General features: G+C 40.0%; 2 protein-coding genes across 3 annotated transcripts; one reads left to right on the top strand and one right to left on the bottom strand.

Moving 5' to 3' along the window:
* Positions 1-2,418: 2,418 nt before the first annotated feature.
* LOC125349203 (golgin subfamily A member 2-like) lies at positions 2,419-4,424 on the top strand. Its single transcript, XM_048343119.1, has 2 exons — positions 2,419-4,003; positions 4,099-4,424. The coding sequence occupies exons 1-2, from the start codon at positions 2,419-2,421 to the stop codon at positions 4,422-4,424; spliced, it is 1,911 nt and encodes a 636-aa protein (XP_048199076.1).
* A 69,446-nt stretch (positions 4,425-73,870) lies between these two features.
* Abcd2 (ATP binding cassette subfamily D member 2) lies at positions 73,871-143,199 on the bottom strand. Of its 2 annotated transcripts, XM_048366460.1 has the most exons (10): positions 142,097-143,199; positions 139,858-140,038; positions 131,387-131,508; positions 122,320-122,488; positions 121,249-121,343; positions 118,318-118,463; positions 98,152-98,297; positions 91,633-91,717; positions 86,133-86,258; positions 73,875-74,880 (listed from the first exon to the last, which is right to left on the bottom strand). In XM_048366460.1, exons 1-10 carry the CDS (start codon positions 143,033-143,035, stop codon positions 74,652-74,654), a joined length of 2,238 nt encoding a protein of 745 aa, XP_048222417.1. In that variant the 5' UTR covers positions 143,036-143,199; the 3' UTR covers positions 73,875-74,651. The 2 variants fall into 2 exon arrangements, with proteins under 2 accessions (XP_048222427.1, XP_048222417.1); XM_048366470.1 differs by lacking the exons at positions 121,249-121,343; positions 122,320-122,488 and having other exon boundaries at positions 73,871-74,880.
* Positions 143,200-144,179: the final 980 nt, after the last annotated feature.

Below are 144,179 nucleotides of genomic sequence, written 5' to 3'. Positions count from 1 at the left end.
ATTTTGGTGTTACTAGGGATTATACTCAGGCCAAGCAGTCTTCTAGGTCAACCATGCCCTCAGTACCTCTGGCTTAGTTGGTTTTTTACATAGGGTGTCACAGTATTCCCAAGTTGGCCTTGGAGAGTGATTTTCCTGCTCTACCTCCAGAATATGGACTGAGGTCCATGACACCATATATGGTTAGTGCATTTTTATTTGATACACTATATTATAATTTATTATGTATGTGCCCACCTGGGGCTTGAAGGCAGGGCCTGGGTCCCTGTTCCTGAGTTCATTTAGCTCAAGGCTAGAGCTCTACCACTTGAGGCACATCTCGACTTCTGGCTTTTTGGTAGTTTATTGGAGATCAGTCTCACAAACTTTCCTGACCTGGCTGGCTTTGAACTGCAATCCTTACATCTCAGCCTCCTGTTAAGATTACACATGAAAGCCTATAGCACTTGGGTAAAGTTGTAAGTTTTGATGCATGAAAGGTCTCTAGTATTTAATTTTATATTTGTAAGCTAGTATTTTCTGTCTGTTTCTTTTTCTTCCATTCATTTTTTTAACATGCCAGGGCTTAAACTCAAGACATCAGATGTACTTGGATTCCTTGCTTAGCTAGAATTCTGTCACTTGACATAAACTTCAGGCTTCATGTTTCACTGCTTCACCAGAGATGCAGTCACCCAGACTTCTGACTGACTGGATTCAAACCTCAGTCTTCCAGATCACAGCATCCTTCACAGTGAATATTAGAGGCATGAGTTAGGGTCTCCTTTTCTTCTTGGGGTGTAGGCAGGAGAACCAAACCTCCTAATTTTTGTTTTTTCATCTTAGCTAAGAGATGTGATTCACCATATGGAGCTTCTTGTCCTAGAACAGAGTACTGCAGATTTTTCTGCCCTGGATGGCTCAAGCATGGACAAGAAGTGAGCTCCTTCTCCTCTCAGCTTCCAGCCACTGGGATAATTATTACTGCAATTATTGGGGGAGAAGAGCTGGCTTTGAACTATGATCCTCCTGATCTCAGCCTCCTAAGTAGCCAAAAATACAGAAACTAGCCAGAGGCCAGGGCATCAATTAGAAGCCCCAATAAGAGACAGGAAGAGATAATTTTAAAGATAAATCAGCCAGTGTGTGGATGCTGTTGGGAGAGGAACTCTGCAGCCTGTGCACAAGAAGGTACTTCCCATATGCAGCAGCTGATTAGAGCAAGGATGGGCTGAACTCCAAAGAGCCGATTATGGTTGATACAGGACCTGGACTCACAAGGAAAGATGAACAAGGCCAATCCAATTACCTCTGAGGGACAGATTTTTAAGACATAAATATTCGGGGCAAAGTTGTGAAATGAAAGAACTGTACAGGGATGCACTGTTCTTGGAGTCCATTATTCACCATCTGAATTCTGGAGTCCCATTCCCCATCCCCAGTCATGTATCTGCATCACATAAAGGTTTAGGGCAGTGGCCAGATAATGAAACAGGCAGGGACTAAAGTTATGATATTTAGGTCATGGTCATGAAACGTCTGCAGTAGAGTTGGGCAGGCTCCCAGCTAGAGCTGGTCCCTGATTGTCCTACATGTGAGTGGGGCTGGAAAGGGAATGAGTTGCAGATGCAGCTCTGATGGGACCACCACCATTCATCTTGGATGACTAGATTCTGGCCACTACTGCTATATTTTCATGTTTCTTCCTGACCAATGGGATACAAGCTTTGAGGCCATGCCCACATTCCATGCTGCCTAGTAGCACTGGAACCCCCTCTATTGGCTCACACCACTACAGCAGTGAGGGAGATAGAGGTGTTGAGTGGTGAGTGAGCAAATTGAGGTGATTTGGGAGATACAGTTGGAGGTATACTGAGTTATTGGTGATTGTGCAAACAGAGTGGATTATAGAGACCTTTGGAATGTGCCCCGCCCCCACCATTGCTGTCCTAGTGCTGGGATGTCTGAACAAGCAAGACAAAGAAAACTAGCTGTAGGAAGGAAACTACTGCAAGAATACCAGCAGAAGAATTTTGGTAGTGGACCTGCAAATTGAGGTGATTTGGGAGATATAGTTGGAGGTAGACTGAGTTATTGGTGACTGTGCAAACAGAGTGGATTATAGAGACCTTTGGAATGTGCCCCGCCCCCACCATTGCTGTCCCAGTACTGAGATGTCTGAACAAGCAAGACAAAGAAAACTAGCTGTAGGAAGGAAACTACTGCAAGAATACCAGCAGAAGAATTGTGGTAGTGGAACTGCAGAATCCAAGAACAAGAAGAAAATTAAAGAGGGAGGTAACCCCAAGACAAACACTGCTGAGGACTGTACTCAAGGGTGCAGCCAAGAACCATGCAGATCCTGAGCCTGCCCCTCCCCTGGGCACTACCAGAGCTGCCAGGGTCCAGAGTGTCACAGGTCCCAATAACACCGACGGCATGGAAAGGCGCTACCAAGTCATGGTGCTCACCCTGGACTCCAGCAGAACACAAAACCAGCAGCTCTACAGTGAGATCCAACAACTGAAGCACGAAAGGAAAGACCTGCAAGATCAACAGTGGAAAGAGAATGAGAAGATGGCCTGCATGCAGAAAACACTGAAAGCAGAGCTGGAGCAGCACAGGCTATCCATACAAATGTTGGCATCAGAAAAATCAGATTTACAATCTGCCCTGGCCCCCGCGCAGCAGGTGGCCAATGAAAGCGCCCTGGAGCAGGAGGCTCTCACCAGCCACCTGCAGGCCGCACAGCAGCGAGTGACAAAGCTTGATCTCGAGTTGTCTGCAGTGTCCACCATGCAGGAGACCGAGAACAACAACATAGAGCTCATGAAAGCCCTGAACCGCGTGCAGCTGCAGCTCCAGGAAAAGGCCAGAAGCTATGAAGATCTGGAGGATGAGAACACCAAGCTGCAGGAGAAGCTGGAAGTGCTTCTGACACAGAAGGCTGACATGAAGATCCAAATCCACAAGTGCCAAGAGGCACTGGTGGAGCAGGCAGAGATGGAAAGACAACTAAACCACATGAAAGAGTTGGTAACAGCATTAAAGGTGGAGAGAGACACCTTTGCAGAGTTGCTGAGGGCGGAGAGTTCTGCGGGGAAGGAGAAGGTGCAGCAGCTCTTAGAGCAGGTGAGCCAGCTGAGAGAGGAGAAAGAGCTGGGGGTGAGGCAGGTGTGGGAGCTAGAGAACAACCTGGTGGAGCTGAGAGCACAGCTGGCAGAGCTGCAGCTCCCGCAGCCCCCCACAGGGCCATCTGAGGCTGAGCAACAGCTGCAGGCCCAGGCCCTGCAGTTGCAGAAGGAGCTCAAGAGCCTGGAGGAGCAACTGCACATGCAGCTGGAGGAGAACCAGAGCCTCGGCCTCCAGAACCTGGAGCAGCAGCAACGGCTGTGGACCATGGAGAAGAAGGCTGAGGAATGGGACCCACATGCCGAGGCTCGGCTGAAGATTGTCGAGATGATGGAGAAGGAACAGGAGACTAAGAGGCGCATGCTGGTGCGCAACCAAGAGCTGAAAGACGAGCTGGCCCAGCTGCAGGATGCCGTGCAGAGGCTGATCGCTGAGAAGGAGGAGCTCGCCAGCCTCCTGTGCTCAGAGCAACAAGAGAAGACAAGCCTGCAGGAGAAGCTGGAGGAGCTGGAAGAAAAGGTGGCAGAAGGCAAAGAGATGGCTGAGTTGGAGAGCCAAGTGGCTGAGGACCTGCAGGAGCTGCGTGACAAGTACCTGGCCCAGGTGCAGGAGGTCATAGCCACCCATGAACAGCACAGGGCCTCCCACCAGCAGCTGACCTCCGAGAAGGAGACCCTGCAGCAGCACCTGCTAAGGCAGAGCCATCTGCTGAAGCAGCTGAAGCAGGAGCAGGTGCAGCACAAGTTACTGGCCCAGATGGAAAGGGAGAAATTCCAGGACACTCTGAAGTGTCTGGAAGCCACAAGACGTGAGAATGCTCAGCTGCAGGCCCAGCTGAGCGCCCTGGCTTTCCTGAAGGAAGGGGAAGGCCTAAGCAAAGAAGGAGACAAGGGTGAGGAGGCAACTCCTCCCGCTGGGACTGTCCCAGAGGACGTGGACAACCACAAAGCATGTGGGATTTTTACATGGAAGCACTGTCCATTGCAGAGTGCAAGAAGGCGAGGCTCAGCCGGCAGATGCAGGAACAGCAGGCCCACTGTGGGTGTCTGAGCCAGCTGGCAGCCCAGTGCCAGAGAAACCTGGAGCACCAGGGGCTCCATGGCCTGTTGGGAGGGTGGAAGCAGAAGATACAAGCGCCTAAAATGAACCTGCACATCTGCTTCCCCGAAGACCCAGCCGCCAAGGTGGATGCCCAGAGTCCAGTGGATGACCTGCAACATTGCTGCAGCCAGCTGTCCCAACACATGGCCACCAATGAAGAGACCATCGTGTTCTACAAAGAACAGATGGACGCCCTGGAGAAGCTGTGTTAGGAGAAAGACGAGTGTGTCAGCCAGCTGTCGGAGGAGAAAAGGAGGAAGATGAAGGAGCTGAAGGAGCTGCTGCTGCACCTTGCAGGGGAGGGCATGGAGTGCCAGGACAATGTGCTGGCAGCCACCCAGGCGCCTGCTGGCAAGGTCCCCTCACACCTCTCGGGCCCCCTGAAGATGGAAGTTGTGAAGGAGCAACAAGAGTTTGAAGCCATGCATCTTAAAGAAAACTTGGTGCCTGTCCCTGAAGAGGCTGGGGTGCCCTGGCCCCTGTAGAACCCCACTGCAGAGCCTCCTGTGCAGCTCCTACCTGCCATCCAGCCCCACCAAGAGCCCACAGGCTTGAGCCAGGAGCCCTGCCTCCCTTTCTTCTACAAGACTGAGGCAAAGGATGCATTTGAGATCATTACCATCTAAAGACTGGAGCTATCAGCCTCCAAAAGATACTTTGGGGCATGAGAGTGTAATTATAATGGAGTGGCAGGAAAAAGGGGTAACCACAGGCCAGACAGAGCAGAGGCTGCTGGGAGGTGGCCCCTATCTAGGGATGTCTAAGAGTCCTGGGTTCCAAGGAAAGGGCCCAGGTTAGGGTTATTACAAGGAGTTAATCCTTTACCAAGAAAGGTGCGTAGCAATGTCATCAATTCGTCTTACTATTTGATAGCATTGGTAGTAATTATTGTAATGCAATATTTTATTATATGGTATTATCTTGATTTCATAACATCTTCATTTTCACAAAATATTCTCATGGCAGTATTTTATACATGACATTAATCATTTCATGTTGTATGTTGGCACATTCATAGTACAGTCAATTGCAGTTTCAAAACATACTAAACTGTACCAGCAATAGGAAATTTTCTTGTTTGAAAAATAAAATGCCACAATGTGGATATTGAGATTAGAAAATAGTAATACCTCTAGAAAACATGAGAGGGTTTTTAATGTTGAATGTTTGGGAAAAAGAAAATCATGTGAGTTCAACAGTTGGAGATGCTATAATTGTAAAACACTTTCCAATGTGGTATAGATGTGTAATCCTAAAAGAAGAATATAGAATTATAGAAGATCTATAGAATATCACATATCACATTTTTGAGTGAGATGTACTGCAATATTTTCAATACTATCTTGAGTAAATAACATCATTTATTTCTTTTGTTTTTCTTTTTAATTTCCTTAATTACATTTACAATTGCATTTTAAAATGTACTAAATTCTATTAGCCACAGTACGTTTTCTCATTTGAATATTAAAATGTCATGATGGTGACACTGAGATGAGAAAATAACAGAAACTGTAGAAAATAAGATAAATTTCTTAACGTTGAATATTGGGAAAAAGAAAAATGTGAGTAGAACTTTTAACAATTACCAAATGGGGTTTGGAACTATAGATTTATAGAATATCACATACCTCCATTTTTTTCAGTGAAATTCCATACTGTAATGTTAATATTCAGTATGGTTTCTTGAATAAATAACATTTATTTCTCTTATTTTTGTTTTTGATTTCCTTATTTAAGGTAAAGAATATTGAAAGATACATATAGTACACCTTTTCCACTTCCAGTGTTTGTTTTTGGACAGTGGCAGTTTTGCCTGCTCCTTCATGACACCAAAAATCATCTATATAAGGCTCCTGAAAGAGTCTGATTCAAATTACACTTACAACAGAATGAAACAAATCAGGATTATTTGTTCCACTTCTTTGCCAGCTCCCAATTAGACAGTTACAACAGCCTGCTGAAGTTCTTTAAAAATGACTCTGCCCCTCTTCTTTGGCTCAGCGGACCCTTGAGAGTTAATTGCTGAATTCCTGTATTTTACTTAGATGTGGCTGAGATAAGAACTTCAGAAAACCACCATTCAGTTGTTCTTTGGGCAAGTACTGGAACCTTGACCTCTCTAGGCCTTTTTGGTAAGGGCTAGTACTCTCCCACTCAAACCTAGCCTCCACCTTCAGCTGTTTGCTGGTTCAACTTCCTGAGTAGCTACACTTACAGGTGTGAGCCTCTGGCTCCTGGCATTGGAAAACTAATGTTGTTAAAAGTGGCAGATGAAAGAGACAACAAAAGAAAAAATACACAATACATCTTCTATAGTTATTTTACAATTTAGAATCATTTTAGCCAAGTGCTCATGTCTCACACCTTTAACCCTAGCTACTCAAAAGGTTGAAATCTGATGATTGAAGTTCAAAGCTAGTATGGGCAGAAAAGTCCTTGAGACACTTATCTCCAACTAGCCACTAAAAACCCAAAAGTAGAGCTGTGCCTCAAGTAGAATGCCAATCTTGAGTTAAAAATAAAACTTAAAAAAGCTGTGGGACATTGGGTAGGCCTGAGTTCATGCCTATGAGAGGCACACATCCACACAAACCATTTAAAAAATATTCTCATATATATATAATACATATTTATGAGAAAAGGTTCCACTGAGCTAATAAAATGCAGAATCTCAACTCAGTCAAGATAATTCAGTTGTTTTTAGGATTTTCAGCACAGATTCTGCTGTACTTTTTTGCTTGTTTTGCTTTTTTTCTCTATGTACAATTTGAAGGTTTTATCTCAGTGGCTAAAGAGAGAGCCTAGTTCTGAGTAAGATTGCCACCACTAGAATTTTAGCCTCCATTAAGCCAATCATTGTAGACACAAACTAATTGACACAGAAAAAAATAAAACAAAAGCAAATACATCAATCCAGAGTCCACTCTACAAATATTTTCCTTTTGCCTGTTTTGGTTTAGGGCCTGGGCATTGTCCTTAAGCTCTTTTGCTACAACATTAGCGCTCTACCATCCACTTGTGGTTTTCTTTTGGTTAAATGGAGATAGGAGTCTCATGGGGACTTTTCTGTCTAGTCTGGCTTTGAACCATGATCCTCAGATCTGAGCCTCCTGAGTAGCTAGGATTACAGGCATAAGCCACCAGTGCCCAGCTCTTTTTTTCTTTTCAGTATATTACTCAGGCAGAATAGACCCATAGGTGACAAGATGGACTCAGTGATTTGATTTTTATGCAAATTATAAAAATTTCCTCTCAAATAACCTCATCCTCATACTTGCATTCCCAAAGTTTTTTTCCTCACAAAGCCAAATTTTACTGTTTCAAGTTTTCTTGTATGGAAAGAAATGTCTGAAGCACAGATACACAGAGTTCAAGGAACAAGACTGTCCCTTCAGATTTCAAATTTTCTTCTCAAAAGGAAAGCCTGTTCAAATGAGAAGCAATCAAGGTCCATCTGTGCACTATTGCCAAGGACTAACCAGGGATGCAACATGTCTCTGTATTTATTTCTCTGCTTCACTGAGTTGGGGTAAAAAGCAGCTAATACTGGCCAAAGTAAACAGATTCGGGAATCTCTGGAGTGAGTGTAAGGGAACCAATCCCTTTTCCCTGTCCATCCAGGGCTAACTACCTGCTAGTAGCTATCACCTAAAGAACAACCTTTCCTTTCTCCTCCCTGCTCACCAAGGCAAATATTGGCTGTTTATATTCCAGATCCCGAATCCAGGAGTTTCCAGTTAGGTCCAGTAACAGATTCCTATATGCCAGATAAAGAAACATGGTGAAGGATGAAAAAGATGGTTTATTTCATGGCAGTCACTGGAATGACAGCCTGAGTTCAGCCCATTTTCAGCCATCTTCAGGGTCACAGGTGTTGGCTGCAGGTTCACTGTGGAGAACTGGGGAAAGGGCTGAAAAAGGAATGCATACTTATAGCCGTCCCAAGGCATAACCATGCTTAATTATCTCAGTCTCTTTTCTCTAGAAACCTAGAAGGTGTTCTTCACTTTTTAGGCATTCTTCTGAAGATGGTGAGAGATGGTGTTGGTCATCTTAGGGACTGTTTACCATTTTTCACAAAGATTCTTGAATTCTGTTTTTCATGGAACTCGAGATGATTGTAAAGTGACTGTAGCAGGGAATGGCTCAGATCCCAAAGCACAATGCAAAGGAGGGATCCCAGGTGTTCAATTTTTACTTCATTCACAGGCTCAGCAAAAGCATCTTTAGATTGTTCTTACAAATGCTTTTCATACCTTGTCAGATCCAACTCCTGTCCCAGGCTGACCAATTACTCTCATCTGACAATGGATACCAATTTCCACCTAAGAGTTTCCACACGAAAAATAATTTCCCAAGTGTACCACAAATAGAATCTCACCAAGTCAGAGTTTTATCCAGAATTTAGTAAATTTAGTAAAATGAGGTTGATATAGGGAGAAATAATAATAAAAGAAACATTTCTTATTCCTGTTGCTGAAAATGAGTATTAAAGACTCACACTGTAGGTATGATCTGCTTTCGTTCTTTCCAAGTTGGGGGAATACACATTGCCATGTCCTCTAAACAACCCCTATCCATGAAACTCTGGTTCTGAGTGGCCAGGAGGACTGTGTCTCAGTATCCTATTCTGGGAGATGTCTCTGGGCCTGCCTGACACATGGGGTCAGTAGGTGAGCTTTAGGTCTTCCTCTTTCCACAGAAGCTTCCTCCCTTTCTGCCTGTCTAGTACAGAGGTGTGGCAGGGGTTACATTTCAAAGGAGAGGGCAGATTTAGACAGCTCATCAGCATCCCTCCACTCTTTGTAGCTCAGTATCTAGAAGGATCCATGGTAGGAGAGAGGGAAGCTTGACTGCTGTTACCATGGCTTCCTGATTTTATCTTTTAAGTCTGGCCTCTCATATGTTTCAGGAAAATCTATTTTTCCCATGTCTCTGCCTATCTGTGTTACATTTGTTATTCAATGGCCAGCTAAGCAGAAAATATCTACTAGACATTTATTACTTTGTAGTTTCCTTAAGCAATGAAATTCAGTATGTGGGTAAAAGGTGACAAGCTTTTGTCATTTATTGAAATGACTATTTTTTCATCCTTTCTACTGGGATGAGATTTTATAGGATTTAAATGAATGGATTCTATTCCTGTATACAAGGAAGTAACAGAAAAATAATCAGGAAAAAAATGACTTCCTTTATTAGATATAGTCCCTTAACATTAGCTGTAGTCCATTAACATTAAAATAAATACAATGCAAAATGGTGTTCCTTTTTATTAACCTAGTTTACTTACTCAGTAAGGAGAATCAGAATTTAATGCAGTAGTTGGCACATGGAAGTCAATAAATATAGCTTAGCCAAAAGAATAAATGGCCAATAAGAAAAACTTAAAAGTCAGAATGGGAACGATGGCTTCTTGCGATAAGGAAATTTCCATCAACTCAAAGGACTTTCCTATTAACAGCAGCAAACTTGATGAGCCATTGCCTGGGGAATAATGTAAAGCTTAACTTGGGAAAACACAGGGAAGAATGATTCCTTTCCTGAATAAATTGAGCAATAGCCATTGGCACGTCAAACTACTGAAAAGAACTGTCATGTTCAGTGAAATTATGACAGTGACTTTTAGCTTATGTATACTGCTAAGTGGGACACATTAGAGGAATTTTTAAATGAAAAGACAGGAAAAAATGAAAATTTGACATTTTGTCATTTGGAGACATTCGTTCATGGGGAAATGATGTATAAAGAACTATTTACTAAGACTTGGGATCCTGGTCCATTTTGTTCCTACTTCTTTATTTCAAAGATGCCTACATGACTGGACTCCCCAGTTGGCCAACAAGGTCAGCAAGGCCAGGAATAAAGGGTTGTGAATTTGCAATGATGGCTGAGATACTTTCCTAGGAGATCATTGCACCTTTATTAACCTTTATTTCTTAACAGTAGAAGATATAATTCATTAATTATATTAAGGTAGCTCATAATTCATAGGAGGGTGGACTTTCTTGGCTCACCAAATAATCATGGCTGCTGTGTATCTCTGTTTCTTTCATTTTCTGTTTTCTATCTTTTAAGGCAAAAAGAAAGGGATGAAAGGAATCACTAGTGTTAATCCTGAGGAGTCAGTGGAGAACTGGCACAGGTGGTAGAGTCCCAGCTTTGACCATAAAAGCCACTAAGAGCAAGAGGTCCTGAGTTCAAGCTTCTACTAGAATAAAAATATGGCAGGCAAGCACTCTCATTTCATACAGCATACACTGAGCTGAGGACATTGAATATATGAGACACACTTGAGCAGTAGAAAGGAAGTGTGTTTGGCTTCCACCTAACTTGGGAGAGGTCTAAACTTATTATATGTATCAGTGACATCGACCTATATCTTGCCTAGCCAAAGATTCTAAATTTTATTCCAAAGAAAAAATAAGTTAACATATGACAATTGTGTAATTATGACGTTAATTGTTACTGGCTCTTGAATTTGTTAAATATATTTGTGTTCCCAAGTGTGTAAGCTAAGCCTTCTAAAATGCTGAACTTTACAGAAGTTCACTAAGCTGGCAATCTCTAAGTTATTGATGTATATATGTGTTCCTGATTGTAGTAGGAATTGATAGTATGGGTATAGATCTGTCAATCAAAAGTACATCCTAAATGTCATATGGATGTCAACAGGACTTCTGTGAATTGCTAAATTTCATCTATTAATACACTAAATTTTGTCATTACACTTTGGATCCTTCTCTAAGATATTTTTGACTAAAGTCATGGAAAAAAACTCTAGCAAGTACTTTTTTAAACTACTATAATCATAGTTTATTTTGCTTAGTTTAGATACTGCTTATAAAAAGCATAGCACTCTTTCAGGCCACATTTTAAGTCCAGGGTAACTAACTTTTAACCCTCCCACCAAAAAAAATAATGGACTTGAGACTTTGAAATTACTACAGGAAAGTGTAGGAGAAACACTAGGAGTTAGTGGCTCAGAAAAATACTTGTTGAATAGAATTCAATAGGCTCAGCAAATAGAAAGAGAATTGACAAATAGGATTGCATCAGGCTAACAGGCTCAGCACAGCTAAGAATATAGCCACTAAGTTAAAGAATTTGTATTTATGGTTCCCTCAAGAAAATTATATTAACTGATCATATAGGAAATACTGTTTGGATTAAATGATGCTTTGTTAGCAATATCTCTGACTTTTCTATTAGTTAAAAGAATAACTAATGTTATCTGATCCTGATCATATTCTGATCCTCATGTTGACAGCCTTTCAGATGAATTTCCTGCTCACTATATTTTCAGTGTCACCTCCTAAATCAGGTAAGGAAATGACTTTCTGGTTCCACTTTCTTCCCCTACTTCTCCCTACTGTAATTATGTTATACTAAAATAAATTACTTTTAAAACTTTTAAAAAGTAAAGAGAAATTCCCAAGGTTTTCTGAAACCCAACTATTTGTTCCCCTTCCCGAGATAAGAAGTATATTTACTTGAGGTTCTATTCTCTGATGTCAATTTAATCTTGTTCTTAGTTATATTCTCTACAGGACCATGGTCTACTGTAATGACATTCAAATTTACCATTCATGGCAAATCATCTCATTTGATGATATAACTTTAAAATTACCATTTTTTCACTCTGGAGATTGGACAAAAGGAAATAGGAAATTCCACATTTGAGGGTGCATCAGTAACAAGACAGTACTGCTACTACAACTAGTGGAGCCTTTGCCAAACACTGTTTTCACTGTGATTCAGTGGAAACTGGAAATTTGTTCTTACATTTTGAGTTTTGACAACTCTTAATTAACTCTCATTTTATTAGGTCTGACCTCTGTGTATGAGAGAGAGAGAGAGATAAAGAGAGAGAGAGAGAGAGAGAGAGAGAGAGTGTGTGTGTGTGTGTGTGTGTACTGAGGCTTGAGCTTTGTGAGACTGGTGCTCCTTAGCTTTTTCACTCAAGGCTAGCAGTCTATCTATCAGTAGAGCCATAGCTCCATCTCTCTCTTCTTGCTGGTTGACTGGAGATGATACTCACAAGCTTTCCAGCCCAGGATGGCTTAGACTCATGATCCTCAGATTTTGGCCTTCTAAGTACCTAGTAGCTAGTACTGCAGGTTTGTATTACTGGTGCCCAGTAAGTCTGATCCTTTTCTCAGCTTATTGGCTCTTTCACTGAAAGCTGATTGATACCCTACTACTTGAGCCACAACTCTTTTTCTTTTTGATGATTAGTTGGAGAGAAGAGTCTTACAGCCTTCCCTGCCTTAGCTGGTGTTGAATCAAGATCCTCAGATCTAAGCCTCCTGAGTAGCTAGGATTACATACGTGAGCTGCCAACGCCTAGCTCAAGTCTGACTTGTAAGCAAGGTAGTAGATAAAAGGGAATGTGGTTCAGGAAGGTCTCATTGTCATATGCAGACACCAATTGCTGAAGTTCTTCAATGCCTTAGTCACTAAATGATTTTAAGATTTCTAGTCTTGCTTTTTTCTTGATAAAATATGATGTGATCACGATTTTTATTTAGTTTAAACATATGAACTCATATTTTGACCAGTACTGGGGATTAAACATAAGGCCTTGTCTATGATTTGCTTGCCTGGCTTCCAGCCCATCTTTGTGCTGGTTATTTTAGAGAAAAGGGGTAGTGGACTTTTTTGTCCAGACCAGCTCCAAACCTCAGTCCTCCAGCTTTCAGTCTCCTGAGTAGCTACAATTACAGGCCCCGAGCCAGCAGCACCCCAGCTTCATTACCTTTTTTTTTTCTTTTTTTGTCAGTCGTGGTGCTTGATCTCTGTGCCTGAGCGCTGTCCCTGAGCCTCTTTGTGCTCAGGGGTAGTGTCTACCACTCCAGCCACAGCACCACTTCTGGCTTTTTCTGAGTTCTTTATCAGAGATAGGATTCTCACAGACCCTCCTGCCACCTTCTCAGATCTCAGCCTCTGAGCAACTGGGATTACCGGTAAGAACCACCAGCAGCTGGCCTAAAACACCATTTTAAGGGCCCGTGAATATTTCCATTTATTCTTGAATGGTTTTAATTAATGAGTGGGTTTCGGTGGTTCTGGGGTTTTGAACTCATGGCCTTAACCTTGCTTGTCAGCTCCACAGGCCAACCATGGAGGAAGAAAGGGCTGGGCAGGGCACTTGCTGCCTCCAGCTCAGGAAGTGGTAGAGGACTCCCAATGCCTCCCGGCAGAAGCAAGTGGGTGCTGCTCCACAGGGCGCCCCGAATGCAGCAGCTGATGGGTGGCAGAGACCCGATCTGTGGTGGAGACCGAGGAGCGCGTCCTGGTCCTGTGATCCCATCGACTTGCAGAGCCCTGAGCTGCAGCCTCATCCGGAGGAGATGGGGCCTGTGCGGCTGCCCTGCTCTCAGCTGCCCTGTGCTCCACCACCTGGCCACCCCGCAGCCTGGCCCTGCACTGCATCTGCAGGTGAAGGGCGCCCGACTGCGGGGAGCACAAGGACAGCGGGTCTGCTGGAGCCTCTGGCCCAAGGACTTGGCACCTGCTCCTGAGGGCCTGGAGGTGCAAGGCGGGGGCTCCCGGGAGCCAGGGGACTCGCAGCTAGGGCTCCCGGTGGCCTGGGGACGCACAGCGGGGGCTCTGGCATCTGATCCAGGGGCCTGTGGACACGGGGCGGGGGGAGGGGGCGGGGGGACGCGGCTCAGGACGCACAGCAGGGGCTCCTGGGGCCTGTGGGTGCACATCTGGGGCTCCCAGGATGTGGCCTATTTTAACAGCACTGGTTTCCGTCACCAAATTCCTAGGAAAACCCTTAATCACCGATTTTCTTCAGGTGTGGAATGAAGCCGGCTGGGACAGGAACCGGTAGATCCAGCCATATCCGCACATATGAAGTTTTCTCTCTTTTTTTTTTTTCCTTTGAGGAGGTGAGCTTGTTAGTTTAGAAATGAGCTCTCACTGCGTTGCTTGCTGTGGTCTTGATGGCCAGCCTCCTGAGTAGCTGTGACTACAGTGTGACCACAGTGAACAGAGATGCTTATTGCTGCTGTGCATCCATGGCCTTAGCTCTTTATCCCAGCTGGTGATGGTGCTCATGCCTGGAATCCCAGCGACTCTGGAGAATGAGATCAGAGAACTGTGGTTTGAACCCAGCCCAAGCAGAAAAATGAGACTCTTAGGTCCACTAAAGCACTGAAAAGCCAGAAGTGGAGCTGTGCACAAACAGTAGGAGTGAAGAGGGGGTGCACATTTCATATTCCATATTTCTAAGGCAGAATGGAGTAGACTAGTGCCAGGCTGCTGTATGGGCCTTCAGATAACAGCCCCTCCAATTAAGGAAATAAATTTCTGAGACATTCCAGGCCTGCTCAAGATTGAAGGAAATGTTTTCATGACAGTTGGTCTCAGTAAGCAGAGTGGTGAGGATGAGAATATGGCCTAGTGGCAAGAGTGCATGCCTTGTACACATGAAGCCCTGGGTTTGATTCCTCAGCACCACATATATAGAAATCAGCCAGAAGTGTCACTGTGGCTCAAGTGGCAGAGTGCTAGCCTTGATCACAAAGAAGCCAGGACAGTGCTCAGGCCCTGAGTTCAAGGCCCTGCACTGGCCACAAAAGAAACAGAGTGGTAGTCGATTTGACCTGGTGAATGTTATTCTACACCAGGCTGCTGACCCTGCAAATGTTGTGCAGTACCAAGCTGCATCTGCAGCTGAAGGATAAGCCCTGTTTCATTAGTGTTATCTATACCCTACTTTGAAAATGGTATTTTTAAGTTGTGCCCACTTATCAATACCTTGCTTTGAAGATGTTATTAAGTTTTTGTTATTATCTTACTCTGAAAATGTAACCCATTAATATTAGCTGCCTAGATTCATCATCTTACTTAATTGTCAAGATATAGATTTTTTCCTATACTAAGCTGGCTGCAGCCACCTGCATGTGGTTTCTGCCTATATAAACCCATTTGAGGACTGTTTGGGGTCACAGTGTCAGCTCCCGAGTCTGCACTGTGTCCCTGGCTGGTTAGCTTTTACTTTTGTGCTTGCAATAAAGCTTGGATTCTCCCGACTTTGTTCGTGTGCTGGACTTACTGAGTTCATACCCCGATACATCTTAGGGTGGGGGCTAGCTCCCCTAACCCCCTCCCGACTTCAGGAGGTAGTTGACTACTTTCTTCTGGCCTCATGGTGAGCCTTTTTTCCTTCGCAGTGCATTTGCGATGACAATAGCCAGGAAAATATGTTTTTTAGATATGTGACAGCATGGGGCTAGGGATATGGCCTAGTGGCAAGAGTGCTTGCCTCCTATACATGAAGCCCTGGGTTCAATTCCCCAGCACCACATATACAGAAAATGGCCAGAAGTGGCGCTGCGGCTCAAGTGGCAGAGTGCTAGCCTTGAGCAAAAAGAAGCCAGGGACAGTGCTCAGGCCCTGAGTCCAAGGCCCAGGACTGGCAAAAAAAAAAAAAAAAAAAAAAAAAAGAAACGTGACAGCATGCTGATAAAAATTTATTCCTGAAAAATGCCATCTTGTTTTTGATAAATTGAAATACTAGCTAGATATTTAAAAATTGCAATGGTATTTTACAAATCTTCATGAGAATGTATTCCTATTTAGAGTATTGACTTCCCTTGTAGGTAAAAACAATAAAAAGTACTACTTTCACAATAAATTCTTCCTGATTTAATCACAATTCTCTGTCCTCATCATAAGTTCCTCAGTTCTCTTATCTTCTCCCTGAAGTATGCATTCTCTTAGGAAGTTCGCAGTACTACTTAATAGCAAAGTATGATTGGCAATGTTTTTGTATATACTCAGGATTTTAAATCTTTGATTTAAGTCCAGGCATCTGTGACCCACACAGGTGGGGTCCTAGTGCCCTACAAGGCAGAGATTGCAAAGATCAGAGTTCAAGGCCAGCCTGGACAGAAAAATTCATGAGACCACTTCCTGACCTACAGTTGCATGTAGTGACTCACACTTGTCATCCCAGCAACTTGAGCATTAAAGCAGACAGACTGCAGATCAAGTGCTTGCCAGAGCAGGAAGCAAGAATCATTTTTTAAAAATAAGTGAGAAACGGGGCTAGTGGCAAAGACCAATGATTATCACAGTAGCAAAGCTATGGCTGAGTTCAAACCCTGGTACTGCCTCCCCTGCCTCTTGCTCCAAAAAAATTGAGATTTACCTCTCATGTATAGAAAACTATTTTCCTGAATCAGAGCAAAGACAGACATTCCTCTTAATATCTATCAACTCATTTGGAATAGAATCTGTAAACATATGTTGAAGTCCTTCATTCCTCTCCCTGTGGTACTATCACAATGAAATACCCATATTCGATCAATTTATGCTAATTCAAAAATTATTCAAATGAAGCTGGGAGCTGGTGGCTCATCCTGTAATTATATTCAGGAGGCTGAAATCTGAGGATCATGGTTCAAAGCTAGGTAGGAAAGCAGGGTAGGAAAAGTCTATGAGACTCTTACTTCCAACCATCACCAAGAAAGCTGGAAGTGAAGAAGTGGCTAAAAAGTAAGAGCACTAGCCTTGAGCAAAAAATGCCCAGGGACAGGGCCCAGGCCCTGAGTTCAATCTTGAGGACTGGCACAAAAATAACGATTAAAGTGAAAATAATTAGATCTTAGAAATTCTGTTCAAAGTACTTGTCACAAACTGAAATGCTACAAGTTTTAATGACTAGTTTGACATCCCTGATTCAGTCCCCTTGGAATGTCAAAAGACTTTTCTGTTCAACATACGTACAGGTGCCATTTTAAGCCCATATATTGTTAAGTATATACATTGAGCTCCAATTCCGGTTACTAGTCAAGATAAATTACACTTAAGATTTTGTTCAATGAAAAGCAAACCTTCTTCATGCAGCTTGCATTTTGGAATAGCAGGTGTGTTCTGATTCAGTTTTCTGTTATCAGGAGAGCAGTCAGCTCTGTTTAAGATATACATTAAAAAATGATTTCTTCCTGCTGTGGTCTGTGTGTTTGTGTCCCTCCAAAATTCATATAGTGAGCCCTAATCACCAATGCTGTTTGAAATCGAGGCTCTGAGGGGAAAGAGTAGGGCCATCCTGACTGGGATTTCTTGTCCTTAAGCACATCAGCTGCCTTTGAGGTGAAAATGAAAAGGCACTGCACATGCCCAATGAAAGGCACAGGCTGTAAAAACAGCCCTGAGTACAACTTCAGCCTATCCTTAGCATGGAGACTTCCTACAACAAGAAAAATGAAACCATGTCCCCGCCCCCCCCCCAAAAAAATCCCAAACCCCCAAACCCTGGAGGGAGTGATTCTGTCTGCATTTACCCAGTGATTCAGATGGTTACTGTTTGTTGTTGCTGCTGCTGCTGCTTGTTTCTTTTGTGTGGGTCCTGAGGCTGCAACTCAGGCCTAGGGAGGGAGAGATTCTGTCTGCGGTTACCAAATGATTTGATTCAGATGCTCACTATTTTTTGTTGTTGCTGATGCTTGTTTGTTTTGTGTGGGTCCTAAGGTTGTAACTCAGTCCTAGAAATTGTCCTGAGCTTTTTTGCTCAAGACTAGTGCTCTACCACTTGGGACACAATTCCTCTTTGGGCTTTTTGGTGAGTTGGAGGTAAAGTTCTCTCTGACTTTCCTGCCCAAGCTGGCTTCAAACCTTGTTCCTCAGATCTCAGCCTCCTGAGTAGCTAAGTTTGCAGAGGTAAGCCACCAGTGAACATCTCAATTCATGTTCACACACACACACACACACACACACACACACACACACTGTATAATGGTATAATGTTGAGCCAGGTTCACGTATCACAGCTACTCAGCTGAAGCAGAAGACATAGGAATTTGAGGTCAGACTGGGCAACATAATGAGACTTTCTGTTAAACAACCACCAAACATGAACCACAACATGAAGTGAGGTGTGGGACAAACTGTAGAGGAGCATACTTTTGGCATAGCTGTGAAGTACAAATTCAAATTAGAATATTAAATAAAATCCCTATAGTGACAACAAATTAAATATCTAGAGAGTGTGTACAAAAGGAAATCAGAAGTGAATTTAAACATTCCACAATAAAAAATTAACACAAAAGATGGTAATGCAAGAAATGGGGAGGGTAGACAAAAACATCAAAGACATTGAAAAATTATCAAGTATCAGTAATTAAATGTTAGTGAATTGTATCTCTAATCAATTGGGAAAGATTGGTAATGGTAAATATATTTGACTTTCTTGTGCTGTCCACAAAACACTTTAGAACCATAAACATGAACAGATTAAGAGTGAAAGGATGAAAAAGGCATTTTATGCAAATAGCAACCAAAAGAAAGCTGTTTCAATACAGGTTTATACAAGACATTTATATATGTACATATCTATGTGTATGCATTGTCAGTCATAGAGCTATAACATATAGCCTAGGCACTGTCCCTGAGCTTCATGCTCCAAACTAATGCTTTACCACTTGAGGCAAAGCTCCACTTTCAGGTTCTTGGTGTTTAGTTGGAGATAAGAGTGCAATGGAATTTCCTGCCTGTGTAGTGTTTAAACCACAATCCTCAAATCTCAGTAAATAGCTAAGAATACAGGCATGAGCCACCAGCACACAGCTCAGACATTTATTTTTTATATTTGAGACAGGATCTCATATAATCCAGGCTGGCCCTGAATTCCTGGCTCAAGAAATTCTCTTGCCTCCTTAAGTCTCCTGAGTAGCTGGAACAACAGGTGTGTGCCACCACAGCCATGCTAAGAGTTTGCAGGAAATAAAGGATATTATCTGTTAATATAACTTTCAGTACAATAAAATGATGGATTAATTACATTTTTATGCTTAACAGTGGAGCATCAAAGGATAATAAACAAAAAATAACAACATCAAAGAGAAATTTCACAATAGTAATTGGAAGTTTCAATATCTGTTTTGATAATAAAAAAAAACTAGATAGAAGCCATGTAAACAAATAGAGGAACTGAATATATCAAAGGATACAACAAATTAAAAAGTTACACAGCAACAAGAAATTTCTATGTTTTTCAAGTACACATTCCACACTTGTCAGTGATAGCACAGATTAGACTACAAATAGTTTTAGGGGAAGTACTGGGCTCAAAGAAGATATAAATATGGCTAACAAGAAAACATGAGAAGCATTTAGCATAACAAAAAAACAATAAAGTATCACCTAACATCTGTAGGATGACTACTATCAAAAACCCTCCCAAAAAATAGCAAATGTTGGTAAGGATCTAGAGAAATTGGAACTCATGCTGTGTGGGGGAATGTAAATGGAGCAGTCACTGAGAAAAACAACACAGGGGTTTCTGAACTATTAAAAATTAAAACTACCACACAATATATACATCTTACTCTTGGTCTGTATCGCTCCAATTAAAGTCTTTACCAGGCACTGGCGGCTCACACCTGTCATCTTAGCTACTCTGGAGGCTGAAATCTGAGGATCATGGCTTGAAGTAAGCCCAGGGAAGTTTGTGAGACTCTTATCTCCAATAAACTAAAAAAAAAAAATGATAGTGGAGCTGTGGCTCAATGGTAGAGCACTAGCCTGGAGCAAAAGAAGCTCAGGGACAGCACCCAGACCTCAAGTGCAAGCCCTAGGTCCAGCAAAAGAATTGAAAACAAAATTTAAAAAATAGTCTTAAGGAGATAAGTACATACTAATATTTATAGAAATAATATTCAGATCAGGTATAAAGTGTGAGCAATTATGCATTCATCAGTATATTAATAGTTAAGGAAAGTGAAGTTAAGGAAGTGTACACGTGTATACAGATGATATTGATAGCTTATAAAAGATTTTAAAAGGGGGGCTGGGAATATGAGCTAGTGGTAAAGTGCTTGCCTCATATACATGAAGCCCTGGGTTCGATTCCTCAGCACCACATATATAGAAAAAGCCAGAAGTAGTGCTATGGCTCAAGTGGTAGAGTGCTAGCCTTGAGCAAAAAGAAGCCAGGGACAGTACTCAGGCCCTGAGTTCAAGCCCCAGAACTGGCAAAAAAAAAAAAAAAAAAAAAGATTTAAAAAATTCTGGGGCTGGGAATATGGCCTAGTGGCAAGAGTGCTTGCCTCTTATACCTGAAGCCCTGGGTTCAATTCCTCAGCACCACATATACAGAAAACGACCAGAAGTGGTGCTGTGGCTCAAGTGGCAGAGTGCTAGCCTTGAGCAAAAAGAAGGTAGGAACAGTGCTCAGGCCTTGAGTCTAAGCCCCAGAACAGGCAAAAAAAAAAAGAAAAAGAAAAAGAAAAAAATCTGATCTATGCTGCAACGTGGTTGTACCTTGAGGATATTACAATAAGTGAAATAAACCAATGACAATCAAACACTTTATGATTCCATTCATATGAAATAGTAATGCAGTCAAAGTCATAAAGACAGAAAACAATAGTAGATGACAGGGTTGAGGAAAGATAATGGTGTGTTGTTGTTTAATGTGTATAGAGTTCTCATTTTACAAGACCAAAAATGCTCTGGGGATAGATAGTAATGATGGTCGCAAGCATTATGAATGTATTTTGTACCATTAGCCTATGACACCTAATAGTTAATATGGTAAATTTCACGTGTCCTTGACCCAGATTTTAAAATCTAGAAGGAAAAAAGAAATTAATTGTAATTTTCAGCCTAATATCCTTTTAAGCTTTCAATTTCATATAAACATTTCAAACAGAATACATGTGAATTAAAAAATAATCTAAATTTGTTTTTTGTTAAACCCTAAAAGCAAAAAACAAAGGTCCAAGACCCTTTAGCCTCTCAAATGTCCCTCTCCCAGAATAACAATGGACAGAAATTGTACCAGGATTTCCAGGAAGTCTGAAAACAGTTTGGAAGGAAAATCATTCTAGCGGTCTTCTACTACCCTAGTTCCTACTTCCTTTTGTTTGTTTGATTTTATACAAGGGATTGAAGCTACATCCTTGTATAGTGGCTGGAAAGCACTCTGCCACTTGAGCCATACCTTCAGGCTTTTTGTTTGTTTCCCTTTATAATTTTTATTTGCAGGAAGAATTGAAACAAATATGAAGGGTGTTTTCCCTACACATGAATCATTCAAGTGAAACCAACTTAACCATAGAAGTGTAGCAAAGTGAGGGAAGAGTAGCACAACCCAGTAGCAGATGTCTGAAGAATGGGAGGATACAGCCCATAATACAGCATATGCAGAAATGCCTCATGATTCAGCTGCTCAGAACCAGCTCCCCAGAAGGCAATCCCAAGGACCAATTTTAAGAGGATGTTTCCCCCTCAAACATATTTGGCTTGTTTTTTAGGTAGGGTCATGTGCTTTGGCCCAGGAACTGTCCCAGATTATGAAGCTTCCTAGGGTTGGCCTCAAACTGGAATCCTCCTATCTCCAACTCCCAAGTAGCTGGGATCTCTAATGTGAGCCACCATGCTGAGCTGTAATGTTAATAGTATGAGTTCCTAGTGTTGTGAGTATATGCTTTCCTAAATTCATCGAGAAAATCCCACAATGAGTCAGTTTCTGATACGATTCCAGGACGGAAGTAAGTGACAGGCTGACATAGTTTCCTTACTGGAACCATTGCATAGTGATTCTTCACTGTGAATTCTACAATGCCAAGTTAGGATTTCTAATCTTTCCTTAGTAAAATACTCAGAATATTTACTTTTCCTTAACAAGAGTTCTCTGTTATTGATCTGTCAGGGAAAAGCCGTCACTTATGTCTCTGAGACAAAAATCTTTTCTTGACAACTCAGTAGCAACTGACTGTATTCCCATATTCTGTTTAATAAAAGGGCTTGCATTACAGAAAAGCTGACCCTATCACCTCTCAAAATTCTTTCCAGCATCCCACACTCTCAAATGACTCCCTCCCCATTAACATTGTCAAAATGGCAATATTACCAAAGGCTTTCTACAAATTCAACACAATACCCATCAATATCCCAACACCATTCTTTAATGAAATAGAGGAAGGAATCCAGAAATTCATGTGGAACAATAAAAGACCCCAAATAGCAAAAACAATCCTAAGTAGAAAGAACAATGCTGGAAGAAATACAATACCAAACGTCAAGCTGTATTACAAAGCTATAGTAATAAAAACACCTTGGTATTGGCACAAGAATAGGCCTGAGGACCAATGGAACAGAACTGAAGACCCAGAAATCAACCCACAGAACTGTGACTACCTAATCTTTGATAAAGGAGCTTAAAAAAAATAGGATGGATGAAAGACAGTCTCTTCAACAAATGGTGCTGGCAAAACTGGTTCAACACCTGCAACAAATTAAGACTAGATCCTTATATTATCACCTTGAACCAAAATCAATTCCAAATGGATCAAAGACCTTGAAGTAAAATCAGATACCCAGAAAACACTACAAGAAAAAATAGGAGAAACACTTGGACTCCTTGGCACAGGATGAAACTTCCTTAATAAAGGCCCAGAAACACAACAAATTAAAAAAAGGTTGGACAAATGGGACTACATCAAACTGCAGAGCTCCTGCACTGCAAAGGACATGGCTTGCAAGATAAACAGAAAGCCCACAGATTGGGAAAAGATCTTTACCAGCCATACAATGGACAAAGCCTGATATCTAAAATATACGCAGAACTCAAAAAATTAAATTCCTCCAAAATAAATTCTCAAAGAACCAATGGCCCCTTCGACAAGTGAGCTAAAGTCCTAAAAAGAGACTTCTCTGAAGAGGAAATGAGAATGGCCAAGAGACACATGAAGAAGTGCTCTGCATCACTGGCCATAAAAGAAATGCAAATCAAAACCTCATTGAGATTCCACCTCATCCCAGTAAGAATGCCCATTATCAGGAAAACTAGTAATACCAAATGCTGGAGGGGTTGTGGCCAAAAGGGAACCCTACTTCCTTGTTGGTGGGAATGTAAACTTGTTCAACCACTCTGGAAAGCGATATGGCAGTTTCTCAGAAGGCTAAACAGAGATGTCCCCTACGGCCCAGCAGCCCCACTTTTGGGCTTCTACCCAAAAGATTACAAGCAAGACCACACTAAAGCCACCAGCACTACAATGTTCATTGCAGTACAATTTGTCATTGCTAAAATATGGAACCAACCCAGATGCCCCTCAGTAAACGAGTGGTTCAGGAAAATGTGGTACATATACACAATGGAATTTTATGCCTCTATCAGAATGACATTACCCCATTCATAAGGAAATGGAAGAATTTGGAAAAAATTATACTAAGTGAAGTGAGCCAGATCCAAAGAAACATGGACTCTATGGTTTCCCTCATAGGGAATAATTAGTACAGGTTTAGGCTAGTCATAGCAGAAGATCACAATAGCCCAATAGCTATGCCCCCATGAACACATAAGATGATGCTTGAAATAAACTCCTCGTTATGGAAACAAGTGGTATATCATTATTGCAATTATTTTCAACATGCCATGTGAAATCGTACCTTTTTGTTTTTTTTTTTTCTCTCGTATTCTCTTACTGTGCTTGTACCCCCGCTATCACTCAATCTCATCTGAGTACCCTGGATACTGTATATACTGGTATTAGAACTAGGGAACGGAAAGGGAATATCAAAATTGAGAGACAAAGGATAAAAAAAAAATTCCAAAAGCAATGCTTATTTGGTGTAAACCAACTACACAACTCATGGTGGACACAGGGAAAGGGGGAAGGGGATGGCGGGCAAAATGAAGGAGGAGGTAACAAGTTGAACAAGAAATGTACTCACTACCTTACATATGAAACTGTAACCCCTCTGAACTTCACTTTGACAATAAAGGAAAATAATTTTTTTACAAAAAGAACTCCCTCCCCTCATGAGGTCCTATTATGATAGACAGAGGAAGTTGGTTTGAGAACTTTCCATAGTCACTGCACTGACTGGGATTCTCTCAAGAATGCACCTCCTGGGGCTGCAGGGGATGTGGCCTGTGTTTGTACAAGGGATGCATGTGTACAGCATCCCCCCCAAGCAGGCACAAGTGCTGACTGAGGTTCCTCTCTGGTGGAGGGCTCAGCCACACAGACAGCCCCTGTTTTCTCCCCAGTGTGAGTCATTTGTGGGGTGAGTCCACAGGGCACTCCACACTGTCACGGGATGGCTCTCCCAAGTGGAGGATGTGCTATTAAACTGGTTGTGCTATACTGCAATTTGCATAAAAGGCTTTTCTCCACTGTAACTCCTACTATGGTGAATAAAAGGCAAGCTACAGGTAGAGGCCTTTCAGCACTGAGCTCACACATGGCTTCTCCTCAGCATGTACAGCTGGCCTTGGGTTTGAAGGCCTCCTGCTCCTCAGTGACTCATATGGCTTCTGGCTGGGGTGCAGGAACTATGCTACAGGAAGGCTGAGCTTGAACTGAAGGCCTTCCCACCCTCCTTGCTCAGCCTCATGAGACCCTGCAGGTGCCCACCTTTCCCACCTTCCATCTTCAGTCTCATGAGAACCTGACATGCCCACCTTCCCCACGCTGAGTCTTGAGTCTCATCAAAGCCTGCCGGTGCCCATCTTTCCCATCCTCTCTACTTTCATGAGAACCTGCCGGTGCCCAACTTTCCCACCCTCTGTCTTCAGCCTCATGAGAACCTGCTGGTGCCCACCTTTTCCAAGCCGCCGGCACTTGTGCACATGGCAGCATCTTCCTCTGGCTGCTGAGCGTCATGCACGGAAAGCACCCAAGAGTCACGCTCTGTAACACACACACACACACTCCGCCCATGCCATTCTGTCTCCAGACTGCCATCTTCCTTGGGAGAGCCTCTCCAGGGTTCCCCTGATATTTCTGCACATCCAAGAGCCTTCTCCTGGCTTCGGCACTGCTGGCCTTGAGTCCCTCGAGGAGCCCAGGGCAGGACTTTCCTGAGCATGCTCTCCGTAGGACTGACAGAGAGCTTGGCTTCCAGTCTGGAGAGCCTGCGACTTCAGGCCCTGCTGCTCCGGAAAGACGTGCAGGATTTTGGACCACTCGGTGACCATAGCCCTGGTTACCCCAGCGCCGTATTGGACTCTGGCATCTCTGTAGACGCAGCTGTGGCCATGGTCACCGCTGCTGCCACCCCTCGGCTGCCCTTGGTGGTGAGGACACTGACAAGGGGAGCTGGTGGGCCGCGGCCTGTGCAGCGGGGTCAGCGGCCACCATGTGGCGTACAAGGAAACCAGTGGAAGGCCACTCTGTAGGACGAACAGAAGTGGCCCTGTGAGGCTGGGGTAAGCGGGCCTGGCTCGGGTGGGGAGGAGCCAGCACTTCCAGTCCTGCACAGTTGCACACATTCCTGCCCATGAAGCCGGAAACAAGCCAGTGGTCACTTATGTCAGTTTTGAAAGACTTCTTCTGTGACCCAGAAGCATTAATCTTACAAGAGCGAACATGCTGGTCTCTACTGCTCAGTCTGTTAACAGTTACCTTTCCTGGACCATTCACAGGGTCATAGATTAGGTTAATCTTCAACCCTATCTAATTCTTCATTTAAGGAATGGGAAAAAAAGTTTTCCGTAATCAATTGTTTAGGAAGAGTAGGAAATAGGAGAGGATATCTATGATGAATAGTGATTTTTTTTTTTTTTACGTAAAAGGTATTGTAATGACCTCAGAGTGAGAAAATCCAGGGAGGCATGGTTAAAGGTGACAAAAGTGTTTTATTACTCAGTCTGCAACTGCCTTGTCCTGGGCTACCTACCTCAGAACTAAGAGTAGCAGCAGCCGCCAAAGGGACAAGATGTTTTTTCTTCCTCTCCACATGCCTCTCCTCTCTCCACAGGCTTCTTGCCTCTGCACAGGCCTCTCCACAGGCTCTCCCATCTCTGCAGGCCTCTCCTGTCCACAGGTTAGGGCTGGGGCCTCTTCTGTCCACAGACCCAGGCTCTGGTGTCTCCTGTCCGCAGGCCTTGTCCTGCTCTGCTCCCAGAGGGCCTCTTGTCACTTCTCTCTCCCCATATCTTCCCCCCTTCCAGAGCCCCCTCCCTCTTATATCCTTTCACCCACCCCACCCAAGGCACCCCTTCCCCAGCAGCAGGATTTGGTGCTTACCTCAGCTGGGGTAGGAATTCCCACCCCTCAAGTTCTCACATTCCCCACTGGTTTTATATCTAGTCAAATTATTGATTTTTGCATTCTTCTTTTGGGCAAAATCCTAAACTCCCCTCTCCCATTGAACAGGCTTAGAGTGTGGCAAATCCAACAGGTAATAGGCCACCTGTACAAATCTGTGAATAAAAAAGCTCTTTCCATAGTAGTGCATTAAGAACAAGGAGTGGCAACCATAGCAATAAATCATGTCCCTGTTGTAATGCCCAAGTTGAGAGAAACCCACCAAGAAGACCACCAAGAGCCAGACGTTCCGAAATGCAAAAGCAAGGCTTTAATCAGGCGAGTTGCAACTCGGGCCTAGTCCCTTACACCGACGCAGCGGAGATAGGGAGGAAGCCCTGAGCTGGATTTTTACAGGCCTTATAAAGGCAAAAACTACGAAATTTACAGCAAGCAGGTGTTTGGGCAGAATTTGGGTATGGACCGAAGGCTGATTGGCTCGGGGCTAGGGGCATTCTAGGACGGTCAAAGGTTATCAAAGGAGTTTCCTAGCTGTCCTTTTATCTTGTACTTTGTGCAGTCCTTCCCAAGGCCAGGCACAGCACACAGTAGCTTCTTTAACTTGTAGATAGCTTTGTTCTAGGAATTTACAAGTGCTGTAGGGAGTCTGGCTTTAATGTTGTTAAAGAATTTGCAGCTTAACAGCTTTAGCACAAACAAACCAGTTCCTAAAACTTAAGCATGCTCAGGGTCATTTAGATTTTGATGTAGACAACAAAGGGGTTAACACCTCAGAACAGAGCACTTTTCATTTAACCCTTCACCTGTTACACATATTAACATTTGGTAAGTCTTATCTTTAAGGGATCCTCTGAGTATCTCTGAACAGTCCACCATGCAGTCATCTGGATATTGTCCCACTGCCTGTTTCACTTGAAAGTGATGGATCCAATGCTGTTTTTTTTTTTCAACATTTCTACATAAACTGGTTAGGAATATGTTACATAGTCTTGGCAGGCTGAGACCCTACTAGTTTTCAAGACAGTTTTAGGCCATGACTCAGGGCAATTTACCAGGGGGACAAATAATCAGATATAGACAAACATAAAAGGCTTGAGCCTGTAACTGTTTTTTGCAAGAGTGGTCTCCACCCTTGCTCACTTGTTACCATTGTTTTCTGTGCCTCCTCCTCTAATCTTATCCTGCCTCATTTTCCAAAAAAATTACTCTGTTCTCTGGTCCCTTGATCTTAAAGGGAGTTGATGGGCAAAGGATCATGCATCTTCTGTAATTTCTTCAAGCTAACTCAGGCGCTCTGACTTTACTTAGCCAGGAATCTATAATCTTAGCCTATTTTAACAAGGGTTTGCCAGAATTAGTTGTCATTTAGAACAATACTTTATGTCAAACTGGAAATTATATATGACATCTAACTTTTAACAACTGCACAGACCTTTTGGGGCTATAATGTCGCTTGTTTAGCACTTTACAACTATTTATACTGCCAGGATCAGCCAAATGTCCGAACCAAGCCCAAAGCTGTCTCTTTTAGCCAGATTGTGTCTCTTTAGCCAGATTGCTAGAGGACCAAATCAGGCCTGCAACCACCTGGGCCTGCTGCTTGACTGCCACCACGCAGGGAGGGGGCCACAGAAGGTGTGTGAATGGGCCCAGCTGGTGGCTGGAACTTTTATTCCCCCACAGATGTCCAAATGAGTGACAAAAACATGAATTCATATTTAAAACTGGTACCAACTTTAAAAACCAGACAAAAACTGAAGCCTGAGTTTGGGCCTATTGGGCTCCCAGTCCATCCCAACTAGGATTCTGAATCTGCCAAGTGGGCCTGACACTCCTACTCAGCAAGCTGAACCCAGAATCTGCTGGGTGAGCCTTCCACTCCCTCTCAGCAGCTGAACTCCCTTCTGTATAGTATGAGAGCACTACCAGGTACTGGGTAGGCTGTCTAGAGACCACCCTAACCACGGCAGAACCAGGTGCCAGGTAGAATCCTACCAAGGCTAGACTAAATGCTGTGGTAAGTTGTTTCCCTCAACTGTGGCCCTGAGCATGTGCTGAGGTAGTCTCTCACCCTACCACACACGGCTCTACAGAACAAAACCTCATGGTGCCATCACACCCTTGGAGGTAGTGAATGTGTTACTGAGTGCATCCAATCCCCATTATCTCCACTGTTCCAAACAGATTGATCCTCAAAATACAGAAAACATCTAGAGCAAAGACAAGACACAGATGTACTTCCAGATGATCTCTGAGTGGCTCTCAAAACATATTTTTTGGCATATCCAGCATCCACAAGCTGGCTGTCAGAGTGGCAGAAAGACTATGGGGACCTGAAAATGTTACAGGGGACACCTCCCCTGAGGGGATTTCTGTCACTTGGCAGCCAGCCCACCAAGGCCATCCATCCACCAATGGCTTCAAGGAACCTAGATGTAAAAATTAGGCAGACAAAACAAGAAGCAGACAACAACAAAAGCCAGATCCACAATCAGGTCCAACACTTAATGTGCATGACTTCTCAAGGAATCCCCAGATAACCTTTTGAGGAAGCCCCAGGAAGCACAGGCAATGTCTCATCCTGGCCTCAGAATTGGAAAGTAACACTGTCTCCAGCCTTCCACTAAATCACCCCAGATTCAGGTCTACAAGCCTTCCCAGACTCATATTTGGAGTGTTTGCAAATGATTACTGTCCACGTTGGTCCTCAGGAAACAGATGCTCAAGGGAAGGCCAGGGACTGAGGGCTGAGAAATGTCATCCCCTGAGGGCCAAGGCACTCACCTAAAATGGGTTTCCTGGGGCCAAGGCCCAATGCCATCCAGATGGAAAATCTCACTGGCCACAGCCTTGTGCTCACTCTCTAGGCTCTTCTTGCCACTATTGAGGGTGGAGACATCCCTAGACTGTTCAACCACATTCTTCTTGTAGGCAACAATTTCAGGGCAGCCAAAGGTTTCTAAGTAAGTGTTCAGGGCCCAGATGATCTCATAGGGGCTGTCCACCTGGATGTTCTTGGCTCCCTCAGGCAAAAGGATCTTCATCATCAGAAAATCTATTACTTGCTCATCAGACATGTGTATGTGTCTTTCTTGCGCTTGCCAGCCACCAGCAGCTTGGCCTCCAGCACAAACTTCAGCACCAGCTCCTTCACCTGTGCATCTAGCTTCTGCATTTCTCTTACCCTATCATACAGGTCAGAGCCCTCCATCTTCAGCCTGGTTTTCAGCAATGCAATCTTGCTGAGGCCTCCAAGTGTAATGACCCCACAGAGAGAAAATCCACAGAGGCACAATTAAAGGTGGCAAAGGTGTTTTATCACTTGGTCTGGAACTGCCTTGTCCTGGGCTACCTCAGAGCTAGTAGTGGCAGCCTCCAAGGAGATGAGTTGTTTTCCTTGCCACAGGCTTCTTGGTACTCCCCAGGCCTCTGTGCAGGCCTCTCCACAGGTCTCTGTCACCTCTATCTTCTCCTCAGGCCTCTTGCCTCTCTGTAGGCCTCTACAATATGAAGGCCCAAGCCCACTCTGCTCCCAGAAGCACCTCTTACCATTTTTTCTCCATGTCTCTCTTCCCCTTCTGGAACCTCACCTTCTTATATTCTGTCTCCTGCCCCCAAGCCCCCGCCCCAGAAGGAAGGTAAGGCAGTTATCTCAGAATGAGGCGGGACTCCCTACCCCTAGGGTTCTCATACTGTACTTCATGTTATCTTAAAATGACTCCATATTTAATCGTATTTCTTGTAAAAATTATAATTTAACAGTGATTCTTTGGAAAATCAAAGTGTAAAGGTTCTTGTGTATATGCTAGATTTTATTTTTTTTAATACTGAAAGTAAGGGAAGTTTCTTCTGCAGTTTTAAGGGTAGCAAGAAGACTAACATGAAGCTGCTTTGAAACAGTTAAGTACTGTTAAACACGTTTTTTCCCCCTTTGGATTTTTAAAAATTTTATTTATTAATTAAATTTTGTTCACAAGGTGTTGTGCTAAAGGGGTACAGTTACATAATAGGGCAGTGGGTACATTTCTTGTGATATCTTACACCCTCGTTTTTCTTTCCCTTCTCTAGATCAGGTAGGCATATATACAATACCCAGTGTACCAAAAACATATACAGTAGCCACATGGCACATGCCAAAGGAAATTCACCTAGGACTTTAAATATAATGTCAACAGTAGAGTTTGCTTATCCTTGTCTTAGATGATCATACATATATAGCTTTTGAGCTATTGTGATCCACTGAGAGGTCTATTTTAGACCTTGTTATGTTTAGTAGTTGTTTGGTTTTAGTTACATAATGTAAGGTCGCTGACCCCACCTGTGGGAAATACCATTTGACAAGAAGTTTTTGGTTGCCCAGACCTGGTCTCTAGTGTCCCCTCCCCCATCTTAACAGTCATATATCAAGGAGATCATGCCCCTTTATTTTCTGTGTTCTAGGCTTGTCTCGCTCAACATTATTTGTCAAGTTCTGACCATTTCCCTGCGAATATCAGTATTTTATCACTTCTAATCACTATGTAGTATTCCATTGTGTATAGGTACCACATTTTTTGGATCCACTCATCTGTAGAGGGGCATCTGGGTTGTTTCCATATTTTGGCTATTGTGAATTGTGCAGTGATAAACATGGATGTGCAGATGTCTTTTTGATATCCTGAGACCTGTTGTTCAGGATAGATGCCTAGGAGTGGTATGACTGGGTCATAGGGTATGTCTATGTTGAGTTTTTTGAGGAATCTCCATACTGTTCTCCAAAGTAGTTGTACTAATTTGCACTCCCACCAACAGTGGAAAAGGGTTCCTCTTTCCCCACATCCCCTCCAGCATTTATTGTTGCCTGAGTTCAGAGTACAGGCCATTCTAACTGGAGTGAGGTGGTATCTCAGGGTTGTTTTTATTTGCATTTCCTTTACTGTCAGGGATGTTGAACATTTCCTCATATGTTTCTTTGCCATTTTTGTCTCTTCTCCTGTGAAGTCTCTCTTTAGCTCCTTTGCCCATTTCATAATTGGTTTACTGGGCTTGGAGGGGGTTAGTTTTTTGAGTTCTTTGTAGATGACAGATATTAGGCCTTTGTCTGTTGCTGTGCTGGCGAAGATCCTTTCCCATATGGTTGGCTATCTTTCTAGTTTGGTGGCTATGTCTTTAGCTGTGCAGAAACTTTTTATTTTGTAGTAGTCCCATTTGTCAAGGCTCTCCCCTATCTGTTGTGCCCCTGGGACTCTATTCAGGAAGTTCCTTCCTGTTCCTATATGTTCTAGCATCTTTCCTACTCTTCAGTAGTTTCAAGGATTCAGGTCTAATGTTGAGGTCCTTGATCCATTTTGAGTTGATCTTGGTGCATGGTGATAGGCTAGGGTCTACTTTGAGTTTTCTACATATGGCTGCCCAGTTTTCCCAGCACCAGTAGTTGAAGAGGCTATGTTTTTTCCATTGTATATCTTTAGCTCCTTTGTCGAATATCAGCTGACTGTAAGAATGCGGCTTTATTTCTGGGTGTTAACCACGTTTTTTAAGTCTTTAGGTTAGGCAGAAGTTTTTGTGCATGCACATGTGTGTACACACACATGCTCACCTGGCACTCTTGGGCTCCAAGTCAGGGCCTAAAGTTCTTATTTGGCTTTTTCGCTGAAGGCTGTCACTCTGCCACTTGAACCACATGTTGTCTTCTACAGACTAAAATTTTAAATGGATGCACTTCAGGGGTCAGTAGAATGCCTTCAATAGCCAGCAGGATTTTATATATGTTTGCAACCTTGCTTTGATCAGATTATTAAAGACCTTTAGTGGTTCTAAACTATGTCTGTAATTTATATGGGTGGATGCACTATATTTTGAGCTACAGTCTCAGGCTTTGAGGATATGGCATCCTTCAAAACCTGGACAATGAAATCAGTGTACTTCCTTAATCTTTGTAACACCACAACATAACTTCCATATTCCTACTAGCTAGAGTTTCTTTAATTGAAAATCACTAGGTATTACATAATCCCAAAGAAGATGAAGACGCATTGCTTCCCAAAGCTGCCATTGCTTTACTCCAGGACGCTTGTTTTATGACTGTAGGATCTACTTATAAAGACTGGATAGATAGGAATGGAAATCTCAGTTTGATAGGTGAGTAGTTTTTTTGTTTGAATGCCCCACAAAGAGAAAAAAAATAGTAAAAGGAAGATAATAGAATGACATATATAAATCTGAGTTTCAAAATTTGAAGCAGTTTTAGAAGATTACAGATTTAACTTTGATTGTCAAAGTACATGGCTTGTCAAAGTATGGATAAAGATGAATATTGTTAGAAATTAAGAGTGTTACTAGGCCAGTGATACACACCTGTAATCTTAGCTATCTAGGAGGCTTAGAACAAAAGAAGAATGATTCAAAGCCTACCTAGTAAGAAAAAATGAAGAGACCCTATCTCAAAATTAACCATGAAGACCATCTGGAGGCATAATTTGGGGCATAGCATCAGCCTAGCAATGGGGAGGCCTTTAGGTCAAATCCCAGTACTACCAAAAGAAAAAGAAAAAAAAGAACAGGGTTCACATGTTGAAAAGGCTCAAGATGATGGTAGAATGAAAGGGAGAGTGCTAGGTAATAGAATTTCAAAAAATAAGTCTGGAAAATATGGGTACAGCTCAGTGGGAGTTGTCAAATGTGGTTCTAGGATCAGTTTTTCCATACTGCAAATAATGAAAGTAAAGAGCAATGAATCTGCTTTGCATCTGCAGTGCTCAAGAAAACACTAAATAAAATAGTTGAAATCCAGGCATGGGGCCATGACTCTCTAGTCCCAGGTACTCGAGAAGCAGGAGCATCTCATCTGTTCAGCACAGAATTTTGAGACCAGCCTAAGAAATACAGCAAGTTGTGGGCAGGAATGGGAGGGAAAAACTGGGAAGAGCTAGGGAAAGGGTAGCACTGTCCAAAAAGAAATGCACTCTTTACTTATGTAACTGGAACCCCTTTGTGCATTATCTTTTTATTGTAATAAAATTTATTGTAATAAAAATTAAATTACAAAAGGAAATATAACAAGACCCCATTAAAAACAACAACAACAAAAAACCTCAAAAATAACCCTGAATGCTCTAGGGAAGAAACAGGGAAACAAGTATCAAATTACCCTGGAATGAATACCACCATCTGTTTGGAAAGAGACCTGGGTAATATCCATGAGTTATTATTAAAGAGAAAGCTACCATGATGAGTAAAACAACCTATTGCTTCAAAACAAATACAAATTTTGTGAAGAGATGAGAGAAATATACAAACAGCATCAAGAGGCAAGATAGTTATTGAACCTTAAAAGAGATAATAAATTAATGAATAATATATTGAGGACATAATATAAACCAAGAGTTCCAACAGTTTTTCTTTTTTTTTATTCAAATTTTTATTATCAAACTGATGTACAGAGAGGTTACAGTTTCATACGTTAGGCATTGGATACATTTCTTGTACTGTTTGTTACCTTGTCCCTCATACCCTCCTCCCTCCCCACCCCCGGAGGTGTTCAGTTCACTTACACCAAACAGTTTTGCAAGTATTGCTTTTGTAGTTGTTTCTCTTTTTTTACCATGTGTCGCTCAAATTTGGTATTTCTTATACTTAATAATAGTTTTCAGGGAAAACCCTATTCAAATTTGATTCACATATTCATGCCAATGTTTATTATAATGAAAATACCTGTATTTCATGTATGCAGGCTTTCTCTCATACATTTCCTCTGTGTGTGTGTGTGTGTGTGTGTGTGTGAGCGTGACTTTGTGTAACTATGTGACTGTCCTGGAGCTTGAATTCGAAGTCTAGTAACTGTCTTTGAACTTTTGAAGTTCTGTGCTCAAAGCTAACGCTCTACCACATGAGCCATAGCTCTACTTCTGATATTTTGGTGGGTAATGGGTTATAAGAGTTTCAAGAACTTTCCTGGAAGCCCCATCTGGCACTAAAAATTGATCCTCAGTGCTCAGCTTCCTGAGTAAAGAGGTTTTTATGAGTGAGCCACCGATGCCCAGCCTTTCATGTGCTTTTGAATATGACTTTTAAAAAGCTGGGGATGTAGCTCGGTATTAGAGGGCATAACTTCCATGTGCAAGGTGTTGGGTTTGATTGCCAGCACCAGAAAAAATATGTAATACATTAAAAGAGCAATTTTGAAAAAAAATTTAGAACTTAACAGGAATTCTCTGTCACATGTCTTGTTTCTTCCCTAAGAACTTTCCTAAAGCTATTCACAATGTTTCTCTATATTGCCTGGAATCAGAATAGCATTTTACCAAACACAGCCTATCACTAATCTTTGATTATAGATTCAGTATCACATGCCATCAAATAGATAAAGAAGAATAAGTAGTAGGAAATGTGAACAATTGAGCCTGTTTCTCAACTCAAGGGGTAGAGAATTGTTACAAGTGAATGGTGCACATTGCAGAACCTGGGATACAGAAAAATCACTTCTTTAGGATAAAATGTAACAGTATTTCTGGATTACTCTCCACTCCCACACCTATTTGAGTTAATGCATTCTAGAATGAGCTACAAACCTGGGAGTCATCAGCAAACCCCATCCTTAAGTCCAACTTCCACAAGGACCACAGTGGTGGTACTGTCATGTTCATCACTGCTAGCCCAGTGGTTGATCCAGCAGGATATTGTGATCCAATAAGGAATAAAGGACAACCAATGTCATCTTAATCTGATACTAACAGGCATTGACTTTGGAATTAATCCCTTCCTCTATAATATCTGATGACATTATTTGGCAAATTATTTTGTCCTTCCATTTTTAATTTCTCTAAGAAAATAGGGGTTATGCTATATTGATAGAGTCTTTATGAAGACTTGGCAAATACATGAAAAGCTCATTGTTGAAAGCCTGCTCAGGAAATACTGATACTGCGTCTTATCTATGTGTTTTCTGTAGTTTGTACCTGCATCCTGTTTTATTCTTCCTCTCACTGTAGAAATCATTTGCTGTCTATCCATACTGGCCCTTTGTTTCTCTAAATGGCTCTTCAGTGTAACAATTAGGATTCCTTTATTCCTTTTAATTTGTTGCCACTAGAAGGTGACATAAGATGAAATACCACTAACCTGATAATACTGGAAATAGGAGGTTGGGACCACATTACCTGGGTAAATCAGTCATTCGAAATTGAGAGACCTTAGAAACTACTTCCATACTTTGTCATTTTAAAGATTGGAATACTAGACATTTAAATACAAACATGTAGTAAACTCATGTTGAATTGAAACTTCTTTGTATAACTATTTAAACATACTTTTGAAAGGTATTTCAAAAACCACAGGTAGGCCGGGTACCGGTGGCTTATGCCTATAGTCCTAGCTACACAGGAGTCTGAGATCTGAGGACCACAACTAGCTATTGCTGTAAAGGCCTTCAGATTCTTATCTCCAATTAACAATCCAAAAGCAGAAAGGGTAGATCAAGTAGTAAAGTGATAGCCATAAGCAAAGAAGCCTAGGAACATCACTTGGGCCCTGAGTTCAAGCCCCAGGACTGGCACACACACACACACACACACACACACACACACACACACACACACAGTTGATAATAATGTTTCTTAAATCACTAACTCCTTTACAAATCTGTACTTAAAAATAAATTTTGTTTTCTTACCCATGACATGTTTTACAAAAGAAATGTAAGAGCAATTGAATCTTTTTTACAAAGGTCATTTGTCCATTTTTAAAAATTTACTGTGGGGCTGGGGATATAGCCTAGTGGCAAGAGTGCCTGCCTCGGATACACGAGGCCCTAGGTTCGATTCCCCAGCACCACATATACAGAAAACGGCCAGAAGCGGCGCTGTGGCTCAAGTGGCAGAGTGCTAGCCTTGAGCGGGAAGAAGCCAGGGACAGTGCTCAGGCCCTGAGTCCAAGGCCCAGGACTGGCCAAAAAAAAAAAAAAATTTACTGTGAATAATGTAAAATCAAGACTAAATTTACATAGTCACTAAAATACAAATATCTCTATATATTCTAATTTTAACTTTATTCTAATTTTATTCTAAAATTTTAACTTTAATTTCCAACAAATTGAATGTTGTCTATACTTAAGTATCTGACCTACTTCAAACGTTCGTGCATTGCAAAATATGTAATGTTATACAAAAAGAGTTTATGTCTACCTATGAATAAATAGAAACTATGGAATAAGAATATTTTATAGGATTAAAAATAGAGGGCTGGGGATATGGCCTAGTGGTATAGGGCTCACCTTGTATACACTGAAGCCCTGGGTTCGATTCCTCAGCACTACATATATAGAAAATGGCCAGAAGTGGCACTGTAGCTCAAGTGGCAGAGTGCTAGCCTTGAGCAAAAAAGAAGCCAGGGACAGTGCTCAGGCCCTGAGTCCAAGGCCCAGGACTGGCAAAAAAATAAAATAAAAATAAAAATAAACATATTTAATGTAAACAAATCCATGTGAAATACTCATTTCTGAAAGAACCCTTTATATTTATTCAGCTCCCTTTACACAGATTTTGTATGCCAGGAGTGTCCTATAAGATTCCTGTTTCTCTTTGCTGCTTTTACTGTTGCCTCATGTGAACAGTGCTGCTGTGATCCCCTGGGGACAGTCCCCACTCCACTGCAGACAGTTACACCTCTGCAATCCTATTGCTGGTAGCAGTGCTGTCCGTGCCTCAGCTGCTTGAGAGACAATGGAACTTCCAGGACAACACACTTGTCTCGAGTCTACTCTCCTGTTGAATTTATACCTGGAGAAAAGACATACATAAAACATTATGTAAAATTCATATAAATCAACTTTTCTTGAGTCATGGGATTTGAAGCCATGCTTTAAATGCTATTCCTAATGCGTTTTGCTCAAGGCTAGTGCTTTACCACTTTTGCCAGTTTTTGGGTGATTAATTGGAGAAAAGAGCCTCACAAACTTTCCTGTCCATGCTGGATTCGAACTGTGATTGTCAGATCTCATCCTCTTGAGTAGCTAACATTAGAAGTAGAGCCACTGGTTCCTGAGTAAAGTGTGTGTGTGTGTGTGTGTGTGTGTGTGTGTGTACGTATTCACACATGCATGTGTGTGTGCACCTGTACTGGTTCTTGAAGTCAGGGCCTTTTCCTTTCACTTGGATTTTTGCTCAAAGCTGGCACTTTTCCACTAGAGACATACTTCCACATCCAACTTTATACTGGTAAAGAAAGATAAGAGTCTCTTGTATTTGTCTGCCTATGTTGTTTTTGAACAGAGATCTCAGATCTCAGCCTCCTGAGTATCTAGGATTACCTGTGTGAGCCCCCACTGCCCAGCATTAACCTAACACTTTTATAGTTACAGGACAGCCCAAGTTCTGAGTTTAACTGAGACTAAAGGGCATGTGGGCATATGTGACTTTTAGAAACATCTTAAGGAGAGTATTCTGTTGCTGTTGTTAATGTTTGTTTCAGAAAAAGATCTCTAACACTAAATGTGTGTTGTGATTGTTGAGACAAGAGAAAACAGAATCTAATTGTGGAGATTTTGAGATTGAATAAGCTAAATAAATAAAGTAGAGATTACTAAAATGGTACTAAGGACTTGTTTGGAGTTGATCCTCATGAACTTAAAGTGGACTTGTTACCTTGCAGAGTGGTTTTTCCCTCAGAACAGAGCTACCTTTATGCAGGGAGAAAATGGCCAATGATAAGGAGCAGGTATTGATCAATATTATATCCAAAATCCAAGAGATTCCAAGACCCTCAGTCAATAAGAACTAGGAATTTTATTTGGCCCCTCGGCATCTGCCTCCCACTAAGCCTTCTTAGGGTTTGGTAGGTTTTTATGAGCAAGAACCTTTGAGTCTATTTGTTGTTCTTTTACATAAACACTAGGCATCTTAGCTCACAACAGGCTGCCTGTGGTGGCACCACACAGCGTCAAAGCTAGCAGTAGGCTGCCCTGGGTGGCACCATACCATGGATATTCCTGGTTGGAGGGCAATGGTATTACCAGTAAGCATTGTTGCTAGGGTAAGGAAGCAAGCAGACACAGAGGCAAAAATGGCTGTTAGCATTTCCTCTACGGCGGGGTGTTCTTGTTGTCACCAGGTTCCCCAGTCAGTATGCTTTGAGGGCAATACAATAAATAAAACTAGTCAATAAGATCATAAGCCTGACATGATTGTACACTTCTGTAATGCCAATATTTGTAGGTTGAGGCAGAAGGATCGTGAACTTAGGAAAGCCTATAATGAGACCCTGTCTTAGGAAACAGATCACACACACACACACACACACACACACACACACACACACACACACACACAGAGAAAGAGAGAGAGAGAGAGAGAGAGAGAGAGAGAGAGAGAGAGAGAGAGACCATACAAATAGAGTAGACACAAACCAAATTTTCTATAATCATTATAAAGAAAACTTCAGTAGACACTGGGATAGAATAGATTTCCCTGGGAAATGTAAATTCTCTTGAGGTGGTAAAAGCAAAGAGGAAGCATGCAGACAGCATGAAGAAGTCCTAGGTCTCCAGGACCATGGCAACCCCTCCTCTCTTGGCTCATGTCATCCACTCATGTTACCATTGTTCTATTTCTTCTCAAGACCCATTCTTCTTCTTAAGTTATCCTTCATTGTGCAGATTTATGGAAGGCATAGCCATGAAATGGACACCTTAAAATTCTTGAGTACCTTGGACAGTGATTTAGCTCTTTGGACCGACCCTCTTCAATGCAACTTTCCAGCCTCAGGAAGCAGTAGGAACCACTGGAACAACAGGAAAGCCATTGTGCCATCTAAAATTTAGAAATGAAAAATTCAAAAAGAGAAAGTTTATCTTTGGTGTGTGACTCTTATGTCATCTGCTAATGCTTCATTTATTACTTAAACATTGATTCTGTCCATTATTCCACACACTTATTATTATTATTCATTAGACACTGAGCATTTTGTTTTCTAAGCCCCTAGGATTGGGATGTTGTAGCCCTAAGAACATTGTATTCAGACTTATGCTTCCTTCTTCCAGGGCAAAGCCCAAAGTAGTAATTTCCTGAAGGATACTGATGAGATTTCCTTTATGTAATTTAATCCAATAGGTGCATCATTGGTAATAACTGTAACTATATGCCAAACGCTCTCCTTAGCACTTTATACAAATAGATATGTTTTGTCCTTGTAAACAGCTCCTTGAGCTAATACTACTATTATCACCACTAAAAACATGAAAAGTCAAGCCAGGTGCCATTGGTTCATGTTTGTCATCCTAGCTACTCAGGAGGTGAGATATGGACAAGGAGGATTCAAAGTCACTCATTTAAGATAATTTGAGAGAATCCCTCTTGAGAATAATCAGTACAAAGATAAGTGGTAGAACCCTCAAGTCTGATGTCCTGGATTTAAATCCCAATTAACCCATTCATTTTTACCACCAGGTGTCCAAAGTTCACCTGAAAACAAAAGAGACAAAAGAGAGGCCTCCATTGGCCTGTCCTACCGAACAGCCTATCTCCATCCTAATCCTCAGAGCTTGATGAACTGTCTTGGTGCTGGCTTGTCCTCTTCCACCATGAATGGACACCCCCTTTTGGCTGTCCCACCACGTGGATTCCCTCCAGGGCCTGTGCCACTACGTGGGCTGGCTAAGCTGCACCATTGCCAGATCACCCCTCACTCCTGAGGATAGGCACACAGGCCCATCCTAGGTCTTTTCTTTCTTTTTTTTTTTTTTTGTCCTTTCCTATTTGTCTCTTACTGAGAAACCCAAGCAGTTTTTTTCTTTTTCTAACAGTGATAAACCTTTGCATCAAAATTTCTGACACTTAACCCTGATTTTTTAATTAAAGAAACAAATTTTTAACTCTAGTTCCTTTCTAAAACAATGTAATAATCCTTTAAAGCATTTGGTAACGCCCGAACTTGATGACCATTTGGATTTTAAACTTAAACTCACTCAATTTTACATCATGCTAACAGTCTTGAACATGTTCACACTCACACACGCACACACACACACACATATTCAAAAGATCTTAAAGCGCACAAAATAAACATCGGCCGTACATTTTCCAGTGGCAGGAGGTATTTTTGCCAATCTTACTCCTGCAACACCCAAATTTTAAGACAAAATCTTTGACAAATGATTTTAGCATTCTCCAGCTTCATTTTCCAGGGCTTGATAATTTTAGCAAAACATTTTAGCACACCGAATAATTTTCTGTTGAAGAAGGCTGGGTGGGGGTCACCCAGAGTTCTTTTTGTGGACACTCACACTCTGATTGTGAGCTGTCGCCTGTACATATTTCCAATGAGCTAAACATAAATCCAAGGGGGTAGAAGGGGTCTGTCCCATTTCGTCTGTCACAGTCAGGAGATACACAAAACAAAGAAGAACAGTCCAGACCAGCCCTATAATAATACAAGCAATTTGTTTTTCCTTTTTCTGCAACACAATATTTTCTAGTATCTGATTGGATTTACTATTACTTTCTTTCCTAATTCACCACCAGACCTAGTCTCCTCAGTACTCAATCTCATCCTAGGCCCTTCTGCTTTCAATTTCACTTTCTCTTTTTCATCAAAGTCCAATTAACTACATCATTCAAATTAGTCCACAAGGTAACAAGAGGTAAAACAATTCCAATAAAACAGCAAAGACAATACATACAGGAACTAAATAATCAATCTACTAATTTATAAACTGATGGTGCCAACAAACACAGGATAAGGTAACAAAACAGGCTATGCAGGTTTGACACAAAAGAGACTGTCAGACTCACAAATAACACAGAGACAGCAGTTTGCTGTGGGGTCACTCCCTGCCACCTGCGGGTGACTTGGGCTGACTGTTTAGGACTGGGGGGGGTCCTTCCAGTGGGCTAGGGTCAAGTCTAGGGGGCTAGATGGTACATTACCCATGGCTCTGGTCAGGTGTTCAATCAAGACAGCTACAAAAAACACAACAATTACAACAGAAAAAGTACCAAACACACAGGCCTGAGAAAAAAAAATAAGTTACAAGTTACTAGTAAGAGTTGGAGATCTCCCAAGTCAGCCCCCAACCTCCTGCGAGGGTGCAGAAGGAGTGGACCCAAGTTCAAGGTGGGCAGGCTGAGCCTCAATGAGGAGACCCTCCCAGTCAGTGCCAGGTAGAAACCGGATGGATTTGCGCCCTACAAGCATCAAGGCGGGGTTCCAGGGGTCCCCCTTCAAGGGTGGAGGGTCTGGGACATCTCCCAATTCCTCCAGGGTTGTCGTATGAGCATGTCTGCTCCGACAACCCTAAAAAAAAAAATAGAACAAGCTAGAACGGCCGTCTTCAAGAGAAAATGAAAGTAAAAAACACACACATAGACAAAGGACAGGACAAGACAAATTAACAGCGCTGTTTCTCACCTTCGGGGTCTGGGGTCTCGGGGGTCTCTGGGCATCCCAGACGAGCCCCCAAATATTATGCCCATGTCGCAAGGAGACCACCAAGAAGACTACCAAGAGCCAGACATTCCAAAATGCAAAAGCAAGGCTTTATTCAGGCAAGCTGCAACTCGGGTCTTGTCCTACCCACTGACACAGCAGAGGTTAGGAGGAAGGCCACGAGCAGAGTTTTACATGGGTATTTAAAGGAAAAAATCACATAAACCAGGTGCAGGCAGGATTGGGGTGTGAGGACAAATCTGATTGACTCGGGGATAGGGGTTCTCTAAAATTGGTCTGACGACATTCCAGGGTGGTCAAAGTATCTGGAACGTTCCCAAACTGGTTGGGCCATCCGGGAAATGGGTTTTTATGGCCGGTTGCTTTATTCTTAGCTTAACACAAACAACAAGATGGTTGCAGTTTCAAGATGGAGTCGTCCTAGTCTTTCAGTTTGAGGTGTGCAGATTTTTGTTTTTTAAAGTGTTGAGGGTTGTCAGACTGACTCCATCTGAGATTAGTTAAAGAGAGCAGAAGCTGACTCCATCTTCACTAAGATCTGCCCCACCCCCTAAGCCTCAGGGTTGAGAGTGTGCCCTGTCTGCTCGGAATCCAGGGAAGGTTCCTTTTGCTGTGCTAAGACTGTGTAATCTGCTTGACCTCCTCTGTTGTGGAATGTTCAAGGTTAAACCTGTGCCCTTCCATCAAGGAGCAGCCTTACCCCCGCCCCCATGAGTAAGCGTATCCGCCTGCATCATGTGGGAACCCTCCAAATTCACGTGACAATTCTAACTAAAATGATAGGTTGGTTCAAACAGTGACTATGAGGCAGACTGTAACTCCACTGGCCACCTGCATGTGATCTGGCATGCCCTGTAGGTGTTGTAACCTCATTGGCCACCTGCATGTGGCAGGCTTGACCATGTGGCATTTGCCTTTATAACCCCAATCTGAGCAAGGCTTGTGGTTGCAGTACCAGCCCCTAAGTCTGGGCTGTGTCCCTGGCTGATCAGTTCTCTTTTTACTTCCCCAAATAAATCCGTCGTTTTCATCTTTTTGCTTAAGAGTGTCTCTGAGTGGTGAACTCTTGGAGGGATGGGGAATCCCCTCCCTTGAACCCCATAACAAAAGGTCTTCTACAATTCTGCTGTGAATCCATGAAACCTAGAATTTCCCTTGTTGGGAAACTTCATTACTTCTTTGATAACTTTACTTGCTATGGTTCTGTTTAGGTGATTCATATCTTTTTCATTCAGCTTTGACAGCTTGTATGCATCTAGGAATTTCTCTATTTCTTGAAGATTTACCAACTTTCTTGGGTATTTGTTGTGATGTTTCTGTAATGGGGTCTGCAGTTCCTCCAAAAGTCCACCACTCAGACAGTCTCAAGCAAGAAGATGGATTTATTGGGCAAGTAAAAAGTAAACTGACTGGGGTTGGGGATATGGCCTAGTGGCAAGAGCGCTTGCCTTGTATACTTGAAGCCCTGGGTTCGATTCCCCAGCACCACATATACAGAAAATGGCCAGAAGTGGCACTGTGGCTCAAGTGGCAGAGTGCTAGCCTTGAGCAGGAAGAAGCCAGGGACAGTGCTCAGGCCCTGAGTCCAAGGCCCAGGACTGGCAAAAAAAACAAAAACAAAAACAAAAGTAAACTGACTGGCCAGGGTCACCGCCCAGACTTGGGAGCTGAAACCATGATCATAAAAAGCAGGCTGGGCAGCTAGGGCTGTAGCCCAGACTTGTGAGCTGGGACCGAGTAAAAAGTGAACTGATCAACCAGGGACGCAGCCCAGACTTAGGGGCTGGTACTGTGACCACAAGCCTTGCTCAGATTGGGGTTATAAAGGCAAACACCACATTGTCATGCTTGCCACACGCAGGTGGCAAATGAGGTTACAACACTTACAGAGCATGCCAGGTCACACACAGGTGGCCAGTGGGGTTACAATCTGTCTCATAGGAACTGTCATTCTAGTTATAATATCATTCTAGTTTTAATTGGCTCATGAATTTGGAGGGGCTCACATGATTCAGGCAGATACGCCTACTCATGGGAGAGCACAGGTTTAACCTTGAATGTTCCACAACTCAGGTGGTCAAACAGTTTACACAATCTTATCACAATGAAGGGGAACTTCCCTGGATAGGGCAGGGGAAATCTTAGTGAAGATGGAGTCAGCTTCTGCTCTCTTTAACTAATCTGAGATGGAGTCAGTCTGACACCCCTCAATAGCCAACGATGGTGCTGGCCAGATCTGACCTCCATATTACAGTTTCCTTTTTCATTTCTAATTTTGTTGATTTGGTTGTCTTCAAGGCTAGTGTTCTACCACTTGAGACATACTGTCACTTCCTGCTTTTTGCTAGTCAATTGGAGATAAGACTCACATACTTTCCTTCCCTATCTTGCTTCAGCCCTTGCTCATCAGATCTCAACCTCCTGATTAATTAGAATCATAGGCTTGAACCACCAGCACCCAGCTCAAATAACTTATTGTGTATCCAATAATGAACTCCAAGTACAGGTATATATCTGATAACACACCTGTATAACCCTGAGGTTTGTAACACAAATGGGACCGAATCCAATTCTGAATGTAGCACTCTTAATTCTATCCAGCTTGGAAAGACTTACCAAAGGGCATGGTCAATTCAGCCAGGTTGGGAATGTTCCCTTGCTTCATACAAATGCAAGCACTGAGAAGAAGAAATGGCAGTACTAGGTGCGGATGTATCCCAGGCAGACTTTGCTCTTCTGGAACCAGTGACCTGCGGGAATCAGGCCTAGAGGGTTCTATTCATCATCTACAGGAAGAACAGCTGATTTAGCTGGGTAAAAATTGTTTCAATGGAATTGAAGCTCAGTTTGTTAGATTTGCTAGATATCTAAACAGAAAACATTTGGATTCTTCCTAAAACTTAAAAAATAATTATTATTTTTATATATTGTATAGTTAGTATGGTTCGGTGCTGGTGATGCATTCTGTAAGCTTATAGAATGTCCAGGGCCCAGACATAAGATCTTCCCTTTGGCAATGTGACTCTGCCCTTGGCTGATGATACCTGAGGGGAAGGCAGAGCACTTCCCACCTTAGTTGCATGAAGGTATAAAAAACCCCGAGAGAGTTCCCGTGCCATTTTCCTTTACTCCTCTGTGGGAACTTGGCCTTGCAGACACTGCTGGCAATAAACTCTTCTGCTCATGACTTTGTCTATGGCCTGTGGTTTTCTGGGATAATTTTCCTTTCACATTCCTATAATTCTAGCTACTCAGGAGGATGAGATTTGAGAATCATGGTTCAATGCTAGGCTAGGGAAGAAAGATCTGTGGCACTCGTATCTCTAACCTTAAAAATAAATAAATAAGGTGTTTAGTCATTTGGAAATTGTCTGATCATGTCTAGTGTTTTTATAATTGGTTTAAAAGTTCCTCTGTTATAAATGTTTTTAGAGGACCCTATTGTTCCATTTGCACTTTTTGTTAATAAAAAACAGCATGTTTAGATAATCAAGTATAGATTTTATTTATTTATTCATTTATTAACTTTTTCTCCATGGTTTGCTTTGATTTCAGGGTTTGTGCTTGGTTGGTTGGAATTCCATCACTTCATCCATACTTCTTCTCTCAGGTTTTTGCTGTTTAGTTGGAGACAGACAAGTGGCTTAAAGACTTTCCTGCCCATATGGTTCATTTTGAAATCCTCAGCTCTCAGCCTCCTAACTAGCTAGGATTAGGGTATGTTTTAAATTTTTTTGTGCTTATACTGGGGCTTGAATTTAGGGACTGGGAACTGTTCTTTTTCTTTTTCACTGAAAACTGAAAACCACTTGACCCACAATTCCACTAGCAGCTTTTTGATCATTAGAGATCAGAGGCTCACAGACATTCCAGGTTAGGCTGAAATCTACTATCCTTAGATCTAAGCCTTCTGAGTGGCTACCAGGATTACCAGCCTGAACCACCTGCCTAAGGCTTTTTAAATTAGCTTACATTGGTTGTACAAAGAGGAATCTTATCAGGACACTTAAAAAACAGGCAAACCATGTATTTTGATCAAATTCACCCTTCCATTCCTCTTTCTTTCTCTCTCCCCCTTCTTCAGCCACATTCACTTCAGGAGTGTTTACTTTCTCCTTTTGGCCTTCCATTTTTAAGTGTTCCTGAATTTACCCAATTTTGCAATAAACTCAGGCTAAAAGTCACAGTTGTGAGCATACCTATTTCTTTCAGGATTCGTGATGTTCAAAACAAAAGGATGCAGTTAACATAACACATTGCATTCAGTACAGCAGAATATATAGCCTTTTCAAATGTTCACAAAACATTCTCCAAGACAGACTATATCCTGGGCTGTAAAAGAAACTTCAACAAGCATTGAACAACTGAAGTCATGCAGTGTTTGCTCTGTGCCTGAGATAACAGTCAAATTAGGAATCAGTAACAGAAATGACTTCAGAACATTGAGAAAATAAACATGTTTCTAATTAATCCATGAGTTTGAAGAGGAAGTCTCAAGAAGAATAGTTTAATAATGTGTTGATCTGAATAAATATGAAAATGCAACATAGAAAAATTGTGGAACACAGCTGAATACATGCTGAGAGAAATATACAGTGATAATGTTAGGGCTGACCTGAAAACTGGAGTAACTATAAGTTTTAGTGTTAAAATTATAACAGCTTCTGGGCTGGGGATATGGCCTAGTGGCAAGAGTGCTTGCCTCGTATACATGAGGCCCTGGGTTCAATTCCCCAGCACCACATATACAGAAAAAAAAACGGCCAGAAGTGGCACTGTGGCTCAAGTGGCAGAGTGCTAGCCTTGAGCAAAAGGAAGCCAGGGACAGTGCTCAGGCCCTGAGTTCAAGGCCCAGGACTGGCCCAAAAAAAAAAATTATAACAGCTTCTAAACCCTGGTGATGACTCCATGATAGAGGGCTGTACCCCCACCCGTGAGACTAGTTTCTTGTAGCTTGACATTTTAAAATGTAGGGAGCACTTGTTCCCCTCTGTATCTGGGTAGCAACCATGGTAATGGACAGTAAAAACTGATCATAGTCATAGACTATGATCCTATGAGTCCTACCTAGCCTAGGGAACCCCCTTCCAGCTATCTTCAGCAGAAAAGTATTTAGTGTCTAAAATGTTTTGCTAAAATTAACAAGCCCTGGTAAATGAGGCTGGAAAATGCTAAAGTCATTTGTTAAAAGTTTTGTCTTAAATCTTGGATGGTTATTGCAAGAGTAAGATTGGCATAAATACCTCTTGCCACTGGAAAATGTACAGCCGATATTTACTTTGCATGCTTTAAAATCTTTTACCTGTGTATGTGTGTGCATGTGTGAGTGTGAACATGTTCAAGATTAAAACTGTCTGTATAATGTAAAAATGGGTGACTTTAAGTTTAAACTTAAAGGCCATCAAGTTTGGGCCTTACCAAATGTTTTAAAGGATTAGTGCATAGTTTAAAAAAAAAGGTTAAAAAATATCTAAAGATTCTTTAATTTTCAGTTTTTTTAAAAAAAATCTGGTATCTTAACGCATAAGGGTATTTACACTGTAATCAAGTTATTTTGTTTAGCAAAAGACATTGGAAACGTGAAGTTTATTTTCCTCTACTGTTAAAACTCTGGACTAAATGTCAGAAATTTGGATATTAATGTTTGTTTATCACTGTTAAAAAATTGCTTGGGTTTCTCAGTTAGAGATGGGGGAGGGTAAAGGACAGAAAAACTTAGGATGAGCCTGTGTGCCTATCCTTAGGAGTGAGGGGTGATCTGGCAAAGGTACAGCTTAGCCAGTCCATGAGGTAGGACAGGCCCTGGGGGGAGTCAACACAAGGTGAAAAAAGAGTAAGCTGGAACAGAGGCAATTCATCAAGCACCAAGGAATAGGATAGGCACATGGAGGCTTTTCTTTGTCCTGTATCTTTTCCTTACAGGTGGACATAAAAACCTGATGGTAAAATAGGTGATGTGATGATGCTATTGAAATCTAAACCTACCCCTTGGGAGATTAAAATTTTTTTTAAAGTTTTCAAAAGAGAGTTAAAAGTTTATCTGTACAATGTAATTTGATTTCTAGGCTATGTTGCAATTTGGATGTATTTTTTTTTAAAGGACAAAGATGCTAAGTCTGGATTCTCGTGTTTGTAATTCTGGTACTTGTAATTCTTACATTAAGGGAAAACTGTCATCTGAGTTCAGAAGTGTTCTAGGCAGTAACTCAGACTGAAGAAAAAAAAAGGCCCTTTTTAAACGAGCCACCCTGAGGCAATGGACTGTGACCAGTGCCTCTAGATTTTAGAGTTCTTCAAATACAAGTGAAAGCTAAAGTGTAAATGTTAAAACAGAGGCTAATGTTAGATTAAAAAAAAATCAGGAATGGATTTCTAGATATGAGATTTTAAAATAAGTTGTCCTAAAATGTTTGTTTTAAATTGGACAAAAATAATTAAGGCTGCCAAAATGATTGTTTAAATTGCTATTCCAGTTTGCCTTGCAGGTTTTATAACAGTTTCCAGGTAGGACTACAGTAAAGGACAGATGATTCTTATAAGTTTATCAAATGTAACTTTGGCCTTTAATAAGTTCCAGGTAAGATCATGCTTAAAAACTACTTCTGTGTGGACCACCTTGTTGCTTTAATTGGAGTAAAGTGGCCTTTTGTAAGACTCACTGATCTGAAAACTGCAATTTGAAGACAGCCCAGGCAGAGAAAGGTCCCTGTGAGAGTCTCCATCTCTAATCGGCATACATAGTACTGGGAACAGAGTTGTGTGGAGCTCAAAGTGGCAGAGTGCTACCCTTGAACTGGAGAGCTGAGGGACAGCACTCAGGCCCTGAGTCCAAGTCCAGCGACGGATGAAGAGAAATGCCAAAGGTGCATTTACCTCAGAATGGAAAGATCACTCCTGGGACAAAAGTGATGGAGCATTCAGAGGCAGTAAGCCACTCCTTGGATGGCAGAGATGTTGTCAGATCCTAGAGTCATGTGTGCTTGGCCCTTGAAAAGTTAATCAGAGCTGGGAGGTCCTAGAAGAATAGTTTGTAAGCATGCCTTTCTAATACCCATGTCTGTCTACTGGGCAGGAATTTGCCAGTCATCTGTGATAGTGGGTAGTAAAGCTAAGATTGTCAAATGGGGGGATAGTTTAAAATCCCAAACCCCTACATTTGTTCAAAGCCCTAACTGGCAGTGAAAATTCTGAGTTGTCATATCTGTTCAGGAAAGGAAACTTGTGGACCTGAGATTGTGTCCTTATTGAGACCTACCTGAGGCATACAAAGGTAATTTAGGCATTGTTAGGTTATCAGAGATCAGTTTCCCCAGCCAGTCAGGAAAATGCTTTTGCAAACTAAAATGTTAAAAGGCTACACTGCTGTAGCCCCAAAAATGTCTGTATAGTTGGTAAAAGTTAAATGTTAAATATAGTTTCCAGTTTGGAGTAAAGCTCCTAATAGACATCTGATCTTGCCGCCTCTTGGTAAAGTAGACTAAGGTTATAGGTTCCTGGCTAGGTAAGGTCAATGCCCCTAAGCCAGCCTGAAGAAGTTACAGAAGATGAATGATCTTTGCCCATCAGCTCCCTTTAAAAGATGAGGCAAGATAAAGAAGGGATCCCCTTCTCCCCCTGCTGTACTACCACTTCAACCCTCCCTTCTCAAAGAAGCCTTAGGTACTAGACGCCCTCTTCACCACTGAATTTGTTGGCAGGTAGGGAGTGGCTAAAGGTTTATCACCCGGCTCTTTGGGGGGTCTCCGGGCCACCAGAAAGCGCCCAATCAATTTCTCTAAGGTGCTAGCTTTTGTAGACACTTTTTCAGGATGGACTGAAGCTTTCCCAACCAAGTGGGAAACAGCACAGACAGTAGCAAAGAAACTGCTAGAGGAGATAATTCCCAGGTTTGGGCTCCCAGTAGCCATAGTCTCAGACAATAGCCCCTCTTTTCATCACTCAGGTAATGCAGCTATTAGGTAAATCATTGGGGATTAATTAAAAATTACATTGTGCCTTTCACCCCCAAAGTTCAGGTCAGGTAGAGAGGAAAAGAGACCTTAATCAAATTAGCCCTTGAGACTGGCGAAAACTGGACGGCCCTCCTACACCATACTTTAAGGGCATCACACCTTAAGAAATAATGTTTGGGAGGCCTCCTCTCTTATGCCCTAAGCTTGGTTCTGAAGCAATAGCTAAATTATCTAACCAACATTTGCTAAAAGGCAACCAGGAAAGTATTAGGGGATTTTAATAGTCAGGCCTTAGGATAAACTTCTTTAACCAGTCTATGCAGAAAGTTGCAGGCAACCCAGCAGAAGGTGTGACATTCTATTGGAGCCACTGGGAGACACTGCTGCCTGTTGCTGCCACATCCCCTCCTATCCCATTTGGGTTAAGATCAAAGACAGCCTGACAGTCATCTGGAGCCATCTATAAACTTCTTACTGCTCAAGTAGATTTGGACATCAGGGAATGCATGCATCCATTGATAAGATGAAAGCACGGGATGATATGAGTTTTTGTTTAACTGGTCCCCTTGGCTGACATTGTTAATAACCTCAGTAGCAGGACCTTTGATGTTGGTAATATTTATTTTAATGGTTGGTCCTTGTATTCTTTTTTTTTTTGCCAGTCCTGGGCCTTAGACTCAGGGCCTGAGCACTGTCCCTGGCTTCTTTTTGCTCAAGGCTAGCACTCTGCCACTTGAGCCACAGCATCACTTCTGGCCATTTTCTATGTATGTGGTGCTGGGGAATCAAACCCAGGGCTTCATGTATATGAGACAAGCACTCCTGCCACTAGGCCATCTTCCCAGCCCCGGTCCTTATATTCTTAACAGGCTCACTGCATTTGTAAGAGATCCTGTCAGTACAGTACAGGTAATGATGTTCAGGTCTCAGTATCAGCCCCTGGATATGGAAGACATAGAAATGTATGATAATGAGGCCATGATTGGCCCCCTCCGTAACCAGTAGAACAGGAGGGAATGTTAGGGCTGACCTGAAAACTGGAGTAACTAAATATAAGTTTTAGTGTTAAAATTATAAAAACTTCTAAACCCTGGTGATGACTTCATGATAGAGTGCTGCACCCCCACCCGTGAGACTAGTTTCTTGTAGTTTGACATTTAAAAATGTAGGGAGCACTTGTTCCCCTCTGTATCTGGGTAGCAACCATGGTAATGGACAGTAAAAAATGATCATAGTCATAGACTATAGAAGTAGCCATAATAGTAGTAGAAATGCCATAGTAACTGTCAGGTTGGTTTACTTATGATTGAATTGTTTTAGCCTGCTCAGGCTTGCTTAGTGGTAATGGGAAAACATGGTCGCAATTGTTAAAATAAAGTTGGTACTAGGTCACCCTGACCACAATATTTTGCTTCTGTAAATGGCTTGCTTAACCCATTTGTGACTTGCTCTACCCCTTGCACTAACCCCCTGCATCAGTGCTATGTGACCACCTGTCGTCAATTCCTGATATCGAGGCCAGTTCTTAAAATCAAAGCCAAAATAGATAACTGAAAGGGTAGATAGCCAATAGAAATAGGACAAGACTTGCTTGCTAAATGCCATCCAATCAAGTATCTGCCAAGTTGGAAATACCCTGCCCCTGTTGTAATCACAACAAAAACCCTGTCTATCTGAGGGTCGGGACTCTCAATCCAGATCTGCTGTGTCGGTGACAGTTGGGAGTCCAGGCTCGAGCTTGCAATAAAGAGTCTCGTGCATTTGCATTGGTATCGGCTCCTTGGTAGTCTTTGGGGACCGGAAATCTAGGCATAACAATAAGTGTTTATGTAAGAAAAAACATTTCACCAATACTTCTTAGACCTTCCAAAATGTGTATCAGGTTGTATGTCAAGCATGTTCATTTCTCATCTTTTATGTCCTCATATGCTACAGGTATTATACTATCAAATGATCCAATAATTTCTTTGTTTGAATTTAGGAAGAATTTTTTTTTCTCTTCAGATAACTGTAGTTGAATAAGCCATGAGCTTCTTTTCCTGCAAGGTTTTGATCATAAGCAATAAAAGTAGAAAGACTGGCAAAAAAAAAAAAAAGGTGGTGATAGATTTGCTCAGCTGATCTTGGGAAAGAATGATCCCTAATGTGGAGAGCTCCCTGAGAAGGCCTGGGTTTCCTCACTGCCTGTCTGAAGTCTCAGGGCTGCCTCCTGAAAAGTATGTGCAGTCAGGAAGGCTCTTGACAACTGCGGGAAAACAGCAAGAAACCTCTGTGCACATGTGGGGCTGGGAGTAAGCTCAGAAGTTCCTTGCCTAACAGGAGGCAGAAATGCTTTGTGGTTGCAAATCTCCCTGCAGCTAGATGCTGTGGCTCACGCTCATAATGCTAGCCACTCAGGAGGCTGAGACCTGAGAATCATGATTCAAAGCCAGCCAGAGCTAGAAAGATGGTGAGACTCTTAACTCCAAATAAGCACCCAAAAAGCCAAACTGGGGGTGTCCCTCAAGTGGAAGAAAGCTGGAATTGAGTAAGAAAGCTCAATGACAGTGCCCAGGATCTGACACAAACAAACAACAACAGTCCTGGTGCATGGGTCAGTTAGCAGACAGCCTCGCAAGTGCAGCACCCTGAGTTCAAACCCGACATATTAAAAATATATTTTCTTAAAAGAAAGCTAATGCAAAGCTCCAGAACTAGTCATACCTTCAATGTGAGTCAGTCTGTGACAACTCTGCCTGTCATTTTACTTTGTTGAAAAATTATACAAAGTACCTGGTTCCCTCTGTTCTTTCTCTCCCTCTTTCCTTTCCTTCCTTCCTTTTCCTTGCTGTTGTTGATAGTGGTGTTGGAACCCCAGGCCTCATACCTGCTACAGAGGGCCTCTGTCACTTGAGTCAAACTTTAACTCTTTTTGCTTTAGTTTTTCAAATAGAGTCTTGTGTTTATGCATGGACTAACCTAGGCCTCCATCCTCCCATTTGTGCTTCGGGAAGAGCTGGGATGATGACGATGTCCACCGCTCCCAGTGTTCAGTGATTGACAGGGAATGACACAAACATGTTGCCCCAGGCGGACCCCAAACCATGATCCTCCAATCTCTGACTCCCGAATAGCTGCAATACATTAGCTTCATGAGCTATTGTGGCCAAGAATACATAATGTATATTGTAGCTAAAAATACATAATGTCTAAACTTTCAGGGCAGTAATGATCACAAGTTTAATGAAAACAGTGTTGTGTTCTGACAAGAGTTGCCCATTTTACAGCTCACCTGCCACCAGTCCCAGGGATTGGACCAGGCCAGGCTAAAAGCTGTCATTCGTGAAGGTTTTTCTAATTTAAGTAGGGAGGGGACCATGAACACTGAAATACTACTCAAATTGTGGTACATTCAGGCATGAATAAACTTTATAGCCATATTGATCATTGTAAGAATTAAAACACCTAACATAACTATTAGCATACATTCATTGATTTAAAAAAAGAAAGAAACTACTTCAGACAAAGGATATTAGTGGTAGTTTTTAAAAAGAGATGAGAAACCAAATAAGTGCTTATGATAAGTCACACTAGTGGTTATATCAAGAGAGAGGATGAAGCATGCATTCTAGAAGGCTGAGCTCTTCCTTTGCTCCCAGTACTTGCTTTTCTTTACCTGTGTGGCAGAAAGTAACATGAGTGTTTACTTTGTAAGTTTTCACTGTTCTCTCCATATTGTTGAATGTTATTTTACAATAAACATAGGCTGCTATCTGTGTCATAATAAATTAAATTGCTTCTGTCTAGTGCTTTCACATGATCACATTTTTAAAAAATAATAATTACTTATAAAGTGATGTACAGAGGGGTTACAGTTTCATATGTTAGGCCATGGGTACATTTCTTGTACGTGATCACATTTTATGTAAACTGTTACAATGGATAGATTACAACTGCATGGAATCTAGTCCTGAGAGTAAAGGGTTTTATTGGGCAAGGTGTTACTTTTTTGCGGTGAGGAGCAATCCTGCATTGGAAACTGTTGGCAGTAGGTCAGGATAAAAACCCTGAGTAACAAGATGGCTTTTCTATTCCCTGGGTATTGCAGAAACGAGGGGGGTCACACTTTTCTTCCATAATGCCTTAGGTAATTTAAATATCTCTGCTGAGTTTCCTGTTGTTTTCCTCTAGATGTGATGCCCAAGGAAAGATTAATAGTAAAGAACATGTCTGTAAAGCAACAAACTTCTTTTCAAATGGTATTTCTACATATTTTGGTCAGCGACTTTATATCATCTCTCTAAAACCAAACAATTACTAAATAAACATAAAAAGGTCTCAACAGCTACATACATATGATTATATAATATGAGGCTAAGCAAAATGAACTCCAAGAGATGGAAACAGGAGGATTTTACTGTTGTCAATGTTTAATGTACTAGGTGAATTTCCCCCCTGTGGTCACTGTATATGATTCTGGTACACTGGATATTGTACATATGCTTATCTAAACTGGGGACGGGAAAGAAAAATGAAGGAGGGTGTAACAAATATGACAAGAAATGTACTCACTACCTTATTATGTAACTATGCCCTCTCTGCACATCATCTTATCAATAAAATTTAATAATAAAAAATTAAATTAAAAAAATAATTGAAAAAAAATTTTTTAAAGATTAATAGAAGTGTTCGCAGATTTAGAGGGTGATTACTGAGCAGGGAGAAGCATTGCTTAGAGGACAAGTTAGCACAGATCTTCTACCAGCACTAAAACTAAACCAGCTTCAAGACTTCCAGTTGAAAATAACTCAGCTATTCAAACCCGTCTATTACAATACATTTGGGAAACTAGGAGTGAGAACTTTTTCTTTTTTTGGCATGGGCCACTTGGCATGTAATCATATCTGGTGTTGATATTTATGTTGCGATGATAAGAAACTCCTAGACTCATTGAATATTGAGAACTGCCTGTGGTTTCCATGTCAGGTCCAGAGCAACTTACATAGCCCTCAGGCCAGGTACTCTGCACCAGGCACTGGATCATTAGATACTTTAAGGCAAGGATGACCTGCACTCAGGTGTATATGGAAGCGAACCTGCCCAGGGCAGGGTACGGTGACCAGGACTCTGAATGCCCCTTTTCTCTTTCTTATCAATTCTCTTCCAGTTTAGTGCTCTCTCTGTTCCTCACCCAACTTACCAAGCAGGCAGCCCACACTAAAGTTGTTGTTTTTTTCCCTTACCTTTCTTTCAACTGTGAGTGAAGATTGTGTTTTTCTTTTCCTTGCTTCTTTCACTCTCTGTCTCTCTTTCTTGTCTCTCTCTCTCTCATCTCTCTCTCTATCTGCCTTTCTCTGTCCTTCTTGGTCTATCTCTAATCCACAGTACTAGGGCTTAACTCCAGTTTTAACTGCTAGACAGACATTCTACAACTTGAATCATACACCCAGCACTTTTTAGTTTAGTTATTTTTTAGGTAGGGTCTACCTTTTTTCTCATATCTATCAAGGGCCATGTTCTCTCTCCCTACTGCCTCCTGCAATGCTGGGATGACAGTTGAGCTTCACCATGCTCAGCTTGTTTGTTGAAATGGGGTCTTGCTAACATTTTTCCCCAATTTATTTCATGTTGCAAGGCTCCCAAACTCTGCCTCCTTAGCAACTGGAATTACAGGTGTGTGCTACTATTTCTGGTTTTCTGAAGACTGCTAATTCCTAAGATATAACCATCAATTCAAGTTAGGTTGCAAACATAATTTTTTAAATGCTCAATGTTTTGAATTACTCCAAAGACAAGGAAATGAATGCAATTAAAATTTGGCTTAGACTATTCTGGAGATTATATACACACAACCATAATGCACAGATTTTTTCCTCAGGAGGGTCATATCATATTATCTACATTTTTTTTTCATTTAGTAGACAACTTTTGAAGAGCATTAGAGAGTACCATTAGAGAGCTCCATTTTTTTTGTGTGTGTGTGAGATGGTTGCAGTGTGTTACTGAGTATTTAGACCTGGTGCTTTCCCTGTCATTCTTCTATTTTCAATTATCTGTCCTCCTCCCTCATTATCCTAGTGTCTGTTTTCTTTTAATTTCTCGATTTATAACATTGAGTGCAGATTACAATCAACTGTGATGCGTTTATTTTTACTATGAGTCCTGGGGCTTGAACAAACTCAGGGAATTTTTTTTAATGCTAGTACTTGGATTTGAACTCAATTGCCTTTTACACTCATGGCTGGCATTCTTCTACTTGATCCACATCTCTAGCTCTGTAGCTTGCTATTTAATTAGAGATAGAAATATCTCTGCTTTCTCTGTCCAGATTGGCTTTGAACTTTGATGGTCCTATCTCATCCTCCTGTGTGGCTAGGAGTGCAGGTGTGAGCCACTCAGAACTGGCCTTGCAGTGCTTTTTAAAAGAAACCACGGGGCTGGGGATTTAGCTCAGCGGAAGAGCGCCTGCCTGGCAAGCGCAAGGCCCCAAGTTTGATCCTCAGCTCTGGAAAAAAAGAAAAAAAAACTATAAAAGAAACCCCTCCTGCTCCCCCAGGCCAGCTCCAGTCAATTAAAGCAGACTCTTAGAGAGTGGGATTCAGGGATCAATGCAGTTTCTTTATTTGCTCTATTTATTGGATTGCCTGTTTCCATGCTGGCATTTGAGTTCTGGCCTTACCCTTACTAGGCATATGCTCTACCACTCTATGCCCAGGCTGCCCTGGATCAGGCTCCTCCTGCAAATGCCTTCCTCAAAGCCAGGTGACATGTATGCACAGCTAGTAGTTGAGATGGAATCTCACAAGCTTTAGGCCCAAACTACCATCTTCTGCTTCTCAGCCTCCTGAGGAGCTGGGATTACACATGTGAACAACTGTGTCCTATGTGTGTTGTGTTTTGAAATCTGTAGCAGAGGCTAGACAAGTCCTATTACAAAACAGTGCAAGCCTATCCATTGGTGCAGAAAAAGAATAGGGATACACTGTGATTTCCTAGATTGTTTAGAATCTCAGCTTTCAGATGAAAGGAGACCTTCCAGCGTTCTTCCTGGTGTCATTTGGAAATATATCAATGGCACTGATGGTTCAGTTGTTAGAAAATGTTCTTCCTGGGGCTGGGGATATAGCCTAGTGGCAAGAGTGCCTGCCTCGGTATACCCGAGGCCCTAGGTTCGATTCCCCAGCACCACATATACAGAAAAACGGCCAGAAGCGGCGCTGTGGCTCAAGTGGCAGAGTGCTAGCCTTGAGCGGGAAGAAGCCAGGGACAGTGCTCAGGCCCTGAGTCCAAGGCCCAGGACTGGCCAAAAAAAAAAAAAAAAAAAAAAAAAGAAAATGTTCTTCCTGTGGCTTGCTTAGATAAATGCCACTCTTTATGATGGTGCTCGTCTCCATCCTAGCCCTGTGGGAGGCTGTAGAATAGGAGGAGATCGGAAGCCAGGTCAAGGAGAGAAAATGAGAGCTCCTACCTGAAAACTAATAAGCTAGAGAGTGCTGAGAGTGTGCCTTAATACGTACAATGCCTGTCTAGCAAGTGTGAGGCCCTGTGGTCAAACACAGGGACCACAATACACATACACACACTCATACCCACACACACAAACACACACACAGGACATTAATGCCACTTCCCTTTCACAGAGCTCGTAACTGCTTCGGTTAGATACAAATAGACAATCAGATCCCAAGGACCTAATAAAGCACCCTGATCCTAAAGTGTAAATTTTAGTAACTATGACAGTAATTTCTACCATAACTGTAGGAGGAAACTTCCCAATAAACCTCTTCCCACAATGTAGGCTCTCCAGTCAAGCCTAGGATAACCACACAACAAAAGATGCCTTTGATGATTCATCTCTTTTTCCACCTGAAACCTTAACGATTGCTATGCAGGTGAAGCACCCAGGGCCTTTCACATGTCTCCAGGGCAATTGGGATTGTAGTTCAGGAGGAGCCCATGTATGTGTTCATACTGCTGCATTGACTTCTAGACTCTTGACAGCTTCCTCCCATGGGGAGCACACTTTGGGCTGGGGATGAAGTTCAGTGCTAGATGGTTTGTGGGGCACTGCTTCTACCCGCAGTAGCATAATTTATTTCAAATTTTTGTCAGTTTTCTTTTTTTTCTAAGTTTAATTTTATTGTAAAGGTGATGTACAGAGGGTTACAATTACATAGACCAGGAAATGGGGACATTTCTTTTTGAACAGTGTCGCCTCTTCCCTGGTTTTCTCCCAGGCTTTTCTCCTCACAACCCCCCTCCCCCTCAAGTTATATAATTCATTTTCAATGTAGAAACACTAGCCTTGAGCACAGAAGGGGTCAAGGACAATTCCTCGGTCCTGAGTTCAAGCTCCAGGACCAGTAAATATATGCATGTGTGTGTAAGTATCTGTAGATAGATAGGTAGATAGATAGATAGATAGATAGATAGATAGATAGATAGATATAAAAGCATTTTATCTCATATCTCAGTTCATACCTATATGTCTGAAATAAATGTATTATGAAATTTGGATTAAAAAATACCTTCATAGAGAAAAATGAACTTAGATATTTTCCCTTCTATTCCATTTCAATTGTGTTATATTTAAGCTAAAACTTAATAAACTGATTCCACTAACTAGTAGCTTAAAAAGAATTAGGCTCAGTCAGGAACCAAGAGCTCATATCTAATAGTACTAGCTGCCAGGAGACTGAGATTCAGAGGATTGGAACTCGAAACCAGCCCAGGCAGAAAACTCTGCAAGACAGAGTCCCCAAAATAATAATAATAATAATAATAATAATAATAATAATAATAATCAGGGTGGAAGCCCAGCTCAAATGATAGAACATGAGAAAAGCAACCTTAAAGATTAAGTTTAATTTCAGAACAAGCAAAAGAAGAAAAAAGGCATCCTGTAGTATATTTCTAATAAAGTTAATGACACATTCTAAGCAATTTTTTTTATTTGAGGAAAAATACGAAGTAGGTACACAGATATGTATCACTAAATAAGAAACTTTAACAATGAATTTATTGTAAATAAAGTATTTAGAGGAACTACATTGGTCAATTATTATTAGCAATTCAGGAGCAGATTGAGTTTTTCCCAAAGCTGTAGTTTTGTTTGTACATATGGTGAAGTTAAGAGTCAACCTCTAAACCACCAGTAGTGTTTTATCCTCCATTAACCCAATCACTGTAGATATACACTAGAGACACACACAAAATAACATATTTATATCTGTGTTTATCCAGAGTTCACTCTTTCCTATTATTCTTTTTCCATTTTCTTTTCACTTTGCTAGATTTCTCAGGTAGAAAATTCCTGTGGGGAAAGATGGACAGAGTTCACCGATTCTTATGTAAATTAAAAATAACCTCATCCTCACAACTAGCATTCTGAAGTTGTTCTCTCACAAGACAAATGTTATTGATTGTTCCTGCCTTGTTTCAATGTTCCCTGTGTAGAAAGAAATGGCTTCAGTGTAAATAGACAGAGCTCAAGAAAAAGAGCACACCCAGAGGATTTCAAAATTTCTTGTCCAAAGGAAAGCTCTCAGATGAGAAGCAGGGAGGTCCAGCTGTGCACTGTGGCCAAGAACTTAGCAGGGATGCAAAGGGTCTCTCAGTTTACTCTTGTCTCTGCTTTCCTGCATGGGGTAAAGAGCAGCCAGGCCAAGGCAAGAAAGAGATAAGGAAAATGCCTGGAATAAGCATTACTTCCACAGCCAAAAGGGACAAATGCATTTCTCCTGTCCAGGCAGGGCCAAGTAGCTGTGTGTCACTCTCACCTGAAGAGCAAAGTCTCTCCTGCCTGGGCCACAGTGGTTGATTCTGACTGTTTATGTTCCAGATGCCAAATCCAGAAAGCTCATGTTAGATCCATCCACAGGTCCCCACATGTCAAATAAGGAGACATAGTGAAGGACAAGAAAAACGACTTCTTTCATGGCAGCTACTGGAATGACAGCACTTCAGTCCATTTTAGCCATCTTCAGGGTCATAATTGTTGGCTGCAGGTTCACTGTGGAGAACTGGAGAAGGGGAGTGAAAAAGACTTTCTACTTATAGCAGTCCCAATCATCATCACTGTGGCCTGATTGCTCAACCTTTGTCTCTAGAAGCCTAGGAGGTTTGCATCACCTTTTGTCTATTCTACTTAAGATGGCGAGCAGAAGGTGTTGCCCATCTGAAGGACTGTCTACCTTTTCCCACAAAGACTCTGAATGGTGAATTCTACTTCTCCTGGACCTCAAGATGATTGTAAAGTGACTGTAGCAGGGAGATGGCTCAGACCCAAAAGCACACATGCAAAGCATGGGCACTGAGTGTTCCTCTTTACTTCATTCACAGGCCCAGCAAAAGCATCTGTTAGGTTGCTTTTACAAGTGCTTTCCCTACCTTGTGAGATTCACCTCCTGCCTTGGGCTGACCATCATCTTCATCTGACGGGGGAGGGAAGGATTTCCCCCCCACCCGCCCCCCGCTTACCAGTTTCCACCCAGAATCACAGGTTTCTCAGGTCCTGCCATGAGAATCATTTCAAGTGTCTCACACATAGCAGAGTGTCACCAAGTCAGAGTTCTAGCAGGGATTTCTTTTAGTAAAACAAGGTTGACATTGCAAGTAATTAAAAAGAAGAAAAGAGACATTTCCTACTCCCATAGCAGGGGATGAGAGTTAAAGACTCAGAAATGTTAACTGCCATGTTCATTCTTTCTGAGTGGGGGACACATGGTCATGTCCTCTAGCAAGCCCTGACCAGTAGAGAGCAGTTCTGGGTGGCCTGGGTGGCTGCTGCCCTTCTTCTGTGCTAGAGAGCTGCTCTGGGCCTACCTGATCCACAAGGCCAGCAGGTGAGCTCTAGGGCTTCTCCTCCCAGGTGTGCCCCCCACCTTCTGTCTGGCCAGTACAGAGATGTGGCAGGTTTTCCTATGTCAGAGGAAACAGCAGACTTAGACAGATCTTCTCCAGCCTCCCACACCTGCAACTTAGCCTCTGGAAGGAGCCACAGCCAGGAGGGAAGCTTGATTTATTTTCACTTCCCCTTTTTTCAACTTTTAGGTCTGAACTTTTTATTTTTTAGGACCATATATTTTTTCCTATCCCCTCCTCTCTCTATGTGTCCTATGTTGGTTATTTAATGACCACTTGAACAGGAAACATCTTCTGGTCATGGTGGCATCCTTCTCTCTTGCCTGATGTCTGTTTTCTTACTGCATCCTCAACTGACTGACTGGCAGCATACCTTTTTTTTTTTTTTTTTTTTTTTTTGGAGAACAGTCTTGGAGATTGAACCCGTCTTGTGCACTGTCCCTGAGCTTTTGTTGTGCACAGGCAAGCATTCCATCACTTGAGCCACAGCTCTACTTATGGTCCTTTTGAAGTTTTTTAGAGGTAAGAGTTTCACAGACTTTCCTGTCCAGGTTGGATTTGAAGTGATTTCCTTATATCAGCCTCCTGAATAGGTTGGATTTCAGGCATGAACCACAGACACAGAGATAACATCATCTTGATGTCTTTTCTAGGTTGGTGCATTCTTTTGAAGATTAAGAACCTCCTAAAAATCCTACCAAGACCACCCAGAGAATCATAGGTTAGGTTAAGTGCAACTCTATCTGCTGCTGTTTTAAGGAACAGACAAGAAAGTTCTCCTTAATAATTCCTTAAACAGAGTATGAAATACAAGAAGATATTTATAATTACTAGTGCTTCTGTTACATAAAATATTTATATGTATGTCATTCTAAAATTATCCTAGATAATTTTATTTCAGTATCAAAATGCAGAGTTATTGTGTATCTGCTTAACTAGTCTGAAAGGAAGGGAAGTTTCCGTTATAGTTTCAGGTGTGCTATGAAGGATAATGTGAAGCTGTCTTGAATCAGCTGAGTTCTGGTAACTAGCTTTAAAGAGTATATATTTGTATAGGATGGGTTTTTTTTGTATGTGTGTGTATTTGTCTGTGCATGTGTGGGTTTGTCTGTATATTTTTGTGTGCCAGTTCTGGTGTTTGATATCATGGCTTTATAGACATACTTGGCTATTTTCCTCAAGGCTGGTGTTCTACCACTTGAGCCATAGCCCTACTTCCATAAGCAACAGAGTTTGTGTTGTTTAACTTTGGTTTTGTGCCAGTCCTGGGACTGAAATTGCTCAGGGCCCTGTCCCTGAACTTATTTGCTCCTGAGTCACTAGCATTACAGGCAGCAGACACCGGGGCCCAGCAGGCAGGAGTTTTTAATGGTGGGCTCTCTGGGTGGGCTTCAAGTATCAGTAGAATCCCTTAAGTAAAAAGCAGGATTTTATATGTGTTTGTGTTCCTTGCTTTGATCAGTTACATGTTCCAGAAACTCGCTAGAGCTGTTTGGATTGAAAATCGCTGGGCACTACATAATTTCAAAAAAGATTAAGAAGCATTGCTTCCCAAAGCTTTCATTGATTCATTTAAGGAAGCTTGTTTCCTGAGGGTGGGATGACCAATTACAGAGACTGGATAGATAGAACTGGAAATCTCAATTCAGTAGATGAGCAAGTTTTGTTGTAGTAAAGGTGAAGTGCCAGACACGTGATCCCCATTTTAGAATTAAACCCTGAGCCAATCAGATTTGTACCTGTGTCTTAATCTTGCTTGCACACCTGATTGTTGTAACCTTGTTCTTTGCCTTTATAAGCCCTGTGTAATCACAGCTCGGGGCTTCCTCCTAACCTCCGCTGTGTCGGTGGGTAGGACGAGGCCCGAGTTGGCAGCTCGTTAAATAAAGCCTTGCCTTGCTTTTGCATTTCGGAGTGTCTGAATCTCGGTGGTCTTCTTGGGGGTGGTCTTGCGACTTGGCACAACAAAGGGAATCCAATAGTAGAAGGACGATATGTAAATGATATATGTGAATCTGAGTTCAGAAGTCCAAGCAATGGAGAGGAATAGAGCCGTGAATGTGGCTGTGGGATACAAGGCATGGCATGTGTGGGTGGAGATGAGTATCACTGGAAATGGAGAGATTTGCTGCCCTGTGGCTCACATCCATCATCCTAGCTACCTAAGAAGCTTAAATCCGAAGATAAACACTCAAGGCCAGTCTAGAAGGAAAAATTTGACGGGGCTATCTCAAAAATAATTCCTGGGCACTGGTGATTCATGGATGTAATTCTAACTACTCGGGAGTCTAAGACCTGAGGATAGAAGTTTAACGCCAGCCTGGGCAGAGAGTCAATGAAATGCTTATCTGAAATTAACCACCAAAAAGTTAGAAGGGGAATTGTGAAACTATGACTCAAGTGGCAGAGCACTACCCTGACATAAAGCAAATAATGTTTTCCGTATCCCTAGCTCCTTTTTATGAATATTTAATAATAAAACTCATTTTCTCATCTGATTGTTTTTAAAAAATATTATAAGAGCAAATGAGCCTCTTTTATAAAAGCTCTTTGTAAAACATTTTTAAAGAATTTACTGTGAATAATATAAAATAAAAAATAAATCCGCATATGCATTAAGAAATGTATGAACTTTGAAATTTCTGAGGTACACTCTAATTTTTGCTTCAACTTTCAACATATTGAAATTTGTGTATGCTTAGATATCTGACCTACTTCAAACATTCAATGACTCAATTTCATAAATACCACATATTCTAAAATTGTTATGCAACAATGTATTTATGCTTTCCTATGAGTCAATAGAAGCTCTGCAATAGTAAAAAGATTTTAAAAAATTATGTCTGTTCTGGATCTTAAACTCAGGACCTAGGTGCTATTTTTTAGTGTTTTTGCTCATGGCTAGAATGCTTTTCCAGTTGAACCACAGCTCTACTTCCAGCTTTTATGGTAGTTAATTGGAGATAAGCCTTCCTGCCTGGGTTGCCTTAGAACTACAGTCCTCAGAGTTCAGTCTCTTGTGTAACTAGGATTATAAGTCTGAGACATCAGTGCCTACCTGGAATAGTGAATATTTTATACAATTAAAAGTATACATGCCAAATGTAAACAAATATATTAAAATTTATGTAAAATACCCAATTCAGAAAGAACCCTTTATGTTTATTCAGCATCTATTTACATATAGAGTTCTTATGCCACGGAAGTTTCCTATTTCTTTTTGCTGCTTGCACTGTTGCCTCACATGAACAGTGCTCCTGTGATCCCCTGGGGACAGTCCCCACACCGCTGCAGGTAGTTACACCTCTGCAATGCTGTTGCTAGTGACAGTGTAGTCTGTGCCTCAGCTGCTCAAAAGACAGGAAAAGTGCCAGGCCAATGCCCTTAACACCACACCAGTTTGCAAAGGTTCCATTCTATTCTGATGTTCATGTTACACTTTGAGAAAAGACATATAACTCTGCCCATGAAATGTGATTTGTGCAGCAGTGGCACTCACTAGATACTATGTTGGAAATGAACTATACAGCTGGTAGGTGGGGCTGAGGGAGAAACTAGGAGAGAGCAAAGGAAGGTGCGACATTGCCCTCCCCCCAAAAATGTACTCTTTACCTGACTTATTAAACTGTAATACCTCTACACATCACCTTTATAATAGGAAAAAAAATACTGCCATTTGAGCTGGGAATATGGCTTAGCCGTAGAGCTCTTGCCTAGCATTTAGGTAGCCCTGGGCTTGATTCCTCCACACCACATAAACAGAAAAAGCTGGAAATGACACTGTGGTTCAGGAGGTGCAGGGCTAGCCTTGAGCAAAAAGAAGCCAGGGACAGTGCTCAGGCCCTGAGTTCAGGCCCCAGGACTGGTTAAAAAAAAAAAAACACCAAGAAAACTCATTATTTAAGATGACAAAAATAACCCAACTGTGTGGCTGGGAATGTGGCCTAGTGGTAGAGTGCTTGCCTTGTACACATGAAGCCCTGGGTTCGATTCCTCATCACCACATGTATAGAAAAAGGCAGAAGTGGTGCTGTGGCTCAAGTGGTAGAATGCTAGTTGAGCAAAAACAGAGGCCAAGGACAGTGCTCAGGCCCTGAGTTCAAGCCCTAGGACTGGCAAAAAGCAAACCAAAAAATGACCCAACTTGTATGTGGTGGTGGTTGTGGGGGTCTTGGGGTTTGAACTCAGCATGTAGATTCTGTTCTGAGATTTTTTTTTTCTCAAGGCTAGTACACTACTGCTTGATACAGCTCCACTTCCAGCTCTTTTGGTCCTTCATTGAAGATTAGGATCTCATGAAAACTTTCCTACTTGATAGTTTCAAATCTCAGTCCTCAGATCTCAGTCTCTGGAGTAGCTAGGACTGCAAGAATGAGCCACTTGTGCCTTTTAACCTGTGTGTGTGTGTGTGTGTGTGTGTGTGTGTGTGTGTGTGTGTGAGAGAGAGAGAGAGAGAGAGAGAGAGAGCTGGTACTAGGTCTAGAAGTAAGGACCATGTACTCTCACTTTGTTTTACTCAAAGCTGGTACTTTATACCTGAGCCACACCTCAATTTCTGACTTTTTGCTGCTAAATTGGATTTGTCTGCCTGAGCTTGTTTGGAATGGAGGTCTTTCCATCCTACTCTCCAGGGTAGCTAGGACTGCAGGTGTGAGCCTCCAGCAACCAGCATTAACCTAACATTTTTATATTTAAAGTAAAATTCAAGTTCTGATTTTAACTGAGCCTAAAAGGCATGTAGGCTGATTATTACCTTTAGGAAAATGTGAAAGGAGAGGTTTGTCATTGCAGTTGTTAATATTTGTGTCAGAACAAGACCTAGTACCTCAACACCATAGGTATGTTGCAATTGTTCAGATGCATAGAAAGTTTGAGGAACTCATAGAGAAAGGAAAAAATAGAGTAGAATTGCTGGAATGGTACTGAGAGCTCTTTTAAAGTCAATCCTTAGGAGCTTCTAATGGACATTTTGCCTTGCAGAGTAATTGATTCCAGCAGTGCTGAGCTCCTCTTATGCAGGGAATGGGAGTGGGAAGACAGTGATGAGGAACAGTGATTGGTCAGTAGCATTCAGGGGCAATATGATGAAGCAAAAGTGCTCAGTAAGAACATAATCCTGGTATGGTGGTACCCAGCTGTGATCCCAGTGTTTGCAAGGTTGAGGCAGGAGTTTAATGAACTTGAGACCAGCCTTGTCTATGTAGAGAGACTGTCTTAGGACACAAGTGACCCTCACCCCACCCTACACATAGAGATTTTGACAAACACCAATTTTCTACCTCATTATAAAGAAAACTTCAAGAGACACAGGTTTCAGAGTTCCCTGGGAAATGGCAATTCCCCTGAAAGGTAAAAGAGAAGAGGAAGGAAGCATGCAGGCCATGTGAAGTAGCCCTAGGTCTCCAGACCCTTGCATCCCCTCCTCTCTTGGCTAAGGCCACCCCCTTATGTTACCATTGTTCTATTTCCTCTCAAGTCCCATTCTATCCTTCTCTGTGCATACTGTAGAGAAGGCCTTGCCATGCAGTAGACATTACAGTGGTTAAAGACCTTGGCAGATCTGGACAGTGGTTCCAATTTTGGACAACCATCTTGCACACAACTCCAGCTTCAGGAACCAGGAGGAAGTTTGGGAACTGCAGCCCCTAGGCCATCATGCTGCCTAGCATTTGGAAAGGAAAACAGTTTATCTTTGGTATGTGATTCTGCCTCTTTTACCTGTGAATACCTCATTCACTCATTCAGTCATTCTGTCATTTATTCCACAAATGTATACTGAGTAAATATTATTCATCAGACACTGAGCTGTTTGTCCTCTAACCACCTAAGATTAGGATCTTTCTATCCCCATAGATGTTCCATTCAGAATTCCCCCCCCCCAACCCATCTTCCAGGACAAAATCCAAAGCAATCGTTTCCTGACAAGATTTCATTTATATAATTTATTTCAATATATGCATAATTGGTAATAACCATAACCACATGGCAACCATACTTCAAGTTCAGCTTTTTTGCAAGTTTATCAGAGATAAACTCTCTCAGACTTTGCTACCTGGCCTGGCTTTGAACCTTACCTTTCTAGGTCTCAGTGTCTTGAATGCTAGAATTAGAGGTGTGAACCACAGGTAATGATGGCTAGAATAGGTATGAGCCACAGGTAACTGACTTTTTAGAACATTTAGAGTGTATCCTGTTTTGTTTTTGTTGTAACTACACATCTAAACCTTCAGTCTTCATTTTTTCAATCTGCTTTGTGCTAAGTCAGGATAGGGCAGGGTGGGTGGGGCCATGAGACAGGACTGGAGGCCACACAGCACATGTAAGGAGAATGATGATTTAGTGGCAGCTCAGGCCATGTAGAGACCTGAACAATCTTCCTTTGCTTTCTCCTGCTCACTGGAAAGTTCCTATGGCTGAAGGTGAGGCTGAAGTTTGTAGAGTGCCTGTTCCCAAGTGAGAATTCCTGAGTTCACACATAATATTACCACAAAAAGTGCTTTGAATTGAAACCTCTCAGTTGTTCTTGCATTCCGATGATTGTCCCCAGCTTGCAGGCTTTTCATAACCAAATAACAACTACACTGTGGAAAGCACCACACACTATCCATTCACCTGAAAAGACTGTGGCCTCTATTTATTCTGCCCTTAGTTTCTGGATGCTGTCTTAGAGTCCATCACCTTAGTCCACCCATGGAACATTTATTTCTTATGATTAAAGAGAGGGGACTGTGGGTTGTATCTGCAAAGCCTGTGGTTCATTCCATTGCCCTGGCACCAGTCTCTGTCCCCTGCACCCAAAGATAACCAGATGAAGTGCCACTGCAGAACCCAGCTTCCTCACTCATCTCCCAGATTTATACATGTGTGCAGGGTATAGGCCTAATACATTTTAATGATCAAGTTTAATATATTCAGACTTCAAAGTTACACACATTTGACATATAAATTGACCCCATCTTAGATGGATTAGTCCAGGCATCCAACAATGATAAGGATGACTCCATATTAAGTCACATAAAAGCACTATGGTGACTACTTAATCATCTTATTTATATCAGGCCACAAGTACTGAGACAGACTGTAATTTTCAATGTGTTTCACTTTGGAAGTCTTGTTTATTAGCTTTAAAAATTACTTTTGCTCTTTAGAACTTTCTTGCTATAGCAACCACAGTTTGTATTTACATGAGACATATACTGTTGAATGCACAGAATTGGCTCATCATGTATTTGTAGATGATTCTAACTTGAGACGATCATCTTTCTCATTTTGAGATGTGCAAGCATGTGTGTGGGAGCCGCTGGGGGTGAAGGATGTAATTTTTGGTTGAATTGCAGGAAGGAGGGTTATGAACCTCACAGTGCATGATCCAGAGAACTGTGCTGTGTGAATATGTCTGTGGCCCATAGGCTGCACTAGAATGGTTTTGGCAGAATATGCACCAAGTGCTAGAGCACTAGCCTTGAGCAAACAAGCTCATGATAGCGCTTGGGCCCAGAGTTCAAGCCCCATGACAGACAAAAAATACAGCAAAAAACAAGAATTGCAGAGATCCTGCAAAACCAACACCCCATTTCCATGTATGTGGAACCAAAACATCTAACTGGTATACATTTGTTTAATATTGATCTGTTTAGGTATACTGGGTCCAAATCTGCCTTCCTGGTGGCTGAATCCCCAGCAGTCTTCACATATGCATCAGTAAGGGTGGATGGAAAGAAGGAATTAAAATCAGTTTGGAAATTTGTCCTTAAAACATTTGGAAGGTTGCCTTAGGTTTTTCCCTCTCCTCGAGGATCATATTCATAATTCATAATTAACAAATTAAAATTGTATTTTGAGTTACATGGATTTTCTTTTAAGGTGAAAAATGAATCTGTTTAGTCAGTCACCTTAAGTTAAAAGCATACTTAAAACTTTAGTTTAAAACAGTAATAATACCTAATATACCTAAAATAACCTAAAATAATTAAAAGGATTATCATCCAAAGACAATTTACAGCAGCCATCAATTTTCTAATCAAAATTGCTAGGTACTGTCAGGTGCTGGTGGTTCATGCCTATATTCATAGATACTCAGGAGGTTGAAATCTGAGGACCCAGTTCAAATAGCCTGGTCAAGGAAGTTCATGAGATTCTGAGCACCTATTAACCACCAAAAAGCCTGAAGTAGGGTTCAAGTAGGAGACTGGCTAGCCTAAAGAGAAACAGCTCAAAGATGATATCCAGGCCCTGAGTTCAAGCCTCAGGACACTCTCTCTCTCTCTCTCTCTCTCTCTCTCTCTCTCTCTCTCTCTCTCTCTCTCTCTCTCTCTCTCTCTCTCTCTCTCTCTCTCTCTCTCTGTCACACACACATTTCTAGGCTCTAACCAGGTACTGGTAACCCATGCCTGCTCTCCTGGTTATCTACTTAGGAGGCTGAGATTGGACAATTGATGTTGGAAGCCAGCCTGAAGAGACAAATGCAAGACTCCTATCTAAAGTTAGCCAGCAGAAAGTTGGAATTGGAGTTGTGGCTCAAGAGGTAGCCCACCAACCTTAAGTGGAAAAAGCTGATCTTTAGTTCAAACCCCAGTACCTGCACACACACACAAGATCACTAGGTTCATGTTTCAGTCTGTAAGTATGAGGTTAGATATACTAGCCTTCCTTTCTCTACTTCCTTCTCTAATTAAGGATTTTATAATGATTTGGTGAGTCAATATAGTTGCAATGCTTTGTGCCTAATAGGAAATAACAAGTATAGCTGATGACATCCTTTCTGTCTAAAGGTACTCATTTTTCTAATTGTCAGCAGACTGTAAGCTTGAGTCAGGGACCACATTTTATTTATTCCTAGAATTTAACACAGTGGTTGGCATGAATTGGAACTTAATAAAAGTTTTGAATTATTAAAAAATTAATACTTAAACAACCCTTTGGTGACTGCTATGCATAGTACTACATTATTTTCCACTATTTATTTTGTACTTGAGTTGTATGTAGATACAGATGTAACAGAATCAATTAATGAAAGATGGAGTTTTATAACCACTGGAATAATTCAGAATTTTTCTGATTAAGGGGTTTTCCCATGGTGATTAAGGAATTCACAAGGAATGTTGAGCTCAATAACTACACACTGGATGGACACTCTAATGTATTCTTACATAGCCACATTCTTGTTTAACCACACAGTACTTCTTACCACTGATGATATTTTTCATTCATTCTTATTAACCCAACTCCAGCTGATAAGTACACAAGTGGATTTGAAATTTTCACAATATACTCTATAAATCTCCTTTGTAGTTAATAATCAGGAAAGCCATCAACAATAAGGGATTTCTTTTTAATAAAAATATTTTATACATTCACCTGAAAGCTTGCATGTGGCAAATATTACAAGTACAATTCCCAAACATTTGACATACCTAAATGTATGTCAGCAGAACTTTCTGCTCTAGGTTATATGAAAGTACTTTATGCTTTTCAGTAAACATTATTTTTTGCTTCTCAAGTAATATCAAAGACATCTCTTTAAATCATCAGTTGAATGAGCTTTTCCACTTTATGTGTGTCTCAGATGTGTGTAATTCTCTCAAGATTTGGGTTCTAAAGTGTAACAGATTTTTTTTTAGGCTTACTGAATAAAAAAAGCAATTTCAGACATTATAAGCTAAGCCTTCTGCCAAAATATGAAATTTTACTTGGAATCAGTTACTCAAAGAACTAATACATTCCATTATACCTTTACAAGGCAGAACAAAATTTGAGACAAAAAACAAATTACTGTCAAGGGAAAACCATTCCCACTGAAATCATGTGAAAACTTGGATGGGGTTTTAAAGACATCATTCTTGAGATTATAAAAGAGAGATTTTTACGCCATATCATGTTTATAAAAGCACAGTATTTTAGATCCATGCATGGCATACCACTACAAGCTAAGGAGGTATAACAAGATATCTCCATATAATGTGGCTTAGTTTTCCATGTTTAACCTTCAAAATGCATAACTTACAATCAAGCTCCAAAATTGTAGAGCTTTTGTGTTGTTGTTTTTTTGAAAAAAATAATATAAAGGTAAGTCAAAAGTCTGGACAAATAGATGACATAGTAAAAGTATTGAAATAAAAAATAAAAGTAGCCGGGTGCTGGTGGCTCATGCTTCTAATCCTAGCTACTCAGGAGGCTGAGATCTGAAGATTGCAGTTCATAGCCAGCCCAAGCAGGAAAGTCCCTGAGACTCTTATCTCCAATTAACCACCAGAAAACTGGAAGTGGCGCTGCGGCTCAAGCGGTAGGGCCAGCGCTCAGGCCCAGAGTTCAAGGCCCACTACTGATAAAATAAAAAATAAAAGTAAAATTGTAAAAGTAAAAAAATTACTTCCTGTTTACTTATTATTCCTTGTTGTGTTCAAAGATGCCATTGACTTTTTGGTCTTTTAATGTTTCTCACAAGTCTCAGCACAGGGGTAGTAAAGTGTGGGACTCTCATAGGACCATTTTTGGAAAGAGCTGAATATCACATAATACAAATTCAAATCAGATTATTTTTTCCCCTACAAATTAGAGGATATTAGTCAGGGTAAAAAAATCAGAAAATGAGTAGGCAACAAAAAAGCTCTCAGAAAATCAGTTCATCTTAGAACTTTAATGTTTAATTTTTTAATATAATTTTAGACATCCTTGAACTCTTCACACAAGAGTCTGTTTCAATGTATTACTTCAGCTCATTTTAAAAGAAAGGCTAATTGCAAATCTAATATTTAGTTTGGTATTCTTTTCAAAGCTTCAAAATAAGAATCTTTTTTTTTTTTTTTTTTTTGCCAGTCCTGGGGCTTGGACTAAGGGCCTGAGTACTGTCCCTGGCTTCTTTTTGCTCAAGGCTAGCACTCTGCCACTTGAGCCACAGCGCCACTTCTGGTCATTTTCTGTATATGTGGTGCTGGGGAATTGAACCCAGGGCCTCATGTATAGGAGGCAAGCACTCTTGCCACTAGGCCATATCCCCAGCCCCTCAAAATAAGAATCTTGTTTTCAAATTATGAAAATTAAGGCATGAAAATTATGCATGTGTCTAATGAGAAGTTCCCATCTTTTTCTATACTTTCAGAGTTGAATTACTAGTAAAGGCACTTGCTTCAGAGTTTGAACCACACAGCAGTGTAAACTGGCTATTGCTAATGACCGGGTTTTGGTTCCATGCTTTTTGTAAAAGCAGCAGCAGCAACGGAACTTTGATTCCTGCCTCTCCTTCTAATAGGAAATAGTCATGGACAAATGGATAAATAAGTAAGTAGTAATGGATAAATGAATAAATGCTAATCTTACTAACAGTAAAACATGTACTGATTTTGATTTTTTAATGTCAAAGTCCTTCATATATGTAAGATGGCTACATTGATTGCTAATTTACAATGCCCTAACTATAGAGAACTGAAATGATAATATTACTAAGTTCTACAACAATCATCATAAATGACATCCAAGTTTATCTCCTGAAACAATCTAAGAGCCACTGCCTCAATATCTATTAAGACTATGTATGAATATGTAAATAAAATTCTAAACCATGAACAACTAACTGATAGTTCCCATTTTTCATGGCCAGTTAACATGTTGGTGGCTCACATATGTAGCAGGAGATGGAAATTGGTCCTGGCTTTTATACCTCTAAATGCAGGGCACCCACATTGTTTATGCCGGTTTCCTAGGACTAATCCAAATACATTATTTCTCATTAGGTTTAGCAACATTAAATGTACCTAAACAAAATTAATCATCCAGGGCTGGGAATGTGGCTTAGTGGTAGAGTGCTTGCCTACCAGGCACAAAGCTCTGGGTTCAATTCCTTAGCACCACAAAAACAGAAAAAGCTGGAAGTGGTGCAGTGACTCAAGTGGTAGAGTGCTAGCCTTGAAGCCTGGGACAATGCTCAGTGTTAAGGCCCTGAGTCCAAGCCCCTGGACTGGCAAAAAAAAAACAAACCCAAAAGACAAAAAAACTATCCTGATGGCTGATAGGGTTAGAAGATCATTGAACAAGGTTCACTGAGCGTAAGTGGCATAAATTGTCAGGTACTGGTGGCTTGAACTATTCAGAAGCCTGAGATCTGAGGATGGCAGTTCAATGCCAGCCTGCCTAGGAAAGTCTGTGAGACTCTTATCACCAACTAATCAACAAAAAGCTAGAAGTAGTTCTAGTCTTGAGCTCAGTAGCTCAGGTTCAGTGTCCAGGCCCTGAGTTTAAGCCCCAAGACTAGCCACACACACACACACACACACACACACACACACACACACACACACACACACACACTAGCTTAGTTGCTAAATGATATGCTAACCTTGACTCATTTTTAAACAGAAAGTAATGACTTTTCCACTTCCTACTCCATTTTCATTTGTTGTAAACAATCAAATAATAAAACGTAACATTACCAAACTTTCTTTTCCACATTGCATCTAATCTTAAATTCTGGCATTATTTATCCTCATCTCTTCCCTTCCTCAGTCTCCCACTTTCTGTCACCTACAGGCTTTCCCAATTTTTGATATCATAACTGAGATCAATACATTTGACCCTTGCATCTGTTCCTAAATAAATTACATGATTATGGTGAATCTGAGTGTCAGTGTTCTCAAAATCAAAGAAGGAAAATGCCAAAACTGGGAGAGTGAGGGAAAGGGTGACACTGTCTAAGAAGAAATGTATTCCTTACCTAACATCACCTTTATAATAACAATAAAAAATTTGAAAAGAAAAAGTAATCTCTGTCTCAAAAGTTGTCACAGAACTCGAACAAATAATGTTGATGAGACAAGCCAAGAACACAGAAAACAAAGGGGCATGATCTCCCTGATATATGACTGTTAACAAAGGGAGACCAAGTCTGTGAATACTGTATATGTTCTTGATACATTGTATATTGCATATATGTCAACCTGACCTAGACAAGGGATAGAAAAACAGGTCGTAAGATATCATAAGAAATGTACACACTGCCCTACTATATAACTGCACCCTCTTTGCACAACACCTTGTAAAAAAATTTATGTCCAATTAATAAAAAAAATAAAATAAATAAAAAATGGAAAAAAAAGAAAAAAAAGTTGTCACAGAATTTAAAATGAAATGATGGAAATAGTTTATAAATTTTAAGGTACTATTCAAATGTATGCAAATATTACTATGATATTCAGTATATATTTGTTGTAGTGCTAATGTTTTAAAAATGTAGACTCCCTCTTTAGGCACAAAACAAACCTGTATTTCTTCCCTCCCTCACTCCGTTCCTTCCTCCCTTGCTCCCTTCCTTCCTCCCTCTTCCTTTCTCTTTCCCCTCCCCTCTTTCCTTCTTTCTTATCTTTCTGGGCAAGCCACAACTCCACTTTTTATGTTTAATCAGAGATAAGAGTCTTACAGACTTTCCTTCCCAGTTGGCTTTGAACCATGAACCTCAGATTATAACTTCCTGAGCTGCTAGAAAGTGGCCCTCAGCTCAAACAGTATTTCTGGACAGACACTGCAGTAGACAATGCTGCTGAATAAAGTAACAAGCTAAAACAAACGTTTGGTACTTCTTTTTGGAATTGGCAAGTCTCTTAAAAATGATAGGATTTCCTAATGAATAAGCAATATCTTCATTAAAATATTAAGCTCACATTGAGATGCTCACAATTTAGAAATCTTAAATGTGGCATTTTATACTTAGGCATGCCATTTTTCTTTCAACCATTGTCATTATAACTTTCCTACTGTAGTTATGATTCAAATAGTCAGCTATTTTGTATCTACATTAGCAATGGTGAACATGAATTCTAGCTATTGAACCTAGCATCATAAATGGACTAAAATGGTACTCACAGTTCTAACTTCATGCACCTGATATCGACCCCACTCTGCTCTAAGCTGTTTCCTTTCTGAGCAATGACCCTTGTTGATGTCATAGTATGTGCAGCAACCTGCTATTCACCAGGAATCACCTCAAAAATCCTGTTCTGTAGGTGAATTAGGCTTTCAGTAGGAATTAGTCTAAGCCATAGTGACTAAATCTTACCTAATGCATTCATTTTTTTCTGCAAAGTTACCACATACTTCCTTGGTGCTACAATCATATAAAACATTTCCTGCTGACTTTGTATTCTCTGTGCTTAGCTTAACACAATGTATGCACTATAACAGAGCATCTTTAAGCCTTCACTTAAAAATTAACTTTTCAAGCATGTCAAAGCAATTTAGGAGGTTCGCCTTCATTTTTCATTGTTTTCAGCACTGAGTCTTCTCCCAAAATTTTACATAGTTCATTGAGTCTCTCTTGCATTTTGGGAATTCCAGCTAGCTGAGATTCTAGTTTTTGTTTTTCTTCACTCAGTGTTAAACGGATAGCAGTATCCAGCTGTTGAAAGCGCCAGCCTCCTTCACCATCAAATTGTAACAAATGAGTGTGGTATTTCCTGCAGAATTAAAATGAAATATTGTTAACCATAACTGTGAAATGCCACTTAAAGTCACTCATGCTTAAAGTTATAGGATTTCCATTCCAAGTAAGTTGAGAGATGGGTGGGGTTGGGAGAGATAGAGGAGAATGATAAAAGAGATAACACTGATTAAGATGTGTTCGACTCATAACCTGACATGTTGAATGGAAACCCCTTTGTACAATTAAAGTTAATAAATAAAACTAACAATTCCAATCCATTAATCAAGCCATTCACCTGTAGGAAATTCCCATTTGTAATATTAATTTATTTTATATTCTGAATATATATGTGTGTCATAAAGACAAACTCTCCTCCTGTGTAATTATTTTCACAATTTAGAGTAAATTATAAAGCAATCTTAGGCTAGAAGTAAGAAAAGGAAGCTGAAAAATCAAGTAAAATTAGAAAGGGCTAACAGAAAAAACCTAAGGCAAGTGAGTTCTTTCCACATAAATAAAAATTTCTCATCAATCAAGTTTAGAATTTTTTAAAATGAACTCTTTGATAGAAATCTTTTAAAGATACTTCCATGTTCACATAACTTAACCTTTTTTTAGTTGCTCAGTGACATAGGAGTTTCATACAATTATAGGAATTATTACTTGAGGAGATTGGGACCATCTTCTCCTACGAGGAGGCAGAGGTCACTGAGCTCAGAGATTTGTGGAGAGAATAGAGAGGCAAAGCTGATCTAAGCCACTTGCATTTTGCCAATTTGGTCAATCCAGGTTTCTTCTTTTTTCTGTGTTTTGTATAGTTTTTTACTTTTTTCCTACTAAACCCTTGTCTATCAGTATGTACTGTGACTACAGACCTTTTCCCAGAGCTTCCAAATACATTAAAAAAAAAAAAAACCTAAATATTGGGGTATCATTCTCAGGTCCTCAGGTTCCATATGTGTACATGTAAACTTTTAGACTGTCAGTATAGTTACAAGCTCATGCAATCATCACCGCTAATTCCAGAACATTTCTTCTTTTTTTAAAATATAAAATAAATATTTTTTTTCATTTATTGTCAAAGTGAAGTTCAGAGGGGTTACAGTTTCATATGTAAGGAAGTGAGTACAGTTCTTGTTCAACTTGTTACCTCCTCCCTCATTTTTCCCCCACTCCTCTCTCCCCTTTCCCTCTCCCCCCCATGAGTTGTACAGTTAGTTGCTTTACACCAAATGGTTTTGTAAGTATTGTTTTTTGAATCGTTTGTCTTTTTATCCTCTGTCTCTCGATTTTGATATTCCCTTTCCCTTCCCTAGTTCCAATACACATATATACAGTATCCAGGTTACTCAGATAAGATACAGTAATAGCAGGGGTACAAGCACAGGAAAGGAATACGAAAAAAACAAACAAACAAAAAGGTACGATTTCACATGGCATGTTGAAAATAATTGCAACAATGATATACCACTTGTTTCCATAAGGTGGAGTTCATTTCACTTAGCATCATCTTATGTGTTCATGGGGGCATAGCTATTGGGCTATTGTGATCTTCTGTTATGACTAGCCTAAACCTGTACTAATTATTCCTTAATGAGGGAAACCAGAGTCCATGTTTCTCTAGGTCTAGCTCACTTTACTTAGTATAATTTTTTCAGAATCCTTCCATTTCCTTACGAATGGGGTAATGTCATTCTTTCTGATAGAGGCATAGAATTCAATTGTGTATATGTACCATGATACACTCATCTACTGAGGGGCATCTGGGTTGGTTCCATATTTTAGCAATGACAAATTGTGCTGCGATGAACATTTATAGTGCTGGTGGCTTTAATATAGTCTTGCTTGTAATCTTTTGGATAGACGCCCAAAAGTGGGGCTGCTGGGTCATAGGGAACCTCTCTGTTTAGCCTTCTGAGAAGCTGCCATATCGCTTTCCAGTGTGTTTGAACAAGTTTACATTCCCACCAACAATGTAGTAGGGCTCCCTTTGGACCACATCCCCTCCAGCATTTGGTATTATTAGTTTTCCTGATAATGGACAGTCTTACTGGGGTGAGGTGGAATCTTAACGAGGTTTTCATTTGCATTTCTTTTATGGTCCAGTGATATAGAGCATTTCTTCATTTGTCTCTTGGCCACTCTCATTTCCTCTTCAGAGAAGTTTCTTTTTAGGTCTTCAGCCCACTTGTTGAGGAGGCTGTTGGTTCTTTGAGAATTTATTTTGGCGTAATTTAATTTTTTGAGTTCTACATATATTTTAGATATGAGGTCTTTGTCCATTGTATGGCTGGTAAAGATCTTCTCCCAATCTGTGGGCTTTCTGTTTATTTTGAAAGCTATGTCCTTGGCCCTGCAGAAGCTCTGCAGTTTGATGCAGTCCCATTTGTCCAACTTTTCTTTGATTTGTTGCATTTCTGGGCCTTTATTAAGGAAGTTTTGTCCCGTGCCGAGGAGCCCAAGTGTTTCTCCTGTTCCTTCTTGTAGTGTTTTCAGGGTATTTGATTTTACTTCAAGATCTCTGATCCATTTGGAATTGATTTTGGTGCAGGGTGATATATAAGGATCAAGTTTTAATTGTTATTGGTGTTGAACCAGTTTTGCCAGCACCATTTGTTGAAGAGGCTGTCTTTCTTCCATCGTATTTTTTTTAGCTCCTTTATCAAAGATTAAGTAGCCATCGTTCTGTGGGTTCATTTCTGGGTCTTCAGTTCTGTTCCATGGGTCCTCAGGCCTGTTCTTATGCCAATACCAAGCTTTTTTTTAATTACTATAGCTTTGTAACACAGCTTGAAGTTTGATACTGAAATTTCTCTAGCAGTGTTCTCTCTACTTCAGATTGTTTGTGCTCTTTGGGGTAATTCCAGAATATTTCCTTACCCATTGACTCATTAGCAGTCCTCTCCACTCCCTATCCATCCAGCCTCTGCCAAACACCAATCTTTCTTTCTTTATGTATGTCTCCTAAATATTTCCTAGGCAAAGACTCATATACTATGGGTCCTCTTACAGCTACTTTCTTTCACTTATAAAATGATTTCAAGGTTCATCCAGTTGTAGCATGTTTTACTACTTTGTTTTTATGACAAAATTGTATACCAATTATGGAACTGTCCAGGGCCTCATATCTGCTAGGCAAGACTTTACTACTGGAGCATCCTGCAGCCCTACCCCCTTCTGACAGACATGTTTTAAAACTTAATGTAAAAAGGGAAATTTAGCTAGATTAAACTATAGCTAAAAGAGGAAAACCACAGTTAAAAAGAACATTTAAATTTATCTATTTGATAACATATGACATATGAATGATCTTTTCTATGTATTTTAGACTGAGCTTTCCAAATATTTGACCTCCCAATAGGTGAGAACATACCAACATTAAATTGAAAACCTTAAGGTCCCTCCCCGGGAGGGCTACATGTATATGCCCCCCACCTGTTTAAGTCTGAGCCCAGTAGCTGAGTTACCTGGGTAACTGGCACACTTGTAGGCAGTTCCCTCCTCCTTCTCTGGGGTCACATCTAATCCACCTGGCCAGATCTCCCACCTTTCCCTATATACTCTGGCTGAACATGAGTCCTTGCTTTCTTTCCTTTTCTCTAAGAGAGAACGAGTAAGACTCTTTCTTGTGCTCTTTTTCTCTCTCTTCCTTCCTCTCTGTCTCCCCATGCCTCCATCTTGTGTGGGCTGGCAGTTTGCTCTTCCCCCAGTAAACTCCTCTGCCTCAACCATGTGGTTTCCTTTCTGGTAAACCTTAAAAAACAATGTATCTCTATGTCAAGAGGGAAATGCCAAAAAAAAATCCTGCTATTAAAATAAAGCTAAGGGGCTGGGAATGTGGCTGAGTAGTAGAGTGCTTTCCTAGCAGGCAAGAAGCCCTGTGTTCCATTCCTCAGTACCACATAAACATAAAAAGCTGGAAGTGATGCTGTGGAGGTAGAGTGCTAGCCTTGAACAAAAGAAGGTCAAGGACAGTGCCCAGGCCCTGAGTTCAAGGCCCAGGATTGCCAAGTAAAATAAAATAAAACAAAGTAACTTTAAAATGAAAGAAGGCCAGTATATACAGAGAGAGGGAGGGAGGAAGGAAGGTTAAAAGTAATTATGTTTACTTCATTCTCAATTTCTCTTGGGTTTTTCTAGTCTTGGATCTACAACCAGGAACTATTTTAGAACATGGTTATTTATGTCTGGCAAGTTTCACCTTCTACTCCTACAACTGTACTTGATTGCTATATGGGAAGCACAAACTGTGTGGATGTTTTATGATCTGAGGTGGAAAGGCATGTTCTATATTATGAGCTAAAATAACATTTCAAAGTTTGTTGTGGTTAGAGGACCTTAAATGAGACTACTATTTTATCTGAGACTACTATTTTATCTGAGACTCACTAGAACTGATCTGTATAGCTCCTTTAAAATAGAAGGAAGCACAGGAGAATACCTGGGCTTCTGTTTTGTTTTTAACTTCCTTAGACACTGGTGTCAGTTTTAATCTTTACAGTCATCCAGGCACTAGTGGCTCACAACCATAATCCTAGCTACTCATGAGGCTGAGCTCTAAGGATCCCATTTTGAGGCCAGCTCAAGGAAGATAAAGGCAAGAGACTTTTATCTTCAATTAAACATCAAAAGCTAGAAGTGGAAGTGTTACTCAAATGGTAGACCACCAACCTTGAGCAGAAGAAGATAAGCAACAGCATGAGGCCTAAGTTCAAGCCCCACAACCAGAATGTACACACACACGTACGCACACACACACACACACACACACCTTTACAGTCAACCATTACCTATTTGTTGTTATGAGGAAAAATAGAATAATCTCATTATTATTGGAGTTTTTCAGAGAAAGTAGTATTTCAACTTATCTTGGGCAAAAGAAGTCAATCAGAAACAATAAATTTCTAAAACCTATCATTGTTAACCTAATATAGAAAGAAGAGTTCATATAATAGAGATATGTACTGTGGATTAGCTCCAGTTGAAAATGTTTATCTTGGGCTGTGAACATGGCCTAGTAGAGTGCTTGCCTCACATACATGAAGCCCTGGGTTCGATTCCTTAGCACCACATATATAGAAAAAGCCGGAAGTAGCACTGTGGCTCAAGTGGTAGAGTGCTAGCCTTGAGCAAAAAGAAGCTAGGGACAGTGCTCAGGCCCTGAGTTCAAGCCCCAGGGCTGGCGAAAAACAAAACAAAACAAAAATAAAATGTTTATCTTGTCAATAATGATAAATGTGTGATTACACACTTGTTTAGAGAACTGTTGCCTTCAATTGAGAGAATAAGGGTTGGATGTGCTTCTGGTGTCTCTTTAAGCTCTTTAGGTACCAGATGGCACAATAGTCCATTGATTGAGGTCAGAAAAGCATCAGGACTAAGAAGAGATAACTGGATATCCCAACATGGGATGGATTTGGGAACCTGTCTGGAAATTTCAGGAATAGGCCAAAGAGGGCTTAAAAGCTCAGTCTGGCTTTGTGTCATGCCTAATTCAGATAGTTCAGAGGAATTACAGGGAAATGTCAAAATTGTCTCAAAGATCCAGATCCTGTTGGTCTTCTGAAGGGAAAAGTCAGAAATCAGACTCACTGACAGGACTCTAGCTCGTGCTGGACAAGATCCTGACAGACATTGGAGACATCAGCAAACCAGGGACTTATCATTCCAGATATGCTTCAAAAACATACAAGTTCTTAGTATGCTGAATGGGCTACCCTTGCACTCATGATACTCCTTCAACTTGCTAAAGTAGCTAGAATCACAGGCTCTTCCACTGTGCCTAGCTTTCAACTCAATCCTATGGTTTATGTACAAGACACATTTGACATTTCCTGGCAGTCTACTGTATACTACAGAGCAAGAGATCATGGGAGTTACTTTGATCACTTTTCTAGTTCTCTATTTCTTCGTTTATTACATGAGAGAATGAAATGACCTATACTTCATGAGGTTGTTGTGAGACTCAAATAAAAGGAGCCGGAACCCAAACACATTGATAGTTGGGGACTTTAACACTCCACTATCACCTCGGGAGATGAACATGCCAAAAACTGAATAAAGAAACCACAGAACTAGCAACTGCATAGACCAACTAGACTTAACCGACATCTACAGAATATTCCATCCAGCAACAACAGAATACACATTCTTTTCGGCAGCTCATGGAAGATTCTCCAAAATAGATCACATCTTAGGGCACAAAGAAAATCTGTACAAATTCAGAAGTATCAAAACCATTCCCTGCATTCTCTCAGACGACAAAATAAAATTAGAGCTCAACTCAAACAGCCACCGCAGAAAATTCTACAATACATGGAGACTAAACAACACACTTCTGAACCATCAGCGGGTCATTGAAGAAATTAGAACAGAAATTCAAATGTTTATGGAATTCAACCAAGATGAGTACACAAAGTACCAGCTCCATTGGGACACAGCAAAGGCAGTACTCAGGGGAAAATTTATATCTCTGAGTGCCTACATCAACAAACTGGAGAAACAGCAACTGAACAACTTAAGGAAGCACCTTAATCTCCTCGAAAGAGACCAACAAGCCAAACCCCAAGTCAATAGACGGAAGCAAATAATTAAATAAATTACAGACAAAAAAAAAAAAAAACACCGAAAGAATCAACAAAACAAAGAGTTGGTTCTTTGAAAAAATCAACAAGATAGACAGACCCCTAGCAAACCTGACCAAAAAATGAAGGCAGCACACTCAAATAAACAAGATCAGAGATGAAACAGGAAACATCACCACAGAAACAACCAAAATTCAGAAAACAATAAGGGACCATTTTGCAAACCTTTATGCCAACAAATTCGAGAACCTGGAAGAAATGGATGATTTCCTAGAAAAAATTCATATCCCCAAACTCAACCATGAAGATTTAAACCTTCTGAACAGACCCATACCCAGCATTGAAATAGAAATGGCAATAAGTGATCTCCCATCCAAGAAAAGTCCAGGTCAGACAGATTCACTGCAAAATTCTACAAGGCCTTCAAAACAGCACTCACACCAATATTTCTCAAACTCTTCAATGAAATTGAAAGAGAAAGTTCACTACCAGAGACATTCTATGAAGCCAGTATAACCCTCATCCCCAAACCAGGCAAGGACTCATCACGGAAAGAGAACTATAGACCGATTTCCCTGATGAACATAGATGCAAAAATTCTCAACAAAATTCTGGCTAATCGACTTCAACAGGTCATCAAAAAAATCATACACCATGATCAAACTGGATTCATCCTAGAGATGCAAAGTTGGTTCAATATATGCAAATCAATTAATGTAATCCACCACAAAACCTAAGAAAGGTGAAGAACCACATGGTGATATCTCTGGTTGCAGAAAAGGCATTCGATAAAATCCAGCACTCATTTATGCTAAAAGCCCTGGAAAAACTGGGATTCCAGGGAATACTCCTGAATATAATAAAGGCAGTCTATGACAAACCAACAGCAAGTATAATTCTAAATGGTGAAAAACTAAAGCCATTCCCTTTAAAATCAGGAGCAAGACAGGGATGTCCGCTCTCTCTCCCCTTCTCTTCAACATAGTACTAGAATTCCTAGCCAGAGCCATTAGGCAAGAAGAAAATATAAAGGCGATCCAAATAGGAAAAGATGAAGTTAAACTTTCTCTCTTCACAGATGACATGATCCTATACCTAAATAACCCCATTGACTCTACTCCCAAGCTACTAGAGCTGATCCAAAACTTTGGCAAAGTTGCAGGATATAAAATAAACCCTCAAAAATCAATGGCATTTCTATATGCTAATGACCCAAACGCCGGGGCTGAAATCAGGAAAGCAACTCCTTTTGCAATAGCCTCAAAAAACATAAAATACCTAGGAATAACCTTAACCAAAGAAGTGAAAGACCTCTATGATGAGAACTTTAAAAACATGAAAAACGAAATCAAGGCAGAACTAAGAAAATGGATAAACCTCCCATGCTCCTGGATTGGGAGGATTAATATAATCAAAATGGGAATATTGCCAAAGGTTATCTACAAATTCAATGCAATACCAATTAATATCCCAACACCATTTCTTAATGAAATAGAGGAAGCAATCCAGAAATTTATATGGAACAATAAAAGACCCAGAACAGCAAAAACATTCCTAAGCAGAAAAAATAGTGCTGGAGGAATTGCAATACCCAACTTCAAGCTGTATTATAAAGCTATAGTAATAAAAACAGCTTGGTATTGGCACTGGAACAGGCCTAAAGACCAATGGAACAGAATTGAAGACTCAGAAATGAACCCACAGAACTATGCCTACTTAATCTTTGATAAAGGAGCTAAAAAAATAGGATGGAAGAAAGATAACCTCTTTAACAAATGGTGCTGGCAAAACTGGTTCAACACATGCAACAAACTAAAACTAGATCCTATAGGTCACCCTGCACCAAAATCAATTCCAAATGGATCAAAGGCCTTGAAATCAAAACAGACACTGAAAACACTAAAGGAAGGAGTAGGAGAAACACTTGGGCTCCTTGGCGCAGGACAGAAATTTCTTAACAAAGACACAGAAATGCAACAAATCAAAGAAAGGATGGACAAATGCGACTGTATCAAACTGCAGAGCTTCTGCAGGGCAAAGGACATAGCTCGCAAGATAAACAGAAATCCCACAGATTGGAAAAAAGATCTTTACCGGCCATACAACAGACAAAGGCCTCATATCTAAAATATATGCAGAATAAAAAAACTACATTCTTCTAAAACAAAACCACAAAGAACCAATAGCCCTCTCAAAAAGTGGGCTAAAGACTTAAAAAGAGACCTCTCTGATGAGGAAATGAGAATGGCCAAGAGACATATGAAAAAGTGCTCTACATCACTGGCCATAAAAGAAATGCAAATCAAAACGACATTGAGATTCCATCTCACCCCAGTAAGAATGTCATATATCAAGAAAACTAACAATGACAAATGTTGGAGGGGATGTTACCAAAAGGGAACCCTACTTCATTGTTGGTGGGAATGTAAACTGGTTCAACCACTCTGGCAAGCAGTATGGAGATTCCTCAGAAGGCTAAACATAGAGCTCCCCTACAACCCAGCAGCCCCACTTTTGGGCATCTACCCAAAAGACCACAAACAAGAACACACTAAAGCCACCAGCACAACAATGTTCATCGCAGCACAATTTGTCATAGCGAGAATTTGGAACCAACCCAGAAGCCCCTCAGTAGACGAATGGATCAGGAAAATGTGGTTCATATACATAATGGAATGTTATGTCTCTATCAGAAAGAATGACATTGCCCCTTTGGTAAGGAAATGGAAGGACTTGGAAAAAATTATACTAAGTGAATTGAGCCAGACCCAAAGAAACATGGACTCTATGGTCTCCCTCATAGGGAATAATTAGCACAGGTTTAGGCAAGTCACAGCAGAGGATCACAAGAGCCCAATAGCTATACCCTTATGAACACATAAGATGATGCTAAGTGAAATGAACTCCATGTTATGGAAACGACTGTTAGATCACTGTTGTAATTACTTTCAACATGCGATGTGAAACCGTAGGTTCTATTGTTGATGATCCTCTTGTATCCCCTTTCTGTGGTTGTACCTGCACTATATCTGTATCTTTTCTGAGTACATTGGAAACCATGTATACAGGTATTAGAACTAGGAAACTGAAAGGGAATACCAAAATCGAGAGACACGGGGTAAAAAAGACAAACAATTACAAAAGCAATACTTGCAAAACTGTTTAGTGTAAATCTACTGAACAACTCATGGGGAGGAAGTGGAAGGGGGAGGGGAGGGGGAATGAGGGAGGAGGTAACAAACAGTATAAGAGATGTATCCAGTGCCTAACATATGAAACTGTAACCGCTCTGTATATCAGTCTGACAATAAAAATTTAATTAAAAAGGAGCCTGAACAAAATTGGAACAGTCATTATTAGAAATTCTTATGTTGAATCAATGAAAAAGTAGGGAAATCATAAAAATAGTGTGATCTGTTTTAAAGGGAGAAATCTCATTAGGTTTAATGATGTTATCTACACAAAGCTTTGGAAAGTGTTGTTTCGTGTGTGTGTGTGTGTGTGTATGTGTGTGTGTATACATGTGTGCATGCACGTACCAGTACTGATGCTTAAACTCATGGCCTTGAACTCTCACTGAGCCTTTTTGCTCAAGGCTGACTCTACCACTTGAGCCACACCTCCACTTCCAGCTTTTTGCTGGCTAATTGAAGATAAGAATCTCATGAACTTTCCTTCCTGGCCTGGCTTTGAACCCCATCCTCAGCTGTCAGCCTCCTGAGTTAGCTAGGATTACACCTGCTCCTGACCTCTGGTCTTATTAAACAAAACAAAACAGAAACAAGCTCCCTCCAGCTCTGTTTTTTTCTAACAAGATCATTTAATGGAAATACCAAATTGTGCTATCTTTTTTCTTGTATTTTAAAGAAGGTGCCAAGAGAATAATGCAGAAATACATGCATTTTTATTTGCAAGTGCAGGCTAGGATTTTTCTTTTTTTTTGCCAGTCCTGGGGCTTGATGAGTTCAGGCCCTGGACACTGTCCCTGAGCTTCTTTTTGCTCAAGGCTAGCACTCTTCCTCCTGAGCCACAGCGCCACTTCTAGCTCTTTTTGTTTATGTGGTACTGAGCAATCGAACCTAGGGCTTCATGCATGCTAGGCAGGCAAGCACTCTACCAATAAGCCACATTCGCAGCCCTCTGATATTTTTTAGTTCAAATGAATAAATGGACTTGTTTTCTATAGCTTTTCAGAATTACTGGAAAGCGATGATAATTTGCAAAGAATACATCATCAGGTTGGGAGTTACATAAACTGTTAGGGTTAACTTTTAGGAGCAATGCAGGTATGCTCTGCAATGGGAAAAATAGGCAAAGGTGTTCTTTAAGAAATATTGAAGTGCCATACTTTGAAGTTAGGCCCCATTTTACCACGTGAACCCCATTTTAGAATCGAATCCTGAGCCAATCAGATTTGTACCTGTGTCCTAATCTTGCTTGCTTGAACACCTGATTGTTGTAACCTTGTTCTTTGCCTTTATAAGCTCTGTGTAATCACAGCTCAGGGCTCCCTCCTAACCTCCACTGTGTCGGTGGGTAGGACGAGGCCCGAGTTGCAGCTCGCTTAATAAAGCCTTGCCTTGCTTTTGCATTTTGGAATGTCTGAGTCTCAGTGGTCTTCTTGGTGGTGGTCTTGCGACTTGGCACAACAGTATAAGGGAAAAAAACATCAGTGAAATGAGTCAGCATTGGAAACACTTACCAAAGAGAAGGTCTGTGTGTTATTGAGAGTAAGGATATCCCGGCCCCTTTGGCAGCCTGGAATATCTTCCCTTCAACGTCGATGCTGACTGCACTTGTGCATTCATCCAGCAGTGCGTATTTTGGCCTCAAAAAAAAAAAAACCCACATCAACAAATGAACAGTGTTTGCTTATATGAACTATGAATTAATTTCTACGCAATAGAAGCTGCAAGGGTAACAACTTCAAAAGCACAAAAGAATATTATATTATTATTATTATTATTATTATTATTATTTTGGTACTAGTACTGGGGCTTGAACTCAGGGCTCAGGCTCTGTCTCTTAGATTTTTGCCCAAGGCTGGCACTCTTCTATTTATGTTAAAACTCCACTTTGGTTTTTTGGTGGTTAATTGGAGATGAGTATTTTATAGACTTTCTGGTTAGGCTGGCTTTGAACAGTGATCCTTAGGTCTCAGCCTCCTGAGTAGTTATAGGCATGAGCCATCAGGCATAGCTGAGAATATGACATTATTAAAGGTGATAATTAATAATGGTGCTATACTTTATTAGAGTAGATAATCCTAGATTAGATAATCACATTGTTCTTGAATTTAGACTTGTCTGATACTTATTCACAATGCAATAAGCTTTAATGTTGTGGAGATGTATGAATCACAGAACATGAAGCACAGGAACGATGAGACACTGATGATAAAATGATGATTATCTGATAATTTGAGGGTATCTTCCTGCAGCACACAGGTTCATCCTCGATGACAAAAGCCTGATTAGTTACATGAAAAATCCATTTATAGCAGCTAATGACTAACTGAGCCACAGTCCTGTTAGCAAAGATTTAATGAGAAGATTAATGTATCAAAAATGTGAATACCTAAGTATTACTAATGGAATTTCCTCACTGTAGGACAGAGTGAATGTGCCTACTTAAACTTTCAAAGTGGAGGTCAGGCACTGGTGACTCACGCTGTAATCCTAGCTTGGGAAGACTAAGTTCTAAGGATCATGGTTCAAAGCCAGCTTGTGTAGGAAAGTCATGAGACTCTTATCTCCAATTAACCACCAGAAATCTGGAAGTTTCACTGTGGTTCAAAGTAGTAGAGTACTAGCTTTGAGCAGAAACGCATTCAGACAGCACTCAGTCTCTGAGTTCAAGCCTCATGAAAGACAAAAAAGTTTCAAAGTAGACAGTTCACTTCATACTATTGGGACCATGGTTGAGAATCTAATTCTTAGGGGATAAGACAGTAAATATTTAAACTGTAAGTAGTTTTGGGGGCTTTTTTTTATATTAGTGGTAAGGATCCATCCCAGACTCACATATGCAAGATGTCCTCTACCACTGAGCTATACACCTAGCCAACAATTGTCCTCCTAGCTCTAATCTTTACACTTTGGAAATGAGTATGTGCTCTCAGAAGTACTCTTTCCTTTGTCACTCTTCCCATCTGTTTGTCCATCTCCCTTCTGATCAGACCCCTAATTCTTCTCTTTCTTTGTCTACTCCCTTTCTTCTTTCAGTTCTGTCTTGAACTTTTGGTGTGTAGCTTGCATCAGTAATATGACTTAGCCTAATTATTAGGATTAAAGTCAGTACCTACACCTGGGTGCTGTTCCTGAGGTTTTTCCTGCTCAAGGCTAGCACTCTGCCACTTGAGTCACAGCTCCATTTTTAGTTCCTGGCTGGTTGATTGAAGATAAGAATCTCACTGACTTTCCTGACAAGAATGGCTTCAAAAGGCCCAGCCTGTCATCCTGAGTGACCTGAATTACAAGTGTGATCACAAGGTACCTGCCTTTTTTATATTCATAAACTAACCATTCACATTATTACAAATAGGATGCTACCAATACAACTAATGATTTTTTTCTCTAAATGTTCCCATCTAGATGTGAAAATATACACTACATAGCTTCATTTTTGTGAAGTTGTACAACAGATAAAACTGATTTATAATGATTGAAACCAGAATAGGAAGAGATGATAAAGGAGAGACCCAAAGGAACTTTCCAGAGGGGTCATAGAATGTTTCTGTGTTCTCTGTCTTGGTTGAGGTTTTGGTTACATAATGTGTATGTTTATCAGAAGTTATTGATTTACATATTGAAAATCTGCACATTTCAGCCAAATGCACTGTGTACATCTATAATTTGAGCAGTGCAAGAGGCAGAAGTAAAGAGATCAACATCTGAGGCCAGTCTAAGCAGAAGAAAGACCTTTCTAAAAAATAACTAGAAGCAAAAAGGACTGGGGTGTTGTAGAGCAACTGTGTAGCAAGTAAAGGCCCTTAGTTTAAACCCCATTACATTAAAAACATTGTGCATTTGTTATATCAATTTTAGAGTAATAATAAAAAACTCTGAATAGCTATTGTGCAATATTCAGAAAGGCATGTACTAGCATATGAAATTAAAGAAACATATGAAATGAAGTAAATCTAATTTAGTATAACTATATCAAAGTGATCAAGATGATAATTTTTTGTGTATCAACTAGGTTGGGAAGAAATTCTTAAGATTTTTTAAAATTTTTTATAGCCGATGAGATAATATTTTTTCTTTTTACTTTTCTGTATTGTCTACAGTGAAATAAACATCATATTTGAATGAATTTACATAAGTCATACATTGTTTTAGTGATGAACATGTGTTCATTCTTATCCAAAAGTCTGGAGGGTCAAGGGAGGGTACAGAACTCATGGAAAAAGCATGAGAGAGTTCAACTCACTGGACAATAATGAAAGTGAACTGTACAGCTCTTGGGTGGAGATGGGAGGGAGGGGTTGGGAGGGACGGAGGGAAGGAAATATACTCGTTACCTAGCTCGTGTCATTGTAATACCTCTGTACATCATGTTTGTTAAAAAAAAAAAAGGTCTGGACTTAAAACTAATCATGTTTTTTTTTTCTCTAATTCCTGGTTTATAGAAAAAAATGAGAGAGAAACAAGATGTAACATCAAATCATTCTAGAATACTCAACACTGCACATGACAGCCGACCTACTTTCTTTAACGCAAGGCTTAAGATGAGAAAGTAGGCCTAGCAGGGTTGCAGCTATGGCTAGGCTAGAACTCCTGCCTCACAAGCCTGAGGCCTGTGTTCAAACGCCAGTACCATTAAAAGGCAGGTGAGAGCCGGGGCAAGGAGAAGCTCTGCAAAATAAAAATAATTAAGACTGTGAACAATAAATACAATGTGTAGCCAGGCATAGTGGCATGTGCCTATACGCCCAACCTGGATGCTCAGGCAGGAGCAATACTGAGTTAAAGGCCAGTCTGGATATGACAAAAATTACATTTGGATATGATAAATTAAATAGGACTCTTAAGCATTCACACAGTGAGACCAAAGGAGGATATTCTTAGGAGAGGATCACAAAGGCTCAATAGCTCTGTGCGTATGATCATATAAAATGATGTTTATTGAAATGAACACCAAGAAATGGAAACAACACATTTTTTGTAATTTTGTTTTTGTTTTTGTCTTTTGGTGTGTTTTTTTTTCTCCTCTGTCACCATTTTGTATTTCTGTACCTTTTGTCTTGTATGTAAGTTTATCTGTTTGGGGAAGGTAAGGGGAGGCACAGAAAGGCTGGCACAAAGGGTGAACAAATGCAAGCCGTGCTACTCACTAGACACTGTGGAAAATGAACTATACACCTACTTCGTGGGACAGGGGGATCCAGAGGGAAAAACTGTGACACTGTTCAAAAAGAAATGTACTCATCACCTGACTTGTGCAACTGTAACCCCTCTGTACATCACCTTTACAATAAAAATAAATAAGTTAATTACTTTTTAAAAAATCTACTACCCAGCTCCTCCTAAGTCCTCTGTGCACTGAGCTCTCACTGCTGTGGACCGAGTGCACGCGTGGGGGTGGGGTGGGGATGTGGAGATAAGGGGATTGATCCAGAGGGTCTAATATTTTCTTCCTAGAACTTGTGCTTATTCTCCTCAAACTCATAGGACTGTGCAGCCGGGCACCAGTGACTCACACCTTCGGAGGCTGAGATCTGAGGATCATGGTTCAGAGCCTTCCCACTCTGTATCTCCAATTAACCACCATAGAGCAGAAGGGAGGGGTATGGCTCAAGTGGTAAAGCTCCAGCTTTGATGGAAGAAGCCAAGCAAGTCTGAAGCCCCAGTACTGGCCACAACAATAAGACTAAGCTATTCCACTGGTGGTCAAAGACAAAAGTTTCATCTAAAGAAATGACTTCCTGTATCTTGATTTTTGAGTCCACTAAAATTTATTTGGATTGATTCCTTTTCCCCACTGGATATACTTCTTGGTTTTTAAGGGGTTAAGAGGCTATCAAATGCTTTAAAAATTGATTTATTTCAATTTGTTCTTTAATTCTGAAATATTACTGAATGCCTAGCTACTGACTTAGTGCCAGTAAAGCAGTGGTTATGTATGCCTCATATTTTAAAATTAGCAATAATCCAACTTTAGACCTTACATTAATCTATCCTGAACATTACTTTATGTAAGGTTATTCAACAAAAAAAAAGTGGGTGGGTAGAGGAAGGATAGGTGAGAATGTTGAAAGGTATCAAGATACATTGTATTAATAAACTGCTTTGTTAGATGGCAACTCCTTTGTACAACTACTTAAAGATAATTTTAAAGAGAGAGAGAGAGGGGCTGGGGATATATAGCCTAGTGGCAAGAATGCCTGCCTCGGTATACCCGAGGCCCTAGGTTCGATTCCCCAGCACCACATATACAGAAAACGGCCAGAAGCGGCGCTGTGACTCAAGTGGCAGAGTGCTAGCCTTGAGCGGGAAGAAGCCAGGGACAGTGCTTAGGCCCTGAGTCCAAGGCCCAGGACTGGCCAAAACAAAAATAAAAAGAGAGAGAGAGAGAAAGAAAGAGAGAGAGTGAGAGAATAGCTGGGTACTGGTCATTCACGCCTCTAAACCTAACTACTTAGAAGGCCGAGATCTGAGGATTATGGTTCAAAGCCAGAGCCTGGGCTGGCAAGTCTGTGAGACTGATCTCTAATTATCCACCAAAATGCCACAAGTGGAGATGTGGATCAAGTGGTAGAGTACCAGACTTGATTGTCTAAAGCTAAGGGACAGCATCTGAGTTTAAGCCCTAATACAGGCACTAAAGAGAGAAAACACTTGGAGATTTTGCTATGAAAAAAAATAGGAAGATTTAAAATTTATATATTATATTTTACTTATATTATATTTATATTTTATTTATATTTTATTATTTATATTTTATATTATATTTATATTTTATATTTTATTTACTTATATTATATTTTATTTTACTGAGGCATTTTTAATCTAAGAAAAGCATTGGCATGGCTTTATCTTTACAGTTTTAATAATACACGGTGAAAATTCTGTGTATAATCAGCATAAGCTAATTAAAGAAAGTCAGAGAATGACAAAAATAATGAATTTCATCCAGTTTTTGTTTTTTTTTTTGCGTATTCCAACAGTGGCATTGTGGCTGACTGAACATAGCACACTTACTTATGGTAAAACATCCGTGCCATTCCCATTCTTTGCTTCTCCCCTCCCGACAGGACGTCTTTCCAGTCCATGACAGCATCCCATCCTGCAAGAAAACACAATCATATGTTTTATAAATGACTTATCTAATCCTGTTTCTATCTTGGACAACTGATTCCTAGAAAATTCTAATTGTGAACAAGGGGGCCCTGGCATTTTATAGAACCTATGCTTGAAGGAAAAGTCTCAGCATTTGTATTCTGTCTTACATTTTATATTTGAAGAGTATTAACTCCATATTTTGACCACTCATCTTGTAAGAATTCTAAACACAGACACCTTATAAAATATCATATCGGGCACTGGAAGCTCACTTCTATAATCCTAAGACTCAGAAGGCTGAGATATGATGATCAAGGTTCAAAGCCCCGGCAGAAAAGTCGATGAGACTCTTTTCTCCAGATTAACCAGCAAAAAGCTGGAGATAGGGCTCAAGTGGTAGAGCACCAGCCTACCAGCAAAAAAGCTAAAGGACAATGCCTAGGCCCTGACTTCAAGCCCCAGTACTGGGACACACACACAAAATTGTTTGTTTTCCAGTATCTCCACAGGGTAGTATTGAAGGGAGGTGGGAGAAAAGAATTGCAAAAGTTAATTACCATGAATGTAAAGAGTGGACAGGAAAAAGGACCTGACTTTAGTGGCTCCCATATGCCTGGAACTTTATGTGAGTTTTCTCATTATATAATTTACAGCTTATGATAGATATTTTGCTTCTATTTTATTAGTCAGAAATCCAGAGTTCATGGGGGTAAGATCTAAGTTTACTGTTACTAGAACTAGGATTTTACTCTAGCACGTTCTGATGTTGTTTTGTATTTTATTTGTGCAGTTGATCTCTGTACAAGTTCTCTCTTCAGACACCTTCATTTCTGATTTTCTGTTTGGTATTTGTTCAAAAAGCAAAGTTTTGATTTTTTTTTTATTTTATTTTATTTTATTTTGTTGTTGTTGTTGTTGTTGTTTCCCAGATCTGAAGACCGAACTCGGGGCCTTGCACTCGCCAGGCAGGCGCTCTTCCGCTGAGCCAAATCCCCAGCCCCTTGATTTATTTTTATGCTCAGATATTGGGGTTTTAGTTTTGGGTTTTTTTTTGGCTGGGTCTGGGGATTTAACCCAGAGCCTAGGTGCTGTCTCTGAGCCTCTTTGTGCTCAAGGCTAGTACTGTATCACTTGAGCCACAGCTCCCCTTCTGGCTTTTTCTGAGTAGTTTATTGAAGAAAAAAGTCTCATGACTTTCCAGCCTGACTTTCCTGCCAGGCTGGCCTTGAACCAAGATCCTCAGATCTCAGCCTCCTCAGTAGCTAGGAATCAGGCGTGAACCACCAGCTTCTGCCTAAGTTTCTATAAAGTACTGAGATATTTTTATATGGAAAAACTATGTACATGTTATGATTGATACTGTTGTTATTGATGTTATTGTGCATGTTATGATTGAAATTCTGTAAGAAAATAAAAACACCTGCCACTCACAGAAACACCCTAAAAGTGGAACTATGAGATTTTTATTTTCTAAATTACACATCCCCATAATATTTGAAAATTTATAGCAAGACCTACTTCCTCTTATAGTTAGCAAAAGAAAACCTACCATTCTACTTTTGCTGAGCCTGGTTTGACAAACACATAAGGAAACATTTCCCAATCTTAAGTGTCAGGGTTTAATTCTCCCACTTGGAAAATGTCCATGCTCTTTGCCCTCATTTTTCTGCCTCAACTGAGGTCTCACCATGACAAAAACTTCTAAACAAACTTGGTTAAAGGGAAAGAAAATAGGAAGTAGAGCTGGCATTGTCCTCTGTACACTGAGTTTCTGAACAGCCAAATGAGCAGACTATTTGATGGTTTTTTTTTTTTTTTTTGTAAATCATTAGTAGAATATAGACTTCTTGGTATTTTGGGTTTTGTTTTTTTCATCCTTGTGCTTGAACTCAGGGCCTGCCCCTGAGCTCTTTTGCTCAAGGCTAGTGCTCTGCCACTTGAGCCATAGCTCTACTTCTGTTTTTTTGTGGTTAATTGAAGGTAAGAGTTGTGGACTTTTCTGCCTGAGCTGGCTTTGAACTGCAATCCTCAGACCTCAGACTCCTGAGTAGCTAGGATTAAAGGTGTGAGCCATTGGTTCTGGCCGGGCTTTTCTTTCCTTTCATAGAATAATATATGTTAACTGTTATACACTGTGCATTTTTACATTTCTTAATGTCTTCTTTCTTTAAATATTATTTATAAGCCAGGCACAAAACTTTTGTACAACTATTTAAAGATAATAATAGATAAAAGAACATTAAGATGTTCAGAATCTGGTTAAAAAAAATATTTTGCCAATCCTGGGGCTTGAACTCAGGGCCTGAGCACTGTCCCTGGCTTCCTTTTGCTGAAGGCCATCTACCACTTGAGCCACAGTGCCACTTCTGGCATTTTCTGTTTATGTGGTGCTGAAGAATACAACCTAGGGCTTCATGCATGCTAGGCAAGCACTCCACCACTAAGCCACATTCCTAGCCCAGAATCTGGTAAAAATTTATATAATAACATTTATAAAATTTTCCAAAAAAAAGTTAGACACCTCTCCCCCCATCTCAACCAATAAGCCAGTCCTGGTGGTACATAGATATCCATATATACCACAGGAATAAGTCAGAGGATCACACTCTGAGACTAGTCCCAAGAAAAAAAAATGCTAAAACTTATCTTGAATGTAAGTAAAGCAAAAAAAGGCTAGAAACATGGCTTGAGTGGTAGAGTACCTGCCTAGCCTAACAAGTATGAGGCCTTGTGTACAAATGCCAGTATCACAAATCAAAGTCCTCACATCATTACAAAGCTCACTGTATTAAAAAAAAAAAAAAGCCTAAAATGAACCCTGGACTAGGATGCCCACCTGTAATCCCAGCCTGAGAAGGAAAAGAAAAATGATTGTGAGTTGAAGGCAGCCTGGGCTACCTACTAAGACCTTATCTTTAAAAAAAAAAAAAAGAGTCTAACATATAAAAAGGTAAAAATAATACTAATGGAAAGATGATAACCAGATGAGAGGAAACAGCAACAGAAAGTATTTTAAGGGTATATTTTAGATACATTTTTGTATGAAGAGGTTACAATTCCTTAAGTGAGGTTATGAGTTCAGTGCACTTGGACTCACATCACCCCCATCGCTCCCAGTGCTCCCAGCCAGTCCTCGCTGTCAAGTGAGGGAGTTCAGTGTTCACATGATGTGTGCTGACTGTCATGGCTGCACTTGCTCATCCTTCCTCCCTCCATTTGTGTGGACTTGAATAATGTGAAAGAGCTACCTCCTCTAACTTTAGATGAATAAATTTAATGAAAGTAAAATAATTAAAACAATCAATACAAAAAGTATCTGGAGTAAAATGCCTTTGCCTTCTCTCTCATTGGTGGCCTCAGATCCACTCTTCAGAGGGAACCTCTGTTCATTTTCTTGGGTAATCAGATCTTGGTCATCTACTTAAACATGTGCCTTTGTGAATTTCTATTAGGAAAAATATCTCCAAATGCTATCTGACTTACATTCTTTTTTTTTTTTTTTTTTTTTTGGCCAGTCCTGGGCCTTGGACTCAGGGCCTGAGCACTGTCCCTGGCTTCTTCCCGCTCAAGGCTAGCACTCTGCCACTTGAGCCACAGCGCCGCTTCTGGCCGTTTTCTGTATATGTGGTGCTGGGGAATCGAACCTAGGGCCTTGTGTATCCGAGGCAGGCACTCTTGCCACTAGGCTATATCCCCAGCCCCTGACTTACATTCTTGTTCCTGGGAACACTGTTGAAATAATACTTCCCAGTAACTGAATTTTTAGCACATTCATGAAATATAAGAGATGCCTGGAGAAAGATTCACATTGCCACACAATGCAGAAAGAGGTGGGGCCAGAAATAGTGTTTCCTCTGCCCACAGAGAATAAAATATTTTGGTCAAAAGCAGCCTTAACTATTACATATTTTAATAAACTCTGTTCTTTGTTCTACTAAATCCACAGGGCTTCTCAGGAAATATTGCATGATCACAGAACACATAAATCAGAACTTGCCCTGAGTCATAATCTTGCCTGGGTAGGAATTTGATTTGGTGAGGCTCAGCCAGCCAGGAAGAAACTTTATTTCCTGCTTCCCAAGATGCACAAGCTTCTTTAGGTCAAGTCTGTCTGTTGCCCTGTCTTTTACTTCCCAAGATGCACAAGCTACTTTAGGTCAAGTCTGTTTGTTGCCCTGTCTTTTACTTCCTGTTTTGTTATTTGTTTGATGGAACTGAGTGTAGTTCTCATTTTCCCTGATAGGAGGCACCTTCCACAGAAAGCAATATACTCGCACACTGTAGTGTTTTATTTACTGCCTTGATATCATTGGACTATTGTGAATAGTAAATAAAATGATAGATTGGTTGATAGATAAATATTGCAGAACATACCATGATCTGCATACTAAATGCTCAATAAACCATAATATTTACTATTACATCATTAAAACTGGAACTTTTTTCTTTTTTTGGCCAGTCCTGGGCCTTGGACTCAGGGGCTGAGCACTGTCCCTGGCTTCCTTTTGCTCAAGGCTAGCACTCTGCCACTTGAGCCACAGCACCACTTCTGGCCATTTTCTGTATATGTGGTGCTGGGGAATTGAACCCAGGGCTTCATGTATACGAGGCGAGCACTCTTGCCACTAGGCCATATCCCCAGCCCGGAACATTTTTCTTATTTATATCTTTTATAGGAAAAAAATCACACAAAACTTATTATATGCCCAAGGCATGGTAGTATTTATAGTTTAGTCTTGGAACACTCTTAAAAATAGTCGGACTTATATATGATCTTGTAAAAAAAGAATATTTCTTGTTTTCTTTTTGCATCACAGTAAGTCAAACTTACTGAAAATTATATACCCAAAATAAGCAATAGAATTTCTTCTGCCATTGTATCCATAATTTGGCAAGGAGTTGATTATATTAAGCCAAAAGATAATCTGCTTTTTTCAGACGGTAGGAATTATAAGCACTACAAAAATAAAGTCTTTCTCTTAGTTGCTTCAACTGATTAATATATGAATCATATGGAATACCATATGTGAAATTTCTACATGACATACTACCATACAAAGATAAAATACTCACAGTATTAACATGACAAGTATTAGTGTCACTAATCGCTATTTTGTGTATTATTCATCTCACATAACATATTAATATTTAATCTTCACAAAAAGTTATTTCTCCTCATTTTATAGCTGAAGACATAAGAGAAGGGCCAACTAGAATTTGATTCTAGAATCCTCTAAGTTCAGAGCATGGATTCTCAATCTCTGCATGAGATTGATTCCTTTACTAATGTAATTGGGTTGTGAAACAGCATAAAATCAACACATAATTAAACATGAAATTCTGGCTTAATAGTAATTTTTCTAGGCTATCAAATTCTATGAGTTATTTTGAGCATATAACTATTAGAAAATAATTGTCATATTTTTTAAAGCTTAATATTTTATTATCTGTAAGTAGTTTTAACAAACAGATAATTCTTTTTTTAGGGTCAATTATTATTGCAGTAAATATTATTCCTTGTCCTTTAAACATGTTTTTCCTGAATTTAAAAAAAAAAAAACAACAATGTAGAAGTGTTCATGGATGATCTAATTCTCTTACCTGTTGCCAGACAGAGTGAAACTGTATGGTAAGTCTGGAACTGAGCACAAAGAGGTCTCATGACTTCTCTAATTATTCAAGTTAATGTAGCTGAGTATGCTTGCTGTCAAACATTTCCATGCCACATTTTACATGGATCTAGAGCCTGGCTGTGGTGGATATGGAGGTGTGGCTCCTAATGGAGCCTCAGGCTTGAGGGAAAAAGCCAAGAGAACAAGATGCTCTGAGTTCAAACCCCAGTGTTAGCATGCACACACATGTGCGCAAACACATGAAGAATCGCAATGGCCTTAGGGACACCTGTCCATTTGAACATGAAGAAAGAAAGTTTCTAAATGCTAGCTATAGTAACATGGAAAAGATCAATATGAGACATTCAGTGTAATACTGAGAGAATAGGAATTAACAGTAATGGAAAAGCAGGCTGGCTCTGGTGGCTCAAATCTGTAATCCTAGCAACTTAGGAGACTGAGATCTGAGGATCAAAGTTTAAGCTAGCCCTGGCAGGAAAGTTTGTAAGACTCTTATCTCCAATTAGCAACCAAAGTGGAGGTATGGTTCAAGTAGTAGAGTGACAGCCTTGACCACAAAAGCTAAGGGATAGCACCTAGGCCCTGAGTTCAAGCCCCAGCACTGGCACAGAACATACATACATACATACATGCATGCATACATACATAAAAGGGAGAAGCAACAGACCACTGTCTTTACACTTAGGTACTTACATTGTAACAATCAGACATACTCAAAGGAAACAACGAATGCAATGCATATAATGAAGCCTATTTTTTAACTGAAGTGAGGAAGTATTTGAAGAGGAATGCTGGGCCTCCCTACCTCCTTCTCTCTGAACAATGTGGTAGAGGTGCACGTTCTGCAGGATGCACTCCAGGTCCTGGTCGGTGTAGCCTTTACCATGCATGTCATCTACTGAGTCTGGATATATGACTTGGTCCCGGAGACTTCCAAGAGACATATAAGGCCTGTAACACAGCAAGCACACAGCAGCCCAGTCAGAGTCACTCATAGTGTATGGGGGTGACATCCTAGCCATCTGAAACTAAATGAGCAGCCTTTTACCACTCCTTATCTAGGGTTACATTTGATACCTGGTGTTGAGTGCATTGCTTTCAGGCCCAGCTGATTAATGTCTTTGCATGTTTATATAAAACCTTATTGAGTCTTAGACACAAGAAAAGCACCTCCAAGTCATTGTGACAGTTTCAGTAGAGAAATACATATTTTTTTGTATTTTGTATTGTTTCTATACTTCATCTTAATGATTAGGGTTTAAGCATTTTGAAACTTGGGGGACTGACACAGCATGCAAACAAAATGAAGGAAAATGCTATTCTTCATTAGGAAAATTGAATTAAAATGAAAACTGAGTTAGCCAGCAAAATTTCAGCAGTTTGAGAACTCTCCATGAGCAGCCTGTTGGGGGAGAGGGTGGGCCTCGTGCAAAATGGTACAAGCCCCTTGGAGAAGATCTGGCAAACGGTACAGAATTTGCTTCTGTCGCCTGCCATTTACTCTGAAGACAGACTTCTCAAAATGCCCCAAAGAAAAAGTACATATGATTATGCATTACAGCATTATTCATGATGGCGCACCCGTGGCTCAGCTCTGAACAGGATGCTGTGGTATTCACATTGCATGGGTAGGATGGAAGAACACAGAGCACACAGGCCACCTGTCTTTACTACATGCCAGAGGCACCCTCCAGTGGTGACCAAAGGAAGTATCTCCCGATGCTGCCAGCTGTTCCACAGCTGAGACCCACAGATAGTGTGTCAGCTTCTATGGACAGGTGGGAAAGCAGGCAAAACATACACATAGCTGGTTCTATCTATAAAAGGAAACAGCAAGAGTAAGCCAGAAACTGGTTCAAACTGGAAGAGGCAGAAGGAACAAAACAGTATGGACAGAAGATGGAATGGCCTATCTAAACACCTTTTCTATATACTTATTTATTTGGTACTAGTACTGGGGGTTTAAACTCAGGGCCTGTGGCACCTGTCCTTTAGCTTTTTCCACTTAAGGCTGGTGTTCTGTCACTTGAGTTACAGCTTCACTTCTGTTTTCTTGCTGGTTAATTGGAGATAAGAGGGTCTCAGATTTATTTGTCTAGGCTGGTTTTGAACCTTGATCCTCAGATCTCAGTCTCCTGAGGAAGTAGAGGTATGAGCCACCAGTGCCTGGCTTCTATATACTTGTGCCGAGCTTTTTTGCTCAAATCTAGTGCTCTACCACTTTGAGCCACAGTACCACTAATTTTTGGTGGTTAATTGGAGATAAGAGTCTCACAGGGCTGGGAATATGGCCTAGTGGCAAGAGTGCTTGCCTCGTATACATGAAGCCCTGGGTTCGAATCCCCAGCACCACATATATAGAAAATGGCCAAAAGAGGTGCTGTGGCTCAAGTGGCAGAGTGCTAGCCTTGAGGAAAAAGAAGCCAGGGACAGTGCGCAGGCCCTGAGTGCAAGCCCAGGACTGGCAAAAAAAAAAAAGAAGAAAGAAAAAAATAGTCTCACAGATGTTCCTGCTGGGCTAGCTTCGAATCATGATCCTCAGATGTTAGCATCCTGAGTAGCTAGCATTGCAGGTGTGAGCCACCAGTACCAGGTTAACTTTTCATTTTAGCTTTATAACTTAAGTCAGACTCAGTTTTGTTTTTTGCCAGTCCTGGGCCTTGGACTCAGGGCCTGAGCACTGTCCCTGGCTTCTTTATGCTCAAGGCTAGTACTCTACCACTTGAGCCACAGCGCCACTTCTGGCTTTTTCTATATATGTGGTGCTGAGGAATCGAACCCAGGGCTTCATGTACACGAGGTGAGCACTTTACCACCAGGCCATCTTCCCAGCCCTGTTAGACTCAGTTTCTCATGCTTGCTAGGCCCTGAGACATGCCCCAGGTCTTCTTACTATATTTTTTTAGATAAGGTCTCACTGTTTCCCCCTACTCTTGCCTACATACATGTACTTCTACCTATGCCTCTGCATGTTTGGGATTATATATATATGCACGACGAAAAACTGCTTATTACTTAAGATGAGGGCTCAATAACATTTTTGCCTTTGTTGGCCTCAAACAAATGGTGACCATCCTGACCTCTAGTTCCCAAGTAACTGGGATACAGGTGAGAATTGTGGCACCCTGCTTTGGAAATTTGTTTATTATTTTTGTGTCAGTCCTGGGGCGTGAATTCAGGGTCTGGGCACTGCCCTTTAGTTTTTGTGCTCAAAGCTAGCAATCTACCAGTTGAATCACAGCTCCACTTCCAGGTTTTAGATAGCTAACTGGAGATAAGAGTCTCAGGGATTTTCCTGCCTGGGTTAGCTTTGACCTTCAGTCCTCAGATCTCAGCCTCCCGAGTGTAAGGTCCATCCCAGGAAGGCTCCATGTAGATGCCCCCACCCCATTAAGTCTCCACCCAGTTACCTGGGTAACCAGCAGACCTGGAGGCAGTTACCTTCCCTTTCCCTGAGGTCACATCTTAATCCACCTGGCCACACCCCTTGCCCCTGCCCTAGATAAAGCAGGGCTGGGTGGGGGTCGCTCTCTTCTCTCCCCTCTCTCCCTTCCCTCTGGTCATGGATCATCTCAGCCATAGGCCAGCAGTTCGGTAATAAACTTTCTCTCTTGCCTGAATACCGCATGGTGTTCTCCTTTACCAGCTACCTACTTTAAAAACCTAACATATATGGTGCCGTGTTGAGGAGGGTGGCAGGAGGACACAAACACACTAACAGAGAACAGGTAGCAAGGCATAATGAGCTGGTGCCTGATAAACCCAATATCCACCACGTGGTCAATGCTAGAGAAAATAACTTTTAGATATCTTTGCTGACAAAGCACATTGGTGGACAAGCCTCAGTTTCGGAGGTCTGTGAAAAGAGGCAGCTTTCTGAGCAAGGCACATTACCAGGATGGTACAACTTGGAGTTTTAAAGGAAGCAAGTAAGCAGGCAGATGAGGGAGAAAAAGGAAGAGAGAAAAGAGAAAGTTTACTACCGAACTGCTGGCCTGTGGTCGAGATGATCCATGGCCGGAGAGAAGGGAGAGAGATAGAGAAGAGAGCGACCCCCACCCAGCCCTGCTTTATCTAGGGCAGGGGCAAGGGGTGTGGCCAGGTGGATTAGGATGTGACCGCAGGGAAAGGGAAGGTAACTGCCTCCAGGTCTGCTGGTTACCCAGGTAACTGGGTAGAGACTTAATGAGGTGGGGGCCTCTACATGGAGCCTTCCAGGGATGGACCTTACACTGAGTAGCCAGGATAACAAGTGTGAGCCACTGGTGCCCAGCTAGCAAGTTTAGTGTGTGTGTGTGTGTGTGTGTGTGTGTGTGTGTGTGTGTGTGTGTGTGTGTGTGTGTGTGTGTTTTGCCAGTCCTAGGGCTTGGGCTCAGGGCCTAAACACTGTCCCTGGCTTCTTTTTTGCTCAAGGCTAGCACTCTACCACTTGAGCCACAGAGCCCACTTCTGGCTTTTTCTGTGTATGTGGTACTGAGGAATAGAACCCAGGGCTACATGCATGGTAGGTAAGCACTCTACCACTAAGCCACATTCCCAGCCTGCAAGTTTATTTTTGGTGATGATTTTGATGTATCAATTCTGACGCCATTTTATGTATATGATAGGATCAGTCAAGTAAGTAATACTTTTGTAGAGTTATGAGCTAGGATTCTTACAGAGGGAGAAAGAAGATACAAACATGTAACTGAAAGGGAAGGATTAATATTTGATTTAGAGTACTAGTAGCAATTGATGCTTTCTCTACTTCCACCATAAGTGAAGCACGTGTGTGACTTCTGAGAATGGGGGATGGTATACATAATACAATATTGGTTATTCTGTGTAGACAAAAAGATATAGTCTTGGATGTGACCTTCTTTAGAAACAATCTTTGCAGATATAAGTTAAGGAGCTTATGACAGGATCATCTAATGAATTCCAAATCTAATATATACCCTTACAAAAGAGAAACACTAAGAAGAGAAGAAGGCCTGAGAAGAAGGAAGTAGAGATGAGAACTGCACTGCTATGAGCCCAGTCTCCAGACACTACTAAAAGTAGGAGGGGCCCAGAAGAGCGGGCCCCTAGAGTCCCCAGGGAGGAGACAAGACGTTGACTTGTGGCCTCCAAAGTGAGAAAATAAGTTTTTGTTATTTCAAACCACCAAATTTTGGGTAATTTGTTACAGGCATCTTTGGAAATGAGCCTAGGTGGTGTTCTTACAAAAATAAAAAAGCATAGTTAAATCATAGCATGAAAAAACTATCAGATAAACCCAAATCGAGGGCCCAATTTAAAACATCAAGTATCCTGCCTGCTCCAAAAATATCAGTGCAGTAAATTAAAAAAAAAAAACCACAAAGAAATGCTTTGGAACACTTTGGGATGCAAAGAAAATTGAAGAGGAATGGCAGTTAAGTGAAAAGAGGTTTCAGAAAAACAAGTCTCAATAAAATATAGTATCATGTTACTAGAAAACTCTGAATATAGACTGGACTTTAAATATTTATTTTCCATCAACTTTAATGTTCCTGAATTTGATCATTATGTGATGTTTATCTCATAGAAGATTGATATTAGAAAACATGCTCTAAAATAGGAGTGGTTTTTGATTACTGTAACTTGTTTCAAAGATAGCAAATGGTTGGGTGCTGGTGGCTCATGCTTGTCTATAATTCCCCTGGAGGCTGAGACCTGAGGATCATGATTCAAAGCCAGCCTGGGCAGGAAAGCCCATGAGACTCTTATCTCCAGTTAACCACCAAAAACGCCAGAAGTGGAGCTGTGGCTCCAGTGGTAGAGTGTTAGCCTTGAGCATGAAAGCTCAGAGACAGAGGCCAGGCTTTGAGTTCAAGCCTAAGGACTTGCATAAAAACAAAACAATAAATGAGTTGCATATGTCTGTGTCTGTGTTTGGAGAGAGGGAAGGACAGAGATTTTCAAGTACAAAATGTGCTCTGTTGATCAAATATATGACTATTTTCCTACAGTAGACTCAAAATTATTTTTTTCCCTCAAATTTTTATTATCAAACTGATGTACAGAGAGGTTACAGTATCATAACTCAAAATTATTTTATAAAATATTTAGCTATTGGTTGGGAATGTGGCTTAGCATGTGCCTAGCATGCATGAAGCCCTGAGTTTGATTCCTCAGTGCCACATAAACAGAAAAAGCCGGAAGTGATGCTGTGGCTCAAGTGGTAGAGTGCTAGCCTTGAGCAAAAGAAGCGCTCAGGGACAGTGCCCAGGCCCAGAGTTCAAGCCCCAGGCCTGGCAAAAAAATTGCCTATTATTTTCTATTCATGATACTTATATTCAACTATACGTGTGTGTGTGTGTGTGTGTGTGTGTGTGTGTGTGACCGAAAATGAAATCTTTACAAATACAATGAATTCCTGATTGTATAATTTGTTTGAATTGACACCTGATGCATGTATCATAAAAGTGTGTGGCTCCATTTGAGCCCATGTGACCACGATTGCTAATTCCTGAACACCCTGTCAAATAATCTTGCACCCATATGTAGACATGAATCAGACATTGCCTATTTCCCCCTGCCATCTCACAGCCCTAAGAAAACACCAGTGTTTCTTTCTGTGTCTGTGGATTTATTGAGAATTTTTATTTTTATTTATTTATTCCTTTATTTTTTGACAGTCCTGGGGCTTGAGCTCAGGGCTTGGGCACTGTCCCTAAGCCTCTGTGCTCAAGGCTAGCACTCTACCACTTGAGTCGCAGCACGACTTCTGGCTTTTTCTGAGTAGTTTATTGAAGATAGTCTCACAGACTTTTCTGCCCAGATTGGCTTTGAACTGCATTCCTCAGATCTCAGCCTCCTGAGTAGCTAGCAGTGGTGTGAGCCACTGGCAGCCAGCTTTACTAAGAATATTTGAAATATGCATACTCCTATTCAATGACTTGTTCCTATCAGCATATTGTTTTCAGATCTATCTGTGTTGCAGCACGTGACATTCCTTTTATGAGTGAACAATGTTTTGCTGCCTGTACTGCATGAATGCACCACATGGAATTCATCATTCTTCACAGAGGGGCATTTCAGTCATTCACAATTTATGCTAGGGGTAGATCAAATTGTGGAGCCTTCCTTTTCACCAGCATTCCAAGGGATTCTACTGTAAAAGTTGACTAATGGCTCCTATTTGATTAAATCACATTTTCTACACACATTTTAGGGAAAGCATATGAAGACAGCAGCTGTGATGATGGCTTTGGTGCAGTGGTTCTGGGTAGAATCCTAATCTCACTGTTTAGTACTGTGACCCCAATTCTGAGCTAGAAATAACTCACTTGTAGACTGATTTTATTTCCATTTTTATGAGGACAAGATGAAGCAGTGGGTTTTACTAAGTAATGCAGTAATTGGATATGATCATTTAATACAAAACAGGCACAAGCAAAACAATAAATAACCATCACTGAAACAAAAACTTCATTTCTGCTAAGCTTAAGTGAAAATTTTAAAAAGAGCAAAGCTTCTGTGGCAACATGGGGCTCGTTTCTGTGTACTCCTAGCTATACAAAGAACAGATTGGAGGATTACAGTCCTGAGCGAAACAGTTCACAAAACATACTACCAACAGAAAACTTTATTTAGCTGCTGTAATTTACCCTGTCATCCTAGATATAGCAGGAAGCATATATTAAAGGATTGTGATATAATCCAGGCTGGGCCCAGCAAACAGTGACATCTTATCATTAAAAGTACCGAACTTTAACAATGTCTGGAGGTATGGCTCAATTAGTAAAGTACCTGCTTAGCATGCACCAAGCTCTGGATTTGATCCCTATCACTACAAAAAAAAAAATCTTGCAAAAACTGAGCAAATGCAAAATAATTTCTATTTAGTCAGGAAACTGGGCTGGCTTATATTTCATTGTAAATCATTTATTACACTCAATATGACGAACAATTCATTACTACGTAGCCTTGTAAAATCTGAAGATGCTATTTTGTAAAATGCCCATGTAATCACTTCAGGTACACACAAGTGCAGCAGAAAGCATTTCCTTTGGCAAATGGAGTCGAGTTTAGCTCATGGAGCAGCCTCTGGGGCCGCAAGCCATCAACACCATGGGGTTGCCAAGGCTTTCTCTATTATAGGAATCCAGAGGAGCAAAACACTTGACCTGTGCTAAAGGACGAATTTAACACCATTTCTAATTTCTTTAGGTCTTTTGAACTCATTCTATTTTCTTTGATGAACAGAAATAGGTATTTTTCTCATAAAATTTCTTGACTAAACAAATTATTATTATTTTGCATTTCATTTTTTGTTTTGATATTTAACCTGTTACACTAAGTTTTTACAAGCAGGTGGACATGGGTAAGTTTATTTCTCCCACAGAACGGTAACACACATTCCCAGACAGTACGGCAGGGAATGTGGCCTAGTGGAAGAGTGCTCACCTTGTATACATGAAGCCCTGGGTTCGATTCCTCAGCACCACATATATAGAAAAAGCCAGAAGTGGCGCTGTGGCCAAAACGAAGCCAGGGACAGGGCTCTGGCCCTGAGTTCAAACCCCAGGACTGGCAAAAAAAACAACAACAAGAACTGGTCTCCCAGACAGTATAGATGTATATAATGTTAATATGTACCACCATTTTATCAATTACATAATAAAAAGCATAGCTCAAAAACATAAAATAACTACTAGTTGGCTACTCAGCTCATTAGCAGAAACCTGCTTTTCTTTCATTTTGCAAGTAAGGATGGGAAGAGAGGAAAAATCACAATTAAAACAAAAATAAGTTGGTAAACCACTTCTAAATATGAAAAAGGACAAAAATTGTTTTACCTACATCTCCTACCAACTTCATAACATCTGTTTTGTGCAACTATTGACACATATAAACATGCATACTATATATAATTTTCTACCAAATCTTGCAGTTATATAATTTCTCTCTACATGTCTTTCTAAACAAATAATTAAATTATATTTTAGCAATGATTAATTTCCCATTGTTTAAAAACTCATAGTAAAGTTTCAAATATTCTTGAACTAAGGCAGTCAAACAACAAAAAAAATGGAAACAATTTTCAGCTACTGCTTTTTATTCTGTCAGGACAGGATTTCAAGAAAATGATAAATCATAATCATCTTAAGTTAAAAAAAAAGAACTATAAATGTGCCCACGAGACTGGTTACTTGATCTGTTGTTAAACAAAATGATGCAACAAAATACGAAATGTACCCACTTGAAAACTGATTTGTATGGTGATTACTTATATAAAAATATTTGATAATAAGATGTACTAAGGACTCATCAAATGCCATTTTATTAAAGTTCCATTTCCTCTGAATTACTGTTTTATGGACCATGAGGAATGTTCATAAATAACACATTCTGTCTACTTAATGAGTTACATAGTAACTAAAGATACTTAGGATTTATTAATAGTTGATTGAAAATATTATAATGAAGCTAGTTACCATGGAACTCTCTGGAAAGACTGCAAGATGAAGGATGAAAAGAAACATGGACTCTATGGTTTCCCTCATAGGGAATAATTAGTACAGGTTTAGTCTAGTCACAACAGAGGATCACAAGAGCCAATAGCTATGCCCTTATGAACACTTAAGATGATGCTAAGTGAAATGAACTCCATTTCATGGAAACGAGTGTTATATCACTGTTGCAATTACTTTCAACATGCCATGTGAAACTTTTGTTGATGATCCTCTTGTATCCCCTTCCTGTGGTTGTCCCTGTGCTATCACTATAATCTCATCTGAGTACCCTGGATACTGTATATACTGGTATTAGAACTAGGGAAGGGAAAGAGAATATCAAAATCGAGAGACAAAGGATAAAAAGACAAATGACTCCAAAAGCAATACTTGCAAAGCCATTTGGTGTAAACTAACTGAACAACTCATGGTGGGAGAGGGTAAGGGGGAGGGGGGAGTGAGGTAACAAATAGTACAAGAAATGTACCCATGGCTTACATATGAAACTGTAACCCCTCTGTACATCACTTTGACAATAAATAAGTAATTATTATTAAAATAAATAAAATACACACACACACACACACACACACACACACACACAAAGATGAAGGATGACACTGAATCGTTTTGAAATGACAGGAAATGAAAGCCCAGGAATTCCATGTTAATACCATTAGTTGGCATATGGCTCTCTTTCCAGTTTAAAGGCCTGGAATTTAACATTTTGAGTGAGCTCAAGTTCCTTTAATGTTACCAAAGTTATACATAATAGATGAGTAGTTAAATACCCTTTACTAAACTTTCCTTTCTAGCTCTATATACCTGCTCAGATTATCTTCTAAATATTTCAGGTGGATCAGTTACCATGTCAGAATGTTACTCACTTATTTTCTCTGGCCAATGAAGAAGGGGTCCCTGCAATCTATCCAGTCCTAGCAACAAGGCAACGAGCTTACTAATAATTAGGAACAATCAGCCTATGAATATTAAGTAGTTTTAATTAACTTGAAGCAAAATGCAGAACTACCCCTAACTGCTTTACAAAAGGTATTTGAATAAACCCATTAGTATCACTACACAAATTAATTATTATTAAACAATGACTATAATGAGGTTTATTTGGAATCTGGAATTCTTTTAGAAATTAAAAAAAATTTTTTTGTAAGTCCTGGGTCTTGAACTCTGGGCCTGGGCACTGTCCCTGAGCTTCTTTTGCTCAAGGCTAGCATTCTACCACTTGAGCCACAGCGCCACTTCTGGCATTTTCTGTTTATGTGGTACTGAGTAAGGAATTGAACCCAGGGCTTCATGCATGCAAGGTAAGCAGTCTACCACTAAGCCACATTCCCAGTCCCGTGGAATCTGGAATTCTTCCATGTGCATTCACGTTAAAACTATTAACTCTAATAGAGTAAAAACATTTGAGATAAATTCATATCCCACAAGTATATCATTTTATAGTATTAAAAATGTCTGACTATTTTTACATTTTGCATTACATGCACACTTTTCTGTTATCATTTAATACGTGACAGTTCTTTTTTTCTTTTTCTTTTGCCAGTCGTGAGGCTTGAACTCGGGGCCTGGGAACTCTGCCTGAGCCTCTTTTGCTCAAGGCTAGCACTCTACCATGTAAGCCACAGTGCCACTTTCAGCTTTTTCTATTTTTGTGATACTGAAGAATTGAACCTAGGGCTTAAGCATTCTATCACTAAGCCACATTTTCCAGTCCCCAGTTCTTTTTTTCTACACATTTTTTTTTAAAAATTCACTTATTGTTATCATAAAGGTGATGTACTGAGGTATTCTATTACATTGAGTCAGGTAAATGAGTACATTTCCTTTTGTACAGTGTCATCTGTTCCCTCACTCTCTCCCAGTCCCTTCTTCCCATTTCCACCACGTTGTGTAGTTCACTTTCATCAGTGTCTAGTGAGCTCCACTGCTGTACTTTTTCACCCTTGTTCCCTTGAGATCTGTGCTCTCTCCCCACCCTCCCAAAGATATGCACATGAATAAACCATACATAAAGAAAAGAATACAGACCATCAGCCACATATAAAAATAAATTTAAAAATAGAAGAGAGATCTCTTGTTTCTATATCTTGGATATTATTGTTTATATTTTTGTTATTTTATATCCAAAATAAGTCAAAAGACAATAAAAATATTAACTTTGTCTTTGTGATTGCAGCCTCTGGAATGATCATCTATAGTGACAAATTCTCCCTATACTGAGGCCACATTAAACAAATGTTACAGGTAAAAATGGAACTGGAAAGATTTACAAACAGAAAAAAGTGAGTCTTTTATATTATAAAATTTAATTGGGAATAATACTGATAAGATGTGCGTGCAATTTTAGCTCAGAGGCAAGTATGTGTTAAATTTAAGAATAATGTACCATTGAATACTTCTGTGTTGCTGTAGCAGTAAAAAGCTAGCAATGTAAAAGCTATAAAATATGTCTATTAATAATTCATTAAAGGCACAAGTTGGGACCAATCATGTCATCAGACTTTCTCATGTACCGCAAGAACAAGATTTGAGTCATAAATGCTTAACAATGCCATCTCTACTATTCTTAAATAAAAGAGACACCCAACTGAAAAGAGATATTTACTATTAAATTATGTCTTTGTAGAAAGAATTTTCAGTTTCCCAAGCAGAGATGAGCACAACCTTTGAAGAGCAGGGGCCATGTTTTATTTCCAGATAATTAAGTTCCATTAGTAGGAGCATCAATGTATTGCCAAGCCATTAGGAATCAACTTTAAAGACTGACTAGATAACACTAGATTACTATATAAATTTCCCTATTTTTGACCTAAAATTCACAATTCCACTTGTTTTACCCTAATAATTGAGACTCATAAAATGTGGGAAATTGTTACATAAAGAAATTATCTTTTCGGGTTTTTAAAAATAAATTAGCAAATAGAAGAATTAAATATGAAAAGTATCTTTAAATATGAAAAGTATCATTTCTCCAGGCAACTAGAAAATCATGATTATATTTATAGATTCTCTAATATCAAAATAGATTTATTAAAAGCTAAACTATCCTAATTACTGCATACAAGGTACCATAAGTATAAGATTTATAGTTCAATCAACCAACTATCCAGAGGAATTTGTACCAAGTTTACCTCTGGATCTAATAGCTAAAAAGCAAGCAGTAGGCGTCAACTAGTTAATGTGTTTGTGTGTATATTCATATCACCTGACCTTGCATATGCTTACATATATATTTATCACTTAAATCTAACTTCCACATAAGAGAGAAAACACGCAGTCTTTGTGTCTCTGAGCCTCCTTTGACAAACTAACAGAATGAATACCAGGAATCTGGAACATGGGTTGTCAGGGAGTGGGGAGGTCAAGGAAAAAACAGACAAATAGAGAGAGGAAGGGTGAGTAAACACTGTCATAACATTCAGGGTACACATGGAACCGGGTAATTTGAGGGGATGGGTGGTGTGAGAGCCTGAAAATGCAAGCTGTGAAGCCCCGAAAGGAATGGGAGGATGGAAGGCCTCCTCCCAGAGCCCTCAGGAAAGCTGAGAGTTAGTCTCCAGAAAGGTCAATCAGTCCAGGCTTAAGGGGAACTCAGACTTGTATCCTGGGTGTGGGCTAACTCCACCCTAAACTGTGGGAACCTGAGGGTAGATTCAGGTTTATTCAAATTGTAAGCTGTTTACTATTTAGCTCCCCTTCCAAGAATAAGAAGGTCACCTACCACTTATATACAAAATATTGTCCCCGGTAAGTTTGTGCCTTACTTCCTTGCCACAAGACCAATGGAAACCTTGGTTAATGGAACCTTGGGATCTGAAGCTGGAGGAAGGCTACAGGCTCCCGGCACCCAAACCTCAGCTCCATTACTGTGTCACTCTGTTAGGGCAGATCAGGGAGCATGGTGGGTTGCAACAGGGTGGAGTTGGGAGAGATGGAGGGGAAGGATGAGCAGGGTGATATTGATCAAGATGCATTATGCTCACAAACTGACAAGTTGAGTGGAAACCCTTTGTAGATCTACTACAGGATAAATAAAAAATGAAAATGAAGATTTGTTCAATGGTGGCTTGACATGGGCAGTGTTGCAATCCAACACCTACTCTCCCAGTGCAGGGGTGTTGACTTTGGGCAGTAGAACCACTCAGTGTGACCTACTGGTTGTAAAGCTCTTGAGAAGGCTAGGCTGAAGCCATTTTTTATGTTCTTCCTATTAGCAGCACAAATCCACATTCTACCAGGCAATGGCTTGCCTAGCTTTACTCTTAAATACACACTTGTTTTCCAAAAGAGACTGTGTGTTCTGGCATTCAAAGATTCATTAAGAATCAAAAGGTTCAAAAGCCAGAGACCCTGCTGTGTGCCAGTGACTCACACATACAATCCTTGCTACTCAGGAGGCTGAGATAGGAGTATCTGTTCCAAGCTAGCTCAGGCAGCTAAATCCATGTGATGAAGTAACCACTAAATTACCACTTGTAGTTCAAGAGGTAAAATGCTAGCTAGTCTTGAACAAGTGAAAAAGCCATAATGGGAGGATGAAGCCTTGAATTCAAGCCCTAGTACTAACACCAGAAAAAAAGAAAGGAAGGAAGGAAGAAAGGAAGGAAGGAAGGAAGGAAGGAAGGAAGGAAGGAAGGAAGGAAGGAAGGAAGGAAATTGAGGGAATATTTTTTAGAAATTACTTAAAATTTTAGATGGCAGAGGACATAATCTTGCTTGAAAATAATTGAACATAGTTTAAATTAAAGGAGTTAAGGAGTTTTAACTTTCATATAAGAATACAGTTTCATGCATGCTAACATAAAAACAGTAGCCTAGTATCTATGCTAAATTTTATATTAAAACTGGCTTAGATGACCTTTCTCCCTCCCATCCCTACCCTCTGTTCACTGAGGACCTCTGCCTCCAAACAATAGCCAGATATTCCTACAGATTCAGCACACCAAAACACCTTAACTATGGTACTGAGTGACAAAAGCAGGGATGAAGCATGTTAACTGTTCAAAGAACTCTAGCAACAACTCAAACACCGTAGATTTGGCATTAGACATACCTAAATTCAGATGCTAGCTCCTGTTTACTAGATGACTTCAACCTGTTTCTCATCTATAAAATTAGGACCTACTGACCTTACATCATAGAGAACCAAAACTTACATAATATATGTACAATAGTGATTGCTACATAGTAACTGTTTAACAAGTGAAAAAAAATGTCAGAGATGTTTTCATTTTAATGCTTCATTTAAATTAAATGAGCCTAAAGTGGTCACAGCATTCTCAGGATGAAATCAACTTTAGTTTACTTAATTTAAAAATGATATAGGCTATAGCACTAGAGGGAAGAAATGGAAATTCATTAAAGACAACCATCATTAAATGTAGGTACTTTTAAAAGTTGAGAATTCATGTTCTAACTTCTTGTTCCCACCTCCCAAAAAAAAAAAAAACCCAAACAGTTGAAGAATATAGAATTTTTTGAAGAAAATACAAACTATAAAGATTGGTAGTTTTTACTTTTCAGAAAGTCAAATCAGTGCTAAGGATATGAATATAATCATCTGAGAAAATATTTAAGGTCAAATACATGAGGCTATTTTTCATCACAGGAAAATATATTATTGTGATGATTTTATTCATATGAAAATGAGAAGCACTGAATACAGAAAGTCTATATCTGAAGACTTGGTAAATAAACTTTAACCCCAACTCTGAACTGTTATATAATTGTTATAAATTTAATCATTTAAAATACTAGTTAACATGACTTATGAAGAACAAAATACATACTATTCATACATAAGTAGACAGAAACCAAGTTACCTATATTTAATTTACTATACACTTTAAGTCATAGTGTTGCTATTCTTACTTAGAATAAAATGCTAAGTTTTTTATGTTTCATTAAATTTTGAAATGTGAGTCATGTCTATTAAATAGTATTTATATCTAGTTTAGGAGATTATGCAGTGTGGCACTTGAATTTAAGACCCTGGAAATGAAATACTAAATAAATATTGAGCTGGCAAATGTTGGTTTGGGTTTTTTTTTTTCTGTAGTTTCAGGAAATCTATTGGCAAAAGGAAAATAAATAATGAGTGTAGAATCCACTGTTGTGTTTCATTATGGTTTTTTTTCATGAAGCATTAACAGTCTGTAAAATTTATCATATAAAATTGGGTCACTTATCTGGGGTCCCATGACTCATGCTTGTAATCCTAGCTACTTGGGAAGCTGAGATCTGAGGATCAAGGTTCAAAGCCAGATACCTGCCAGAATAGTCCACCACATTCTTATCTCCAGTGAACCAGCAAAAAAGGCACAAATGAAGCTGTGGGAGAGTGCACGCCTTGAGCAGAATAAGTTAGGATCAGTACCCTGGCAGAGCTCAAGCCTGATGGGCATACATAAAATGGTGTCACTTAAAAGAGGAAAGATGCTTGGTGGAGGCTATAAAGGAGGAAACAATAAACACTTGATGCACTCAGACACCCTAAAAAGTAAGCAAAAGAACTTCAGCAAAAGAAACTCTTCAGCAATACTTAAGGACCTTGAGGAGAAGCAGAGGTGTGGTTAACGTGGTAGAGCAGAAGCCTTGAGCAGAAAAACCAAATGAGAGTGCAAGCTCTGAGTTCAAGCTCTAGGACCAGCACATTTACCAAACAAAAGAGAGTTTAAGTTTTCTTTTATTTCATTAAATTTTGAAATGTGATTCATGCTTCTTTATTAAACAGTATTTATACCTAATTTAGGAGATTAAGAGAGGCCATTTAAAGAATGAAGTATTCTGGTATGTACTGATACTTATTTGTTAAAATGAATGCAGGGAGAAACATTTTTTAGTGTAGAGTTTTTGAGGGGGAAGTGGTGTGAGACTGCACTGTGTAGCAGTGTTCAAACAACAACAACAAAAACCTTGTGTTTATCTGTGATATTGCTGAGCACTGGGAAAATGAAGGCAATACTATCCAGGCCAAATGACAATACTGTTCTATTTTCTATTTCCTCATTTTGAATATTGATAGCATTTTTTGCCTTCCTTGAGCCTTTCTAGCTATTGAACTCAGGGCTCTTGAACTCAGGGCTCTTGAACTCAGGGCTTCACACTCTCATTTGGCTTTTTCTGGTTAAGGCTGGCTCTCAACCATTTTAAGTCACACCTCAACTTCTAGTTTTGAGCTGGTTAATTGGAGATAAGAAACTCCCCAATTTTTCTTCCCAGGCCAGCTTCAGTGATCCTTAGATCTCAGCCTCGAGTAGCTAGGATTACAGGCACATGGCTTCCTTTCTGGCTTTCACTGCACTTAGTTCATGACCACAGAGACCACAAAAGATGTAAGCTATCCAATGAGAAGGACCATGTTATAATTCAACTTCCATGGAATCTTCTAGCAGAGCTTTAGTACAATTAGTCAATCAGTTAAAATGGAGGGATAATAACTTCCCTGACATATAAAGCAGTCTCCTAGCCATGTCTTCCTTTCTGTCTTTTCTGTTCTCTTTCCTTTTGAAAATGTGTCACTGCTAGGGATGTAGCTGTAGATGCTGAGTTAGAACAAGGGCTCAGAACACACGAGGCCCTGGATTCAGTTGTATGCAACAAACAAATGAAAGCTGATCAATTTAACTAATTTAATTTGATCATTATAATACTATCCCCATTCGCTTTCCTAATCTTTTACCTCTCAGATTCCATGTGTGTCATGAATGGACAGAAATTTATACATCTCACACTTTCATCCACAGTTCTGAGACATGTGAATCTAATCTATTTCAGATTTTGTTGCATTTAGTATCTGGGTAAACAGCTTTTAGTAGTAAGAAGATAATGATTAAAGTTTCTCTCTTGAATGAATGAGTAGATCAAGAAAATGTGGTATACATACACAAGGGCATTTTATTCACCCATCAGGAAGAATGATGCTACATCATTTGCAGGGAAATGTTTGGATTTGGCAAAGATTATCTTAAGTGAAGTAAGTCAGGACCAGAAAAACCAAGGGTACCTGTTTTTTCTCTCACATGTGGAAGGCAAAGGTAATTTATAAATATATACATATATGTAAATATGTACAGGGTCATATGCATATGTACATTAACATATTTACTAAAGTATGATATATGCGATATATACAGTGCAGTTTCAGCGGTGTAACTCCTTTGAACAAGTAACCTACAATATAAAAAAAAAAAAAAATGAGCCGGGCACTGTTGGCTCACGCCCGTAATCCTAACTACTCAGGGGGCTGAAATCTGAGGATCGTGGTTCAAAGCCAGTCTGAGTAGGGAAATCTGTGAGACACCTATCTCCAATTAACTACAAGAAAACTGAAAGTGGAACCTTGGCTCAAAGTGGTAGAGTGCTAACCTTAAGCAGAAAAGCTTAGGGACAGGGCCCAGGCCCTGAGTTCAAACCCCAAGACCGACTGACTAAATACCAGGATGCTAGAACTTGAGGTGTCAGGGGAAGAGGTCAAGGGGAAGGGGAGTAGACAAATGAATCGAAGAAAGGTGGGAGAACAGTCATAATATTCAATGTACACATGTGAAAGTGGAACCAGGTAACTCAAGGAGGTGGGTGGAATTCAGAGAGGTGGAGGAGCATGCTTGAAGGGGTGACACTTACCAAGATTCATTGTACTCATAAATTGACATGTTGAATGGAAACCCCTTGGTACAACTACTTAAAGGTAATAAAGTAACTACAATGCTCTCCTGAGACATTTCTGCCAAGGAAGAGTAATGAGCACAGAAGAACCAAGGGAGAATTACATGGTGGTAGAATCGCTGTGATAGTGGAAGAACTGCTCTGTAGTACAAGACCAGGCAGGACTTTGTAAATAACAAATGCTTCCTGTCATTCCTTCTCCTCCTCCTGTCAGATACTTCCTGTCCTCATTTGGTGATGGTTAGCACATTCTGTTTTGTTAGCAGGTGAAGTAAATAAATGCACAGAAGGCTAACTGATTACAAAATCAGCTGGCAGCTGATTACAAAAGCTCACTGGGGGATAAGAAGCAAGCCCCCAATTAGTGGGGGCATGGAAGCAAGAGCAGGGGTTCCCAGTTCCATCTTTGAAGACAGAGAAAATTGGCAAAATGGGATCTGCATTCAGGTGAAAGGCTTTAGTTGGTGGTCAGGGCAGCTAGAGCAAGGAGTCCGGCTCCACTGTCAGGTGGGGAATTTCTCTGCTTAGGACATGCAGTCTCAAGAAGATGACAATTGTCAAAATAGTTTTCCAAGATACTATCTGAACAAAACTCAGTATTTTACCATCTGTCATCCCATTGATGTAGTGCCCACTGACATTTTAGATGAGATGGGTTTATCTTTTCCTATCCCACCATTAATTAAGATAGGGTGAGGGGAGACTGTCTCAAAACTAAATTTATATAGCACATCTCTGTATTCTTGATTGAAGGCCCAAGTTTTGTTTTCTCCAGTTCTCATTATTAACATTGCTAAAGTATCAAGAGACTACAACTGGGAAATTATTGACATGCTTGCACAATTTCCCAGGAATTGAAGTGAGTCAACTTATAAACTGCCAATAGCAGTGTGCGTGTGTGTGTGTGTGTGTGTGTGTGTGTGTGTGTGTGTGTAGAGCTGGTTAAAAAGTAAGTAGCTTAAATATGTTTTTATCTCAGCAAATATTTACTAAGTATTGTTCAAGGTTTAGTGGCTTAATATGTATAACAAGAACATTTTCCTTTTGATACTGCATGATATTACTAGAAGTCTACTGTCATAGTACAAGAAATGTATCCAATGCCTAACGTATGAATCTGTGACCTCTCTGTACATCACTTTGACAATAAATAAGAAAAGAAAAAGAATAGAGCAACATAAAAAAGAAGTCTACTGTCATAAAAGCTACTCTATTTTCTCCATGAAAATAACTACTCATGTACTTTTGCATTCAATCAGTACACAAAGAGCTACCCATTACCTACCAGGAAATATTTCATAAAACTTAAATAAAGGCTGAACTGAGAGATTTGTTTGCTGCCTGTGAAGTTTACATTTGCTTCACTTGTATATTGATATTTTTCTTTTTATCCCTACCAAACTAGAAATTAATCTAGGTACCAATGTTATAAGGTAATGGGAAATTCAATTATAATATTCATTAATGAGAATAGCCTAAGACTAAAGTTGGAGGTTATTTCCTGACAAATATTTCAAAATAAGTTGTATTGCAACTTTCTTTTAAATAATTCATAAGGAATGAGCCACATTTAGACTCTCTCAGTTTACACATGCATTTAGATAAACTTAGGCCATTGAAAGGAGATCTTATTAAAAAATGTATACATAAATTGTAAATTTTCATGATCCTAAGAAATATATAATCAAGATAAAAATAACTCTATATAGTAATTATTTAAAAACAGATTAGCCTTAAAATATAGACATCTTACTCTTATTATTAGGTTGCATTTGATCTTCTTGCTTGGGCAACAATAAGTTTCATAACTAAGTGATTTATGTTTGTTGCAAATTAACAGGTCTCCCTTCGGGAAAACATGAACTTATGCACTTGCACAAATGTATTCACTGCTTGGAAATGTCTTAAGTCATTCAGGTCAAAGGTCTATTAAAGAATAGTTTCTTTCATACTAATATAGAATCTACAATGGCTAAGATAGTATGATTTACACTAAGAGAACAGATATTCTTAGTAGAACAGTTTTCCTCGTAATTCTATGTCTTACAACATGAGTAGAAAATTAAGAGTATTCTACTTATTACAATTTCTGAAACTTGAACTCTGTGGGGGGGGGGTGTCAGTATTGGGACTTAAACTCAGGGCCTTTAGGTTTTATCATTCAAGGCTATTTAACCCTTAGTAGTAAAACATGAAAAAATTATAGGGCCAGAGAGAGGGGCAGGAGGAATGTCTCTTGTTCAAGTCCCATTTCATCCATCAAAAACAAAACATTCTAGACTCTGTTACATTGTGTTGTGGCACTTCTAAACCATTTTGAACTGAACATTTCAGAAGTAATGTCCTTTTCCCTATGCTAACATTTTCATTTATAAACCAATTTTAATTAAGATACTTAAAATTGTTACTCATGAAGCATAATCAGAAACTCTTAAACATAAATGGACAACTTTAGCATGGAAGAATGTCAACAGCTTAATGGAGAGTTATGCTAAATATCCAGGTACTCAGAACTTTTTGTTAGAATTTCACATCTAAGGCAGTCTATCCTTTGGAATAGTTTGCTATTCATTCAGGCAAACATCTGTAGTCACTGGGTATTCATTACATATCATCAGATGTGAGAATGAAAAGTAATAATATTATGCCAGAAACTATTATAATCAAATCAGTAACGAAAGATTTGGGGATCACTGTATTTTTATTTCCTTAATGGCTCTCTCAGTGAAAAAGATCCTTGAGATTATCAATCGAAGAGTATGAGAAATGAAGATAATTCAGAAATGGAAGGATTTTTTTTTTAATGTTAAAAGATGACCTACCTTTGTGGGATATAGAACATATGTTGAGGAGATGGTTTGTAGAGGGTCCCTTCATACACCGGCCAGAGCCCGCTTAAAATTCGGAAGAGAGAACTTTTCCCACAGCCATTGGGACCGGTTATTAAAAGATGCATTCCTTCTTGTACCTAAAGTCAGAAATCAAATTACAAACTACAACATTTTAAATTATGTCATTTGGAAGCATTTAAAAGGCTTTTTTCTTTAATTTTTGAGAACATTCAGTCACATGGGTGACCTCTGATGGGCCAGAAATCAAAGAAAAATGGATCAGGGTTGAGAATCTCCTGTCTGGTTTTGACTAATATCTAAAATTAAAAGTATCATAATTTAATTGCAAAAAAAGACTAATTTCCTGAAATAAATACTGGCTTTGCGATGATTTTTTTCTTGTCCCAATATGGGACTTGAACTTGGCCTTCTCTGCTCAAAGCTCTACCTTGAGCCACAGATCCACTGCTGGTTTTTTTGCTGGTTAATTGGAGATAAAAGTCTCACACACTTTTCTGCCCATGAAAGCTTTCAACTGTGATCCTCAGATCTCAGCCTCCCAAGTAGCTATGATTCAGACATGATCCACCATTGCCTGACTTCTAATGTTTTAGCTGAAGTTTTGTTATCAGATATCCACACAATACAACCACATGGGAATAAGAAAATTTGTATTAAAATATGTTAAATTTCATTTAATTTATATTAGTGGTTGATTAAGCTTGTATTGAATTCAAATACAACTGAAAGCCAACTCTGTAAAGCACCATTTTCTGAAGTCAACCAAATTACCAATTTTGCATTTCAGCCATCACAAAAAAGTCCATACCCAGAGAGAAAAGGTAGATTTGAATTGTTTTGTCCACAGATGTAGAAAAGAGATTTACCAAAACTAAGATGAGAAAGAAAGAGAAATGTAATTTAGTCCTTTGCTGATAAAATATATAGTCTGTTCTCCATACTAACAGGCTGTAGAATTGAAGATTCAACAACTGTTGATTAAAATGATTCAAAGGAAGAAAACTGTACCTGCTCTAAAAACAGACATGTTTTTCTGTGTACCATTTTATATGAGGGACTTGAGTGTCAGCAAATTTTGATAGCCACAAGGTGTCTTGAAACTGATTCCTACAAGATACTGATGGAAAACTGTGTGTATGCACATACATACAATGTGATATACATATATAAGTACATATTACATACATATGTAAGTACATATATGTATATATAAACAATGGTCATTTTCTACATACATAAATATTCCATACTTACAGTATCCAATGATAAAAATAGTGTCATAGATGTTTTCTTTTAATTATTTTTTCCTGTGACTTGAACTTGAACCAAGGTTTTCATATTGCATTTGGCTTGCTTGCTCAGGGTGGATGCTCTACCACTTGAGCCATGCCTCCAGTCCAGCATATTGCTGGCTAATTAGAGACAAACTCATAAACTTTTCTGCATGGGCTTGGCTTTGAACTGTTATCCTTCAGGTTTCAGCTTCCTCAGTAGCTAGGATTATAGACATGAGCCACTGTTGCCAGGCTCGCTTATCGTATTTTTAAAATTTAAGTTCAAATAAATTTCATGAGTGTCTACTATACTCAGTAGGATGAAGAAGTTGTATTACTGTGTTAAATAAAGGATACTGTGAACAATAAGAAAAAGGAATATCCTTTAAAAATTGTTTTTCTTTTCCCTAAGAACAAATGTTGGTAGTCAATAAGACAATCAGTGCAAAATGAAAGAATTAGAGAGAAATCTGCAGGGTATCTGTAACGATTGCTTTGTAGTGAATGGATATTCATACCCAGCATCAGTGATGTGGATTTTTCAATACTGAAAACTCAAAGATGAAGGGCATCATTTTGCCAGCATCAAAGAAAATTCTGCAACAAACCTTGAATGAATTTTATGATGTGCTTCCTCTTTCACTAGACAAGATTAAGAAAGTTTAAATTTATACAAGCTTTCATGTTTCTTCCCAAGCGACTTTTTAAAGATATATACCATGATGAGACACACAATCTCTCAAAATATCTTAAAAGTATACATCTTTTAGATTTATTGATTTCTAACTTAGGGAGTTATATTTTACTATAAAATATTATAGAAAGTTGTGTTGCCCCTGTATTGATTTAAAATAAATAGGTTTCTAGAGGAAGAGATTGTCATCTTTTTTTTTTCCACCTTCACAATTAAAGACACCATTTGTAGAAGAAAAGTCACTAAATGAAGAATGCTTTTTACCTCATACTATTTATCAAGCCAGAGAACTTATGCCAAAAATATTAATACCAACTGGCCACTAGTGGCTCACGCCTATAATCCTATCTATTCAGGAGACTAGATCTGAAGATAGCAGTTAAAAGTCAGCCTGATTATAAAGCCCATGAGACTCTGTTTTAAGCCAGCAAAAAGCCAGGAGAGGAGCTGTGGCTTAAGTGATATTTTCTGCTTAGTTTTCATAATCAAGACATAAAGTATTAAATAGAAGGTTATTCTCCAAAGAAAGCAAAGCTAAATTTAATTCTATGAATCTTCTTCTTTTTCTTAATAGTAAATGTGATTACTCAACGTATTATAATAGTCATATTATTTTTGTAATTTCTGTAAGGAAAAATTAAAATTCATTTCCATATACTGATTTATGAAGAAATTTCCTATTTTCCCCAAAGCTACCTGGCATAGGCTCATAGTGTCATTTTGATTTTTGACCTGATAATAAAGCAATAGAAATTCCTCTTTTCTCTCTGCTCCTAGGAACTAACTGCTTCTATACCCGAGCCACTGTGCATACCTTTGATCTCTCCTCCTTCCACATGCTCCTCCAAGTATTTGACATAAGGTACATGAATTCTGAGTTCTTTTGTATTAGTGTGATAGAAACAATCAGAGAGCTCATGAGTATCATCTTACTTTGAAGTTTAGACTGGAAGCCACAACTTCTCCCGCTGGCGTAATGATGGGAACATTTTCACAAATAATTCCATGATCCACATCAATAACTTTTCCTATAATTAAGGATTAGCTTATGTTACAAAAGCTATCAGAGTTTACTGCTAATTAAATACCTGAAAGTATAATACAGTATAATGGGGAGATGTAATTATACACAAAACTCATATTCATAACTCATAGGAAAATAGAAATAGATATGAAACAAAGTTTAATGAATATTTGTATATTTTTGACACATCTATTTAGGAAATCTTTTCGAGGAACATTATTTTATAGTAGTCCAATGTCAACATCATTATGATAACACAGCTAAATGTAATCTTTATAACCCAGCCATATGTTTTACAGCTAATTTTCCCTATATCAGTCTTTCTTACAGAAAAGAAAAATCTCCAAAAATGTAATTAAGAAATTGGACAATATATTATAATACATAATGACCAAACAAGTTTAGAAACAGAAGAAAATGAAAAACAATTTGACATTTGCTCTAATTGTATTGGCTAACTGAATTTTAAGAACAAACAATTTATTCAGCCACATGTTTCTAAATATAATTCAGGACATGTTTTCCAAAGTAAAAGTAGCATAATTTTTTTGTCAGTTGTGAGGCCTGAACTCTGGGCCTGACAGTTGTCCCTGACCTCTTCAGCTCAAGGCTAGCACTCTACCTCTTGAACCACAGCGCCACTTCCAGTTTTCTGATGGTTAATTGGAGATACGAGTCACATGGACTTCACTGTCTGGGCTGGCTTTGAACTGCGATCCTCGGATCTCAGCTTCCTGGATAGCTAGGGTTACAGGTATGAGCCATCAGTGCCCAGCTGGTATAGCATTTTTATTGTATCTAGTCACTGCCCTTCACACTGCAATGCTAATTTTAGGGATTGCAGCTTATATAATGTTGGCTATTTAAATAATGATCCCTTATAAATATTGAAAGGTATCTTCTAAAAAAATCCCCTTAGCTCTGTTGATAAAATAATACTTAAATATAAGGAAAGTATAATAAGCAGTAGGGTTTGATACCTTTAATTTCCCGTGTTTCACTGAGGGGTAATTCTATGTTAGTTCCATTCATGCTCTGATTTTCAGGCTCTTGAGTGACAGCAGCTCTTTTATAAATGCCTCTCTTCACTTCATCAAATACCCAAAACATATTATACACTCGAGCAGTATAGCCTGCTAATTCAGTGACCTAAATTAATAGAGAGAGATAAAATTAAGTTACTATATCCATGATAGGCCTTAAAATAAGTATGAAATTTATATGAGCTTCTTCATTTAATTTTTATTTTTCCAGTCCTGGTATTTGAACTCTGGGCCTGGGTGCTGTATCTGAGCTTCTTTTACTCAAGGCTAGAGGGTGCTCTTTGACCCACAGTGCCACTTCCAACTTTTTCTGTATAGTTTATTGGAGATAAGAGTCTCATGAGCTGGCTTCGAGATCCTCAGATCTCAGCCTCTTGAGCTAGGATTACATATGTGAGCCTACAAAGCCTGGCTTGATGTAATATTAGAGATTCTATTTTATTATATGTGAAAAATAGATAACACATTTGATAACTAATGACAACAAAAGGGAAAAAAGCTTACCAAGGCAACAATAAAACTAGATATCAGTATAACTATATGGGTGTGGGTGTGTGCGTGTGCACGCGCATGCATGCATGTGCATGTGCAAACCACTCCTGAGGCTTGAATTCGGTGCCTGGACACTGCCCCTGACCTTTTTTGCTCAAAGATAGCACTCCAGGGGCTGGGGATATGGCCTAGTGGCAAGAGTGCTTGCCTTGTATACATGAGGCCCTGGGTTCGATTCCCTAGCACCACATATACAGAAAATGGCCAGAAGTGGCGCTGTGGCTCAAGTGGTAGAGTGCTAGCCTTGAGCAAAAAGAAGCCAGGGACAGTGCTCAGGCCCTGAGTTCAAGGCCCAGGAATGGCCAAAAAACAAACAAACAAAAAAAGATAGCACTCCACCATTTGAGCCACAGCTCCACTTCTGGCTTTTTGGTCATTAATTAAAGGTAAGAGTTTTACAGATGACTGATGGGGCTGGTTTTGAACCATGATCCTCAGCCTCTTGTATAGCTAGGCTTACAGGCATGTGCAGCTGGTCCCAATATTAATGTACATTTTATTGGAATTTTAAAACACATAATAAATGTTAATTCAAGCTAAGTTTCAAAATGAGAAATGAGTCTTAAAGATATTTTTACCACACTTCTGATGTGGCCCATGTTCATATGACAGATTTCATTTTCATAGTATTAGAAAGTCAGGGATTGGAAGCATGGTTCAAGAACACCTGCACATAGGTACTAGGCCCTGAGTTCAAACTTCAGTACCACCAAGAAAAAAAGATGAAATTTTAAAATTTCATTTAAAAACATCAGTGACATTATTGTTTTATTCTATTGAAAACAGAGGATTTTAAATAGTAGCTCTAAATCATTTTCCATACATAACCCCAAACCCAGCTTCTTTTCAAGCCACATGAGTTTTAAATTGCAGGAAAAAACATTAAATATATGAATTTTTCTAGGTAATAGTATAAGATAAAATGAAATACATCTTTGTTTTATTTTAGTCCAGAAGGTTCAGGAGGAAGATGCCTCAAGCCTATAATCCTAGCTACTCAGGAGACTGAGATCTGAGAATCAAGGTTCAAAGCCAGCCCTGGCAGGAAATTCTGTGAGACTCTTACTTATTTCCAATTAACCACCAGAAAACCAGAAAGTGGTACAGCACTAGCTTTGAGCCAAAGAGCTCAAGGACAGCATCCAGTTAAGCATGAAAAGCTAAAAAGGCTGTGGGCTCAAGTCCCAGTACTAGCAAAAAAAAACAAAAAAACTTTCAGTAAATCATTTGTAAAAGAACAGAGTTTAAAACTGCATTATCTAGTGGACTTAAGGTTAGCTTAGAAGCTAAATCTATAATAAGGCTCTAGCAATTTATATTGACGTGAAAACCACAAGAGTAAATTAATAGTGAGAATGACTGTTCATAGGAATATCTGAGATGGATAAAGTGATTTTAATCCTAACCCTGAGGGATGCATGTCTGTTACCATTCTTTATTTTTACTAGCTATACACATATTATTCAAAGCATTAAAATGAGTATTAGGAATATAGAAGCGATTAAGAGAACCCTTTTCCCAAGAGATAGAACAAGAGAAGGTGGTGCAGCGTCAGTTGGATGCAGATAAAGACAGAGAAGGAAGATGTAAACTGCAGGGAAGGCAGCTGGAGGTTAGAGGGGAGACAGAGGCTTTATAAATGGTGTGAGAGACTTCATCTGTGAAAGATGGCTAAAGCCTGCAAGATACACAAGTATCCTTATTAGCTGACATTTGTTGAATGCTGAAAGTATACTGTTTCCAGGGTTGTGGAATCTAACTCAGTGGGAAAGGGCTTAGCTAGCCTGTGCAAAGGCCCTGGGTACACTACCCAGTACAACAAAAGAAGAAAAATATATTGTCATCAGTATTCTACATTTATTAACAAGCAATAGTCCTTAATCAGTACCATCATCTTCCCTTTTTTACAGGCCACTAAACAAAAGTACAGAGGGTTTAGGGAAATTAACTAAGCTCACTAAATTGGTAAATACAGAAGCAAGAATGTAAATACAGACACTGATTCCAGAGTCCATAGATGAGGGTTTGTTTTGTTTTCCGTTTTATAGCATTTTTTTTCAAATTTTTATTATGAAACTGATGTACAGAGAGGTTACAGTTTGATACGTTAGGCATTGGATACATTTCTTGTACTGTTTGTTACCTTGTCCCTCATACTCCCCTCCCTCCTCTCCCTTTCCCTTCCCCCCACCCCGAGGTGTTCAGTTCACATACACCAAACATTTTTGCAAGTATTGCTTTTGTAGTTGTTTGTCTTTTTTTACCCTGTGTCTCTCAAATTTGGTATTCCCTTTCAATTTCCTACTTCCAATACCAGTATACATGGTTTCCAATATACTCAGATAAGATTACAGAGATAGTGAAGGTACAAACACAAGAAGGTGATACAAGAACATCATCAATAATAGAAGCTACAGATACACATGGGACGTTGAAAGCAGTTACAACTGTGATATAACAATTGTTTCCATAACATGGAGTTCATTTCACAAAGAATCATCTTATGTGTTCATAGGGGTATAGCTATTGGGCCTTGTGATGCTCTGCTGACTTGCCTAAACCTGTACTAATTATTCCCAATAAGGGAGACCACAGAGTCCATGTTTCTTTGGGTCTGGCTCATTTCACTTAGCATAATTTTTTCCAAGTCCTTCCATTTCCTTACAAATGGAACAATGTCATTCTTTCTGATAGAGGCATAAAATTCCATTGTGTATATGTACCACATTTTCCTGATCCATTCGTCTACTGAGGGGCATCTGGGTTGGTTCCAGATTCTAGCTATGACAAATTGTGCTGTGATGAACATTGTTGTGCTGGTGGCATTCCTGTGATTCTGTTTGTGGTCTTTTGGATACATACTCAAAAGTGGGACTGCTGGGTCATAGGGGAGTTCTATATGCAGCCTTCTGAGGAATCTCCATACTGCTTGCCAGAGTGGTTGAACCAGTTTACATTCCCACCAACAATGAAGTAGGGTTCCCTTTTGGCCACATCCCCACCAACAATTGTTATTGTTAGTTTTCTTGATATATGACATTCTTACTGGGGTGAGATGGAATCTCAATGTTGTTTTGATTTGCATTTCTTTTATGGCCAGTGATGTAGAGCACTTTTTCATATGTCTCTTGGCCATTCTCATTTCCTCATCAGAGAAGTCTCTTTGTAAGTCTTTAGCCCACTTTCTGAGGGGGCTATTGGTTCTTTGCGGTTTTGTTTTGGAAGAAGGTAATTTTTTTAGTTCTGCATATATTTTAGATATGAAGCCTTTGTCCATTGTATGGCCAGTAAAGAACTTCTCCCAGTCTGTGGGCTTTCTGTTTATCTTGCGAGCTATGTCCTTTGCCCTACAGAAGCTCTGCAGTTTGATGCAGTCCCATTTGTCCAAACTTTCTTTGATTTATAGCCTTTCTGGGTCTTTGTTAAGGAAGTTCCATGCTGCGCCAAGGAGGCCAAGTGTTTCTCCTACTCATTCCTTTAGTGTTTTCAGGGTGTCTGTTTTGATTTCGAGGTCTTTAATCCATTTGGAAGTGATTTTGGTGCATGGTGATATATAAGGATCTAGTTTTAGTTTGTTGCATGTGTTGAGCCAGTTTTGCCAGCACCAATTGTTAAAGAGGCTATCTTTCTTCCATACTATTGTTTTAGCTCCTTTATCCAAGATTAAGTAGACGTAGTTCTGTGGGTTCATTTCTGGGTCTTCAATTCTGTTCCATTGGTCTTCAGGCCTGTTCCAGTGCCAACCAATACCAAGCTGTTTTTATTACTATAGCTTTATAATACAGCTTGAAGTTGGGTATTGTAATTCCTCCAGCACTGTTCTTTCTGCTTAGGATTGTTTTTGCTATTCTAGGTCTTTTATTGTTCCATATGAATTTCTGGATTGCTTCCTCTATTTCATTAAAAAATTGTGTTGGGATATTAATGGGTATTGCATTGAATTTGTAGATAGCCTTTGGCAATATTGCCATTTTGATTATATTAATCCTCCCAATCCAGGAGCATGGGAGGTTTTTCCATTTCCTTAGTTCTGACTTAATTTCATTTTTCAAGCTTTTAAAGTTCTCATCAAAGAGGTCTTTCACTTCTTTGGTTAAGGTTATTCCTAGGTATTTTATGGGGGCTATTGCAAAAGGAGTTGCTTTCCTGATTTCAGCCTCAGTCTTCGGGTCGTTAGCATAGAGAAAGGCCGTTGATATTTGAAGGTTTATTTTATATCCTGCAACTTTGCCAAAGTTTGGATCAGCTCTAGTAGCTTGGGGGTAGAGTCTATGGGATTCTTTAGGTATAGGATCATGTCATCTGCACAGAGCGAAAGTTTAACTTCATCTTTTCCTATTTGGATCCACTTTATATTTTCTTCTTGCCTAATTGCTCTGGCTAGGAATTCTAGTACTATGTTGAAGAGCAGGGGAGAGAGTGGACATCCCTGCCTTGTTCCTGATTTTAAAGGGAATGGCTTTAGTTTTTCACCATTTAGAGTTATGCTTGATGTTGGTTTGTCATAAACAGCCTTGATTGTATTCAGGAATGTTCCCTGGAATCCCAGTTTTTCCAGGGCTCTTAGCATAAATGGGTGCTGGATTTTATCGAACGCTTTTTCTGCATCCAGAGATAAAACCATGTGGTTCTTTACCTTGCTCCGGTTGATGTGGTGGATTACATTAATTGACTTGCGTATATTAAACCAACTTTGCATCCCTGGGATGAATCCAGTTTGATCGTGGTGTATGATTTTTTTGATGACCTGTTGAAGTCGATTGGCCAGAATTTTGTTGAGAATTTGTGCGTCTATGTTCATCAGGGAAATAGGTCTGTAGTCCTTTCCATGATGAGTCCCTGCCTGGTTTTGGGATGAGGGTTATACTGGCTTCATAGAATGAGTCTGGTAGTGAATGCTCTCTTTCAATTTCATTGAAGAGTTTGAGAAATATTGGTGTGAGTTCTGTTTTGAAGGCCTTGTAGAATTCTGCAGTGAATCCATCTGGACCTGGGCTTTTCTTGGATGGGAGATCATTTATTGCCGTTTCTATTTCAATACTGGATATGGGTCTGTTTAGAAGGTTTAAATCTTCATGGTTGAGTTTGGGGATATGAATTTTTTTCTAGGAAATCATCCATTTCTTCCAAGTTCTCGAATTTGTTGGCATAGAGGTTTGCAAAATAGTCCTTTATTATTTTCTGAATTTCGGTTATTTCTGTGGTGATGTTACCTGTTTCATCTCTTATCTTGTTTGAGTGTGCTGCCTTCGTTTTTTGGTCAGGTTTGCCAGGGGTCTGTCTGTCTTGTTGATTTTTTCAAAGAACCAACTCTTTGTTTTGTTGATTCTTTCGATGGTTTTTTTCATCTCTAATTGATTTAATTCTGATTTGATTTTAATTATTTGCTTCTATTGACTTGGGGTTTGGCTTGCTGTTCTCTCTCAGGAAAATTAAGGTGCTTCCCTAAATTATTGAATTGCTGTTTCTCCAGTTTGTTGATGTTTGTACTCAGAGATATAAATTTACCTCTGAGTACTGCCTTTGTTGTGTCCCAAAGGAGCTGGTACTTTGTGTCCTCAACTTGGTTGAAGTCCATAAACATTTGAATTTCCGTTTTAAGTTCTTCAATGACCCACTGATGGTTCAGCAGTGTGTTGTTTCGTCGCCATGAATTGTAGGATTTTCTGTGGTGGCTGTTTGAGTTGAACTCTAATTTTATTCCATTGTGGTCTGAGAGAATGTAGGGAATGGTTTTGATACTTCTGAATTTGTAAGATATTCTTTGTGCCCTAAGATGTGATCTATTTTGGAGAATGTTCCATGTGCTGCGGAGAAGAATGTGTATTCTGTTGTTGCTGGGTGGAATATTCTGTAGATGTTGGTTAAATCTAGTTGGTCTATGCAATTATTAAGATCTGTGGTTTCTTTGTTCAGTTTTTGGTGTGTTGATCTGTCCAGCGGTGATAGTGGAGTGTTAAAGTCCCCAACTATCAATGTGTTTGGGTCTATGAATGTTTTCAGAGTCAGTAGTGTTTGTTTGATGAAGTTGGGTGCTCCTGCATTTGGTGCGTAGATATTTAGAATGGTTATATCTTCCTGTAGGAGAGATCCCTTTACTAGTATGTAGTAGCCTTCTTTGTCTCTTCTTACCTTTTTTAATTTGAAGTCAATTTTGTCTGATACTAGGATTGCTACTCCAGCCTGCTTATGGGGGCTATTTGCTTGATAGATTTGATTCCAGACTTTCACTTTTAGAAGATGTTTACTTTTGCTGGATAGATGTGTCTCTTGGAGGCAGCAGAAAGATGGATCTTGATTTTTGATCCAACTTATGAGCCTATGTCGTTTGAATGGAGAATTAAGTCCGTTAATGTTGAGAGTTAGGATTGAGAGATGATAGTTTGTTCCTTTCATTATCACTATCTTGTTTAAAGCTGTGTCTTCCCATTTCTTGATCTGATGTTTACTATTTAGGGTTCATTTCTCTGTCTGTATTGGGATCTTGATTATTTTCCCTGTATAGTACATCTTTGAGGATTTTTTGTAACGCTGGTTTGGTGGAAATATATTGTTTCAGTTTTTCCTTACTGTGGAAGACTTTTATTTGACCTTCGGCTATGAATGAGAGTTTGGCTGGGTACAGAATTCTTGGTTGGTAGTTATTTTTATTTAGTGTTTGGTATACTTCATTCCAGGCTCTCCTTGCTTTCATGGTCTCTGCTGAGTCGTCTGGGGTAATTCTGATTGCTTTTCCTTTATATGTGATTGTTTTCTTCTCCCTAACAGCTTTAAGGATTCTTTCCTTGTACTCTACTGATCCTGTTTTTTTTTTTTTTTTTTTGGCCAGTCCTGGGCCTTGGACTCAGGGCCTGAGCACTGTCCCTGGCTTCTTCCCGCTCAAGGCTAGCACTCTGCCACTTGAGCCACAGCGCCGCTTCTGGCCATTTTCTGTATATGTGGTGCTGGGGAATCGAACCTAGGGCCTCGTGTATCCGAGGCAGGCACTCTTGCCACTAGGCTATATCCCCAGCCCTACTGATCCTGTTTTGATCACAATGTGTCGGTGGGATGTCCTATTTTGGTCTGGTCGGTTTGGGGTTCTAAATGCTTCTTGTATCTGTATAGGCCTTTCCTTCTGGATATTTGGGAAGTTCTCAGCTAATATTCTGTTAAATAGATTGCCTATCCCATTAACCTCTTTCTCCAAGTTTTCTTCAATACCTATTATCCTTAAATTGGGCTTCCTGATCGTGTCTTGATTATCCTGTAGCGATCTGTTTTGTTGATTGGACTGGATTTGTATTGGTTTTTGATCTTTCTCCATAGAATCTAAGGAATCTTCAACTCCTGAGATTCGATCTCTGCTTCAGTTATTCGGGACTGTAGGCTAGCTACTTGATTTCGAATTTCTTTTCCTTCTGACTGGTCTTTCCTGATGATTTCCATGTCATTTCTTAGGTCTTGTATGGACTTCTTTACTTCATTAACTTCATTACTTTGGTTTTGAGTGTTGTCTCTCAAATCTTTAAGCTGGGTAGCTATCCTTTCATTTGACTCTTGAAGTTCATTTATCTTTCTATTTGTGGATGCTCTGAAATTCTCCATTAATTTTTGCTTTGCCTTCTCACGCTCTAGAATAATTGACTGAAGAGATTCAAACTTTTCATTTATCATGTTTATCAGTAGACTTTGTAGAGCATTTTGGGGGTTCTCTTCTATGTTTTTGATTGACTGCTCTGCTTCCTGCTTGTTTTGAGTGGGAGATAAGACTTCATTGTTTGCCATCTTTCTTGTGTTCCTTCTGCCCATTTGAATTGGGAATGCCAGTCTACCAGCACCTGTGAGCACCGTTTAAGACCCAAAGCAGCCCTTACCAAGTACTGTTGTGTCAATCTTACAAGTTCACAATTATATACAGATACCTTGTATACCTGTCTATAAAATTAGATTTGGTGTTCCTAAAGAATACAATTTCAATATAACAACTGATCCTGGGCCCTGTATTCAGTAGTTACTTATTTACTGTTACAACCCTATATGCAATTCTTGTTTTTATATTAAGTTCTTTTAGGACTGGCTTTCTCTATGAACTCCTTTGATTCACTCGGATTAAGCTGGAATACCCTCTATCCAATAACCAGGAGTCAATGGAACCTGGAGGTCCAGGCAGTAAGTCAGGAGGGTAAGTTAGAGGTAGTAAAGAGACATAGATGAGGGTTTTGGGGTTGTTTTTTTTTTTTTTTTTTACAATTTAGAAGCGGATAAGTAATCCTATAGACAAAAAGGGGAAGAATCTAACAGCATAGCAAGCAGAAGTTTAGAGGCACCTTCTAAACCTTGAGGGTATTCTTAAAAGCTAGGGTAGAGAGAGGTATTTCTGAAATACTATGTGTACTTGTTGGTTTATATTTTGTTTGATATTCTTATGATTTATCTTACTTTAATCAGATTGACAAGAAATGTCAAATACCTCCTTGTAGGAAGACATAATCCTCTCAATTGCATCAGCTCCTGAGGCAAGCAAGTTCCTCGCAGTGGTGAAGGCTTCTGTGCGGTCGCTGACCATGGCTTGCTTCTGGCCATCCTCTAGATCTAAAAGCCAATCACACAACTATTGAGTTCCTTCTTCAAAATAACTCAATGTCTTATTTTAGATAAACTAAATAGTGGTTTTAAAAAAGCAATTAATATTTCATTAGTATTAGCAATTTTCTAGAAATAGAATGAATTATTAAAAATGCAGTGTTGGATACATAGATTTTATTTGAAGCTTCCTTTTATTCTCTTCTAAAATGAAAGCTAGGACAGTTAAATCTAGAGGAATGAAGAGTGTTTTCATGTAGTTTTCTTTCTCTTTTTCATATATCCCACTCCCTGCGATCATTAAACCTATGCAATAAGATACTGCTGATCTGGTCAATAAGTACTATTGGTGAATATTCATGATGTGGTTTCTTGAACAGAAATACAAACTATCTGGCCTTCAGTCTAGAGTGCCTTTCTCAAGATTCACCTGCATTCCAAACTTAGCCCTGTTCCGTCAGTCTCCTGGTATTGGCATGTTTTATTTACTCCAACTTTAATGTGCTTTTTTTTTACTGCCTAGCTCTTTATTTTCCTAACTCTCCTCTTCAAGAAGAATAAAGCATCTATTAATTTTAATTACAGATTTTCCTAAAAATGCTCATCTGTCTTTTCCAGTGGATTACAATTTTCTTGAGGGTCAAAATACTTTCATGTGTAAATCTTCCTATTCAGTACAGGACCTCACACACAGTACTCCATAGTGTATAGTGAAGGGGTGGATGAAGGGATGGACAGATGGACCAGTGGATTGATGGACACTCTTAGGTTATTGGTTAAAAGCCAGAAATCCAGACTAAGTCATGAATTCACGTTCTACTACTTCTGGAAAGACACCCTCTGTACACCTGTTTTCTAGTCATTAAAATGAGGGAAATAATAACTCATCTCAACCTAGTATCCCAGGGTTAAAAGTAAAATATTGTGTTAGTCAAACATGTAGTACACAGAAAATGCTGCAATGGTGGCCCCATTATCTTCTCCAGTTATTACTATTGTTGAACCAGGTTATATTTCAGCCTTTCTATCAAGTTGATTCCTTATTAGGGCCTGCAGTAAGATTAGCTCCAAAATTCCAAATTAGGTGTTATAAATTAATGAAGAAATCAGTAATGACGTGAGTTAGCCCTTGGACCACTTTGATACGTATTTCCTCATAGTTTATATTAAAAATTCTGCTCTTGTTACAACATAAATATATAAGTTCTATCCAGATGTTATTCTGAGATAGTTTTACATTGAGATTCTACCTCATCCCCACAGAGTTGGTATCATCAAGAAAACAGATGACAACAAATGCATGTATGGATATGGGGGGAAAGAAACTCATACTGTCTGCTGACACATATATAAATGAGTCAAAGACTTGTGGAAGTCAGTATGGAGGTTCCTCAAAAATGAAAAACAGAGGGCTGGGAATATGGCCTAGTGGCAAGAGTGCTTGCCTTGTATACATGAAGCCCTAGGTTCAATTCCCAAGCACCACATATACAGAAAATGGCCAGAAGTGGCGCTGTGGCTCAAGTGGCAGAGTGCTAACCTTCAGCAAAAAGAAGCCAGGACAGTGCTCAGGCCCTGAGTCCAAGGCCCAAGACTGGCAGAAAAAAAAAAAAAGAAAAACAGAATTCCTATATGATCCAGCCACATATATATGAAATGTATATCTTTCTATGTATATATAGTTTACTATAGAAATATCAGTGTATCAATTTTTATCACAGAACTATTCACAATAGTCAGATTTCAGAATCAGGCTAGGTGCCTATCACTGTGTGAACAGATAAAAGAAAATGCAATACAGGGACACAACAGAGAATCAGATTATGCCATTTCTAGAAGAACAGATGGAGCTGGACACTGGTGACTTACGCCTGTAATCCTAGCTACTCAGGAGACTGAGACCTGAGGATTGCAGTTCAAAGTCAGCCTGAGAAGAAAAATCCACGAGACTCGTATCTCCAATTAACCACCCCAAACTGGCAGTGGAGCTGTGGATCAAAGTGTTAGAGTATTAGCCTTGAGCATCAAAGCTCAGGGACAGCACTAGGCCCTGAGTTCAAACCCCATGTCCAATAAAAAAGAAAAAGAAAAACAGATGGAATCCAGATCATTACACGAAATGAAATAAACCAGCTGCACAAAGACAGGTATTACAAAACAAAAACTAACTAATGTGGACAGAGTAAGGGAGTGCTAGGGGTGAATAGGAAAGGAAAAGGAGGGAGGAGAGGGGATAAGAACAATAATGGATGAATAGGACCCAGGATTGTGTACACATGTAAGAGAAGCCTTTTGCTAGTTACAACTAAGACATACCAAATAAAAAAGAAAGAAAAATATATTGGGGAAAGAATGTAGTTTTTGTTTTTTCTTTTTGTTTTTTAGAATATTTTTATTATCTTTAAGTCACTGTACAAAGGTATTGCCATTCATTCTCCCTTTTTTTTTTTGCTACAGTCTTGTTATATAGCCCAAGCTAGACTTAAACCTGTGATTCTTCAGCCTTAATCTACAAAATACTTGAATTACAAGTATCCACCACACTCAGCTTTAGAAATTCTTTGTGTTTGTCTATGTGTTTGTATGTATGTGTTTGTACCAGTCCTAGGGCTTAACTCAGGGCCTGGCCACGGACCTTCAGCTTTAGTTCTCAAAGCTAGCATTCTACCACTTAAGCCACAGCTCAAGCTTTTGGTAGTTAACTGAAGATTAAGAGTTTCCTGCCTGAGCTGACCTTAAATGGTGATCTGATCCTTAGATCTCAGCTTCTTGAGGAACGAGGATTACAGATGTGAGCCACTGGAGCTCCGCTTTCAGCTCTTATGAAATTCTTATGAATACAGTTATACGTGTAATAAAATTTAGGTAGTCACAAAAACAAAACAAAAAACTAATATGGGATTCGTGGAAAATTACCAAAGCAATGAATTGCTATATCAGTTAAAACACCAAGAATATCAACTCTGGGGGCTGGGAATATGGTCTAGTGGGCAAGAGTGCTTGCATTGTATACATGAAGCCCTGGGTTCGATTCCTCAGCACCACATATATAAAAAATAGCCAGAAGTGGTGCTGTGGCTCAAGTGGCAGAATGCTATCCTTGAGCAAAAAGAAGCCAGGAACAGTACTCAGGCCCTGAGTTCAAGCCCCAGGAATGGCAAAAAAAAAAAAAAAAAAAAAAGGAATATAAACTCTGTGAGCCCAAACTGGCTAATGATCTCTAATAATCCAAGGATTTCTATGAATTTGGATGAAAAGGCCTTTCTCCAGTAGCTTTCATAGAAATCTCTGCTAAGAAGAGCAAAAATAACATTTGGACTAGTAGACATTCTGAAATGTCCTGGTTAGCAGATTAGTGCCTACTGGGTTCTCTTCATGCTTTTAGCCATGAACAAACAGTTTCCCACATACTTCATGCAACATTCAACTTACTGATTGTGAAGGCAGTGCCAGTAATATTTTGTCATACATGTCACAGCTATCTGCCTGTCCTCCATGAAAAGGACAGATTCATTGTGTCAGAGACAGAAATCCCTGAGCCAAGAATAGTGTGCATGCCTGCAAAGCATTCAGGAGCTGGGAGCAGGACGACCATAAGATCAAGTCTTTCTTTCTAAGGGAAGAGGAGGAAGGGAGATCGGGGAAAGAGGAGAGAAGAAGAAAGCAGAGGAGAGAAGAAGAAAGCAGAGAAGAGGAGAAAGGAGAAGAGAGATCCAGGACCTGAAACTATTCACCTACTTTATATCCTAAGTCAACACACTTCACTTTCCTTGTCACATATATTTTAATTACTTTATAGAAAATTCCCCAATTAAGGATTCTATATTTAATATTATACCTATGTATTTTACTGTAACTTCTCAATTTTGAGAGTAATAGCTATTGAAAATTAATCCCATAACTGGCTACTTCACTGAGTGGAAGGTAAGAAAGGATTTTAGAGCTAATGTTATATCCAGACCCATAATGTTTATCAAGACCCCCACTACTGGATAACACCAAGAAGGAACCATAATGGAAATTATGGATTTTAGTTAATAACGTATGAATACTGGTTCATCCTGTGTAACAGATATTCCACATTGAAATACGATGTAAAGAATAGAGGAAACAACTGGAGAGAGATATTTGAGAATTCTTTTTCTTACAAAAAAAAAAGCTTAAATTATTCTAAAAATGAAGTAGCTTAGTTTTTTAAATAAAAAGCAATATGTTTCCTCCATACTTTTCAACATAATTTGAGACTCTTTGATCACTTTCTCTCTTTGTCATCTTGATGAATCTCAGGAAAATATATATGGCCTTAACTCATGCCATATATAATTATCAATTGTAAATGGTCTAAAGATCTAAATATAAATGAAAAACCAACTATATTTCTAGAACACAAAATAGGAAAATATTTACAGTGTTCAGTTAAGCAAATATAACTAAGCCATAAAACTATCAAACACAAAGAAAATTATTGACAAATTGGAGTAGATTAAAATTATAAACTTCCTTCAGACACTATCAAGAGCAAAAAGACAAAACTTGGAGTGGGAAATGACACTTGCAATTATGTGTGGAGTCTACATGTATATGATTCTGGCAAAAGACTTACTCCACATTACATAATATATTTTTACCGATGAGCCATTTAAAGTAAGCACAAGAGATACTTCACAATAAAGGCCACCTCCATGAGCCAAGTGCACCAGCCTAGGTTTGTAATCCTAGCTATTTGGAAAACCCAGATCTGGAGATTGTGGCTCAGTGCCATCCCAAACACAAAGAAGTTCACAAACTTCCATCTTAACCAATGGCTGAGCAATGTTAAGACACACAGTCATTCCCAGTGACACAGTGAAGCACAAATATGAGGATCACAGCGCAGGCCAGCTCAGACATAAAATGAGATTCTACCTAACCAACACAAAAGGGCCTGGAGTCTGGCTAAAGTAAAAGAGTACATGTTTGGCAAGTGAAAGGCCCTGAGTTCAATCCCCAGTATCCCCACAAGACAGACACAATGCCTCATCATAAATGGCATGGTAACTGTTCAACAGAAATGTAATTACTGCATATTCAAATTGCACATAGTATATTTTGCTTATTTGTTCTTGGATTATAAGGCATAGTAGAGAAGAAGTGATGCTGAATGAGCAATGTTGTTGAAGGTACATTTTAGAAGTAAAGACATCACCCATGGCAGTAAGGAGGATACAGGCTCCATTTCTGAGAACAGCCTCCCTCGTTTGCTCCTTCTGATGTGCAAGCTCATACTCACATGTCACACACGGCCAGTTGCTTAGATGTCAGGACCAATATCTTAGGTGCTCTTCCCTCCTTGATAGGTGTCTGTGACAAAAAGCTAATCATATCAACAACCATCTACTGAGCATCTTCTAGGAGCCAGGCATGGTTCTAAGTTTTACAAATGATTTGCCCAAGGCCACAGCCGCCTAAGCAAAGCACTCCAAGGATGAATGATGAGAAATAGCAGACTAAGACTGGGAGAGTGGTGTGCTTTCTTCGCTCATTTCATCCATTCTCCCCACCCCACCCCTCTCTCTCTTTACTTTTCTCTTTGCCATTGTTTCAACTCACTTTCCACTGCTTTTTGCCTTAACATATATATACTTTCATATACTTAATCTCTAACATAATGAACATGAAGGACTAAAGGTAAATTCAGATGGAATAACAGATTAGAAAATATGGTATATAATTCCAAGATCTAAAACCTCTAAGATAAGTCATTATCTTAAATTACTTTGCACTGGTGGCTCACACCTGTAAACCCAGCTACTCAGGAAGATGAGATCTGAGGATTGAGGTTTGAAGCCAGCCCAGCGCCCCCCCCCCCAAAAAAAAAATTCCATGAGATTCTTACCTCCAATAAACCAGTGGAGGCACAGCATAAGTGGTAGAGTACCCACCTTAAGAGATAAAGCCAAGTGAGAGCACAGGGCCCTAAATTGAAGCTCTAGTAACGGCACACATATACGAAAAATGTTTTGTCTAAGTGAAATAATGTTTTCATGTGTTAGGCCACTATAGGTAAAATGTATGTAGTAAAATATACACATATATACAAATATTGTAAACTCATATCTTTAAATATAAAATATTGAAGCATATTTTCAAGTAATGTCATACGATTTCATTTTTTCTTATATAACAATTTTGCATTGGTCTTTTCTGTACATATCTTTTTTCTTTTCAAAGAAGTTTTAAGAAATACTTTATTTCACTTACAATTTCAATCTAAAACCCTTCCTTTAATATGGTATTTTCAGGATTGGTAAGATTTGTTTTTAAATATCTTATTACATCTTGTTAACTATGCTTGTTAGATTCTCTGCATACATTGTTTACTCTTTACTAGTCTCTATGGGGTTAATTTGTCACCATTAATAGATGCATTTTCTCTATTCTGTGTTGAATACTCCAGGGTTTTCTAATAAGACCAAACACTCCTAACAGAACTACATTACAATCTTATCTTGGAATTGCTTCTATCACACATAACATCTGAAAGTTTTTAAAGAATATCAGTGCAAGAAATAACTTTTGAAAGACTATGCTATCAAATATCTTAGTAAAACTAATCCTAGAATATTAGATTTTTAAGTGTCTTTCTCCTCTCTAATACTCTTATTTATGAAAGATTTATGTATAAAATACAGTTAGTGACAATACCTTTTGTAATAGTACTTTTTGTATGTGCTGGTACTAGGGCTTAAACCCAAGGCCTTGTACTCTCATTCGGCTTTTTCTCACTTAAAGCTGGTACTCTACCACTTGCGCCATAATTCTACTTCCAGCTCTTTTGGTGGTTGATTAGAGTTGTAAAAGTCAGCAGGCTTTTCTGCCTGGGCAGGCTTTGAACCTTGATCCTCAGCTTTCAGTTTTGAGAGTAAGATTACAGATGTGAGCTACCAGCATCTGGAAAGTTTTTAAATGATACCCTTTTTCTCTTGCATATTTAAAAAACACAAAAACAGATAAATTCAATTCTCCAGTTATCTATTAGGCAATTTAAATGTGTGATATACATGTTTATTATAGATATGTTACATACATATAGTACTTACCAGAAGAAGGACTGATAAATCCTAATTACCTAAAACCAACATTTTTAGTTGAGGAGTGACTCGAATTTGACAAGTGTTTTTGTAAAAATTGGTTAAGGTGTTGAAACATTGTTTTGAAACATTAAAGAATATTATTTTTACTTGTTTTATTTTTAATTCAGTTTCATCAAGTTGTTAATCCTTAATTGTACATGACAAGGAACTAAAATAGTGTGTGGGTTCTTTCACTTTATTCTCCATATTGTCTTCTGTTCTAAGTAGTAACTGCCACTATATATGCACTATATAACAAATACAACAACTCTTACAGAGTTTTAATTAATATGACTAAGAAGTTCTTAATAAGAAGAGCTGGAGCCAACATCTGAACAGAAATCTCTCATTCATAGCAAAGCCTGTGCTTTTTTCCTCTGGTTCCTTGATACTAACGGCAATTTCACTCAAGTGATTTTGAAAGAGAAGAGGGTGTTTTATTTGGGGAGAAGTGCAAAAAATACTGCTTCTTCAACTACATTAATCCCTTGGTATGCCCAGGGGGATGAAGAGGGATTAGTTCCAAGAACAGACTTCTGGGAATACCCAAGTCCACAGATGCCCAAGTCTCTTATATAAAATGCTGAGTTGTTTATAACTTATATCTTCTCATATACTTTAAATCATATCCATACTATTTATACAGTCTAAATAATATAGGTAGATATACTATGTTCTATTTAACATAACAAAAGATGATCGTACATACTTATTATAGATAAAAGTTCTATTATTTTTTCTCTTGATGGTGGTGCTAGGGCTTTTATTCAAGACCTTGTACTCATGACGCAGGCACCATAACACTTCAGCCCTTTTTGTTTTGGTTATTTTTGAGATAGGGTCTCACTTTTTTTTTGCTTAAGCTGGTCTGGACTGTAATCCTCCTGTTACATGAGAACTTGTATTTTACTCTTTCTGATGGTATTTGTTTTAAGGTGAAATGCAAACTAGAAAAATCATTCTATATTAGTGAGTATAACTGAGATTGCTCAAGGTAGACTACCACCAACATTAAATTGAGATCTCTGAATATCCCAAAATTGTAACAGTCCTTTGAACCACTTGTGTCCTTTTCTTTACACTGCTGGTCTCATCACGGAACACTATTTGTTGTCTGCCATTGTTTCTGACTACTGATAAACAGAGTAATGGCTATATATACAGTTTGACAAAACTAGCAAAACTTGATACCTTCAAGAGACATAATGTTCACTCTATATTTAATATTAAGTATAAGTTTCATTACCACCATCTGCAAAGCCAGTTGCGGTGATAATAGGTATGGCCACCATAATTAGTCCACAGCTGCTCCAAACGTATTTCATCAAGAACTGCTCTATCATGATGTACCACAAGCGTTTGGACAAAATCAGGTTCATCTGATCTGCTAAAGCTTTGTAACTTTGTTGGAGTTGCTTCATTTCTACCTACAGAGGGAAAGAGATGAGAATCCAGCATTAGCTGCAAAATAATCCACTGCAACTGGGGCTCTTTCTCTAATGTTCTGGATACCTTAAACCACTTTGATTACTATAGTAAACATTATTGGTGAGGGTTACCAGTAAATTCAGATTACTACTAGAATTAGTCATTAGTTTGATTTATATGTATATTAGTTTTAAAATATGCTATTCAATAAATATAATAACACCATAGTGTTAATATAAAGAAACATATACTCGTGGGCTGAGGGCTGGGCTCAGTGGTAAAGCACTAGCATGCATGAGGCCCTGGATTCAATTCTCAATACTACCAGATAGATAGATAGATAGATAGATAGATAGATAGATAGATATTAATAGATATGGAGATAAAGTTATCTATGTGTATATGAACATATGTATAAATATGTGTGTAAAGATATATAAGTACATATATAAGTATGTCTATGTACATAAATTATAATTATTCCTTCAAATTCTATGATGCTAAGATTAAATGATATTCTCTAAGATCCAAATAAACAGAGGCAAGTCATTCTTGAATGCTCCAAAAGTATCTAAAAACAATATACATATATATTCAGACATCTCTTTTGAATGGGCTCAATGCTCTTTTGTGCAAGAAACTTACAGCGCACTGCAATTTACATCATCAAGTTCAATGATTTAAAAACAATAACAAATCAGCAGTAATATAACATAGGAGGTCAATTTTCAAGCAGGAGTAGAGGTCCTAACATTAAAATTTATTCTTCAGGCTGATTTTGTTAGTTGAACAACTCTGACAATTACTGATACATTAAAAAGTAAGTGATTCTGCCTGATACTTAAAATACCATCTTCTGATCTAAAATACCTTAGTATTTTATTTGCCAAGTCATCTGTATTCAAATTTCAGATGTACCACCTTCAAAATGCTGGTCCTATGTAACACCCATTTTGAGGTTCCAGGGTGCACCACTGGTTTATGTAATGGTGCTAACTGATTGGAGGACCTGCTTATTACTGAAGATCCTCAATACTGAAAAGTAACATCTTAAAACTTCTTTCCTCTCATTTGTTTAGTTGCAGCAATATTTAATGTCACTTCCTCATTTTATGGGTGTCAAAATTTGGTGCTGAGCAGGAACTAAGAGTAATGGAAATGTCATTCCATAAGACACCCCCACCCCAACATCCTAGGTCTTACTTAGGGGGCTCCATCACTGAGCACACCTGAGTTGTCCAAACTCCTACAGGGAAGAATGGAACCCTTCTCTTGAACGAGGAAGGAGCAACACCAGCCAAGAATAATACATTCCTATGTTTTCCATCCATGCAAAAAAGCTTACTCTTAGTTTCCAAATACACATTTCCTTGGAATGCACTAGAACCACTTAGCAAGTCAGTATTTAAAGTTTGGAGAAAATGCTTTGGAGATAATTTTGCTTCTGTTTAAATACCTTAAACAAGTGGACTTTCTATTGAAAGTATTCTAGTAAAACTTTAGAAAAGTTGGCAGTTCATGATTCTTTAAGAGCGTGTGATTTGAAAGGGTAATGAGGTCTATAGCTTTACTAGAAATTTAAATATCAAAGGGATCTAAAATTCTAAGGATGAAGGTCCATCCAGTACAACAGAGAGACAAAGGGCCATGCAGAAAACACAAACATGCATGAAAAAACACACGTCTATATGCATCTACACAAATAAGTTGACCAAAGAATGTTAAACTAAGGAGAGGAGTCCGATTCTGTAACTCTTCTGAGCAGCTAACTGCTTAACAAAATGAATACCAAGAAGCTGAAGCATGGTGTGTGTGTGTGTATGTGTGTGTGTGTGTGTGTGTGTGTGTGTGTTGGGGGGTGGAGAAACATAGAGGAAGGAAGGGTGAGCAAATACAGTTATAATATTCAGCATACATTAGGTAAGAGTTGAAGCGTGTAATTTGAGGTTATGGAATAACAAAAAAAAAAAAACAAAAAACCCGACAGATGGTATTGACTGCTGCAGAGGTGGCTTAAGCGTCTCATGTCTCACCCATCGCTTTACATTCTATCTTACCTTATGTCCTCTGTAGAAAGCAATCTCTTCCACATTGGCTATAATTCTTGAGTGCACATAGCGCAGATAGCCTCTTCTGTGAGCCTCTTCAGCCACCAATTTCCCAAATTTGGGAGAGCAGGCTTTCAGCACTTTGGCGGTGGCGTAAACCACGAGTCCCGCGAGGAGGGTGGGCTCCATGGGGCTGGCTCCCCGGGACACCGCGGTCCGGATGAGCGTGTATGAGGTGAGGATCACGTCCAGGATCGGCTTGGTCAGGTTGGAGTACAGGTGAGCCACGGACTGGGAGAACATCATGATGTCCTCAGTCAGCGACTGGTCGGGGTTGGTAAGCCTCCCGTCCATATTGATCACCTTGTAATAGGTCTGATTTGTGAAATAGGTTTGGTAAGCATGATCTACCAGGCGGGTCCGGAAAGCCAGGGCCAGTTTGCACTCCAGGTACCGAATGGCACTGTTGACGAAGGTAGCGGGGATGGCGATCAAGAGCCACTTGATCAACTTGAAGATGAATGCCCGAGGCTGCTTCTCCACGATGCTCTTCACGATCTTCCCATCCAGGCCAGCCACGTAGATGGACAGGAAGGTCCTCGAGACCAGGGCTACCGAGTGCAGACACAGCCAGCCGGTCTCCCGGGTCACGACTCTGGGGAAAAGAATTCTCCCAAGTTGTCGTAGCTGCCTGAAGAAATCCGCATTCAGCCCCGGAGCAGGTCTTCCGCACCCGGCCGCGGGGCCAGGAGGCGCTTCCCGGTCCTCCTTGGCCCCGGGAGCCGCTCCGCTTATCCTCCCGCGGCCAGATGGCTTGAAGCGCTTGCCAACCATGGGGCCGAGGGTTTTCAGCGCGTATGCCGCAGCCACCAGGCAGGCGGCCCGCTTCGCGGCGCCGGAGCGGGTCCATTTTCGGCGGGCAGCAGCCGCGTGCAGCATGTGGATCATCGTCCCCAGCGACCCACACCCAAGCTTCAGTGAAAACGCCGGTGCTTCGCGGGAACGCCCAGCCCATGCCTCAGCAAGCCCTCCGGCATCCCGCGGCAGGCAGACCGTGCTGCTGATAGACCCGGCTCAGTCCGGCTCCGCCGCGGACAGACGGACGCAGGCGGACAGCGGGAAGAGCCCCCGGCCGCCCGCCGCCCGCCGCCTGCCCCGCCCCGGCTCCTCATTGGATGTCTGACTCCGCCCGGATGCCGGCTCCGCCCCCGGTCCCCTCATTGGCTGCCCGGCTCTGCCTCCGGCCGCAGGGCTGCCGTCTCCGCCCCCTGCCACTCATTGGCTGCCGGGGCTCTGGGACCTTTCAATCCTCGCCTTTCCCTTTGTACCTCGCAAACGGGATCGCGGACTGAATGACATCCCCGAACCCGAGTCCAGAGTCTATTTTTGGAGAGGTCGAATCAGGCCAGCTTCTGGCTAACAGGATCTGTCCCTTGGCCACTGAGCATGCTGAAGGGCAGAAACCTACAGAAGTTCCATATTATACATCCCTTCTCTAAGGAGCCCACCCCCGCCTCCTTCAAATTAGAGCAAGCACAAAAGATTCACAAGAGCTTTATTGAGCTCAGGGGAAAGAAAGAGGGGGAGAAGGACAAAAGAAACAATGTAAAAATCAATGTGAAGAAAGCACAAGAAGAAAGTGACAAGCTGGGAGCGTCTGAGAGAAGAGAAAGTATCAAAGACTTTGCAGTTTGTGTTTTGTTATCAAACTGTGGCTTGGTTCCTGTTTGTGATTTTACATATATTCCTAGACCCCATGAAACAAGTTATAATTGAGGAAGTTCCCCGTAAATAAATAGAAGGAAAGTCTTCTATATTAAGAAAATAAATAAGGTTCTTTGCTGTAACTTTAGTCCCCACCCCCACCTTTACCTCTGCATGTCTGCAGACATTTGCTTATCTTTAAAAAAAATTAAATAAGCATAACTTTTGTATTTTTATTATCATTGTAAAGGTAACATAGAGTTACATAAACGAGGTAAAGAAGACATTTCTTTTTGAACAGTGTCACCTCTTCCCTCCTTTTCTCTCAGTTTTTTCCTCGCGACCCCCCTCCCCCACAAGTTGTAGAGTTCACTTTCAACATAGTGTC

This window comes from Perognathus longimembris, chromosome 1, assembly GCF_023159225.1.
Source record: "Perognathus longimembris pacificus isolate PPM17 chromosome 1, ASM2315922v1, whole genome shotgun sequence".
Classification (NCBI taxonomy): Eukaryota; Metazoa; Chordata; class Mammalia; order Rodentia; family Heteromyidae; genus Perognathus; species Perognathus longimembris.
This window is presented reverse-complemented; position numbering and strand designations above follow the sequence as displayed.

Coding starts and splice junctions, on each gene's coding strand:
- LOC125349203 (XM_048343119.1), top strand. CDS start 2,419: ATGGAAAGGCGCTACCAAGTCATGGTGCTCACCCTGGACTCCAGCAGA. Junction 4,004..4,098: donor AAGCAAAGAAGGAGACAAGG/GTGAGGAGGCAA, acceptor TGTCCATTGCAG/AGTGCAAGAAGGCGAGGCTC.
- Abcd2 (XM_048366460.1), bottom strand. CDS start 143,035: ATGATCCACATGCTGCACGCGGCTGCTGCCCGCCGAAAATGGACCCGC. Junction 121,344..122,319: donor TGAAACACGGGAAATTAAAG/GTATCAAACCCT, acceptor CCTTAATTATAG/GAAAAGTTATTGATGTGGAT. Junction 91,718..98,151: donor CATTGTTCAGAGAGAAGGAG/GTAGGGAGGCCC, acceptor GTTTTCTTGCAG/GATGGGATGCTGTCATGGAC.